The following is a 144,179-nucleotide window of genomic DNA, read 5'->3' as shown; positions in this document are numbered from 1 at the left end:
CTGGAAGGGTACATACATCAGAGAGAAGGAAAGATTACTACCTGCTTTGTTAATGACAGAACCCTACTCAGTTTTACTATCTGAAAATTATTAGCATTTCAAAACTATTTCATTCCAACAGAAAGTGAAATGTAGTAATAACTACCTGTGAAATCCCTATAGCATAGAAATTCTGACAGCAGTACAGCAGCAGCGTTTTTTCACACCATACTTATTCCTCCTTATTATACATATGCATTTGTTCCAATGTTCTTTTCCTGATTGTTTTAGCTACAAAATTAGCCATATTTAAGGAAACAAAAGTTTCTCCAATGCTGTTTGAGTCTCAAGCAGGATGGTGATCAAAATAAAACTTACATATTCAATACAAACTCTCAACATTACCATTCTTTCTACTTTCACACCTCAATCTTTATGGCAATGCAGAATAAATACCACATATGCTGAAACCTAGAATTAATCCTTCAGTACTTTTTTCTTACCCACAACACATTTCTACTATGGATCGTACAAGCTAATTCTCATGCAATTTATACATTTATATTACTACTTTTATCAGTGTACATCTATAGAAAGGAAGGCTGAAACTTGTAGAAAATCTAACAGGACAAATTTAAAATAATTTATGATTTGCATTAGGAGATTCATTTAATCAGAAAAATTAATAGACATGATGTCTGAAAACAAGCAGTCAAAATCAACTTGTTATGACAAATTATTTGTTTTGTGCTGACTGATAGAGGTTATTTATCACAAGACTTTCCAATCTTTGGCCTTCAAGCAAACTTGTATTTCCATCTGCTCAAACTTTTCTTAGTAAAATCTTTTGCAGAGCTCATACTCCAGAATTTATTGGTCTGCTCTTTGTGGGTAACTCTCAACCGAAGGTTATTGAAACTATAGTAACTTGTATACTGCTGTACAGTTATTGAACCACACTGACTTGTGTTGTTGTACTGCTTATTGATGATGGATCAGGAGGGAGCAGTATCCAAAAATTAAAAAGAGAAGGAGTGTTACAAATAGACAATGAAAAAGAAGTGAAGACTGCTGTTCTCCCTCGCAGCTGATGCTGACAACAGCACAACTTCAGCTCCACACAACCTTTTCACTAGGGTGATGGGTTTAGATGAAGTGATCAGACTGATACACATTTCCCATAGACCTCACAGAGCCATCTCCCACTCTTCTCCAGGGACTGCCTTGTACCCTTACCTTCTTCTCTTGTCACATCTTCACACCAGTCATCCTCTCCTTTCATCCTGCAGGAGGATGACAAAGACTTCCTACTGTCCCAGCTTCAGGCTGTTATTTCTCCTGCTTGCTTCTACCAGGCAATCCCTTCTCCCTTTTTCCCGTCTAGATTTATATTATGCTTTGAAGTGATGTGACAGCTAAATTAATGGGTAAATCATGTCATAGATCATTCTGAGACTTAATAGGTCTATTACCGCCTATCACCAAAGGCTTTCTCTCTGGGTAAGGTCAGAAAAATTGAGCATTCAGTAATTTATACCCTGTTCAGACAGAGAAACATCACTAATTAGCATGGAAATATCTCCATTACCAGTTGGTTGTTCAGGTCAGATACATGTAGTTGGGAGCTCCAGGGTAGAGGACCGCATTATTGTATTTGCTTTCCTGGCTAAATTCTGGTTACCTAAGGGGAAGTTAATCTTTAATAGTTTCAACCACAAAAGGTTGAACAGCTCCCCACTCAGTTTTATGATCAAATCCCTTTTTGTAACTTTTGAGTTATCAAGCTGATTTATCTTGTGTAAACTAATTATCTACAAGCCCTCACTGGGCAAAAGAGATACAAAAGAGCCCCCACTGTGGTGGGTACTCTCTGCTCCTGCCCTTGACATAGGCCTTGCTCAGGGTTGTGAGACACAGGAGGCCTCAATGTGATCACTCCTTGAACTGGAGATCTCATTGACAAATGGGGCCCCAGGCACAGCTCAATACCATGAAATCTCTCATGGAAAAATAATGAAGCATGTCAGAGTCCAGGAAAAGCAATGGATAAGGAATCTGAGATTGACTACAAGACAATAAGTTTATGTAATAATTATGGCACATCATCTCTTTCAACAATCTTTCCTACAATCGAAGGAAAAGTCATCTCAATATCATTCCTCTGTTATCTACAGAGTATGTTGAAGCCTGATGCTGCCTGACTTCACACATCCCATCCTACCTTGTTGCAGTTCTTTTTATGTCATTCCAGTGATTTTTTGTTTGTTTGTTTTTGTTTTGTTTTGTTTTTAGAAAGGATCAACTCAACTGGGAATACTGGAATTCCTTCTCCCAGTCTGGAAAGCAGTTCAGGAGCTTTGAAAAGCTTTTTGCCACAACCTGCCTATCAACAGCGGTTCCACAAATCTGGAAGTGTTCACAGGTTAAATTGGTCCTACCTTTTGTCCTTTATCATACAGGGAGAGTGTCGTGGTTTAACCCGGCAAGGCAGCTAAACACCACACAGCCGTTCGCTCACCCTCCCCCCTCCCTCTCTGGGACGGGGGAGAGAAATGGAAAGTGAAGCCCGTGAGTTGAGATAAAGACAGTTTAATAAGACAGGAAAATAATAATAACAATAATAATAATAGTACAATGATGATAATAGTACTACTAATAATAATGTGTACAAACAAGTGATGCACAATGCAATTGCTCACCACCTGCTGACCGATGCCCAGCCTAACCCCGAGCAGTCCAGCCCCCTCCCCCCGGCTAGCCACCCCTATATATTGTTTAGCATGACCCCAGATGGTATGGAATACCCCTTTGGCTAGTTTGGGTCACCTGTCCTGGGTCTGTCCCCTCCCAGCTCTTGCTGCACCCCCAGCCTGCCCATTGGCAGGACAGAGCAAGAAGCTGAGACGTCCTTGGCTTGGTGTAAGCACTGGTCTGCAACAATTAAAACATCGGGGTGTTATCATCACTCAACTCATCCTAAGCCAAAACATAGCATTCTACCAGCTACTAGGAAAAAAAATAACTCTGTTCTAACTGAAACCAGGACAGAGAGGTAATCATTTAGATCCTACAGAAACAGAAGAGGAGCTTAGGTTCTTTGAATTCAGTACTCAGGCCTTTTGTCCACACATGGCCCTAACATTAGGTCAGCTTGATTTTATCCTAGAGCATTGGGAGAGAAATCCCTGATGGACTGATCCAAAGCACAAAATCATTATTTCTAACATTAAGATGTTTCTGAACCAAGCAAAATATGAAACAGTAATATTTTATAATCTTAGTATAAATGGCAATACAGGAATTTAATCTAATATAACATCATTCAAATGACTTATTGCCAAACATTATTTGGCACATGACAGAGGGAATAGCATGTTGCTGAACTGATTATACCCAGGTTATCTACTAATCAAACAGATTAAATTTGATAGGAAATGTAAAGTGGTAAGCTATCTTCTGCATGTCATAGGTGTTATGGTTGTAAACCTCAGTAAATATTTATTCTTAGAAAGAATTTTGTTGTTGTTGCCGTACAGTGATACATATCAAGTTGTCCCATTTAAAAATATTAAATATGAAATGATTAAATACCTATTGTACTAGGTATTGTCATATACTGGGTAGATGTGATTACAAAATGACCTCATTTTTGAAATTATTATTGCTCTTGTATTTGTCACTTTTTCACAAGAAAAAGGCTAAGCACAAGAAAAACAGGAACATTATGCTACCACCACAGAAAATGTTGTCCTCAATGTCTGTGTCTGCAGGAGTGGTCAATGGGACAATGATTTTGACTGGGTGAGTATGTCTACTACAGTCTGGCTTATTTCTTGGTGCAGCGCTTTCACTACATTTGAAAACTTTTGCCAAATGAATTACCCTATTAAAATGACAGCACAAAGACACTGCAACAAGGTCAATGCTGATGGAAAGCTGATGTAATTGTTACCAAAATGATAACTAAAGGGAAGCCACAGGATGGGGGGAGAGGTGTTTGTTTTCTGTCACCTTTTCTTCCAAGAATATGGTGGTGAGAATTGGTGTTGCATTATCAAATACTATCCAATACATCCAATAGTGACAGATAGCTTCATTACCAAACTGTCAGTGGATCTATTAACAGCAACCCTCTTTTGCCAGCTTTAATGTCAGGGAAAATTTTTCACAGAGGATTGCAAGAGGCAGCCCCCAGCTAGATTTTACCACCTCAAAGGGATGCCTTTACTGCTCATGTCATGAAATAGTTCTATCATTCCTCCCAGAAGAAAAATAAATCTTTAATTCTACTAAAATACATGTATTTACTACAAATTCATGGAAGGAAAAGACTATACATTTCATCCAGGAGGTCATGCATGGACTGATGTTGTACAATTACTCATCTCTCCTTAATCAAGGTCATTATTCTATCCTCCAGTGGCTCTAATCCTTCAAAGGTGTTGCCAAAAGGTCATCTTAGTCATTTTGCCAGAGAGACAGCCTTACTTCTTGCAGCCTACCAAATCCAGAAGCTGAGGCTCATTCACTTCTGCACCCACAAGATCAGACTCCAGATGAGACATTCCCTCCACTATCTTTCACACCTATGACCTTATTACCTTTGAACCCAACCATCCTTGAAAATCTCTCCAGCATACATCTGTAGATAACTCATTTTCTTTGTGGCATACATGTGGAAAATACACTATTATCTCAGTCTCATCTCTAGTAATATTCTTTGTGTACCCATTGAATGAGCCACTCATTCATGAAACCCTCTGGATGCTCAGCACTGCTGCAATCCTGGGGGATGTGGAATATTGAGAACAAGAAGAAACAACATTAAATTACTCATGTTTTCCATCTGGGGCTTTGAACATCTGGCACTTTGCAGTGGCCATATTACCAGCCACCCTGAAAAAAACATAAATGAATCAGCCCACTTTTCTCTGAAATCACAGACTGAAAAAAAAAAAAAAAAAAAAAAAAAAAAAAAAAAAAAAGAGAGAGAGAGTTGTGGTAGTGATGGTAGTGGTGTTAGAATTATAATAAATAAGTGCCACTGGTTTTGCTCAAGTTTTCATTCTAATTTTTCCTCTCTGCCCTGGAAATTAGTTTCTTACATTTATTTTGCCTTAGAGAGCAAACAATTGCCTTGAATATGATTTTATGATAAAAATATGGGAAAATGAAAAGTGTCACCAGATTTAAAATCTGATATCCTTACAAAGACAAGTGATTTTCTAGTTATTATTTTCATGTTATTACAGAGAACTAGATTATACTCCCTTTATGCACAAGCACGGCACATTTCTACAACCTCTGAAAAAAGTTCTCAACAATTTCTTCAAGTGCCCTATAATATGAGCTCCAAAGGAGACACATTTTATTATCAAATCTTCTCTTCCCCAGTCTCCTCAATAAAGGCAATGATCCCAAGTGCATTTGATTCCAAGGGAACTCATCTTAAAATGTGAGCCAGTGAATTGGAACATTATAAAATGTCTGAAGGGAAAAAAAATTAAAAAAAAGTATATTAAAAAGTATAATAAAAAGTATTAAAAAATATATAAACCACTGAATTAACCATTACTATTTCAAATCAGTATGATATCAGCAGTTTTTATTGACAGTTTTTAATAGAAACCAACCACTATTTGTAAAGATATTGTCATATAGAATCTGTCATTGAGATGGACTCTCTACTTTTTGTAGTATTATATATATGTCCCCTGTGTCCTCAACAAATCAAATAGCTAGTCAGATAAAAATGAACAATACCTATGAGTCTTCGGAGACCCAAACCCAAAGGATCCCAAGAGGAAATGTGTTACAGAGAAGTGCACTGAAGTGCTTGTAGCTGATTGTAGAAAGAGCTGAATGTAGAAATATTGACTCCACTGATGTATTTCATTTAGCCATTAGAAGAACCATCTGGCTAAAAGCAATCTGAAAATAAATGTTTCGTTATTTTCTTATGAATAGATATATATATACAGTATATAAAAATTTAAACTATCCTATGACAAAATTAAGGCCAAAATAAAACATATTTTGATCTGAATCTCTTGACTATTAATGTCAGAGTTGATGTATCACAGATGGATAATTCTGTTTGTGTGCTGCATAAGGCAGCAAGATGGGTTAGCAAATCCTTTATGACAGCTGAGTGCAAATGACTCTAAGTATTCACTCTTTCCCACTCCTGCATTCTCAGAAGTCAAGTAACTTTCAGCAGAATGACAAAAGAAAGCTAAAGTCAAGTGAGGACCATGGCACCTGAGACATTTCTGAGGCTGAGGTTTCCCAAGGAAGAAGAGTCCTTGGTTTGCTTTTGGATCCAGGAATGTCTAACAGGCAACTTCAAGTCAAGCATCTGAACTGGAGTAGAACTGGAAGCTGTGTTGTGTTCCCTTTTGGTACACAAAGTTATGGACTCTGCTCATCTAATGTGTCCTTGACGGGTTACATTTTAATAACTGCAACAGTGAGCTTTGTTTCCAGCCCCATTCCTGCTGCTTTTCTGGAGCTCGACATTAGGAAGTCTTCGTCCCATAGACAAGAGAAAAAAAGAAGACAGTGTAAGAACGAAAGAGTAAAATACCCTCTTAAGGGAACTGAGGCTTCACCCTGCTCTAATCTGACTCATGGCTCGAACTCCTGTTCCATATTCTTCTCCCTTTGATAAAACTTTTATTTCAGACCTGTCTTGCCAATAAGAACTCAAAGTAGATGTAAATCTTTGTGTTGGAAAGCTCAGAATTCAAATTCAACATTATCATAACAAATCAGTAACCTTTTGATTATTACAATGAAATTGAAGACTTTGGTGGTTCTTGATGGTTCTTCTAACACATTTTTCAGTTTCTTGTGGATAAGACAGTCATATATTTATAGACCAGTTGCCTTTTTTTTTTTTTTTTTTTAGTGACTTAAATGGAGTGTCTCTGTTTTGCTTGGCCAGCTCACTTCTGACTCAGATTATTTTGGACCAGCCATTGCTGGAACCACTCCATAGTTCTTAATTCATTATAAAAAATATATCTCTTCCAAATCCTGAATTAGCATTTTGCTTATACACTCATTTAAACTGAGTTAATGAGACTTATTAAAGGCTTAAACAGAGAGATCCCATTCATCTTTATTACTATTTGTAGAACTTCAGCTGAAAAGTACCACTGTCACCCACAAAATATCCTCTCATTGAAGCTGAGCTTTGAAAATAATTTTTTTTTCCCCCAGGCAGTACTATCTATGGCAATTTTATGCTTTAAAAACATAGTGACAGTTTACTAATTGTATTGCTTTTGGCTGTCTGCTCCTTCCCTCATTCATACATCATTTAGTTTCCTTTTAGGTGCTGAAAACATCAGCTAATCTGTATAAAAGGACAGCTGGTTTGAACTGATGTTTTCCTATAATACTCTTTTTTATATTCTCTTGTGTACCATCATGGTACATCAATAATTTATATAGCATTTAATTAAGCAATAAGACACAAGTGGGCATGTTTTCTTTAGCTATTCTATGCACATCAGCAAGGCCTTGTTCCCTTTAAGGCCTTGAAGCATGTATCGCAATGGAAGTAATAGATCTATGAACACATTCCCTAGAGTACTTTACTGCTCTTGTTTTACGTTTTATGTCCTTTCAATTTATTTTGAGGACTTTTTTTTCCTTTTGATTTGGATTTTTCAGGTCAAACCTAGAGAATATTCTATTCCTTTGGCTATTTATATCCTTTTATATGACGAGTACATTAATAAATAAAACAGTGTTGTCCTATACATTGCACTGAACTATTTTTCTAAAAATACTGCTCAGGCCTCACAGGAGTAGGCAGCCAGCAGAGTGTGTGGTCTTGAGGCCAAAAAATCAGAAATCATTAGATTTGTTCCTTGCTACTTTAGTCAATACACCTGTAGACAGTGTATTTCTTGATATTTCTTTTGGTTTCAGCAGGTTTCCTGGAACATATGAAATTATCAAGATCGTGCTTTAAAACACTCCAAACGCTCAGGCTTTCTGTCCTGCAGCAGGCTAGGTGTATGGATTCATGCAATTCACCACTAAACATAAATACTTGCATCCTGTTTGCAGGTCAAACAGTTTACTTCTCACAAACATTCCTCCACATCTGTGAAAATAAGAGACATTCACAAAAATATCTCAAACTAACTCTCCCTTTTCACTTACAAATTATATATATATATATAATAATTTTATATTTATAAAAATAATTTTATATTTATTTATACATATATATATATTTTTTAATTTTTATTATTGTTTTCTGCAAACATGTCCTTTCCTACTTTTCAGAGGTTTCAGTTCAGTGACAAGTGATTAGACACAAACCCAATCAAAAATCTCCTGTTAAAGTATTTTCAACAAAAAATGTTCAGGACATACTGACAAAATACTTCTTATCTTTAATGAAATGTTAAAACATTTCAAAGAAAGTTTCAAAGAAAATTTTGTCTCTAATGCCTACAGGTGGCTTGAGAAACTTAGACTGGGGAGCAATCTGAAAGTCTAGTGCCCATGTTTAGGTTCCCTTTGTAGCTGATGAAGAGACATGGGCATAAGTATGAAACACTTCAATTCCTCTCAAATTAGACCTCTAGACTGGAAAAGATGAACCTTGATTTTGAAACATCTTTTACATATCAATTTAAAAAGAGGGCTCAAGGTGGCTATCTTCAGCCCATATGGGAAGCTGTGAGGTGTGTTGCATACTTCTGTGTGCTTGAATTTCTTTCAGTTTGTCCTGAAATCCCCTTTAGATTATTCGAAAGCAAATATTTTTCCTGCTTAATTTTCATTACACTATAGTTCAGGTTTATTATGGCAAATCAATTTAATAAGGTGTAATTAAATCCTTATCTATATCATGATGTATAATTATGTGCATATCATGTATTACAATAAAAAATTACTACAGACTCTTGAGGTTTCTAGTGCTTGAGTGTCTCTTGGTAACTTCTACAGGGGTAGTTGAATAAAAGCCCTGCTGGGAAAAAAAAAGAAGCAGAACAAAGAGGGGGCAGCCAAGCAGAGAAAACCTGCAGAAATAGCAGACAGCTGATGGAATAATACAGCAGTCAGCATGGTGTGTGCTGCTGTCCAGCCGCAAAACAGCATGTTTTATTGCTGAAACCACGGGGTTTCGGCATCTTGGGACACCAGTGCTTGTCAGATTGGAAACTACAACATCAGTTCCTCCACTGGCAAAACCTACTATACCAAATGTCCTCCAAAAACGGGTCTTTGCTGCTCAAGAAGTCAGCAGAAAGGCACTCAACCACTTCCTGCAAGTCCTAGTTCGTGGTACACAAGTGTGCCTCATTTCCACTGGTTCTTCTTCTCTACCAGCGACCTTGGACCCTGCCAGAAGGACAGCCTGAGGATGCCAGGGGCATTGTAGGTTCTCCAGGCCCCCTTTTCAGCTAATCAGATTGGAAGGACATCGGTGCAGCTCATTTGTACAAGTTCCCAAAAAGACAGTAGTGCAAGCTTCTTTCTTCCAGGTCACAATTCTGCCTCCGTTCTGTTAGCTCCAGATGTTTAGCTAAAAACAGAAAAATTTCAGATGATGCACAAGTCAGATCTAAGATATCTCAAGAGAGAGTGCAGCTCATATTATGATGGTTGAGCACAGTTAAATTGATCATTGTTTTTTAAAAATTCCCTCTTTAATGTTTCCTTATTTTCAATTTTAGCCATCTTAGTTATTTTTTATTGTGGATTAACTAATTTGAAAAATAAGAATAATTTATCAGAAGGAGATTCATTAGACTCTAACAGAAAATGATCATAGCAGCAAGATTTCATGTCCAAAGATGAATGAAAATAGTGTTAGGGTTATCACTTTGCCAAGAGTAAAGTGCCATTTGATTTAAAAGCATGAATTTTTTAAGAGACATGACTGCAACTTAAAGACATCAATAAATGCTCACGAATAAAATACAGGTCACCGAAGACAAATGAAATAATAGTGCTCAAGTATTTCTTATTACTGACTGGAGTGGCAACAAAGTCTGTGTTGGCTGTCACAGAATGCTTTTACTGGGAAGAAAACTTGTCACAATGAAGGCTAAAATTTTAGAGACAGTGAGTTTGTATCAGTACACTGACATCACTAAATCATACCCATCCACATTGTTTGAGAATCACACTTCATGCTTATCTGATCTCTCTATATGAAATCAAAATTAATTTTGACAGCAATGGTAATTTAAGGAAGAGTTTTTAAAATGTCTTAAGACAAAAAGAAAGAGGGGTCATTTGGGGGCTCACATAACTCTTACCCTAGGATGGAAAGGCATGCAACACTTTTTTTTAAGCTAATGGTAGGATGTGCAATTCTACTAAAGTTTTGATTAAAAGAGTCTTACTTGTCAGTAAGAAAGTTTTGTTTGTTTGTCTGTTTGCTTTTTCTATTAAAGAAAGTTTTGTTTTGTTTTGTTTTGTTTTAAATTATGCAGAAGAATCACAAAGCTGTTTTTGTTCTGACTCTGCTCACCACACTAGCTATACCGATTTTTTTTTATTCCTCTGAGCCTCTCATCTCCAGGCTGCAGCCATATGTCACTTGATATTTTGCCTATGAGCCTTCAGCCAGGGGCAATCATTGCATTGCTTGTCCCCACAGCACCAGGGAGGACAGGGTCACTGATGCCATCCACCTCCCATCATTGGCAGCCTTGAAAATGATGATTAAGCAAGGGGGATCCACAGCAAATTTATCTTCTGTTTTCCCCTCTACAGCTGCTTGCAAAGCCCTCCCCAGCCCCTTCAATGAACTTTCAGCCTGATACCAAAAGCCATGACCCATAACTTTGCTGCAGGACACATGCCTTGGGTTACTTTTATAAATGCGTGAATTCTTGCTGAACCTCTTAGAGGTATTTTTTGCTCATGACAGCAACACCCATAACATTTGCAAAAGTAGCAGCTTGGGCTGACCCATAGTAAGTCCCGCTGAACCCCCAGCACAGGTGGCAGCTCTTTCTTCCATCTGTGTAAGTCCACCAGGCAGAATCTCCATGTTCTTGGGCTCTGTGCTGCTTCTTTCATTTTTTTTCTGAATGTCTGATACCTGTTGGGAAGGAAGATGTTTCCCTGGTTTCTCTTTAAGGCCAGTTCTTCTTTTTCTTCCTAATCTTCAAGACAAAGACATCCTATATTTGTTTTCTATTCAGTTTTCCAGTTTCTCATGTTTTTCTTCTCTCAGCAAAATACGACATTCTGCAGTTTTCTGGGCTGGAGAAATAATATTGCTTTTTGCCAGCAGATCAATTTTATTCTCCATCAAAAGAAATTTTTCAGATTTTTGACAGATGACAAAGCTACTCTACTATACAGAAAAAAATCCATTCCACAATGGAGGTAAGCAAAAGCTATAAGATTAAACACAGCTTGGTATATTGCTTTTGTTGAGAATGCTACCTGTGTGCTCACCCGGGCTTCCTGATGGACCCACAGGAGGAAGAAACACCGACAGGGAGGCAGAGAGCAGCTTTAAAGTTAACATTGCATTAAGATGAATGTGAGTTGTTTACCACCTTGCAAGGGTGATTCTTTTTCTTTTCATTTATATATTATAGGTGGGATATTTGTAAAGTATTGTATGACAGACACAGAAAAACTGAGAATGAAATCCTTCCTATTGAAGGTAATCGGGGTTTTGCCAAAGACTGCAATTCTACCCGTAGAGTTTCTAGACAGGTGCTTACCTTGGAGTCAGAAAATCTGAATTCAGTTCCTTACTACTGATTTTTTGGCTTGATGCTAGTATGCCTCTTAAAACTTTATTTTAGAGGCCATCAATCTTCTGCAGTTTTAAGTAGACCTGCCATTTTGTTCAAGTCCCTGAGAGATAATTCACAATCTTCTGAAAATCCTGCTATTAATATCTGCCCTCTAGTCCATCATCTTTTATAACTCTTTTGATCCCACATTATAAGTGACATGTCTCTTCAGATTAGAGGACTTTTTTGTGCCTTGTCTCTATTAGGATGAAAGAACTGTGTTGAACATTTGTCCACTGTCCATTATTGTATCAGGCCAAGGCTTTGAGTTATTAGGCTTAAGATCAACACAGATAGTAAATAATAATATAAGCTGTGTTAAATCTTTACTGCAGCCAGTGAATACAGCAGTTTTGTTTTACTGAGAGTAAATGTAGAAGTGAGGGAGATTAACAGCTGAAAATGAAATTAAAATGAAGAAGATAGAACACTGGGAAAATCTACCTGAAAAGACCATTGGGACTTTAAGAAAAGGTTTTCCTTTGTTTAAAACTTGAATATTCTGGGAGACAGAGGCATGAATGCTCTTGGCTAATAAATGAGGTTGAAGTGATTAAATATTTGTTTTCATTATCAGTTCTACCTCCTAACATGTAGGACTCTAAACAAAAGGGAAAAAGCATGATAAATATGTCACTGGGTTTAAGCACTTATGCTGTGCTTAACTCCAATCTATAGACTTTCCCATTTGTTTAAACAGTTTCCTGTCAATAAATTTTCTCTTGGACCTCTAGGAAAAAAAAAAAAAAAAAAAAAAAAAAAAAAGAGAGAGAGAGAGAAAAAAAAATCTTTTTTTTTCTTTTATTCTCACAAGGAATAAAGTCTCAATAAATGTTCTTCCTTTGGCTGTGGGATTAATAAACAATCTCTGTAAAAAGTAATTGTTACAATAGATCTGGAATTTCACTTCCAGGTTTTGGCTTCTTTATATCTTTGACATACAGGGTTGTGTCCAACCGAGGCGACAACAGTGGTTAGTGGACAGGAGGACATGGCATGAAATGAGACACCAAGAGAACTGGGTTTACTTGTCCTTAAAAAGAGAAATCTAACATGGGGACAGGATACTTCTGTCCAGACTATCCAATAAGAGATACAGAGAAGACACATCCACGCTCTTCTGGAGATTCACAGAGATAAAACAAGAAGTAACTGACAAATTGGAGCATGAGAAATTCCAGATAGCTAAACAAAGGAAAAAACAAAAAGAATGCCTTCCCCATGAGGGTGGCCAAACACTGGAATAGGCTGGGGAGTCTTTATCCCCAGAGATACATGTATCCAAAACTCATCCTATCAAGGTAACCTGCCTGAACTGGCCCTGTTTGAGGACTACCCAATCTCTGGAAGTCCCTTCCAACTTACATGGCTTTGTGAATGGACAGGATTTTAAAGGATGGGATCCAAGCATAGGACAGAGTTTGCAGTAACCCTTCAAATACCCATCCTGCTATTAAAATGCTAGCACTGCTGTGGGAACACTGTTTTTGTTCAACACTTTACATCTCCATAGAAATCATGGGAATGTCAAGGTTGGGTTGGCTATAACAAGACACCACGTCAAAATCAGCTTTCCACTGCTCCATGTGTCCCTCATTGCTTTCTTCTCATCACCTACCTCACTGTAAGCATATTCTAAAGGGGCTAAAGGGACTTTTCCTATGACTGCAGCTTTTATATGGCAGTGCCATGTAGATGTAACCATTTTAAATGCTACCCTCAGTACTACCTGCTACTGAGCCTCCTGCTACTGCTTGCTTTATGCTCTACGGCTCTTATCCTTTTCTTCTGTTAAGCTTCTAGCTCTGGAACAATTTCTTTAAAACTCCCTTTGAAATGTTAATCTGGAAAATGCTATTCATTTTCCTACTGACAGCAGGTTCATACCTTCATAAACACTGCTGTAGATTACAGAAGGTCACTAACTTTCCTTGATGAAATGCCTTACAATTTTTAAAATGACTCAAGAAAAAGATCATCTTGGCTCTTTTCCTCCACTCTCCAAAATGATTCAGGCAAACAAATAGACGTGTAGAAAGCCCTGGTCTAGACCTACTCAAAATTCCACACAAGTACTGCAGAAAAGTACAAATAACATCTCCTCATCATATCTGTGAAGGTGCAGAATAAATCATCCATCCAGACACAGAAAGCATTGCATATTTCTGCTACAAAAGTCAGACGTGGCTTGTGTGCAGCAGCTAAGGATGGGCCTTCTGAACTTGTATTTGCATAGCAAGAATGAGTTTCTGATCCTGTGCAGGAAATAAAAGACATCTTTTACACCACCTCACGTTCAGCCACATACTGCATTCAGTGTGATCTATTCATGCAAGATTTAATCCCATATAAAGGCAATGTCTTTACAAAATTATTTTAAAATATTTTTAAAATTATTTAAAATTAAAATTATTCTGTAAACTTTTTTTTTTTTTACACAGAGAAAAAGCAGTTGCTTTGGAATCATGCAAGTCTTATGTCAGTCCTGTGGGAGAGGCTGAGTGTAACTCTGGCTTAGGTTTGCATGAATGAAGAGCACCCTTATTTTCTGTCCGAGATGCTGGCATGAGTTCTGTGGAAGAATGGTACCTCTGAATGTGCAACATGGGCTGACAGGCAGTTGGTATCACCAACAGAGAAACTTCCAGGGAAAGATGTACACAATATGCAACAATGCAATCATCTGCAAACCATCCAAGGATGAAATGGACCACGACTAAATTAATTGGGTCAGAGAAAGAAGACAACAGGCCGGCAACTGAACATTGCTCAAAGTGATGCAAATTTCAGAAAAAAAAAAAAAGGTTGCGGTACAGTGCCAAGAGATTTAAGTAAGACAACCCATTCCACTGGACTGCAAAATTGAAAGAGAGAAGAGGGTTTAAAAGAGAGTCTGAAATATTAATGCAGTGGGTTTGTGATAGATCAGAAAGACTGATAATAAGGGAAAGGATGCAGCACCACTTTTAGTCAAAAAACAGGTTCCTGTACACTTATTCACACCAAAAATAAAATAAAACAATAAAAATTGTTATTCACAACAATTGCCACTAGGGCTCCATCTCAGAGCTGTAGCAGAAAGCTGGGAAGGCTTTTGGAAGCCTTTTCTGACATCTTTTTTCAGGGGAGTGATTGTTTCACGTCTGGGCCTTTACTCAACGTGACAACAAAAAAGCTCTGTGACCATTTGCAATCTTTTCTTCCCTTATCCCCTTATGACCTCAAAGCAACGTGAAGTAACATAACCTAATAACGTAACATAAGAAAGCAAAAGTACCACTTCTCTGTTGCAGAGTGAATAAGGTTTGATAACTCTTGTTCCCCTCCAACAGGGGGATCTCTCCAGCAAATGGTTCCCATCGCCATAGATCATCTGTAGGGATAAATTGCTTAGGACTGGCCCCAGCATCTGGCTCACAGACTGCAATGCCATTCCCACCAAGAGAAGGAGTTCAGACCTTCAGGGAGGGAAAAAGTGGTTGTTCTGTTGCAGCTGTTCCTGTCCCCTGTGGGTAAAGAAAGAGTACCAGAATATTTGGCATGAATTGATAGCCCCCCACCTGGTTAGATGGAGATGCGCACTCTGCATTAGCGCTGCAGAGCAGAAAGGCCCTTACATCAGTGACTGCAAGCTTTTGGCTAGAGGGAGAAACACATCATGGTTTTTAAATTTGCCTATTCCTGAAGCGTTTCTCATTATAAAAGGCCATAGAGAAAATTACAACTCTGTTAAATTTTCTTTTTTAACCTATGAGCATATAACCAAATGATTTCCTTAATGCACTAATATGATATCTGCAAATAAATGTGATATAAGATCTGGAACAAAACCTATCCTGCCCCAAAAGAATCTGTGGAACTCTGATGAGAGAATTAGGCAGACTAATGCAAAAAATAAAAATAAATAAATAAATAAATAAATAAGCAATATTGTTCAAATACTATATCTAATTTGAATTTTATTCCTTTTTATTTTTCTTTCTTTTTCTCCAGTGAATAGTTTTTTCATCATAACATGGGGCTTTGCCAGGACCCATGTTATTATGTAAAAATCCCTTATGTCTGAATAAGTGTTTTACTGACTAAGCTGTTACATAAAAGCTGGGTAGTATAAATGCTGCCCTTACTTTCTTGAAAAGACAAGGGTAAAATATCTGTAATTAAAAAGGATGATAGGTGCCTAGATCCCAAGACAATAAAGGATACATGCAGTCTTCCTGAGATGCAGTGATACATTGTAAAAGAAAACAAGTCATCAGGGTATAACTGGGATCGAAAGCACATTTTTCTCCTCTGTGTTACACCTCCCTCCGCTCTGTGAATTTCTCCCAGGGACAGGGATGCTCAGTGGTGCAGGAGCACCTCGGGTCGCTCTCTGCAGGTCTGGCTGGGAGAAGTCACTCAAGGTTATAGAGAAAGCCTGCAAAACAGCCAGAGTCCTCGTCACTTTAGAAGTACCAAACTAGATCTGTGAAGATACTAAGTTGGAGTCACTTTTGGCTACTTACAGACTCACAACTACTTGAAATGCAGTTCTTGTGCTTTCTTCTCATCTTCTTAACAGAACCCCACTAAGGACCTTTGCAGTGCTATACCCACAAAAAAAAAGGGTCTATTTAACCTCTGTGCTACAAACCCAGTACATAATTCTTTAATAGTCTAAGCTCTCTAATATGCAAGAGAAGTCACAAACTTAGGTAGTGATTGCCTGGAGGATAAGTTTCAAACTTACTTTTCTGTGAGGGTAGGAAGCAATACAACATAAGAGAGTATGGGCTAAATACTCTTATTTTAGACTAGTTTAGGCTGTTTTTCTTTGAGCCTTGCCTATTTTCTACCTGAAAATGGTGTTTGCCACCTGTGCTTGGGACAGCCTGGCTCCCAGAAGGACAAGGATTCAGCAGCCCTTGTAGAAGCCATCAATGACTGCTTTGGCATGGCCCTAGTTTCTGTCACACTTTAAATTAAATGCTAGGAGATCACTGCAAATAGCGACAACATGCCTTCTGCTGGCTTTACAAAAATCAATGACCATCAAGCACTATTGATTGCATGAGAAGATGGTCTAAAACTGCTTGCTAATTGCCCACTCTGTAAACCTCGAGTCACTGCTGGCTTCCTCACTGCTGCTGCTTTGACAGCAGTCAGCAGCCTGAGAGCTGCAGAAGCAGAGCTGAAAATACCACTTGCTTTGTGATGGCACAGTACTCTTTATCCAAATAAATACCATTCATTTTTACTTTCAATAGTTTCTGTTACATGTCTCTAGTTCTGTAATGGAAATTAGGCCTCCCATATTAGAGACACAACTTCATACACAAAATGGATTGCCCACCCAACATGATGGGACAGGGACTGTGATGGCTTTCCCCAGTCACACTTGAGGGCTTTGTTGCCCCTCTGAAGAGCAGAGTGATAGAGTGGAACCAAGGAAAGACACAAGCTAGCAAGACCACAGGTACACACAGCTATGAAAACCCAGAGCAGAGCAGGGCATAGATCAGATGAGAGTAATCCCTGTGCTGTGCTGAAGTTAACAAACCGTACTTTGCCACCACACTATGCCAGTTAATCTGTCCCACTAAATCTGTTTTACCTAAATCTAGATTTTCAGTCGGCACTTTTAACCCGTGGAGTGAAACACCATTTCATTTTGGGGTTCCTCTGGCCAATTTCAGTCAACTGCTTTAGTATGAGGTGCATCAGGGCCCATTTCTCTCTAGGGCCTACAGAGGCAGCCTCACATGACCTGTCAGATGTGGATATCTATGTCTGGCCCTCAGTCTTTGTATTGACTTAGCAGACTCTGAATGAGAGGTTAACATTTTGCTCTGATAGGGTTAACTAGTTTTGGAGACTTCAGTCCTGAAAAAGACATATTGCACTGCAGCATTTCACACCTGAGATGAGCAGTGTCCTTGAACACTGGGCCACAAGACCCAGGCCCTCTTGCTAGAAGAGGTTCTCTCCCTATTGCACTCATCATAGTTGTATCAAATTCACTGTTCTTATTGACATATTATATTTGTCCTGAAGTTTCAATTTTCTTTTTTTTTTTTTTTTCTAATTTCAATTTATTTGCCTCCTCATTCTCTTTGTTTCTCTTTACCTTTTTCAGAGACATATTTTCATTGAGATCATGTTTTCTGTCCCCATTTTCTTATTGCTTTCATATAATCTCATTATTTATTGTTTTTATCAACTATCCATCTTTTTATCCACTCCTTAAACCCATACTTTTCCAAGAGCCTTGGAATAGAAAAATCAGATTTATTCTTCTTCTTCTGTAAATCACCTACTAAATGTGTCAATATGCATTTCCCTTCTAAACAGAATAATAGACAACACATAAACTTACAGCAGAAAATCCTTTGCATTCAGACCATCTCAAACAGAAAGGGAAAACCTTTCTGAAAAGTACACACCCCGAAGGGAAAATAAATGATCATTCCTTAACACTTTATCACTTAACTTTTATTTCTTCATTCATAGTCACACTTCCCTTTATTTATTTATTTATTTATTTAAGTGATACAGCTCAGCTCAGCAACTCAAAGCTCTTAGAAATCAAACCCACCTTCTTTAGTTTCTCTCCAGTTAAAGCAATGCTGTGTGTTTTAACCTGGTAGGTGGATCAGCACCATGCAGCCATTCGCTCATTCCCCTCAGCCCCACAGTGGGGTAGGGGAAAAAATCAGGAAAAAAAGATAAAATCTCATGGACCGAGATAAAGACAATTTACCAGGATGGAAAAGGAAGGGGAGATAGTAATAATAATAATAATAATAATAATAATAATAATAATAATAATAATAATAATAATAATAATAATAATAATAATAATGATTAGGATTAGAATTAGAATTAGAATATAGAAAGCAAATGGTGCACAATGTAATTGCTCACCACCCACTGACCAGTGTTTCTCCCTCCCACAAGCAATGGCCTCCTGTCCCCCAGCCAGCCACCCTATATCTATTGCTGAGCATGACACCACACGGTGTGGGACATCCCTTTGGCCAGTCTGGGTCAGCTCCTGGCTGAGTCCCCTTCCAGCTCCTTGTGCACCCCCAGGTACCTTGTTGGCACGGCAGCACCAAGAGCTGAGCAGACCTTGGCTCTTTGTGAGCACTGCTCTACAACAGTTAAACCTTAGAGTGTTATCAGTTTTATTCTCATCCTGAATCCAAGACATCACACCATACAAGCTACTAGGAAGGAAATTAACTTTATCCCATCCAAAACCAGGACATCTCAAGAACAGAGATCCACCTTATCTAACACTTGCAAACCTTGCAGGACTTTTTGAAGCATGGAAAGATGTTTCATAACTGGTGGGTTTATAAACAATTATTAGCTTTGTGTATGAAGTACAGAATGCAGGACAAGATTGATCCCGACTAATTAAAGGTAGAGACTTGGACACAGGGCCTGTGGGGAGATCTCCACCCCACAGACTGCTCACTTCAGAAAGGTGCACGCAGAAGTCGGCAGAGCTCTGCTGCTTCTGGCACACATGCAGACGCTGAGTTTTGCCATGAAGATACCCTAGCTCACTTGGCACCACCTCATCTCTCCCTAACCAGGGAGCTGCACTACGCGGTAGAAAATACGGCCTTAAGTTGTGGCCTATTGATGGCACTGATGTGAGAAGAACAAAGAACCTCCTGTTTTTCCAGCAGCTATATCTCTGTCAAAAATGAGCTCAAGCATTTTCTAAAATGATAAAACAGTATGTCAAGAGTACTCTTAGATCACTGCTAAAGAAGATGGAGGGCTTTATTATCATCTCTGCATTTATGCACTTGGAGCCTGATATAGAAGAGCACTCAAGTGCTTGTGTCCAGAACTGAGGTCCTGACTAAACCCTCTTGCAGCAACTGCCTTGTCCTGCTGCTGGCTGCACCCTCCTGCAGCTCATTGTCAGCACATGGGCATGAAATAAATATAAATTAAAATATAATAATAATAATAATAATAACAATAACAACAACAACAACAACAGATTAACACCAACAGCCCAAGCTCTCACCCAATCCCAGACACTGTTAAGCCCTCTTATCTCAGGGAGCCTCTTCACCTTTTCTTATGGGTGTTCTCCATGCATACCTTCCCAAGACATCCTACCTAACATCACCATCCCTCCAGTATGGCAATCTTCATTTCATGCAGCTCCCCAGTATCAAGACAGGGAGCTGGCAGGAGGAAGGCTTGCTCATAAATCTCACACCTAACTTCAGCACAGCCCTGGAGCGCCACTTCACCCCACTACCCATTTGAGCAGCTGTGCAAAAGCAAAAGAAACCACTTTCCTGCTGACCAGCATCTCCTATGTATTTATTTGTAAGACACTGCCCAAATTTTAACTGGAATCCTGTGCTTTCTGCACACTGGGTATTTGAATATCAGAAATCAGTCTGGTCCAAAGTATTGAGGCACTTCTTTTAAACCCATGCTAAAATGTAAGTAGGCACCTAAATTGAAGGATGCAATCTTAAAAATCTGTATCTAATTTTAACCAGTGAATTTCCTTAGAAGCTCTGAGTTCACTCTGACAGCCTTGAATCCAGCACAAGGTGTAGAAGTAATGCAAAATGCCTTCCACCTACAATATTGCTGAGACAGGCCTTCCTTATAAAAACCTTAATCAAATGCAATTGTCATGTCTTTGCTTTCCTGGAATCAGCAAGGCAAACTGCTTAGCCTTCACTTCTGCTTTCTATATCTCTCATCGTTGTTATCATTGTCGTATCGGCTTTCAATACTGTGTGTTTCTTTCTAAAAATGCACATCTGTACATTGAAAACATGATGTCAAAGTAGACCACACTGCCTGAGGCCAAATCGGCATGGATGAAGATAAGAAGAATAAAAAGAAAAGACTGCTCGGCTGCCAGACCTTGCATATGGTGTCTGGGAGAGCATATCTCTGTACAGCTGTCACACCAGCTGCTTGTGATAACTTGTCTCATGCTGTCCCAGATCCTTTTCTTCTGGCTTAGTGCTTCACTATTTTCCCAACTCTTTTCTGTGCATTACCTTTTCTATTTGTCCATTCACTTCCCTAAGCATTCTCTCTTTTTGTTTGTTTGGTTGTGTTTTGTTGTTGTTCTTTTGCTTTGTTTTGTTTAATTTCATTTTGTATCATTGATTTCAGGTGATTTCAGGCTATTTTTCTTAGAAAAAGACTGAGGAATTCTAACCCAGTTTCCAATAGTTTCTGCAGTCATTCCTGGGCAAGTGTCATCTGCAAATTCAAATTAACTCCTTAGGCCATTGAAAAAGATTATTAAAATCATGGGGGAACCTTACCTAAAAGTCTTTCAAGTTTGTGGATTCTTGTTAATGCCAACTACAGTTTATCCACCCTATAATAAGATAAGGTAGGCTGTATTGTCTTCTGTAACAGGGGTGTGCCAACATTGTTTCCAAAACCAGAAGATTTAATTACGATGACTTCCTTCCTGTCCACTAGGCCAGCTACATGGAAGGACAGAAATTAGTTTGGTTTGGCTCAAATTGTCATTGACAAAACTGTGATGTCTCTCTTTTACTTCCCTTCTCGCCTCCAAGATTGATAAATTTATAATTTCATTATTGTACTGACATCTTTCTGGATTTGAAATGAGGCTACTCAAATTTATTCCCCAAAACCTTTTCGCTTTCTCTTTTTTCTTGGCTCCATTTGCCCTCCAGAACTTCTCCAAACTAATTAGTAGAAATTCTGAGATTGCTTCAGGAATCAGCAAACAACAAATTTCACCAGATTGATTTGTCTATCACATTTCACTGACAACTTTGGCATGTTTAACCTGTCTCATTATCCTTCAGCCGCTCTTTTGCTAGTTTAGGTTCTAGTCTTTGTTTTGTTGATGCCACATTATGGATCTAGTCACAATTCTTCACAATTCTTTTTTTTTTTTTTTTTTTTTATGAAAACTGAAGCAAACTAGGTCTTGAAGGTTTCAAAATCCAATGTAATTTTTCACATTTGTGCATCTACTTAAAGCTGGTGAGACTCTACGACTCTTGCTCCTGCTTCTGACCCATCCTGTCAGTCTAAGTTTGAATTTGCGTTGTTTTGATTAGGGAAATGATGACTAAATCTGAGTGACAGCAGCATCAGCTGTTTATTACAGTGCCACTTGACATTTAATCTCTCATTACCAATCAGGCACTCCATCTGTATTAGCATCCTCATTGGAGCTAATGCCATTCACTAACTCCTCCATCCAGGTCAAGTTCTTAAGGTTAACTCTGCTGTTGATTTGCAACAAGTCTTTAAAGTACAAAGAGATATATGCATGGAAAGAGAAATTAAAAATCTATCTTTCAGTACCTGAATGACTTCAGTATTCTGATGGAAAAGGTTACCTTATATTAAAATAGTAGATTCAGATATTTTAAGGTTTCACATCAAAATGTTGCATCACCAGTGCTAATATAGCACTGAGATGTCCAGATTCCCCAAAAGATAGATGTGATGTAAAAAGCTGAGACAAACAGTAAAAGTAGATTGCATGTGCATACCCTTCTCAAGGTAAAAATGGGCTGCTGTCTTTCAAAGAGGGGAAGTGGTTACTCACAGTAAGAAATCTTTGCTCATCAGAAGGAATTAAATTAGGAATTCCATGTCTATGTAGCTTTTGTTAGATTCATTTTTAAAGGTTAGGAATGTCACCATGACTTCAATAGACTAAAAGAAATCAGAGGATAAAATACATAGCAGAAGTAGCATTCTGTCACAGTGGTCATTTCATACATCCCATATCTAGTTTGGGAGACACAGGCTCACTTCTTTTGAAAACTGTCCAGAGCAATAAATAAAAATAATTTTCCTTGTAGCTTTGGAAGGATAATCTGCATTTTCCAGCAGCAGATGGCTTTTCCACAGCATAACAATTTATTGGTGAACCTTCAATATCTCTGAAGTTGTTTCAGTAACACTGTTAAGTCCAAAGCAGAAAAATCTAAGGCTTATGAAGTTGTTGCATTCCTCCAAATAACCCATTCCACCAGCCTGACATTTACAACTGTTATTATGACATACAATTATAGTCTTTTTGTTGCATTTATTTTCAATACCATGGAAATCACCTTCTGCAATGCAATTTAGTTTTTGTTTCCAAGGGCATTACAGCAACAACATTGTCATTGTTAATTCTCTGCAAAGGACCTGACGAGCGTGCTGGAGCTATGCTTCTTTCCTGCCCATGCAATGTACAGCATTGAGTACTTCTCTTACTGGTACAAAAACAGCTGGCTTTTTTCAGACTGCTGCTTCCCCTCTTAGACTAGTCCTTTCCTCCAGAGAGGCAACAGGGGTTGCTTTTGAAGATAGTCATCTTCAAGTCAGTCAAAAGAATTTAAAAGAGGCACATAGCACCTCTTTTCCCGCTCTTCATGACAAACAGAGAGAACAACTGTGAAAAGCCTTTTGGAGGGCATCTCTTTATATTCTAAGAGTTGGCAGTAGGAGAGGTGAGATGAATCCTTCATCTCTGATGATTTTTTCTCTCACCATTGGCTGTACAAGGGGTCTGGGCATCCCGCTCAAACATAATGGTTATTTTCAACTAGGTGGAAAAGTTCCTAGCTAGGAACTATGGCAGTAGTAGGATAACTCATAACCCATAGCAATTGTTCAGTGCCTTGCAAGAATGACTCAGTATGAGGGTGCAGCAGTAACAGGGAATGGCAGCTGTTGACTACTCTTCTGACTTGACCTCTTACTCTGTTCTCTCAGTACAAAATCCTTGGAATCATAAATGTAAATGTATTTATTTATTCATTTTTACATTGAATAATTAAATGTTCCTTCCCATCATTGAAGGCCTTTGTTCTGTTTTGGTCCTATACATTTGATCAAAATTACAGCATCCTAGGCATTTGGCTATTATGTAGATTTTTCTGTATTACAAGCTGTGTACATCGGTTAGGTCTCCCTTTCTTGACTCAGTATTGGTTAAAAGGGAAAAATCATGGTAATAGTATTCCCCTCAAAGCTGTTGGAGTTCATAACTTCATTCAGTTATTCCAGCAATGGTACAGCATTTGTTTAAACTGGATACCAGATTAGCTCTTCCCTTTGTAAGATCTGAGGGTCTAGAAATTCCCATTGACATTTCTCAGTTTTGTACAATGCAGAGTAGAATTTCTCTTGCATTTTGTGCATCTCCTCACAGTTGTCTCTCTTTCCTACACTGAATGGAGAGAAACAGACACCTCCACAGGGTTGTCTCACCTAGGGGTGTCATTAATGGCTTTTTAAGGTGCCCTTGTCTCTGCTGATAGCAAAGGGAGACTAGTGATTTATTTTCAGATGGCTGCCATTAAACAAACTGAAATAAATGAGCCGATAAGTGCCTTCCCTTTTCTATATCACTGCTGGGACATTGCTAGACTTTGTTGAACATAACTTGACTAACTTGTCTTTGTAATGATCCCAGGCTGCTGCACCTTCTTGTTCTAAGGAGTATCCATTTCATTGCCCAGACTGGGGAGAAAACATAATGTCACGTGGATTGTTGTACCTTCTCATACTGCTTCTACTACGTGGCTGACAATATCACTGCAGAGCAGGAATGATATTTACCTCAAAAAGGGTATTAGTGTGGAACCTACTTATACTAATGACAGACTAGAGCAGAGGGAATATCTGAGACCCTGCTCAAGTTATGAGAAACTGTTAATGAATGATCTGTATCTTGTCCAATTTTTACAAACTGAACATTACACTTCACAAGGGAAAAATTAGGTTGCGTTGATCAGAGAACTGCTCGCACCAGTCTTATTAATAGTAACTACAATACAAAAGCAGCAGTTTCCAGCTTTTATACAGCATTACATTTTGTTGAGGCATTTGAAGAGAAATTATTCGAGACAATGAAAAAAAAAAAAAAAAAAAAAAAAAGATGTAGGAGGGTGAATCACGTTGGAAAAATAGGAAAAAATGAAAGTGGGAGCAAAGTTTCTTGAGTGTGCTGTGTCATCAGCAATAAGAATTACTTTAATACCTTGTATCAGTGAAATACTATTAAATCCTACTTGGTTGGACATAATACATGGTGTAGGAGGGAATATTTCAGACAAGCTGAATGGCAGCAATTTTTGGAGAAAGAGAATGACTCCCACTACTTCTCTTTCTTTTTTTTTTTTTTTCTCTTTTTTTTCTTTTTTTCAGAAGGGAACTCTTTAACATCTTTGCACCTAATTCTGACTGGCAGCCAGTTATTGTGCAGTTGCACGACCGGAGCCAAACTCTACATGCTGCTAGTGCTGCATAGTCCAATTTTCTAAGACCAACCATAAGTGAACACAACAGGGAGAGAGTAAATTATTTGGCGAATAGGTCGATGTCACTCCAGTCTTCAAAAAGGACAAGAAGGAGGATCCAGGTAACTACAGGTCCATCAGTTTCACTTTCGTCCCTAGAAAGGTGATTGAACAGCTTGTCCTGGAGGTAATCTCCAAGCATGTGGAGGCTCAGGTGATCAGGAGTAGTCAGCATAGATTCACTGAAGGGAAATCATGCTTAACCAAGCTGATAGACTTCTATAATGGGATGACTGGCTGGGCAGATGAGGGGTGAGCAGTGGATGTTGTCTACCTTGACTTCAGCAAGGCTTTTGACACTGTCTCCCATTCCCATAACATCCTCATAGACAACCTCAGGAAGTGCATCCTGGATGAAAGGACAGTGAGGTGGATTGAGAACTGGCTGAATGGCTGAGCTCACGGGGGTTGTGCTCAGTGGCACAGTCTAGATGGAGGCCTCTAGCTAGTGGTGTCCCCCAGGGGTCAGTACAGGGTCCAGTTCTGTTCAACTTATTAATCAGTGACTTGGATGATGCAAGAGAGTGCACCCTCAGCAGCTTTGCAGATGACGCAAAAATGGGAGGAGTGGCTGATAACCCAGAGGGCTGTGCTGCCATTGAGAAGGAGGGTTGTACTAGATGAGGTTGGAGGTCCCTTCCAACGTCAATCATTCTGTGATTTGGGAGGTTTTGCCAGAAGCTGTCCCTTGAAAGCATCACACAAACCTCCCATCTTCTAAAGGGCCTTCAGAAGTTTACTGAGATATTAGTACACAAATACACAGTACTTGCAGGATAACACCTAAGATATTTTGTGCACTGTATCTTTGAAATGACAAAAAGAAAATGCTTCCGTCTGAGATGTGATTTAAAAAAAAATATGTGGATCTCAGGTGATTCCACCCATTGAGCCTATGTAGCTACAGCAGAGATAAGCAACTTTGCATCAGCTGAGCATACAGCCACAGAGCCCTTGGCTTGCAGGACGTGAGGTGATGCACGATGCTGGAAGTGTGTCAGAAGAGGCTTAGAGCTCAGTTTCTGTGTGGGAAAGGTGTAGGCAGTACAGGGAGGAGCTGGTCTGATCACCTATTTTTGCTTCTCCCTGCTGCAATGAATATCACACTTCAGACATGATAGACCAAGGGAGTATAGTTAGAAAGGACATAAAACACGAGAAGGTGGGGGAGATTAAATGATTACTTCTCGTAGTTAAAAGAAACAGTATTACTTGGCCACAAGCCTTCAGCTAGTCTGTCTTTCTGGGCCCATACAATAAAGAATTAACATTTCTTAGCTAACGAGTAACTATATCTATATGGTACCTCAATGAAAGTCCAGTGAAAGCAATACTCCAAAAGAAGATGCCAGAAAAGCTTAGGAAATGTTCTTTATTGGAGCACATCACTGCTGAAAGAACTGTTCTGCCAAGAAACCACAAGGACTGGATTTAGAATAGTCCAAACACATCTTAGATCTGATTTTGGAAGGTGATGTGCATACTTGATGTTGTTTTTCCAGAGCTAAAGCAGGGCTTTCTTGTTGTTGTTTTTTTTTTGTTGTTGTTGTTGTTGTTTTTTGTTTTTGTTTTTTTGTTTTGTTTGTTTTGTTTTGTTTTTCTTTTTTCTTTTTTTTTTCTTTTTTTTTTTTTTTCACTAACTAGTTATTATTCCACAATCTAGGTCTATCTGTATTTCTTAAACAGCTGGATTCAGGTTCCTGCTGCAACAGGACAGCAAGATCCAAATCTGGGTTATATTTCTCAAAGGCTTCAAATCAAAATTCATTGCAAACACAGGGTCACAGCTCCATGCAAATGTAGAATGACCATTCTCTCCCTTGTTTCAGAGACACTGGTATAAAAGTCAGGTTCAATTAAAGCAAGAAAATTAGGAGTGCTTTCTAAAACATTCCTCTAAGCAAGCATTTTACAAGTATTCCATTTTAAAAGAATTTGGGGATGATTTGAACTTAAGAGAAAATTCAGAAAGTGATAAGCCTCAAATATTTAAGGGACAAGATAAAAAGAAAGGGAAAAAATGTAGGAAGAAGGGAGGAATAGAGAAATGTTTACAACAGCATTTTTGGGAGATTTTATGAGTACTCTGGTCAGAGCATGAGTATGGGGCAGCTTGGGAGGGATGGATGTGTGCATATACATGTATGTGTGCCTGGAGAAGAGTACACCAAGGGGAGGCCTCATGGCAGCCTGCAGCTCCTTCACGAGGGGAGCGGAGGAGCAGACACTGAGCTCTGCTCTCTGGGGACAGCGACAGGACCCGAGGGAACAGCATGGAGCTGGGAGAGGGGAGGGTCAGGCTGGGGGCTAGGGACAGGTTCTGCACCCAGAGGGTGGTCGGGCACTGGGACAGGCTCCCCAGGGCAGTGGTCATGGCACTGAGCCTGCCAGAGTTCAAGAAGCGTTTGGACAACACCCCAATACCAAAAGAGAGAAAAAAAATATAAACTTGAAAGAGGCCTCACATGGTTATCTGTTCTATCTGTCTGTCAAAGGTTTCCATCTTCTGATTTGTACACTATCCTCTTAACACTGACTATAAATGTAATAATGGAAGAAAATGCTCCTTCCAGGCTGCTCACACACACAAGGAGTGGAGCAAAGTCAACTGTCCTGGTTTATTTATTATTCATGTTGTTTGTTGTTGTTGTTGGTTGTTTGTTTGTTAGCAATTCATAAGAAGATTGTAAAAAGATAAAACATGTCTACTGTTCCAAGTTACACACTCGATTATGGTAAAATATTTCATCCCTTTATGAAGCATTCTGCAGTTTTGGGGATGCAGATATTTTGTGTTTCCCCTTTGGAACTTGATGTGGTTGGTCCACAAATCGTGACACCCATTTCTTTCTCCCTGTATTCAGCTTGTGGAAAAGGACAGACGGAAGATCACTTTCCTAGCCCTGCTGGCCACACTACTTCTGATACAAGCCAAGATGCTGTTGGCTTTCTTGGCCACCTGAGCACACTGCTGGCTCATATTCAGCCAGGTGTTGACCGATACCCCCAGGTCCCTTTCTGGCAGGCAGCTTTCCAGCCACCCATCTCCCATGTAGCGCTGCTTGGGGTTGTTGTGCCCCAAGTGCAGGACTCGGCACTTAGCCTTGTTGAACCTCATACAGTGGGCCTTGACCCATTGATCCAAAGGTCATGAACTCTCTTTTCCTTTCTGAGCTGTAGCAAAACCTCTCTGTTCAGACAGGCTGGTCTTCTTCCCCACCAGCTCATCTTTTGATGTATGCATTTTTCTGTGGGTTCATTCTTTGTATTTTCTGAGTATTTCAGCAGCTGGGTTCAGAAGGCAGGACCATCTTTTCATTGACTAACTTCTCACAACGGTTACTGGTGCCCTGACACATAGTCTGTCAGCCTCAAACTGCCTCAAACCACCTCAGACTGAATCGTTAGCCTTCAGCAGGTTTTATTTCCAATATAATAATTTTCCCGTTTCCTCCTCCCCCACAATGTGTCCACAATAACTTTTTCTTCTGCTCTGTCACTCCGACCTCCATCTTCAGCACCTCTGTCTTCACCCAGCTCCTCTCAGTTTAGAATGTTCAATCACATTAACACACATTCTTCTTTTCCTTCTGCATCATTAAGGAAGACATTACTTATGACAGAAATTGGCTTATCATCTTGCTCTGCTAAAACTATCACCCTTAGTCCTAACCTTTTATGTTCCTCATTTCATTTTCAATCCCAAGAGAGCTCACATTCAGGTTTATCTGAATTCTTTCTGAGTGTGGGATTTTGAGACACTGTATATCATGCTTAGTGTTTAATGAAACGATTTGACATAACTCAATAGTGTAATAAACTAGATCAACTGCTTTGTTTTCAATTATTATTATAGAAATCCTGTGGGGGGAAAAATAATCCAGCAAGATTTATTTTTTATAAACATATTCAGTTTTTTCTTCATTCTTCTGGAGACCAAAACATTTTCTCTATTAGGCTAGTTACCTATTCCTCTATTTGGCTGGAATACTTCCATCAAAGTAAATAACACTATGCAAACTTTGCACGAAAAATTTTATCAGAGTTTCTTCTTTATAGCCAAGAAATTCCAGATACAATATTCAGCTGTGTCAAAGATTCTTTATATGACCTTAACCATTATTTTCCATTATTTTCCATATTGACATTTTCATGTTTTGGAGTTTGGCTACACATTTTGATACATCTTGTATCTCTTTTGCGAGAATACTCTCACTTGTTTTAGATACACAGAAGCACTAACAAATTTTCTAAAATACAAGCTTTCCTCTTTCCTGTGTAAACTCGCTGTCCTGAAATACAAAACAGTTTCGCTATCATTAAGGTATATTATGAGAAAAAATATGTTACTGTACATTAAACTCTCAGATAAAGTGCTAGTGAAGAACATACCAGTAAACAGCCTCATAGACATAATTTATTTCTTCCTCCCTTCTATTACCCTATTGAAAATTATTATACTTCGGCTGTGGTTATATTACTGTTGTTAACACATGAAATGCAACTTTTCATCATTCTATATTTTGTCCTTCACAGACTCAGGATGGGCTGTTATCCCAGAATAAATCACTGAAATACGGAACACGAGGAAGATAACATTTGGGCAATACAAGCCTTACTCAAAATACGATCTACCCCTTTGTGCCATGTATGTCATGTATGACTGCAAAATACACACACTGTAACAGTCATGATTTTTAGTTTATACTTGATACGATAAGAAGTTTGTGTGTTTTTTCCTGGTGCTTTTTCTTCCATTTTAACCAGCCAATACAAGTCTTCTAAATCCTTGTCTTCAAATTGCCAATTACCCTTGGACTCCAAAAATACAAAGAAATCTTCCAAACTTGAATGAAATCCAGACTAGACATGTTTCAGTAAATTAAGCTATAATTGCTCTGATGCAAAACACACCTTTTGGGAGCTGTACATTAATCTCAGAACAAAAGCTCTCTTCTTCATCTGATATTTGCATAAATACTTCAAAAGGTGACCGTACAGATGACCTCTGCTCAGGAAGAGGAAACTACTCTGAACCTTCCCAGCCCCTTCTGAGAGGAGAGCTTTTATCCAGAAGAGCAAGGGAAAGATATGATACACACAGCCATAAACTAAATCAAGTATATGACTTTTAAGCTGCTAAAACAGATGTTAGAAATATATATAGATATATTTTAAGCTTAATTTTGTCTGTCCATAAAATTTAAATGTTTATGCCACAGAGTTTACATTTATGAGTTGATACTTCTTGCCATTGAGTCACATTGTGGAATATGCCTTATTCCCATGCATCATTTGAAAAATAACCTTAATTCATAGAAAACCAATCAATAAACATGAAGCCTGCTCTGCAATTAACTAATGGCAAGCCTACAAGACTTGCCAGCCTCTGGCCTTCCCATTAAGAGCAACATTCCAAAGACATTCCAGCACTTTGTGCTGCAAACATCACTAGACTTGCAGAAGACTTTCTAGACTTTATATCAGCCAATAGAAGAAAGACCATCAACCATTTGTTCCGCATGTGTGAAACTAATGGCACAAACCAGTCACTTTTACTTCAACAGCTGCAGCCCACTGACAAATTTCTCCACATTTCTCTTCTGGTTTTGTGGTAATAAGATAAAACCCCGACATTACCAACATCAGTATTCCTTCTATTTTCAAAACCAGGTTAAGAATAATGAGGTGCCTTCATGTCTTTCCAAGCATTTTTTTTTTCTCTGAAAAAACACTTTTCTATTTTATAGAATAGCCGTTCCCTCTTTTCAGATGAAAGACTATAAATGCAGAAGAACTCTGGAGTGAGATGTGAGAACAATAAAAAACACCAACTAAACTAATTAGTAAACTAACAATCCACCTCATCCCCTTAGTTGATCACAGCTGGTGTTTGCCATGTGAGCAGGTTTCTTCATGGAGACCAAATCTAAGGAAGCCTGATATCACTCAGGTCTGTGCTTAATGACAGTCATGGCCTCTTGCTTCCTTCTTTCTTTAGCAAAATTCCCCATTCATCTCCCAAAATTGAAGAAGCAAGAGATGCCTTAAGCTGTAGCTGCTTACAAGGTTTGGGAGCAGAGCCATTGGACCATCACACTTCGTGGGGAAGTGGGTTTGTCAGAGTAGGTGATGATCATGCCCACGCAGAATTCATTTGAGTCCCCTTCCCAGAGTCACAGTTTTGACAACAATTTAGACTGTCAAACTAGAGATGGCTATGCCCTCTGCCAGACTGGTGAATTAGCCAGAAGGTGTCAAGGTTAGTCAAAAGTGATAAGGCAAGCAAATATCCACATGTGCAACTGTGTAAGTCATTGTCTTGGCATAACAGACTAAAAATCTCAAAATTTGCAGATGAAAATTTCACCAGAGAGAAAATAGTGAAGTCTATATATAATCTACAGAGAGAGAACAGAAACTTTACATACTTATGTATCAAAGAAAATTAAGTGATGATCCAGACATGATTATTTCACACCTCCTTGAGGAATGGACGTAAAGCGTTCTCTCTATGACTGATGAACACTGTAGCAAGACACAAAGGTTACAGCATGAAGCAAGGATTATTATGTTGGAAATAAAAAGCAGCTTTTAAGCAGTGAGAAATAGCTTAAAAACAGCAATTGACATAGCACTCAGAGCAGATGCAGTGCTGAGAAGGCAAATTCTCTAACACAGCTTTAAACCAAGAATCATTACTGTTCCTAAGGCCAGCTGTGGGAATTACTGGGTACGCATGACCTTCCATGTTATGCTAAATGTCATTTTGACTGTAGTAAGGCTGTATTTTGGCCTTCACATCTAGAAATACAAAAAAAATATATATATTTCTCTCAAAGAGCTCATATTCACAAGGGATTCTGTGTCATTGCACTTGTCCATGTAAACATCCAAGGCTTAAAATGGTGCCAACACAAAACCAGTTTACCCTACTTTGACCTTACAGTGGTTCAAAATTCTCCTGTGGTGGCCATAGTCAAAGGCACTCTGACTATGAACTCAAAGTGCTTTGAGTATCTGTGTGGATATCCTCTTTTTTTTTTTCCTACAAGGAACCTAAGGAACAAGGGATATAGGAAATTTATCCGAAGTTCCCCCACTGATCAGTATTGGATTTGATGATTAATCACATTCTCTGGACTCCTTTTCTGGTAGTATATTGCTGGAAATCCCTTAGACCTTCTGTCTGTAATGGTGGCTCTGGGAGAGCACCTTAATGTCCATGCAGCAATACTCCCTGGTTTTTGGCAGCAGTATTATCCTGTAACACTGTCCCAAGGCTGCTTCTCACCGGCTTCTTCATACATACCCCAAAATCTCCTGACTGGGGCCTTATTACAAACAATCCAGAGCTTCTTGCTGCCTTGTCAGCATAAAAGTGCTTTAGCTGTGACAACTGGGGAGGAATATTAGACCTGACACTATTCAACATTTTCAACAATGATCGAAAAGTAAATATCAAATCACTGCAGATAATTTTCATGAAGCTGATGGTGGGGGAAAAAAAATGTGAAAAATAGTAGTGGAGAAAGGGCATCACTTAGAGCAAGCTGGTGTTGGGGAGGTGATTTCATTCAAATGAAAAGCCACATGGATATTGTGCTGGGCAATCTGCTCTGGGTGTCCCTGCTTTATCAGGTTGTTAGATCAGAAGGCCTCCTCCAGAGGTGCCTTCCAACCTCAGCCATTCTGTGACTCTGTGAGGTAACTGCAAACTTGTATGTCTGAGAAAAGGAAATGCAGTGATGCACCAAGGGGAAACAGTACAATCTGTGAGGGTTAGAGAGGACAGGGGAGCACACACCGCAGATCTGTTGTGAAAAGCTGCATAAATAAAAGATCACAAAAGGTTCATTGAGAGACGTAAGAGTTCAATCTGTTTTCAAAAATAATCAATAAACCATTTGATTCAAATGTAGTAATACTACTTTAGGAGAAAATACAATGTCTTAAGTCCTGAATGGCTCTTTAGTACAGAAGGGAATAAGAAAGGAAAAACAAAACAACAAAAAAAAGATGCCTGGAAGCACAAAAGAGACAAACAAAAATATGAAGCTACTGCCAAAATGTTAGCAGTGAGGGAGACTAAACTCTTGAACATAATGCCACAGGAAATATTGAATTTTCATCCTTTTGATGTTCTCACATAATGACTGATGCCTTTTTGTTTAAGGGCTGAAGTTACTGGGTGTCAAGTAACACTCTGTAATGCATGAGCCTCAGGTATGCTGATCTGATCCATTTTTCATCTCTCAGCTCTATGAATATGTGAATATTGTTGCCTTTACACTTTTGTAGCTGCTCCTTTTCTTGTTCCAGTCTCTAGACAAACAGAAATCCAAAACCTCTTGCCTAGCCTTACTATGAGCAGTGCTTATTTTATTAATATTCTATTAATAAATCTATTAATACATCTATTTCTGCTGCAACAGTCAAGTTCTCCAGTAATGAACAAAAGAAGTGGGCTTAGTTCCTTAATTCTACTCCTGGGTATGCACTTTTCCATATTTTTTTTTCACATACCAGTTAAAGTCTGCAAAGTATGAAGTGAAACCAAGTAAACAGAAGTTTATTTTGTATATTTATACAGCATTTTCACAAATATATTTCACAATTTGTTGTTGCTGTTTGTTTGTTTTTATATTGCCTGGGAGGCTTTACAGCAGCACGTCATTATCCTGAACAGCATTATTTCTTGCAGGTATTTGTATGTAAAAGTATTGTGATACCAATCAAAATAGCCTTAACAGAAGCATTTAAAATAAAATAATAATTAAAAAAAAAAAAAAAAAGATTACATTTGCAAGATGAAGGTAATACTGTTATTACTGGGGAATCTGAATGCATTCCTCTTTCTCAAGCTCCAATTAAAGACATGATTTACAAGGCAGATGATAGCAGCAGTGCTCAGCGAGATGCTGGGAGATTCACAATCAGGGAGGTGGAAAAAGAAGGTTTAACTCAAAAGCAGAATATATTCCCAACGATCAACTCAACCAACCCTAATCAGGAGCAGCTGACAGAAAAAATGTATAGGACTGAATACATGTAAGAGCTTCCAAACTTTCAGCTTCCAGATATTTAATATTAAAATAATCAAAGTGGGGGTAAATACAAGCAACATTTAACTGCTGGCACGGTTAAGCTAGATGCCTTATGTTCCTTCTCTTTCTTCTTTCAAACAATATTTGGATACACATATGACATTACTAGTTCATTTGGTGAAAACAGGAAAAAAGGAGATCTGAGGAGGAAAAAACAGCATCTCAGGAGCAGAGATTAATAGATCATGTTGAAGACATGGGATTGCGTAGGTTCATAAGCTTATGCCCAATACTTTCTTCAGCTGGGGCAGGAAAAAGCTCCACAAAAGCCTTCAAATGTCTCCAAGGTGACAGCAGACTCAAGAAAAATGACCACACTAAACAGAAAAGATCTCTCTGTGGTGAGGTAAAGAAAGGTGAGGCATTGCCAAAACACAATGCAGTGTCCCCAAATAACCTGTGATCTTGCTAAGAATTAAGCCCTAAAAATAAGATTTAATTTAATGTGCAGGCTTTGCATTGGATCTGAAACAAGAAGAAATCCTACCTAGGTGGAGAAAATAGAACACAAAACCTCTGCAGAGCACATAGCACAGGTGGAGGGCAGCATACTAATGACATTATCAGACACCTGTGTCTGCACCTAATTTTTGCTTGCACAATCCAGGCCCAGAAACTGCTTCTTGGGTACCCCATTTCTTCCTCTGTAATTAATTTCTCCTATATTTACACCATTTTTTTTTTTTTTTCACACAGGAACTACTTCTTGCCAGGAACATAAGGCAAAGAAAGCCATCAATGCATCATGGAGCCACCTTTCTGCTAAGGATTTTGTAATATCCTATGTAGAGATTATGCTGAAAATACTACAGTTCTGAAGCAGCCGTATCCTAAACAGTTGAATAAACCACAAAGGTGTATACTTTTTGCCAAACAAGGCCAGGAATAGCCACATGGAAAGACAGTATTTGAGAACCCAGTGAATGCATCTAAACAGCTATTACTCATAGATAATTGCAAAATAAAAGAAAGTTTAACTCACCCATAGGTAATAAATTTACTTTGCTCAAAATTAATAGCTTAGGAGGCCATACATATTTATGAGAAAGGAGAAAGAAAAATAGAAAAGAGAAAAAAGCAAAATTTGTAATTTGTTCTTTGGCAGTAATGGATAATGAACAATTTAACTAACTGCTTGTGACTGTTACACTTTTCTACCCTTCAGATATTACCTTTCAATTCCAGAGTCTTCTCTCCATGTCTTCGCAGAACATAAAGCCCACATAGCCAAGAAATGATACATAGACTAGATTTTTCATTCTTCCAGCATTTGACCAATACTTCATGGTGTGGAGTGTCCTGCAATATGCTGCAGGAGAGCTTTCTTGATTTAAAATGTTTTAAAGTGCAACTGTTCTAAACAAAGCACCTACTTACCCAAGTACCTGTAAGTTAGAAAGATACAGTGCCCTTCTTGCATTACCTCTGTTCATTGCAATAAAACGAGGTGAAAAGTTCTGAGTCCTGGCTGGGATTATGAAGACTAATCAAGCCAGCAGAAGGGAATGTTTGACACATGGAAACATAAGGTGATGGTTCCTCAGGATGATCTAGCTGGAAGTTTTGTTTCCTAATGCATGTATTTGCGTATGCCATGTATGTTGTACAGAGAAAAAGAAAGAGAAAGGGACAGGCTGAGCTCTGCAGGTATTTGGCCCATATATGCTGAGGGCTGTGCTTAGAGCCCATGGTGTTGTAGTGCACTATTTTTGCAGCACATGTTGAAGTTCTACACATTTCAAAATCTATAATTAAGCCAGAGCTCTTCATATGGCTGAAGAGAGCACTGATTATTCTTGAGTTAAGTAGACAGCAAGCCCAGTTAACTGCTCATGTTAACTTTTACTGGGAAATTTTGTTGTGTAAAGAAAGGAAAAGCAAAAAAATACCTGCAGTTTACGGCAAAGATTGCCTGAAGTGAGCCACACATATCTGCATCTATGTATGTAGAGCACTGAACATCTGCCATAATTATGTGCTGGACTATCCCTTCCAAAATAAAACTGTGTCAGTATGAGACAAAAATTTTCAAAAGTAACTAGAGGAGTTGAGCATCTTGCTTGGGTGCCTGACTTGAGACTTTGCAAAAAAAAGAGACTCTGCTTCAGACAGTTCTAGGTAATTGCCCTTTACCCCTGATCTTCTGAAAGGAATATATTGTATTATTATTCTTGTCTTCCTTCAGCAGCAAAGAAGGGAAGGAAGGGGAAAGATATTGGTTATTCTTAACTATTTAACTGCCACAGTAAGCCAAACCCTCACTGAAGCAAGTACAAATCTGAATCCTGCAATAACAGCATCCTGGACATTCATTTTACAGAGATTTCAAGATAATTCACAGGGAACTAAAGCTGTTTATAGACGAGAATAGTCAAGACTTTAGAAGAGGTACAAATATCAACAACTTTTGCTGTCATTGCAATGTCTGTGAGGGTTCATTTCTTATTGAGTTGGACAACATGGCTGTCTCCAGCAGTTCCAAAATTCATATCTCTATTCTGTACAAAGAAATGATGAGCATTATAATTCACGACATTGAGAAAGGTCACCCTGCTGTATTTTAATTAAGAAATGTAGCACTTACAATTTAACAATGGAAAATGGTTCCATATTATGAATAAAACATCTCCAATGTAAAGGTCCAGGACTCTAATAAAATGTTTGACAAGCTTCTTACTAACTACAATATTTCTTCCAAAACAAGCAAATGCCAACATTTATAGGACAAAAGCATAGAGGCTGTAGATATCATCTGGCATTGCATGTGATAGTCCAAGGCATGTTACATAAATAAAATGTAACATGGCACAAATACATTTGTAAAGAGAAAAGATAATCAGCCAAACTGGCTAAAACCGATGAAAACATAAGATGTGTGCTGAATATATAGGGAAGGAAATCGCAGGAAGAACAAGAGTTTAACTGCTCAATTTCTGTGGATGAAGCAAGATCCAAAATGCTTAACAAAAAGGGAAAATGAGTTTGCAGCAGCAAAACTGTGTATTCTGAGGCTGAAAAAAAAAAAAAAAAATAGGTGGGAAAGACAGGGAGTCCAAAAACAGCTTGTAAACGCTTTAGGGAAGAGCTGGGGCACCTCCTTTTTGCTGTAGGGTATTCTCAGCAGCAAATCAGGTCTTGCAATGTACAGTCTCTATGCACTGTCACCATGCGTTTTAACTGCATCAAAAGAATGGTGAAGAGCTCCAGGCTGTCCAAGCCAAACTTTCTATTAGTGGCTCAGTTCAGGCTCTTTCAGGGCATGCCAGGATGTTATCTTTCCTGTCCAGTGCCTTGTGCAACACTTTAGGACTTGGTAGGACATTTAGTAGCTTAGTTGTGAATACAGGGAGAAGATAATTAGGATAATTAGGCATGTATCTATGTGTGTTGCGGGGGGGGGGGGGGGGGGGGGGGGGGGGGGGGGTGGGGAGGGATATGCAAAACTGAGCTTCTGAGCTCTGAAGCAGAAGCCTGCAACATAATTGCTGCAAGTTGGCTGGATGTAAATCTTGATAACAGATAAGATTACAGAAGAAGATGAAGACCCAGGCAGGAGATATGATCCTGAAAGTGGGGAAAATCCTGAAGATGGAGTAAATGCAAGGAGACAAACATTGGGGAATGCCTGGGGACCTCAGCCATTAATGCCCGAGACTGTGAGCACTGACCAACGAGATGCTCTTCTCATGATTTTTGCAACACCACTGCTAGTGTAATCTTTGGCACCACTGTAACTGAAAGGGTACGTGTGGTTCAGGACCACAACAACAATTGAACATACCCTGTTTCTTAGATAGATCCACCAAATGTGAGCACGTTTCCTTATTAGCATCACTGCCAAACTTCCTCTGATTCTCATCTTCTAAAACCAGCTGTGCTAACTGAGTTCAACAAAATACACAGAAATTTGAGATTCTGCAAGACATTTAATTCAGATATGGACTTATGATATATCGGTGTTTTGAATGAACAAAGCAGAGCATAAATAACAGCACACAGCAGGATGACAAGCAGCGTGACAGTTTAAAATTGAGAGCCAGGGACAGAGCAAGCCTTGCATTTTAAACCAGGAAATAGCACTGGATGCAGACATACCAGTGACTTGCAAGAAAATTGCTTTGACAGGAAGAAAATGTAGAAGTTTAATAAATACATATGAAAGATTTATATACATTTTTTTTATATATATATATATATAAACATATATAAATTAAACTCTTAGAACCAGAGAATATCCTGAGTTGGAAGAGATCCACAAGGATCATCAAGTCAACTCCCGTCTCCACACAGCACCACCCAAAAATCAGACCCTATGCCTGAGAGCGTTGTCCAAACACTTCTTGAACTCCTGCAGGCTCGGTGCTGTGACCACTGCCCTGGGCAGCCTGTCCCAGTGCCCGACCACCCTCTGGGTGCAGACTCTTTCCCTAACCCCCAGCCTGACCCTCCCCTGTCTCCCAGCTCCATGCCGTTCCCTCGGGTCCTGTCACTGTCCCCAGAGAGCAGAGCTCAGCGCCTGCCCCTCCGCTCCCGTCGTGAGGGAGCTGCAGGCCGCCATGAGGCCTCCCCTCAGCCTGCTCTGCTCTGGGCTGAGCAAACCAAGGGACCTCAGCCACTCCTCATACGTCTTGCCCTCCAGACCCTTCACCATCTTCGTAGCCCTTCTTTGGACACTCTTTAATAGTTTTATGTCTTTCTTACATTGTGGAACCCAAAACTACGCAGAGTGCTTGAGGTGAGGTTGCAGCAGTGCAGAGCAGAGCAGGACAGTTCCTTCCCTTGACCAGATGGCAACACCGTACTTGATGCACCCCAGAATACAGTTGGTCCTCCTGGCTGCCGGGGCAAAACGTTGACTCATTTTCAACTTGCCATTGTCCAGAACCTCCAGATCCCTTTCTGTGGGTCTGTTCTCCAACCTCTTGTGCCCCTATCTGTACATACAAACAGCGTTGCCCAATGCCAGGTGCATAATCTGGCAGTTGCTCTTGTTCAGCTTCACGATATTGGTGATTTTCCAGCTTTCTAATTTGTCAAGATCACTTTGCAAGGCCTCTCTACCCTTGGCAGAGTCAACAGCTCCTCCTAGTTTAGCATTGTCTGCAAACTTACTTTGTAAGCCTTTGAGTCCTGCATCCAAGTCATTTATGAAAACATTTAAAAGAGCTGGACCTAAAATGGACCCCTGAGGAGCTGCACCAGTGATGGGCTGACAGCTTGATGTCACCCCATTTACCATAGCCCTTTCAGCCTGACCCATTAGCCAGTTGTTCACCCATCATACTTTGCAATTGTCTATCAGTATGTTGGATGTTTTGTCCGGAAGGATTCTTTGAGAAACAGTATTAAAAGCTTTGCTGAAATCCAAAAAGATTACATCAACTGGCTTCCTTGGTCAACTAGGTGAGTGGCCTTGTCATAAAAGCAAATTAAGTTATTTAAACAGGACTTTCCCCTAGTGAACCCATGTTGGCTTAACCTTTCATGCGAGCCAACAGGAGTTCAGCAATAACAATAGAAATAAGGAACTTTGAAAAGCAGAGAATTCAAGCTAAAAATTAGTGAAATAAGGGACAGCTAATTGACAGTTGAAGCACTGTGATGGGAAATCACAAAAGTATCTGTGGACTCATGGGACTCAGGAGTGCAAGCGCTCTTATGCAATAACCCTGCAGTGATAGCTTATGCACCACCTGCTCTGATAGAAGCTTGGGATAGGAAAGAGCTGTAAAGTGAGAGAGAAAAGCAAGTACCTGAATCTGATCCAACTATCCATATATATCCATATTTTATAATATATATTTTAAAATATATCCATATTTTGAGAAGTCTGATAGAAGTTATAGAGATGAAAGTAAAGTAGTGCCTGTGTTGTAAAACCTAATGCATACACAGGAAAACCCACATACCGGGTACCCTTTCAAGTGTGGTTTGTAAGACTGATGAGATGAAGGAGGTCAAGCTCTTCCTTGGCAGACTTATTCCCTACATACAGCTGCATCATATTTAATCACTTCAGTGACAATAAGTCTGCTGAAGCCAGGCTGACATCCTCCAGAGCCTGCCCAGTTATGGGAATGGGCTGATCCTTTCCCTCATGAACCAAGAGAGTCGCTCCATTAAATTGCATCAACATGAACTCATTAACAGCAATAGTGTCATGGGCTTTGAAGAAGATGGTGTAGCACAAACAATGCTAAGAGACTACCTAATCCTTGCAACAAGTTTATTAACCATGATGAAGTTTGAAAAGCAGAGAACTGCCCTTGGCTTCCCAAGACTCTGATTTCTCAGGTCTGGCAATTGGAAGAAACAACAACAAAAACAAACAGTTCTGTTCTGCAAAGCAAATGTATTAGATATGAAAGTGGTAAAAGGATCAATAAACTCTGAACATTCCAATGTGTTTTTATGCCAACATTCAATGGAAAAGATACTTTTAAAATATGTTTTACTTGAACTTTGAGGTGCTTGCAATACCATTTTGGAAAGCTGCTAGGATGCAGAACATTCAATTTTCCCTAAGCATCTGTGCATCAAGCATTAAAAAAGGCAAATACATATAGGGGTGTTCCCAAAATGACACTTTGTTTCTGTGTGCATGTGCTATAACAGAGCAGAAAAGAGTTAATTGGCTTCAGTAATTTGAATTCATGCCCTCATAAACAGATTAATCAAACCAGGAGTTAAAGATTGTGCTTGCTCTCCTTGCTGAGTGCAAGAACAGGTATGTGTGCAGTACCATGGCACTACCCCTGTGTGAACATTAGAGGAGATTCACTATTGGCATCTGTCCTGGAAAAAATGGGCCATGCCATGTGTGAGCAAAAGATCCTATGTTTGAATATTTGTATTGATACTTCTTAAGTCCTGTTCAACAATTTTTCACTACTTTGTCTCTATGCATCAAGCTTATTGCAAGATTAGGGCTTCAAACTGGAGAGAGAGGAAAATTATTAAATGATTTTATTCCTTTTGGATTTTCACAGAATCACAGAATTGTCTAGGTTGGAAGAGACCTCAAGAGCATCAAGTCCATCGATTTTGCTTCAGTTACATGCAAAAAATAAATAAATAAACTCAGAGGACTTTCATATCTTGGAAATTAATTTTCCTCCCACATAGTGAAGTTAGTATATATTGATTTTCATCTTAATAAATAACTCTTGAAAAAGGAAATCTGCATTCTTGGATTCACCTCATGTTTTACACTTGTGACACAGTGGTTTTGTCTCAGGTATCTGAGGTATACCAAACAATCCAAAATCATCCAATAGTTGATGGCTATAAAGTGCATTTCTTTGGAATTACTTGTTCTCCACATCTTAGAGGAGAATAAAGGAATTTTGTGTTTTCAATAACTAGTCATCTAGGGCCAATATTTTAAAGAAATAAACAGACATAATTATTGTAAGTGCTAATAAAACTTAACTGAAAACTCAGGCTAAAGTCCTGACTAGTTCTGAACTAAAAGTTCTGGACTCTCAAAGGTAGGAGTGTTGCTGAAAGTCAACTTCTACAAATACACATCACTAACAGCTAGACCCAGGAGAGAATTTTTGCTTATCCTTTAGGGAGACAGGGATTCAAATTCTTCCTCACTGCAGGGAGTTTGAAATCCGTCTTTCCAGTCTCTCTGCTGGTGTGAAGGGAGCTTCAGAATATTCCAGATGTCTTTCTCATAAAACAATTTGTTTCTTTTTGGTGGATGACTCCCAGGGACATTTGTACACAGTTTCTGTCTAAATTGTGTTTATTCAGGCAAGTCAGTAATAGGTTGAATGACTCTGGATGCCTAACTGAGCACATCTTTGAAATGCCTTGTATAATAATGGGGAACGTAAGTATATTTGCAAAATCAGATCTCCAGATTTGAATCTGACAATTGGAGAGCACATGAAAGCTTATACTTCGGTTTTGTTTCCAACTAGTAATTTCAGTTTTATGTAGAAAGTACAAAACTTTCAGATTGATTTCTTCTATACCCAATTATCCAAAACTCAATACTTAAGCAAGGCTAATACTGCAGTTAAGGCCAAGTACATACCCAACTGTGATAAGGGTTCAGCCTTTTTTTTTATTTATTTTTTTAAAAAGGCTTTTTCTTTGCAGTTTTCAGAAATGAACTGGAATTTCAGTGGAAACTCCTGGCTGCCTTTCTCTAGTTAGAAATCATCTCATTTACTAAAGCACTTCTGAACAGACGCAGAAACCTAACTTTAAGTGTTGTCTCGTGAACAACCTTGGCGCAGAAGTGGGATTTCTAAGGAGCACCCACATTACTTTGAAGTGCAATTTATTATCAATGAACCTTCACCTCTTGAGCATGCCTGACAGTCCCATGTCAATTGCCTGCCTTGGATAACTTCAAAATAAAAACAAAGGTAAATTCTGCATTAAGGCAGCTATTTCTTGTAATGATGTAATGTGGCGATATCCCAGAAAAGAGTAAGTTAGCAGAGGATTATTATTGTTTTCTTTATTGATACAGAAGATTTAAGTTACAGAACATTAGGTGAAGCCACCCTCTTCCTCGCCCACTATTTGAAGATGAACAGCTACAGACAAGAAATGATCCAGTTACTTATAGTGCAGCTAATGATTACATTAAAATGGTTAACAATATCATGCTGTAAAATATAAGTGCATGTTCAGTATATAAATACAATAGCTTTCTGTTCCTTGCCAAGAACATAAGCCAATCACATTCTTCAGTTTAATTTACCTTGTGCTAAAGTACATTTCCTTCTTAAATATATATTAATGTAAACCATACCCATTAAATCTGGAGTTTCACTCCTTGCATCTTAACTCGAACTTTATTACAGTACTTTAAAAGCTGAATGAACACTCTTTATTATTCGGAAGAGGCTTCTGTCAGATTTCCCATCTTTTAAATCTTTGGCAATGTTTCACAGGAACACTCTTATTATTCAGACGTAGTAGTTCTTTTCTAGTTCTATTAGCGACATTTTAGTTGCATCAAGAGCAAGATATTCTGATTCCTCACTCTTTCCATTTGAAAGAGCAGGCCACACAAAGCCCTGTATGAGTGTTAAAATAATGAAAATCCTACATTGTAGGAGAAAATCAACATTGTACAAAATATATTAATAAACATTTTAAAGATGCAAAAGATACACCATTAGATATGGCAACAGTGACCCACTGCATAAAAACACTACTTCATACCTGGTCAATCAATGAATGGCAATACATCTGCCTGAAAATCTGCCCCTTGACAGGCTGTTCCATAGTCAGACATGGTAGAAAGATCTGTAAGGCTTTGTATTCAGGCCAGCTTATCCTAAGTTTGACGGCTCAGATTAGATTCCTCAAACCTATCAAGCTTCTAAACAGGTGGCCTGAATTTCAAAAAGCTGCTGCATTCACCTGTGCTATAGGGACCCATCTCAGCAAATCTTCATGTCAGTATTCACTTGCACCTGTCAAAAATTACCACCAAACTCTGAGCTGGCCAACTTCTGCACCCAGGCAGAAAGACTTTCTCAGAGGTGTTCACTAGGACACAATCACTGAAGAACAGATGATACGAACGGACTTGACCATCCCTTATTTTCCAAACATGTGGGTAGACAGATGCAAATTGGAAAAAATAGCTTTAATTTAAATCCTATTGGTCCCACTAAAAATGTTCCATGTAGAAATATTTAGTATCATGTAAAATATGCTGCGCAGAAACGCTATCAGTGCGTAGTGTATGGTTTATGTACACAGCAGGTGTATTACCAAGCAGACTGAAACATTTATCTTCAATGTGTTTCAAAACGGCTTAAAGACTGAAAAGCCTTGAAGACAAAAAGCTGAAGTTACCTTTTGCCTCTCCGATAATTAACTGTGTTTGCTCCTCAGTGGCACTTTCATACAACAGGTTAATACCATAGCATTAAACCGGCTGAGACTCAGCCCTTCAAAGCGCCTGTGAAGTATTTAACTTCGTCCACGCTAAAATAAAAATTAGAACATTGCTCAGAACTATTGCTTGAACAAGGACACGCAGTTCAAACTGCATGCTGTAACAAATCCCTATCAGAAATGCCTTCAGTGGAGATGAAAGTGCTCATATGCAGTCACCACACTGCAGATGACTGGAGAAATATTCTGAAGAGAAAATATAAATGCAGATACATCTATCTCTATATTATTTTAGCACTGTAATGCAAAATGATAGATTGCCAAAGGGTAAATTTCTGAGGAATATACAGAAAGCAACCAAAATACTATATATATTCTTATCTTCATTTGTATGAATATAATAAAGAGGTTTTGGCATACCATATGTCTTGGAGGAACATTATAATTAAATATATTCCTTAGAAAAAGGAATTTCTTCATAACAGAAAGGACTATGATAAACAGAGTTCTATTATTTTACAAAATATAGAGTGTTTTTAGGAAACAAGACCAAAAATATAGCTTTGGCATTTGGAGTGAAAGTCATCTTTGCAGTGTGAGCCAAAAAGTCAAATATGAGCCCTGAAAATCAGGACTCTGGCTGGGGACTCAGCACGCAGGCTTGCTGAACAGAACTTGTTTCTACCCAATTACCAACTTATCAACATGCTCTTTTTTTCCTTGCAAAATGGACAAAAGAAGCAAAAATTAGTAAAGGGCATGTTAGATCCTATTTAAGGCAGAACATAAGCATGCAAAAATAATTATTATATGTTCCAGTAGAAATATAGTTAGTCTACAGACTTAGCAATATGTACATAGCAATATGTAAAGGAAAAAATACCATTTTATACATTTGTACAGTTGAAATTAAGGATAAAGTAATAGTGTAATAATGGGTTAGGGCAGCAGCTACCAAAATGTACAAAAATAAACTGCTTATCTTTTGTGGTGTTAAGTGTTTTTTTGCTTCATTGAAGAAAGTAATATTGCTCTAATAAACAACATTTTGTAACATTTCCTTCAAAATCCAAAGGAGATAAATAATTACTTGCTAAAAAAATATCATTTTCACATGTATGTCCTATATCTCATATAAGCTGTACCTCTCTACACAGTACCAGTAGTCGAAAGCAAGTCCTGAGACAACCCACACCTTCAGATAGCCTGCAGGCAGGTGGGGCACTCTAGGGAAAATAGGCTTCAAAGCGGACACCCTCTGGGCCCCCCTGCAATTCACAGTGCTGTGAATTACAAGTTCCTTCACAGATAACCCACAGCTTATATGCGTGAAAGCATGGCATAAGCTCCATTCTAGAAAGTAGTGTTTCGTCCTTTTCTTTCTCAAAAAAAAAGTTACCATCAAGAAACCTGAAGCTGCTTGGGATAGCCCTACCCCCATGGCTCTGCAGAGCTCCATGGATGCCATTTCCCTGGAGCAAGGGTCTGGCCATGCTGAGCAGCTTATGGTACAGAAACAGATAGTAACAGACCATGCAAGATGTCAAAAGCACTCCTACCTGGCTCATTTTTGCTCTAATAAAGGATCTAGTCTTTAAGCCTTGTCCCTCTATCAGTCTTGTATATTTTTCAGCTTAAATAGTCAGACTGTCAGCATGAAAAAGTGCCTTTATGCTCACTGTCATGTAACCCACCAACCACAGTCTGCTCTACCAAACTGTATTAGGAGGGCTTGGTGCTTCCAGTTGCTTGAAGAGCTCCCCTTGGAGTGGAAAGACTGAAGAAGAGTGGGTGTCATTCTGCACAATGCACCGTGATTCCAGTCAAACCAGCTCCCAGGGACCAGAGCTACACAACTGTAATCACCCAAAAGCATTGCCAAGGCAAACATCACAGTCCCCACAATGGAAATAAAAAACACAGGTCTTCATTTCTATAACTAGTGTCTCTGGCTCACTGGGGTGCAACCCACTAGAGACAGCCAAGAGAAGGTCTGTGCATCACTGAACTCCCACACAAGCCCTTAAAACAGAGCTGGAGGGAAAACAGTAGTGCCTAGGCTTTGTGTAGAGATCTGATGGATGGACTAACTTACACCTTTTCTGAGGAGGAAAGCAACTTAACTTCCTTAGGAAACCCTTCTTCTGTTTTGCAAATAATCTAAGATCACTTCACCTTCCTGTATCATTCTATGTATTTTAAATCCTGACACCAATTCAGTTTTGCACTAGATGAGTACAGAAGATTGAGAGCAAAGAGGTTAATTCAGGTAGCAGATCTGAAGTAATGAGAGAATGAACAAATAACAGAGTGAGAAAGGGCTGCATGCATTTTTTCAAGAATTCATTTAAAATCCACTGGAATTTGACCCATGTGCAGGTCTGCCATCCATCCTGGATTCTCGTTAAGGAACAAAATAGTTCATGGCATCTGGTAATTTCTTTTAGCCAACCACCAAGTTTGTAGCATTTAAATCAGCAGGGATGCTCTCAGTTGTGTTAGTTAGAGCCGTGGACGCAGGGTAAATGATTTCTTCAACCGTCACATACGTCCCTGTTAAAAAGCCAACGACTCCAATGACAGCTATGAAAAGGTCTTTGAATATCGTCCACAAACTTAAGTTTTCCTTGTAGAAAGTGAGGATTTCAACCAGAGGGGGCAGAATCAGTGCCAGAGTGCTGCTGCTGACTGCTCCAACGAAAGAAATCACCAGGTCCAGGCGAGGGATCAGAACTGCTACAGCACCTAAAACACAAGAAGAGCAATATTGGCTGCAGATTCAACATCCTTATGAAAAATAAAACTGTGACAAACACATAACCTAGGGACTCGTGCTTTTAAAAAAGTTCTATCGTTCACTATGTTTCCAGATACGAGTGGTGTGCACTGTGTAGATTAATGTATGTATTTCTGAGCAGGGTACCTTTTCATGCTCATGTGAGATACTCGGTTTTAATTTTTAATTTCTGTATGAGTTGGCATAGCTCTAAGTTAAAGTTTTCTTGTAGCTACATGATACGTAAACTCGGCCTGCAAATTACAGAGAAATGAGAGATAAGAAATTGTACAGAGACATTTTTACTCTTTTATGCTTTTTTTTAAGCCAGAAGAATAAAGTTCAGGCAAAACAGTAGAAGGAGGTGGTGCATGGTGCTCAGGAGATACTGGTAAAAGATACATCACTATTAATAACATAAAATTACATAAAGTTCTTCAAAAAGGACACAAAACCTACTGGCCACTAGGCAGTCTCAAACATTTCCATCACCTATCTACAGACTCATCTCTTGAAAAATCTTGGTCTATACAACTGCATTCAATGTAAGAAATGCCACCATACTAGTTGCACGGTTAGCTGAATGAGAATTTAGTTCTGCCAAGACACAACTCTGAAACCAAGGCCCACTATGCCAGTTTGTCATGTAATGCATGTAATGTTTTTGTTTCTCTGTTAGAAAACAGCTTTCAAAGGCCAGCTGAGCACAGACTCCAGTATAATTGGGAGAAGGAAGCAATTGGAAAAAAGGGGAGTGGGGAAAACTGCTGTAAACACCAAAATACCAAAAATAGCATATAATATGTTTTTTACCTCCCTTCTTAATTCTTAAGCCATAACAAAAACATGTTTGGCTTTAGAGCAACTCCTCCAATAACTAAATATTCTGGAAATAACATTTACGGTAATAAGCAAATGGCCCAAGCAGGTAGGAAATCCTCATATAACATGTAGGGATGTAAACCAGAAAGTGTGTATTGGCTTCATAATTTCTGGGGCTGAACTTTCCATTTGCAGAGCATCTTCACTGGGGGCTGATTGCCACTGACAACCTGAAATTCTGAGAAATCTGATTATGGAAGGCAACACAGCCAAATTATGTTATTGCTAACATTCTCCATTGAGAACATCCAACTTGAGGAAATCTGCAATGGCAAATATACTTGTGACAACAGAGACACGGGTTAGTAAATGCTCATACTGCAGTGCAGTAGCAACTATTTTGGCTCCAGATGTGGTACAACACATCATCCCACTTATTTTGCTAAGAGTGTACCAAACTTCTCTGCACTTCCAATTTTGAAATGATCATGAGCAGAAGGAGTTCAGTCTTGTCTTGTGAAAATATAATAAAAATTCACTTGCACAACACAACAGTTACCTGCTGCTACCAGGTAGCTGCCACAAGGCACCATTTGCTACGCATTTTAATAAAAACCCTCCCTACAGAGGTAACGCTTAAAAAAGAGGCATGGCTGAAGTTAAAAGACCACAGAGGGATTAAGGATTCTCCATCCCATCCTATTTGAAAGAACTATATCATGCACAGATATGGCAAGAAAACCCTATTAACTTGCTCTTGCTTGCCTTGACTATAGTTCATGAACACTTTGTGATTCCACAGAGATCTGAGAGACACAATGAGCTTGGGTAGAGACGGAGGTGTCCTTTGGGAACCCTTAAGAACACCACGACACTCAAAAATTGATGAGCCAAAATTTTTACCCCACTGTTATGATAGACCTACTCAATAACAGTTTCTTCCACTGCATGAGTATGACACTAATAGACTGGAAATATCAAATGTTTACATATTATCTAGGACAAAGCTGAATAGAACGACAAAGGAATTACATCAGAGTTAGCAGAAGTCACACACTACCCACCTCTATAACTTTTGTGGCCATAACTCTGCTCAGGCCATCATACTTGTACATGATACTTGTACAGCAATGCACGACAAGTAAGTAACTGGAAACTGCAGTTGAAGTATATTTGCAATGACTCTTAGGTAATATCCTTAATGTGATCTTCTGAAGCATAGGGGAGGGCTACACATTTATTATCTTGCCAATTTGAGTTGCTGGTGTATTCATCAAACATAGATTTTCAACTTTTGTAATAGACCTACAAGTCTACATCTGTCCAGAATTTAGAAGGTACTGATTAATTTATAGTTGTTTGCTTTGAAACATCCTGCTTTATTACAAATAACGTGGATATTTTTCATACTTTTTAATTGGAAAAAGAGAAAAACTACAGTTTAGAATTGCTTTGGATTATGGAAAGCAAAATGTGTGTTGGTTTGAATCTTGTCAAATGTTTGGCTTACATGTTTTTGTATGAATCTGGGTATTGCTGTGTGAGGAAGTTTGGAAACCTTTTTTAAGGACTTATGTATTTTTTTCTCTGTGTATCTTATGTATTCTCTAACAATCCAAGGGAAATGCAAGCCCTATTTATTATCTACCAAAAATGCCCTCAACAGTTAAGAATGGGGCCAGTTGCTTCTCCCGTTTTCCGGGAGAAGTATACAAGGGGCACTTTGACAGGCACAGAGCCTGATTTTCCCAGCCATATATAGATTTCAAAATACCAAGTCAAGAAGAAATTCTGAACGTTTATCAATAGTCATGAAACTTTCTGGTTTGGAAGCCCTGGGAATCCCAACTGAAAACAGAAGCCCTACAATATTAATGTCAGAGTTGGGAGCAAGAGCCATACGAACATAGCATCTCACAGAGATATAAAGGACTGTAACACATTACTTCTACTTTAAACTCTCCTAATTTCACAAAAACTAGTATTAATGAATTCTCTAGCCTGTCTCTATCATGTAGTAACACATTTTTGTCAGCTGGGGCTTTTGGGGACCCAGGGGAAATATAGCAGAATGTTTCTATTTTCCTAAGGGACATATCAAGCCAGTGGAAAGATAGCATTAATTTTATTCTGTTCATTTTATAGTGCTTCTTCTTTTAATAATTTCCATTACAGAGTCATACTACTAGGCAGACTTGCATGCTGAACTAATTTCAGTGTGATCTCTGTGGGGAATAAAAAGTTTTATCACCTCTTTACTACTGCTTTTCCAAGAGAATTGATGTATTAGAAATGGGTGCTTGACATACGTTTTCAGGACAATTGTCCAAAAATAAATTGCCCTAAAAACATAAAACAAAACTGTGTTTTTTAACAAGACAGGAACCTATGATATGTCAAGGAATGAGTCTCTTTCAGGCAGAAAAAAAGTGCCTACAATTAAATGTCTGCCAAAGAATTATGTCTGCAGGCAAAAAGACACTGTAAAATACCAGCCTGAATCCTCCTTGCTATTTTAATATCCCAGCCTGTGCTCCCCCCCTCATACGAAGAATGCCTTCCTCGAGAGCTCCACAATGGAAATGAAACTGTTTTGATACGTATATACAAAGGAATACAAAACCAAGTAGAAACCTATTATTAATCTGAAGAGAAACTGTCTAATGCAAATAATTAAAGCTTTTGTGAATAATTTTCAGGGCTTTGAACGCAGTTAGCAAAAATATACACATTGGTGGGTGAAGTTTAAGAAAAAAGGATTTAGATAAAGATCCTGCTATTACATAATCATGAATTAGAAAATTAGTTTTTTCTGGGTAAAAAAGTTAATTAACATAGGGTGTGAGGTGCTTTTTGTCCTAGCTGTTCTTTGAGACATTAGAAGACTGTGAGACATACAGAAAATGATTTTTTTAAACATTGATTGCATTTTCACAAAAAAAAAAAAAAAAGTAATTTGCTTAACAAAAGTTCTTTAAATGCATGGTTCTAAACAACAGTTCAATCTCAAAACCAAAATCAAACAAAACAAAGGAGAAAATAAATTGTAGTTGTACTACAAAGCGTCAAATTCTATTTTCACACTGGAGAAAAAAAGAGGCAGCTCACATGCAGGAGAATCACATACATCGTGTGGTTGAGCTTTGGTCCCTTTAGAGTGAAAAGCACGACCATTATCACTAATGATAAGGTCCTTCTCATTTAACCTTCCCTTTGCCCTCTCACTACAACTCCCTGTTTATGATTCCTTTGGTTTATGCTACTTGGAAGGCCTAGAGTCATTCAAGAGAGGATGGGCTGAATAACCGTGCCCTTCACAATGAGAGGTAATAAAGGACACTGCCCTGGCAAAGAGCAGAGCCCCAACAACCTGCTCAGTGCAGGGGCTCCATTTCTTCCCCCAGCCCTCCACATCCGTATCTCAAAGGTGTGGAATTCATCTTTTATTCACCCTTTTGGATGCCAGCATGGAAAGCAAACCAGGCTGTGAGGCCCTACAAATCCCTCATGCTGCAATTTGCACAGAACTGCAACACCAAGTGGCCTTCCTAAAGCCAACATGCACAGGTGCTTGGCACAGCACACTGAATTACCTGCAAAAGTATTTCAATGTTCAGCGAAGAATAACCCGTGGGCCCACAAACGACACCTGGCTAGACTGTTAGATTTGAGATGCTGCATTTATTCATTTGTCTCTGCAGTAAATTTACTTCAGCTTTGCTACTGCTACTTACAAATCTCTTCAGATGCACTTTAGCACAACAATTTAAACAAGTATAATGTGCAGCTAGATTCAACAAATGAGTGTAAAGCATGCAGCAGAATACTAATACTGAGCTCCAAATGGATGATCTGATACAATTACAGTCCTGACGCTGCTCTTACTGCCGATCAGTCTCTTTCAGGCATCTGATCCTATAGATCCACTAGAAATAAATTTGCTATTAAACTGTCCCCTCTACTTCAGTCTCTTAAAATAAATTGCTACTCTGAGACAGCTGAAGGGCTCCCAACAGTGCAAGCAAAAATGAATGTTGCTCATTCAAGGACAAGACATGTTTTTGTCATGGGAAGCAGAGGTAAAGAAGTGAGTTGGAAGCAGCAGCAAAGCCTTGAAGAATCAGTCATGCTGCTTCCAGTGGTGCTGGAAAATTGTATTTCCCTCCCCTCACTGCCATCACTCTGTATTCCACAGTCTTTTCTTGGCTGCACTACATATATATCAAGGGGATTTGTGAATCAGGGTCGCTCCCCCCTTCCCCGCAGGTGGGCTGTGACACATGGGTACTTTGCCATCTATGCCAAAAACAAGACCTGGGAAGTAATACGTTAAAAGCATTTTGTATAAAAAGCAGCTTTTCTTGCCTTCACCCTTGAAAATAATAATGTTACTATATACCTTCCAATTACTGCATGAACTGAGCAAAAGCTGGTATTTGCTTTCAAGTTTCTGATAGCTGTCTTCAGAACCCAGTTTTCAGTGTATTACAGGACACGTGTGAGACCAGACACATTGGATGCCAGAAAGGCTGAGTGAGAAATTCATACGGAGGATGGCAAAAGGGATCATCACAGAGATGTTCTGAGGCACAAAGTGTTCACTCTCCTGATTTTTCTTTCTCCTCCCCCCCCAGGTTCAGAGGTATCTGTTTCATTCCAGTACAGACTAAATTTCTAGACCAAACCCTTAAAACTTTAATGAAATACAGTTCTTTGTGGTAACCTCTGACATTGAGTAGGATTTGGGAATGTCATCATGGGAACGGACACGGCTGTCCTTCCTCATGTAGAGCTTCTGTGGAATTGTTACATCACTTCAGCTCATTTTTACAGGGAAGAAGATGTGTTCACCTAGCGGTGTGGACATCAGCAGTGCTGCAGTAATGAAGCAAATGATTGGATTTTCATGTTGTTTTTAAGTATCCAAATTTGCCTGCTTATTTTGGGGGTATGAAAACTGAGAATTTTTTGGTACAATCAATGTCCACTGTGCACGAGTGCTCTGCATTATTACTGACATGCACATAAATCGCTTGTGAATTCATGGCTGCATATTAAAACTAAATTCGAGAATTACGGCCATAAAAAGACAACCATCAACCATCATATTTCTAAAACAATGCTTTGCAACAGCTGGTGTCACAGGCACAAGCCAGTTACAGCCTGCTGTGTAGATTGATGATACAGAAAGACCGAGCTGCCAAGTGCCCTGGCCTCACAGGGAGAACCACGTGCAGGTTCAGCTTGCTGTGATCACAGGCTTAGGCAGATGAAGTACTAAATTATGGCTTACAGGCCATAATGCTGTCGTCTACAGATGCTTTTAATCCTAATTTGTTGACATTTCACCTCACAAGGTGAAGTTCAGAGAACAGCTTGCTTCATTATGTGAGGAAACCTGGCTGCCAAATGCATGGCTGCCCCCACACCAAAACACAGACACTGTGTCTGCAGCTCTGTCCTCCTCCAGAGTTGAAGAAGGATGATCTCTTTCTTGAAGTTATTTGGATCTGGTACCCGAATTTCAGATGGTTGAGGTTTGGTGAGGTGAATTTCACTTTTACAGTCTCATTTGGAGTTCCCAGTAGGATTTTCAATAATAATACAATGGTAATTCAAAGAAAAATCAAAATTATCATCACCTTCCACTCTGATCACCCACCCCTTGTAAAACTGGCCAAAGGTAGAGGCAGTGCTGTGTTTGAGCAGACACCTCTGAATCAAACAATCTCTATATAGGCATGGCCAGAGCAGTACACCTGCATGTTGAGGGCCTTACAGTACATCTCCTCTCACTGCACATGCAGCTAATTCATATATTCAAACCTCCAACAGATAAGGGACTGCACAAGGAACCACCACAGTTTCCTGGTCTTGGTAAGGCAAAGGGAGTTTGCTGTTCCCAGACGCTGCCCTTCCAACATAGAGGCTGTGCAAAGCTCTACAGTTTTGTGATGTAAAGAGAGGTAAACTTAATTTCTATTTTACAATAAATTTCCAGACAGTTGTCTTAAGTGACTCATATTTAGTAACAGTTAGAAATTTCTTAAAGAAAATTGTATCATCTGTTAGAACTTGAATAGAAAATCACAGTAACAGAAGTATTAACCAAAAAACTATTTACAAAAAAAAAAAAAAAAAAAAAAAAAAAAAAAAAAAATTTCATAAGCATTTAGGAATATAATTAATCTTTTCTCCATGGAAATGCAAACGTTACTCTTCACAGACCTTGGAAGCCTTGAGAAATGGACTGGCATCAGAGTAACCTATCAGCATTTATAACCTCCTGAGATTTGGTGTTTCCTTTGGATTTTTTTATGATTCCTCCCTCACCTCCCCTAACTTCAGCATATTCCAGTTATCATCATCAGAACAGAGAACAAACAAACAGAGTTTCCGTGTGTTGTCTGTGTGTTTGCTTTGCTGTTTTGTTTTGTGGTTTGTTTGCTTTTTAATAATCAGTGTCTAATTCATGACTACTGATATTTTAGGTACTTGCATTTCCCCATTTCAAAATTTCACAGATAGAAATTCTAGCATTAAGACAGAAGAATACAAAAAGATAGAATGTATCCTATGAAATAAAAGATAATCATATATATAAATCCTTGAATATATTAATTATCAACGTTGTGCTTTAGTAGTTACTATCTTTCTCACAAAATTATCTCTTCTTACATACTTCAAAAGCCAGGCAAAGACTCCTCCATTTTTCCAGTATAATCAGTGTTTAAGAAGAAAATGCCTACTAAGCTGACAATGCCAATGACCTATCATGTGACAAACAGCTAACAGGTACAACATCATTGGTATGTCATCTTATTTTAGGTAATTTCTTTTGAAGTCTATATTCACTTAATTATTTGCATTAAGGTGAATTCTAATATTTCATTTCATTAAAAAAATCTAAGGGGTTACGCTGAAAATACACAATTATACTACTCAAATGCACCTTAAATATATACACCTATTCTGTAACTGGCCAACTTCATTTACACTTGGAAACAAACAAGCAGCAAGGTCACTGAAGCATAATGTTCTCATTATCTATATTTAAAAAAAAAAAATTCCTTTAGCTGTATATTTCATGAAAGTGAATTGAATGCATCAAGACAACATTTTAATCCTGAATTCTTTCTCTTTATGGCAACTTCCATCATCTCTTACGAAAAACATAGGTGCTGTTAAATGCCACAACTTTTCAAAGAAAAATATCCATTAACTCAGTTTTGGAACTTCAGAATGATAGGGAAAAATATAAATTCACTAAGGCTGATGAAAAAAAAAAATAATCCAATTTCTAATGACAAATTTTACAGACTTTATATTGTGTTAGTCTTGGTCCTAAGGTATGTAACAGTATTCAAGGTAACTGTTCCTTTACCATTTATTCTTGTGTAAATAGAGCAGGTTTCAAAAACATTATCATGTTTGTAAAAAAAAAAAAAAAAAAGAAAAGAAAAGAGAAGATTGTTTAAATGAGACCTTTTTTATTTAAGTTTAAAATTTAAACCATCCCTAGTTTCCTCACTGTTACTTCTGCCATAAATTGTCTGGAGATGAGTTAAATATCTTTCCTGAAGAAAGTCCTTGTAAGAGCCAGTGATGTGACAGATCTGTGTAAGATATGGTCAGGTTGTTCAGAAATAAGGGCTTGTTTGGTGCTCTGTTATCTGAAAAGACAGCAAAGAACCAGAAAGCCCCTAGACAGGAAAATGAATATTCTCTTAGTCTCTGAGGAGACAAGGAATGCAACTGGTCTAAAGAAACAGTCAATGAAAGTGATTTTCAACACTATAAAAGTACCAGAACATAATCTCTCAAACAGCTTCTAAATCCCCCATGGCTCAGGATTGTACCTCCTGGAATTTTGTGGCTCCATAAGCAAAGGGAATGCACTATAGCCCTAGAAATAAAGCTTTAAATCTGTGCTTAGTAAACCTGTTTTCAGCATATTTCACTTGCACAGGTCTGTTTAGTAGCTTTGGGCATACCCCTTGGCTTTCTTATCTGCAAGATGGCAGTAAGGATAGTGAGCTCCTTTGTAAGGTACCCTGACAGTGACAGATAAAAAACAATATGAAAGTAATGAACTTTAATATCATTGCAGTAGCTATTAGAGCTTTAATGCTTCCCCTGGAACTCTAATATCAAAGAGAATTACTCCTATTTGTCCATGTGCCTACATGGTTTATAAGGAACTGAGCTCCTGTTACATGAATCAGACACCTTCCTTGGCTATCCTCAGATGCTTTGCATTCAATTTTAGGGATTGCATTTTCCAAACTCTACCATAATGCTCTTGTAATGCTTTAATGTGGACAATGAAACAGCTGTGAGTAAATACACTTTGTAAAGCAGTACGGACTCCCACAGGATAAAAGGCAATACTAAGATATTACTGTATTACAACACCATCTTTTAATCTGCAGGTATTGCAATCTCTGCTGCCATCGTCCTTGAAAGTATCAGTTACACAAAGCAGAAATGGTGCCTGCTGGTAGCCTTCCAAATAAAGATATGAAAACCTGGCAAGTCTAGCAAGCATGCCTCCAGTTATAGCTTATCCAAGATGAGAGTTAAGCATGGTACTGATGTCTAATCATTATTTAACTTCCCACATGGGGAAAAAAAAAAAAAAAAAATAATAAAAAAAAGGAAAAAAAAAAAGCTCTTATTCTTATTTTTCCCCACCTATTGCTGTTGGGTTAATCAGTCAATCTTCCTTTCATTCTCAAAAAATAGGCATCAAAGGGAGGCAATTTCAGATAAAATAATTAAATAAGCTTTAAATCAGGTAGCATGTTTTTACTTAGTTGCATAATGAAGAAATAAACAGACAATTAAAGACAATCATTCTTCATCACATAAAGTACTGTTACCCAAAAGCTCTGTGATGGTGATACCAAGGGACAGCATCGCTCAGCGTGAAATCCTGGTCAGCTGGGACAAAATCCCAAAAGAGCAGCTGTTTTTCCACCACACAAAGCCACAAGTGTAACTGACCTGAGCACTTACAATCTGGTTTCCCAGGGGGATTTAGGATTCAGAATTCAGTCATCTCCATGTTTGTGCCCTGTCCAGACTCTGAAAGAAAGATTTATTTTGATGGTGCTTAACATTTTCCTATATTGCTGAGTCCAGCACAATATCCATGTCTCAGAGAGGTCAAGCTTGCCAGCTCCCTTTCCCTAGGAGACTGCCAAGCATCAGGCCAGGCTGAGAAAGAAGTATCATCTTCCTTCTTTTTATACATATCATGAAAATACAAAATACAAAGTGACTTCCAAGGTGAGTCCCCTGATGTCCGAGGCTGCATGTTGGATGCTGACCTGGCACTGGCAGATGCAGCACAAATGGAATTACTCCACACACTCATTCATGCAAAACTGTGTGTGAGAGCACCGATACCTGATTCAGCAAGAATTTAAGAGGCTCATACAGTGCTGAACGCTACCCCTGCTGAGAGGATGTGCTGCCTCCACAGGTGAGCCAGCTCAATTACCCTCATCAATGAAAATTTGCATTTTCCACTATTTTAATATGAATTAGTGTGATTTCAGCTTAAAGACAAGTAACACTTGGTATCTGTTTTTGATGATCAAAGCTCTAACCACTAGCAGAAGTCCCCTAACTATTCACTACACATAACACACTGAACTTCATAATTCTCCTTCTATCAAAGATATTTTTCATAATTTTTTTATATTGTATATTGTTATTAAGATGAACATTCCTCTGCCTGAAAAGCATAATGACTATGTCCTTTCCTCAGTCATGGCACAGTACTTGGAGCACAGCTTCAACCAGTTAATTAAATGACAAAGTCTTATCCATCCCTTCCATTTATAGCATGAATTTATCAAGTACATCCATCTGAGCAGATGATACAGTCACTCGTGAGCATTTTCCTTTTCAGGAATACTTCAAAAAATTTAAATATGGCAGAGAAAGAAAAATCATGTAAAATGAAAATAAAACATTCATCTGAAAAAGTAACATCACAGGGATGTAGCAGATTAAAACATGCTATAAATTTTTTCATAATTTTATTAACAAACGGTAGTTTCACGCTGGTTACTCTGATGTGTTAAAGCAACACAACTTCATTATGACAACAGATCTTCAAAGTCCTAAATCTCCTGCAGGCTACTGAAGACATTATAGTTAAGTCATGGAGGACTTCATTCTCATACGGTTCCATATGGATCTCAAGACTCAAAGTCAATTTTGCTTCTCATTGTACATGTTGGGGGCATAGGAAATGAAACAAATAAAACTTATAAAACTGCTAATTTTGACCTAAAGCAGTTCAGAAGAAACAACAAACTACCACCACCAAGCCATCTCCTCTTCAAACCTTTATAAAACATTAGAAAGACATTTGAAAGCCTGTTGTGAGGATCAGCTTATCAAGCCACTAATCATGAATAACATTGAGGGATCATTAATATTTTAGCTCTTATGCTTATTTGAAGCACCAGCAAAGAAAATGCCTGGAGTGACTAATTCCAGTTATGAAAAAGTTTTAAGAAAGAATTTAAAAGCAAAGAATTCAAAGCAATGTTTCACTTCTATTGAAAATAAAAAGCAGCACTATGATGCCAGTACATTAAATGGCAGAAAAGCCATAGTTTGGTGGCCTTGAGTATTTTCTTTATTGCCAATTGTTTTCAGAATAAAGTGAAAAAGCTCTCAAATATTTTCAAGATACACTGTTGATGCCTTTATCTTTTACAGTCTTCAAAGGCTTACCTCCTATCTGCCTATAATTTCTAGCACTTTGAAAGAAAAACTCCTCACTTTTGGCTCTCTAAACAGGTGCATATAAATGCTTTTTCCTTATCTCTAAATTAGGAAATTATTTTGAAAATAAAGGGCTTTTCTAATTAGAAATCTGCATTCAGGACCTCCTGCTAGTTGCAACTGTTTTGCTAAACCACCCCATTCTTAGCAACAGATATCATGCTGGGGCTCATTTTAAGTGATTGACAATCAATTTATTTATATATATATATATATATATTTATTAGATGTGCTATTTTGCTATTTAAATTTTAAATGCTCTTTCTTGTTAACCTAGCAATACTGATGGTGAAGAAGAGTTCTCACTCATTTTACATGAACTCACACAAGACTGCAATCAACTTGAGATGCTGATTGGGAATGTGCTTTCTCTGTACCAAGTACTGCTGCTCCCTGCCACTCTTCCATTTGAATAAGATCTTACTTAAATGCTGTCATTTGAGTGATATCCAGAATGCCACATGCTTGTATGCATAGATGAATGTCGGTTCTTCAGTAAGCTCTGTGTAGAGTCCATAGCAGGGAATTCACTGGACCACACTGCCCCTACTGGAACTGCCGCTGGTCTTCTCACAGGTTGGAAAAATAAGTACCACTGGAAAGCTAAAACAAACTGCCAATAATTTGTAAACCGAAGATAAACCTAGGTATGTTGAGTAGAGTCAGCTTTTTCTTGCCTTGCAGTAAATTTGTTCCATGTGCTGCACATCATAGCTTGAAGCATTTCACTCATCCATTAGCATTACTGTTCATTTTCTTTCACAAGCCTATTGTGAGGACAGCACATCCAAAGAGAAATGAAACCCCATAGACAAGAGGTGCTTTATCGGTCCCTTTTCCTCTTTTTTTCGTTGTTTGAAGTAGCACTACTCCAAAGCAGAAATGGTTTTTATATGTAAGTGCAAAGACTGGTAGCAATGGTATCTCCTAGCATTTTGCCCCGCGCTTTATATATTCCTGAGGGGAAACATAAATACCTTCCATGTTTTTGATAGTACATTTCAGTTTCTTTTCCACATAGAATTACTTTGCTCCCCAGTCATATTACTTCCTTTGCTTAGCAGCATGCTTACTAGGTCTTATTTATAACATGTATCAGGAAACAACTTGGAATTGTACCTAAGTGACCTTCAAAAGTATATTAAATAACATCTTAAGACTCCCTGCTGAGTCTTGCTAAACTTCATTGTCAATTAGTCAGAGGAATTTATTTGAGCAAATACTGGGTGGCTGGTTTTGCTGAATATTTTTCAGCAGACTGACTGGATGCTATTCAGGATGCAAATGTAACTTCATAATTAAGGGAAGAAAATATGATAGATCCCAATGGAACGAGGGAACGACATGAAAGTTGTGTTTCCCTTTTCTTAAGCCATGCTTGTAAGGAGATTCTGCAAGAACCACAGCTCAACTTAGCAGCACAAGTCAGAAAGAGTAAAGGTATATGAGATAAACCAGCCCCTGGCAGGGTATTTATCCCTAAAATTACCGTAACTTTGGGAAACTAACTCTTTAAACTTTTCTGCTATGCAGAGAATTAATAATAATAAAAAAGTATGTTTTCTTTAACAAGACACCTTTTAAAAAAGCAGCCTTATTTCATTTACAGCTCTAAAACAGAGAAGTCACCTTATAGGCAACAGGCTCATTTGGTCATTTCTTATAAACTGGCCTCTACAAAGAAATGGGCACATTCCGTGAAAATCTATTTTCAGTCAAAGGCAAATGAATTTTTAAGAATTTCTGAAATGTAAACTTCCACCAAAAGAATAATGAAGCAGTTGGGAATGGGTAACAAAGCAAAACAAAACAAAGTTTAAAGGAGGACTTCTGTCATGGACAAGCTATCATTTTAGCTGGCTGCTGCTCAAATACTAAAAGTAAGGTGTTACTATGTAAGACATATTACCACAATGATATCTTTATATTCAGATTACACTTCTTTCATTGGCTTTTTGTTTCCATTATTATGGTATTTTTATCCTTATTAATGACAGTTTAATTTTCTCCAAATGTTAGCATTTCTTCAAAACCTCTGCATTAGAAAACTAAAGTCTTACATTTTCATCTTTAATGCCCACATCAAACAGTTCAGCACAACTTCCCCTTGAGCCATGTGCTTTAGCTCTGCTAAACATGACAGAGCAAGTTTTTGCCCTGGAATGGCTTTAACTCTTGCTACAATATTTATTTCTTCTAATTAATGACAACTTACTGCTGAACAATTACCAACGTATAACTCTGGTAGACTTAAACTAACAAATATAAACAAAAACAAACAAACAAACAAACAACAACAAAAAAACTACAAATCCTATATGTTTTTTCCATGCTTTGTTCTTGGTTGTGTTTTTGGTTTTTTTTAAACCTATTACTTTCTGTTCCTAGATAAGCCCAAATATTTAACCCAGAACACCTATAAAAGAATAGACACAGTGCAGGAGCGCAGTGACCCTGAGAAGTACATACAGGTGACACGAACTGTGACCTACTGGCCCAGGCTTTAATAAAGGAAATAATGAGTTACACAATTACTCAAAAGCTATGTCATGGGAAGAGTTCAGAGGTTCTTAATAAACAGGTATGGGTCTCAAGCAGGGACCTCAATAGACTCTGTCAGATACTTATTCAAAGTGACTGAACATCTTATTCTTATTTGTCACACTGCAAACAAAATTACAACTTTTCAATTGGAGACACAGATAAAAGAGTTCTTCTTACAGACTAAATCACTGACAACTTAAATCTTTAAATAGGCCATAAAAGTTGCACTAGGCTTCTAACACAGCAGCCAGATTTCCAAAACCAAGCACATCCACTTAAGCTACAGGTGGGCAACAATATGTCTTTGAGCAGCCCGCTTAAATTCTCTGAAGAAAATTTAAGGGAATGTGATAAAAGCCATGGTTGAATGTCCTCCCTAGGCAATATGCAATCAAAAGAAGATGCAAGGAGAAAACATCTGAGGGGAGTTACAGAGGCAGAAAGATGATGCACCCAGAGAGCCAGTCGAGCACTGAATTATACAGCTCTATTGCAGTTTAAATAGCTTTCTGCTCAAATTTTCCTCAGTGCTAGTAGAGAGACATTATTTCACTTTTTCATCTGAATTGACACAACTTTTAATACTTACAAACTTCTCACTCTCAGTTCAATGTTCTAAATCAAAGAGATACAAAGCTATATCACTATGAGTAGTGGAAAACAACAGTGCACTGACTGATTCTGGTACTTGGCTCTAATGCAGCTTTTCTGAATTAGCTTCAGTAAAAGAAATGGAGATGGATAGAGGTGAAACAGAAGAAAAAGTAATGATTCTCAGGGAAAGGAAATATCAGAGTAATAATGAATGCAATAGTAAGGTAAGACACTGTGATGATTAATATTTGGACGTCTGTAATATTAACTATGGCAGGAGCTTGCTCTGCTAAGTGCCAGATAAAAACACAATCGATTTTATTTCATACAGACTATTTCCTTTCAGCAAATATCTTGTGCCTTGAGGTGAATGAGAATCTCCCTTTTGACTTCAGAACAATTTGCTTCTAAATAGATATCTGAGAAACATGGGACGACTGCAAGAAGGAGCCAATTGCATTATTAATGTTATCACTGGATAAAATCGATGGAGAATCTTTTATAACCAAACATATGTAGGTAAAATAAAATGCCGTAGTAGCACATCAGGACAAAAATAACTGCCTGCTTTAATGCTAAGCATTTTTACATTTTGTTAGACTTGCATTACAGTGCCAGAAGTAAAAAGGCAGTCTATTCTACATTATTATTCAGCTGCCCATAAAACGGTACATTAAAAATGAAACCTTTGAGAGATGACATTGAAAAGGATCCAAAACAATTACATTTCTCCATCCAAGCAAGCAAAAATCAACTTAAAGAAAATCTTTTCCTGTATAATACTACTGTCAAAGATGTTATGAAATAAAACCTAACACAGTCCGAAATTCAGTGCTGTTGCTGGAGAGCCATACTTCTAGAAAACATCTACTTTAGTTAAGTATAGAGGAGCAGCCTGAAATGCTTGACAAGGTGTAATCAACATGTTAAGCCTGCTTAGTTATGTCTTAACCATGAGGAATGCAATGTGTGATGTAGCAGTTGCAGGATGGTGGCAATCAAAAACTGTGAAAATATCCTGTCAGTGGAGTATGAGGGAATTGTGTCTTGCTTTCTGAAGATTAATTCTGTATTTGATTAGCTGAATTTAGCCCAAAACTTAATTTACAATGTTGACTAGATCTTTGCCTTATATAATGGAGTCTACACAACTAGCTTGTTTTTAGGCATCCGGATTTTGGCGAGAATGGTACAATTCTTATTAAAGGTATTTACCTAAGGTTTACTCTATGGGATGAGGTGAACTAGCTTCTTTCTGTAGACCTGTCTTTCCCTATTCACTCTATGCACCCAATAATCCTGAGGAATCTTAGTGCTAAAATGCAAAACCATTTCATTTTGTGTGTAAACTAGTGCCAAACTGCTTGTGTGTCTTTGGTCTGGCCAGCTGTCAATAGAACTTACATGTATAGAAAGGGTCTAGTAGGGATGAAGATGGAAATCAGACCTTGAGGGTAATTGAATGCCATGTCACTGGTGGGGAATCGTAAAAGGACCTTACTAAGATGAGAAGCTGGCAAATAGTTGGCAGATTGAATGCATTTTAGATAAACGTTAGGTAATGCATCATGGGGAAGATAATTCAGTAGCACTTTCATAGTGCTGGACTTCGAAGTACCCCTTAAAACATGAGAAGGGATCTTGGAGACATTGTCAACAGGCTTCTGAAACCATACTGGCAACAAAAACTGGGGTACTGGCAACAAAAAGGCCAATTAAAATGTCAGAAAACAAGGCATCATTTTGCTGTCACGTAAAACTCATTTCCCCACACTTTAATTTCTGGTGCATTTCTGGTCTCTATGTTTTGAGAAGAATGTTCTGGAGTGAGAGACAGTACAGAAAAGGGGAGATTTCAGCCCAGGTTCAGCTCTGTGATTAAAAGATATTCTTAAATATATTAATATATTTAAGATATTAAAAAAAAAAAAAAAAAAAAAAAAAGGCCTGATACTTCCAAGGAAAAAAAAGAATATGGAGATATGGAGAATATGGCAACATTTTTCAAGGTCCTATTATAATTTTTATTGGCAAGTAGGAGAGGTTTGCTTTTTCATTTTTTGCACAGTGTGTTTTTGTTTTTTCTTATGTAGATGGTTGAATCCCAAGAAAAAGTACAGCTTAGGTATTAGATGGTCTGTACATGAATACTTTTGAATGCTTTGCTCTTGCAGTGAGAGAGCCAGAATGACAGTAATCACAATAAGAGTAAACACAGAAAATATTTTGAGCAATTGTTTTAGTGCAAATAACTGTCATCCTACATAATATAAAATAACAGGGGGTAAGCACAATAGAAGTAATTGCTGTGATTAAATATGAACAAAGTGCTTGATAGCAAAATAAAGCAACATTGCTACTGATTCGGTTACCAAAGTAGCAGGGTAGCATTTTACGTTTACTAAAGATTATCAATCTTGATGTTATTTGTAACAAAGGGCTGAATATAATAAAACATCGTGTGATATGTTTTTGCAAAAAAAAAAAAAAAAACTATGATGGGCCATGTGGCACTTGGTGCAGCAGACTATTGCAGGTTCTTGCATCTGAAAGCCACGAAACTAGTAACATTCAGGGAGTGAGTTCAAAGCAATTCACAATGCTGAGTATTGGCATTCTTACTTGCTGGGACATGGAACTTAACAATGCCATCCTTAGGCAAACGGGACAGATAATGTTTCTACTTGGTACTCAGGGTGCCACTGTAATGTATATCGTTATATATGATCCTCCCCTTGTGACTTTAGTCTCTTATGAATTAAGATGGAGCTTAAGTGTTGCACCCATGCACAAGATGATACAGACACTGCCCATGAGAACTTGCCAAACAAACAAAAGCACTTCAAGAGAAAGGGGGAAGATCACACAAGTTCAGAGCAGCTTCTGATGCAGTTGATGCCAGTGGAATCTGCTTTGAACCTACATGAGGAACTCTATTCCACTATACAATGCTAAGTATTCTGAAAAATCATATCTTACATGTTTAAAATTAGGCACTTACAACCACAGAATATGGTTTTCTACTTTAACTCCCACCATTCACTTTCCCTATACTAAATTCTGAATACACATCACAATGTATTTAAAAACTAATGTAAATAGAAAGACCTTGAAAATGATTTAGTTTCCAGACTACATTTTAATGTGAAATGGATTTGCAGCTTGTTAATAAAGCTCCATCCACATTATTCTCCAGAAGAAGGAAATATTCTGTGGAAAACTCTGATGTCAAAATTCCAAGAGTGATGAAAGGAAGTTAAAAGTAGCTGTGTTAAATAAAGGTACCTATGTAGAATCAGAGATGACTGAGTCTACCCATGCAACAGAAGTAAAATGTTTACCCAGGTCTGTTTACCAGAAAGACCACAGAAGTCTGGCATAGGGCACGGCTTTTACTAACTTGCTTATTGGAAGCTAAAGGCAACAGCTATAGTTGCAAGACAGGCAAGCAGTACATTATCTTATCCATATTCTGCAGTATGTATTCTTAAATGCATCATAAACAAAAAGAATAAAATAGGAATAAAAATACCATTTTTAAAAAGACAATAGGATTATTCTTATTATTCTGCCCTAGCATCTCATAAAATTGAGCTGTAAAGATAGGCCTCTGTGCAAGAATTAAATTTATAAATGTATTAGCAGATGTCGGAGCTGAGAAGCCACATCTAATAATTTACATTTTCCTAGGGGCAGCATAAAACCAGTTTGGAACATCTGACAGGACAAAACAGACTTGACGTGAGTCTTAAACACAATAATACAGCACAGCAACAGTCAGAGTAAATTAGAGTTGTCATTAAGTTCCACTGATAGGATGAAATTTCTGGAAAGCAGTAACACATCTAACTCACCAGTAATTCTTTTTCACACTATAAATAAGTAACCACACCTGATACTCTTAAGTAATTGTCACCAATAGATGTTTGGTAATGATTATTTATGCCACTGATTAATTAAGAAACATTGACAGTGGGCATTATTTGAGAATATATCTGGAATGCATAAGAAAATTTATTCTCAGGACAAAATATGGTGAGAGATGCACAATTCTTACCCGTATTTATGTGAGACATGTATCAGGTCAGTACTCCTGACAAACATGCATTTATGGGTTAGAAGTACAATTTGTTGCTGGACATACTACCCATAAACTAGCTACGTGGGGCTGGAATGAATGACTTTGCTTTACTGCCTTGAGAACCTGGGCAGCTACACAGGTGAACGTGAGGCCAATATTACAACCCAAAGTGATAATGTAGCCATAAGTATGGGAGAACATTATTAAAATAGGGAGGTTATTGCACTGTACTGAAAATTGTTTCTGATCTGGCAGATGTGAAAGAGATTGTGTGAGTGTTAAAAAAGAATTCTCCTATAGCCTGCACAAAAAGGAACCTCTTAAATAAGGATGGGAAAATGCTTCCTACAATCAGTCTATTTACTTTACCAAAAAGTATAAACTAATTGTAGTCTGCTCCCATTAACAAGTGGGGAAAGAATGTTAAAAAAGGATGCTGAAGTCTAGCAGATAAACAGACACAGTGACTAAAAGTTGAAGCTCAATAAATGTAACACAAGCAAATAAAAGATTTTAAATATACAAACAAAACAGTGAGGGTAATAAGCCACTAGAATTATCTTTTTAGTTGAGACTGATATGCTTGACACTTCAACTCTTCTTCCCTGCACTGAAACAGACCAGAGTCACACAGGACGTTGGCTCCTTCTATTGATAATACTGAAAGAGCTATAAAGAAAAAAAGGCCTTTCTAAAACACTTATTGACTCATCGAAATGTGCACAAGAGCCAAAACACAAAGGATCCTGGTCACCTTTTCTCTGCTGAACAACTGTTAACATTGCCAAACAATTCAGTTTCCAATAGTGCCACATCAGGCTGCTCTACCCCCGGGAGGCAGGTTTTTTATCAGTAGATAATTATTATCCATAGATAATTCAGCACAAAATTGAGTAAGAATTAGATCTAAGACATCCAGCTCAACAAAGTCACAAAACTGAATTATTTTAGTTTTCGTTCATAACACTTTAACTTCTCCTTAACCTCAGTTAGCTGCCTGCCAATTTTAGTCCAGTAACTATTATTTCAGATTTAATTTGTTTAAAAAATGACTAACATTTGTTACTAAGAGTAACAAATCTGGAATATGTACTTATGCAATCAAAACTCATTAAGGTCTCTAAGCAGCATTTTCATTCTACTGGATATGTCCAGAGAATATCCAACTTCTAGGTGACAACCTAGAAAGAAGATCAAAATTTTAACTCAGACCTCAAATACAGTTATCATTTTACATTTAACTGAAAAGTAAATTCTTTTAGCCTAGCTTATATTTCTAAGCACCATGTCCTAAAATTAAACGGTTACCATAGTCTCAGTGGTGCACTTGCAGCAAGTATTTACAATCATTTTGCCTCCATATTTCAGTAAGAAATATATTCTGCAACTATCAAGTAGGGGTAATTAAAGGAAACACAAACCACGTAACTGTAGCGCTCTTAGACAAGCCACTTCGACTTCAGATCTGTAATATATTCTGTCAAGCTGCCTACATGTCACATAATAATAATAATGGCTCGTTCCATGCATTCAAACTAATAATCCCCTGGCCCCTTGTCTGATATTGCAATGAATTATGACATCCAATTAAAGTACAGACAAGCATAAAGGAAAAGGCATAAGAATAAAGATGAAAAAAATAAGTTAAACCCAAGAAAGTTACAAAAGGATTCCAGTTACTCTATGAGCAGTAGATTAATACAGAATAGATGGAGTGGCTTTTCCAACAAGTTGCAAAAAATGTAGGTGGAGATCTGAAAGCTCAAGGAGAATGCTACAAAAAAGACCATAAGCAGTACCAGGAGAGTGAAAAAGCAGTAGGTGACAGAAATACTGCTGAGATATGCGGAAGAACAAAAATGTAGCATCTGAACTTAAACCTGCAAAGACAGATGGATCTAGCAGAGGCTACAAAGGAAGACGCATGACAAGACAAGATTTCTCCTAACCTACTGCAAGAGAAGCATCATTGGGAACCAAGGAAGAAGAGCTGGAAGAGCTGTCAGTATGACATCATAATACAAAAAAAAAAAAAAAAAAGGATTTATTCCTAACAAGAGGGCAATTAGACTTTTTGTGATATATCTGAAATCACATCTATACAAAACAAGAGGCTGAAAATTAGCAAAGGAAGAACAAAAATCTGAATACATACCACAATGCATATAATACAATATAATATATATATATGTGCTAGTTATGATATTGCAGAGTATTGCTTTCATTCTGTGAATGGCTATATTCTATTTTTAATATGTATTTTTATATATAACACATAAATATATGCATTACATATACATTATGTATGTATATATATATATATGTATAAATACACACACACTCCCTAGGCTGTAACTGTTCGAAAAAGATCTAGTAAGTCCCAGCTGCACAAGATGCACTCCTACTAGAAGCAGCTGTCATCAGATTATAGAGGTGGAAGAGTAACCAAAAAGGTAATGAGGTAGCTCTGTAGATTTAGCCAGTGCTCCTGACCTGCCACACTCACAGAACTGTTAAAAGGGCAAAAAGATGCATGAAGATCCTGCTCTTCCCTGATCTCGGAAATGGCAGCTGCAGTAAGCGGCCTATATGCAATACCTCCCTGCTAATGAGGCACTACCCCTGTCTGTTGAGATACCCTGATTCAGAATGTGGTATCACAAAAATAAGCTAAAAATGCAAAAAATAAGCTTAAAAAGCAAAAATAAGCTACAAAAATAAGCACTGCTAATGCTGAACAGAGCACACAGCATCAAATTCCACCTGTCTTTCCTGCACCGGAAGCACACACTTCTCCAGCCTTAAGACAAATTTTATGAAAAGTTTGCATTAATTTCTTCATTATTCAGACCAGCATCCTTCTTTCAGAAGTGGCTGAAAACTCTGAAGTTAGTCTAACTTTGAGCACAAGGCTGAACTATGTGACTTTCAGTGTTCCCTTCTAACCTTAATTTTATCTATTAATCTATGATTTTAAATGCTGCTTACAGGGGGTACATAGGTGGAACAATTTTATGCACTTAATTCCTTAGGAAACCTACCTTTACACCCACTAGTCTTCAACAGTATGAAATTATGTCTCAAACTAATCAGTCCATACCTGTAGCTAAATCTTATTTGACATATTCTCCTTGAAAAATGACAAAAAAAAAAAAGATTATTTTTTATTAAATTGTTTCACAGAGTGAAGCAAACTAAAATAGAAATAGCTCATTAGAATTGAGGCAAGTGATTCTACAGCAAATAATTGCTTAACAGTTTATCTGTCCTGGATTCTTCTTTACAGTACAAAACAACTTTGGCATTTAATACATCCTTCTACTTCTTCACTATTTTTATAAGCTTCTAATAAGCAGGAACTTAATATCTGACACTTTAAGTTAAATGCAACTGGCAGGAAGTCATCACCTCTGCAAATCGTTTACATTTACAAGATTACAAAGCTCAAAATTCAAGAAAAAAAAAAGAAGAAGATAAATGGAAGAGTTAGTTTAATAAGAAAACTTAAGATACCGATTCTAACACTAAAAAAGCTGGTTATCCTCTCAAAACTTAAGCACAAGTATTTACAGATCTAGACATACAACTCCTTTTACATCCCACAATTGTCATGTTACTGCAAATATCTTAACTGGTTGTCAAGTTCCACAAAATCATGAAACCAAACAAAAAAATGCATCATATGGTCTGAATTCTCATTTTTGGTAGACCTGTGTGGAGCCAGTAGTTGGACTTGATGATCCTTGTGGGTCCCTTCCAGCTCGGGATATTCTATGATTCTATAATTCTTCCAAGTATGTTTCCTTTTCTATCCCTGAACAAGTTGAATTTTCTTCTTTATAGCATGTCAAAAAAAGTAGTAAGCTGATACACAGAAATTGTGTAGTGTTTCTAAAAAGCCACTCCACAGTCATACAAAAGAAACCAGGTGACACCTAGAAAATTCTTAAAAGACATTTTGAAACTAAATGTCTCCAATTTTATTTCAAAAATTCCAAGTGGGTAATACCAATAAATATTTCATGGAATCATGGTAATCCACACATAATTCCTCTTATATTCAGAGCATAGCACTGTAATGAAAGATTTTATTATCCAGAAAGAGAGTATTTATACAAATATACCGATTCATCTATTAATTGTATTGCAGTGGTACAATAACGCACATGTGTACATGCAACTGAAAAGGACAGCAGACAGCTGAAATAACTCAAGAGAAATAATACGTACAGCACACTTACTCATCTCTAATTTTACACAGGTATTGGATTATATGCAATAAATAACACTTATTTTACATGGAATTTTCACCTCTTTGCCTGTTATAAATTATTTCTAAAAATTCCTTAAAACATTACCATTACATCTAAAAAGCATTACCATTACATCTATACTGATTCAGATGGAAGAGGTTCTTAAAATTCATAACCCTTTGAGCCCAACCCATCAGCCAATTGTTCACCCATTGTGTCATGTTTTGGACATGTATGTTGGGCATTTTGTCCAGAAGGACACCGTGAGAGACAATATCAAAAGTTTTGCTGAAATCCAAGAAGATTATATCAACTGTCTTCCTTGGTCAACTAGGTGGGTGGCCTCGTCATGAAAGCAAATTAAGTTTTCTAAACATGACCTTCGCCTCATGAACCAACGACTCTGTGACCAACGACTGCATTGTCTTTCAAGTGTTTTTCAGTAACTCCCAGACTAATCTCCACAATTTTACCAGGGATTGAAGTGAGACTGACAGCCCTGTAACTACCACAGTCTCCTTTCTCAGTCTTCTGGAAAATTGGAACATTTGTCAACTTCCAGTCTACTGGGACCTCTCCAGATTCCCAAAAACATTGAAAATAATTGAGAGAGGTCTTGTAATGACATCAGCCAGCTCTCTGAGCACCCTGAGTCAAATTCCATTGGGCCCCATAGACTTATGTGCATCCAGCTAGAGCAGCAAATCCTGCACACGTTTGGAACTGGCTGGGAGTTTATCGTTCCCACAGTCACAGTCCTCCAGCTCAGGGCTCCAGGGGTCCCAGGGCCCATCATTGGCATTAAAAGACAGAAGTAAAGAAGGCCTTAAATGTGTCTACTTCATGTTCCTGTTTGTAAGCTGACCAACTTGATCAAGTAACAGACCAATGTCTCCCCCGGTCCTCCTTTTGCTGCTAACACACTTTAAAAAGCCCTTCTCGTCATCCCCCATGGTATTGGCCAGTTTCAACTCTAATTGAGCTTTGGCCACATTAACTTTCTCCCTACAGTGGTAAACAACATCTCTGTAGTCCTCCTGTGCCTTGCTTCCAACATCCGTACACATTTCTTTTCCACCTGAGCTCTACTAAAAGACCCCTGCTCAGCCAAACCAGCCTTCTGCCCCACCTGCTTGAGTTCCAGTATTTTGGAATTGACCATTCCTGTGCTTTTAAGAGGTGGTACTTAAAAAGTGACCAGCACTGATGGACCCCAACACCTTCAAAAGTAGTTTTCCAGGGGAACCTTTCTAACTAGTTCCCTGAACAGCTTTAAGTCTGCTCTCACCATATCCAGGGGCAAATTTTTCCTTCTGTCACCAAAGATTTTAAACTTGACTACTTCATGGTCTCTGTGGCCAAGATGGACACTACCAGTCACCAAAAGGTGACCATAAGGACCAGGACAGCTGATCTAGAGGTTATCTCTTAGTTCCTTAAAGAATAATTCATCGGTGTCGTCATGCTGTCTGGGTGGCCGTTAGTAGTCTCCCACAATGATATCCTCTTTATTTGCTTGTCCCTTAATCCTTATCCAGAGTCTCTCAACTATGTCACTGCTAACTGCCTGCTCTGTACAGTCCAGCCCCTCCATTGCATAGAGCAACTTCCCCTTCTGATCTGGTTTTCATTTAAGCTCCATTAACAGAGTCTCTGTGAAACATTACCCCCAAAATCAACCAAAATGGTACAAAATTTAAGGCACCTGAACCTCAAATGCAGAATCAAAGCAGAAATTTACAGAAAAGCATCTTTTGGAATCCTCTAGTGCTTCAGACATCCGATCTGCAGGTGCTCTGTCCTCAGACATTTCATCAAAACTGCCCTCTGATAAGATGAGGTATCAGTAAGTAGGTCGCTCAGCTGAAACACTGTGGAATATACTAAACTTCAAAAGGAGCCTGTTGCAATTTTCAAGCACACAATTAAGAATGGACTGCCTAATGTCGTATAATTATGGGTTAATCATTGCCTATGCACACTTTATTCTTCCAGAGAAATGACTTGCTAATGAGTTACCAGTTTACACAACACTAACATGAGTCAATGTATTTTTCACTTCACTAAGAAATACAGCCTCGATAACCTTACCAGAAAAGCCTACATAACATGAAAAAGCAATTTAACTCTGCAGAACAAGACACAGAATTTATATTTTGATGTGTTGCAGAATAGCTAGGATCAGTAATTACTGCAAGTCAAAACACAATACACTCCATCAATTGCTGAAACACAAAATATGCAAAATATTTAAATACAAAATGTGTGGTTTTGTGCTGATCAGTCAATCCAATCTGTTCTTTTCTGATGAAATGCCAGAGCCAGCACAAGGAAGACGATGGAAGCACTTCATGCCACAGTAGGACAGAGAAAAGAGTAAGATATCCTGTGTTTGTAAGTAGTAAGCTGTTAATTTGATTCATGTATCATAAAATCATACTATAAGGATATTCCTGTTCTTCTTTCCATCTCCTGTACCATAAAATACTGCTCCTCTGATTGTACCTGCATGAAGGTCTGAGTGCCACAATGCACATCACGTGTAGGAAAAGTTCCAGATTAAGAAGAAAAAATGCAGAGAAACGAGAAAAAAAATGAGGATACTTTTAGGCCAGATCAGTTCCCTGAACTATTTCACAGCATGATCCATGAGCAGTTATGCCAGCAAAGCAACAACACTGCCAATGGATATGCCAGCTATAGGTACAAGCGGGGAGGAATCCATACAGTGCACTTGCAGTTAAGGGAGTAACTTGTCAATCAGCAGCCTCATTGGTGTTATTTTTCCTTCCGATTCACAAGTTCAGCTCTGTGAGCAAGTAAATTCACAACCCTTCAAGTCTGCTTCATGTCACTGCAGATGTACTTAATGCCTCAAAGCCATAAGCAATTAACACTAAGAATAAAGCAATGACTCAAAATTATTCATTACATTTGTTCCATGTTCAAGCGCCTCCCAAACTCTGCAGCTTTATACTCCTACATTAGGGATTATTCAGATTTTTTTTGATGCACAGCAACAGGAAAGAACATCAAACAGATAAATCCTTGAACATCATTTTGAAAACAGAAGGATTAAAAAGTAAATGGGATATCACTTGTGATACAGCTCTTAAACTGTACTTAAACATGGCTTGTTATCACAGTATCTACACTGTGGAACATTTTGGTGTTCCAATTAACAAAATACACCTTGTCAACTGTGTGTTGTTGCATATCAAAAGGGGGGAAGAAAAACATGTCAGTTTCCTGAAAATAATGGGGAGATTTTTGACACTGTCAAGCACCTTTACCTATTGTCTGTGAACTGAGTGCTAGGAAAGGGATGCTTTTCCACCTGCCTTTTCCCTGTTTTCACCCTGAGGAATTGTATCTTACGGAGATTTCAAGTCTGTGACCTGCTGGACAGATGTGAAGCAGGCAAGGAATACATGGAGAAATAGCCACTCCACTCAATGAACATGACAGAGAATCACTGGCTCCTGTTGAAGAAGGCACCTCATAAATTAAATTCCCTTCTGAATCATACTATGCATATTAATACGATGGGCCAATATAACAAAGTAATTAATACTTTAAAAAGTTGAGTTTTGATCCGCAGTTCCTGCTAAAGAACTTTTATATATGTGTATTTGTTATTAGGACATATCACCATTTCATTTTATTTGTAAACATACAGGTGGGAAATGAGGAAGTGGAACAAGACAAAAGCAGGCTCAATGCATTTTAAAATTATTGCTAGACAGGGAAAACGGGATTGAACTGCCAGTAATTGAGCATGATATTTGGCATTGTTCCTCTGTCATCCTGAGAAAGATTCATCACAACAAATGCTAGATATATTTCTCATCTTTCAACAAACCAATGAAAGAAAGAAAGAAGCACTCCTTTGGCCCAATTCAACTCATCCAAAAGGAAATATCTAAAATAGATCAAACGAATTGTGCCCTTCCTTGCTTATAAGGAGTCTAGCTAGGATGACCATTTCAGGTGCAGAGGTCTAGAGAACAGATGTGAGGCCCTGTCCCAGGCTGCCCAGAGAAGCTGTGGATGCCCCATCCCTGGAGGTGCTCAAGGCCAGGCTGGATGGGGCTTTGGGCAACCTGAGCTAGTGAACAATGTCCCTGCCTGTGGCAGTGGGGCTGGAACAAGATTATCTTTAAGGGTCCCTTGCAAGCCAGACCATTTTATTATTTTATGTTAAAAAAAGATGACTCAACTCATGTAGCGCCTTGCACCTTAAGCCATGTATCACCTAAAAACTTTAGAGCACAGACCATCACTTAGTTTTATGTTGTAAATGGCATTAAGGATCTTCAACCAGCACTTCACACTAAGTGTTACTGTAGCATAAGTAACTACAAATATTTTAAATTAATATGTATATATAGATCTTAAAATTCTTCCATTTTACTTACGCTTCAGCTATTCTAAATATTTTATTGGCACCATACCATTAAACAGTGTAACAGATCTGGTAACCGTCACGTTATCTTGTGCCTAGCTGTTTTGCATCTAGAATTGCTCTTTTCTAAAGCCAAGTGGAGTTAAAATTGGGAAATATTTAGACAGGCACGACTGATAAATTCAAGTGAATAATTGACTTATATTCCTATTAAAATTACACAGCAAGCTCAGGCAAATTTTTTTAATGGAAAAAGCTCTCTAACAGCTCAGTTCATACTCAGCTGGATCAGCCATTCAAATTTGTTTCATTTCAAGCTAACAATCAAAACAGCTGACAATTTCACCGATATCTCCACATCCATATTCACATGCAGTATTTCTTCATTTTTACAGGAGCACCATGGCTTCTGGAATATAGCCCTAAATTAAGCCGGACATACAAGAAATATCTTTATTTTTTCTATGAAAGAGAGATATTATTACCTCTCAATTCCAGCTTTATCCATTCTATTTGGTGATGCTTTTCAGCAGCTTTTATCAAATCACTCTATATATATATATATATATATATATATCACTACTACCTAAAAATAAATCAAGAGCAACTTATTCTTTAAAAACTAAGTACTACTTAAATTTTCTTCTCTATTTTATTCCTTCACTTCTTCATGGATTTGCTGCCACCGCTGACCAAGGGACCAACATGAAACTACAACAAGGGAGGTTCAGGCTGGATGTTAGGAAAACGTTCTTAACCAAGAGGGTGGTCAGGCACTGGGACAGGCTCTGCAGAGCAGTAGCCACAGCACAGAGCCTGATGCAGTTCAAGAAGCACTTGGACAATGCTCTGAGCAAATGGTCTGATTTTTGGGTGGTGCTGTGTAGAGCCAGGAGTTGGACTCCATGATCCTTGTGGGTCTCTTCCAACTCAGGATATTCTGTAATACTATGATCCAGATGAAAACTATTTTCTCAATACATCATTTTTTTGTAATTCTTCCAGCACCTCCAGCAAGTACAGTTTAATCTTTAATACCCTTCCCAGGTAACACAGAATTAAAACTTTCCTAGACATCAGGCAACAAATTTACATTTACATTAATCAAAAAAATGTGTATGTTTGCTCTATCCTAAATGTATTAATCACAATTTCAACAGAGAGGTATCAATAAAAGTCTTGACGGTATCAAAAAAAGTCTTTAAAATCAATAAGTTTGATGCTCTTATCATCAATATTGACTAATGCTTAGCAATTGAAGCAGATGATCTCAAGGTCTCCCATCTCTGAGCTCAGCTTATTTTCTAGTTATTAATACAAGAGAAACGTAAGGTTCCTGGTAAGGTTCCACAAAACTTCTCCAAGCTACCCCCCTGCCAAAATTACCATGATTTTAGCACCAGGTAAGAATGGAAGAGTTCAATACTTTCATGATATAACAGCAACTCATTTCAAGCCATTCACTACACAGGACTCATTTGGGTAAAAGGTTTTTGTCTTGTTCTTCCAGACAAACTGGTCTGTCAAAACTTTTACAACTCTATGTAAAGATACTAAAAGGAATTATAGAGCTTCTTAAAATTCAGCCAGGATAGTCCAGATTTTTCAGAAACAAATGGAAAGGCTTCACACTCATACAAACAATCCCAATGTCCAGTAGCAGCAATCCCATCACGCAAGAAGCTCAGCAAAACTATGGAAATATTTGGGCAGGGAGCCCAACTTTTATCCAAGCAGATACAGCAAACACAGACCCAAGCTATCTTCGTGATGCATTTTAAAGATATAAAATCACCAGGAGCACTTTCACGTTATAAAAATTCCACCCCAGCAAATATTTCAAATAGAAAAATGAATAAAAAGCATTTACACTTCAAATAAAAATACAAATGAAACAGCAACAGAACCTCCTGAAACTAGATGGGTGCAGTTGTACGATCAGAATACGATCAGATAGATTTTCTGTCCTTTTATGTCTTACAAGATGTGTCCCTGAACTATCAGGGATGAGCTGAACTGACTCACCAAAGGACAACAGGTGGCCAGTCTTCAGGCAGGGGCTGCAATGCAGGCAGCTTTTGGAAATCCTCAGGCACGTGATGACCTTCCAGGCATGAGGTGAGGGCAATCCACACAACACTGTGCCCCCCTGTTTGCTCTCAGTGCTTTCCAGTCCTGTGTGGGCTCTCATCCCACTACCTCTGTTTGTATTTGTTCTTAACTTCTAACTTCACCCCACTGCAGTGATGCATAGCCCAGCTTTCAGTCATATTTCTGCTTACCTATCCACATGCCCAGCTCCCACCTGCTTTCAACAGCGACCAAATCTAGTTTCCATCTCCACTCAGGACTTTCACCCGAAGTCTAGCTCATCCCTCCAGAGCCTGCCAATGCACAAGGTGCTCATTTGAGTTTGTAAAAGAGCACCTTAGTATTACGATTTATGAAGTGTGGTGTGATCCTTCAACTTGTGACAGCATACATGGTGAATGAGGAGACGTATGTCTCTTGCAAATGAAATGGAGAGAAACGTTCAATATCAAATGAAGTGGAAATCTTTAAATTATTTAAATTCAAAAGTATCTGACTTGCATTTTTACCCATGCAGTTCTAAAGATACTATTTTCACACTAAACTAAGTTGGAAGAAAGGACAAAAGCAGTAGGGAACAAGGTCTGTCAAGTTGCTTGCACTCACTGTGTCATCATTCAAAAAGCAAAATAAGGGATTTTAACCAAAGGAGAAGTATGCCTTTGACACTCTCCCACGAAAAATACTCCTTAGTATTTGCTTTTATCCTGAATAATAGCGTCAATCTCAAAAATGCTGCTAAGAACAGATCTGAAATTTCAGATAGCTACAGATAACATTGTTTTTAAATCTATTTATAACTTCCTTTCTGAAATGGTAAAAAAAAATAAAAAAAAAAAAAAAGACTTTTATTAAACAGCTTTAATTACCAATTCTGTCTAGAAAGAGTCAAGGTGATCTCACTGTTCATCAGGAGCTGCTCAGTTTGCAAAGAGCAAGGCTGACCTGCTCCCAGAGTGACCAGCATCCAATCCAGCCAGGCACTTCCCAGCAGCTGCGTTCTTCCCCTGTCCCAACCTTGAAGGTTTGGTTCAGATGGGCCACATTAGGGGTGAAGTGTATGTTGCACACTTCAGATAAGATCTCTTTTGTGAAGCACAAGCAGAGGAAACACAGTGAACAAACCTAAAAACACAAAGCATGTTTGTGACCATCCTCCTGCAGTACTAGGTGTCAAGAAATGATCAACTAAATAATGGAAAACCATAAGCAAAAGGAAAATTTTTGGATGCACACTGCCTCTCTAGCAATTTGTCAAGTTCTTTCTTTCTAACAAACCTTACCAGAACAAAGAAAAAACCTTCAGAATATGATTTTTACTAGCAAATGTTATGATATACTGTAATAATAAAACCATGACCTCACTGATTTTTATTTGAAAAATGCAGCCCCCCCCCAAAAAAAAAAATTAGCAATAAATATCAACTGATTTTTCAAATCTTCTCTTTATAGGCTAATGTGTTATTAGTAATGAAGCTACAGTTTCTCTATTTAGAAATATATTTGTATATTTTCAGCAGGCAGAGTCCCTTTCATCAGTGCATGACCTCTGAATGGTCCAGACATTACAACATCTTCTGTCACCGACATGAAATTGATGTCTCTCTTCTAAAATTCAATTTCAAAGAGGTTTTTGTTTGTTTGTTTTTTAAATAAAGAAACACTTCCTGAACCTTATTAGGAACCATGTTCTGCATTTAGTGAAAGTGAAGCATTATTTAAATCAGTTTTGGTTTATAACCAGAATTCAATGAAAATGAAATTCAGAGAGAAATGGGAAGCAGAAGGGGAGTGTAAGCACGGGAGCTTACACACAATGTTGTTGGGGGAAACAGAATAGTAGAATCTGTATAAACCACTTGGCAAAAAATGAAATGCCAGCTAGGATAAACACAACAGACCCTACAACAGCCTGGTAAATATTAAACATGTAAGAGTAAGCTTTCAGTTGTACATTTCTGTGCCTTGCAGTAAACAATTCAATACTTTCAGATATCCCAGTAACATCTGTAGCAGGTCCGTTTTATAGAATGGCATCACAGATAAGTTTCAATTACACAAATTGGGTCCAATTTTGCATACTTCCTTTTTTTCTTTTTCTTTTTTTAAGAAATAAAGATATAGCACCCACATTATATTAAATCATTTTTAAGTATTCATTTTGATCTCAAAAAAGAAAGACTATTAGCTGCTGCCTTGTAATGAAACAATCAAGTACCTGAAAAAATCACAATGGACAATTGTCTGAAAATAAAAATAAGAAGAGAAAAAGGATACCTACATACTTCTGGGAGAAAGGGACCCACCACAATCCATGCTTTATTGGATTCTTCCTGTCACGATTCACCCAACTGTAGTTAATTATACCCAAAGGCAACCACTCAATTTTCAAGTCTAGCTCATAAGGTTACCCCACGCTTATTTGCTTCTATTTCTTCTCACCTTTCACAGAGTCCTCTTCCAGATTTTAAAGTGAATTCATTTTCTTTTTTTACTTCCTTTTAAGATTGTTCCCCAGTTTTGCCTTCCCAGATTACGCATTAATAACAGAGCTCAATAATAAACTTGGAAAAAAAATAGGGCTGACTAGCATGGAGTCATTTATAATTTTCCCCAAGTCGAACAGACAAATGTACAAACCTATTCACCACAGGCTTTGCTTGCACCTCAGAGAGCATCCTTCACCTACAAACACTCAAAACCTACAGCTGTAAACAACTGTCTGGATCTGCAAGTATTTTAGCTTTTCAAATACACCATCCTATTTTTATCAAGCAAAGCTATAAGGGACACATAAAGGGCAATAGAGAATGAGTGGAAGTGGAGGGCTACAGGACACCAAGATATAGTTATGGCTGGGGAGTTTATTGGGGTGGAAAGACACTAGAAAACATTTTGGAGCTTGAAGCATTTTGATCAAGGTGTCTCTGAAGTGTTACAAGAGCTGTTCATCCATCCTCGATCTTAAAACCTTAACAGTTCCACTACACACCATGAACACTAAGTATCATATAGGCTACATCATGCTTAAGGAAATCTACAGTTCCTTATTCAAGAAAGTTTTCACTTCTTTTTTTTTTTTTTTTTTTTTTTTAATGTATTGCCCATAGCAGATGCGTTTTCAGAACAGCAGGTTATTAGAACAATGACATTTCCCTTTGCTTACTGCAGTAATTAAATTGCACCAACATTAAACAGCTTCTCTCAACAGGCTTGACTGTAAGAAGGTCTCACTGGATGTTCAGGTTCCTTAGACAACAGAATTATTCAATGCTGCCCAGTGCGTTAACCACTGCTTAGTGTTCACCAAGAGAACTGAATGAAAATCTGTATTTGCCTTTTACATCAATATTTTCTCCCCTGAAAAAAAAATTATTTAGCATTTTTTGCTTAACTGTAGCTTTTGATTCTTTTTGAAACAAGCATCTGGTTTTAGTAAAAATGGTGGAGTCATGAACTTTTACTGGAAACAATTTTTTATATCACTTCTGAGAAAAGCTTCAAATGTTATTCAGCACTTTTGATGAGAGCTGTAGAGAACTGACTTCCTCCTCAGTTCATCACCTTCAGGAAGGTTGACATGAATGAGACCATGCTCACCATTCATGCTCAGCATGGCTACTGCTGTCTCCAGTGTTTACACTAGGTGTGAGAGAAGCCCAGGTGCAACAGGAGGGATGGGAAGAAGTAGAAAGAAGTAACAGACACTGAGGGCAGAGATGCAAAACTACTTTAGAGCACTGTCATTGAAAGTAACTGGCCCTCCATGAACTCTGATCAAATATCTGTACTTGCCAGTGCTAGTTTATGGGCACAGGGCAGCACACCACAGGCTTAATCCTGAGGCTGACAAAACAGAAAAAGGTTTTCTTTGTGAGCAGCACATACAAAATCACATAAAGAAATGTTGACACGAAATAGCAATATGTATTTCTTCAAAAATGTTATTCTAAAAAAATATTTTCCTATTGGCAACAATTATTGGCAGAGTATTATTGATGGAAGATACGTCACACCTACTAAGAAAAATGTGCTTAAAACATAATACACCATTAGATTCACAAGTTCATGAAAAACATACTGAATCATTGAAAAAAAAAAAAAATCGTATTTGCTAGCCTCCAGCAAAATATGTAAAAAACAAGCAGGCCTCAGCAACACACAATAGCAAGCTTTTTATGGGTGTTCTGTACATACTTACAGGTTGAGCAGACTAACAGTGTTCTCACCGCAAGTTCACAGGGTAACTTCCACTTCTGTTCCACTTTGGAGGTGATGGCTGGAATGAGGATCTCTGCAGGAACGTAGTACTGGATCGAATAGGTCACAAAAATCCCGAAGGAGTACAGAATTTTTACAGACTGATACAACCTGTTCAAAACATTTATACACATTCAGGTAAGTTGAAAATTCTTCATTAAAAATATCTCACTTTTTTTTTTCTTTTAGGTAATTTTCTAACATATGAATTTGAGAATTCATTAATAGTTAAGTAAGTAAACCCTCATATTTTTAATTACATCCAGATTCTTTATCTCATATTTAAGTTCCGTATATTTAACAAGCTTTAAGGCCTAACAAAATGTACTCAATGAATTTTTTTCTCTTCTCTGTAAGTTTTACAAAAAAGTCTCCACGGTTGTTAAGTTGTTAACTAAAAGCACTGGTAAAGTGACTATAATTTACTTCCCCAGGGCTATTCTTGACTAATGATGGTAGCTTTTTCTCAAAGTATATATCAAAAAAAATACACGACAAATAAAACAACCCCCTCCAAACAGATGGAAGTTGTAGACAGATTGTTTCTAAAAAGACTTTTCACACTGGAGAGAGGACATCTCAGGAAATGTTACTTATTAAGATTTGAAGAAGTACCTTCTAAAGCTGGAAAATATCTGTAAATGTAATTTTCTTGTTGTCTACAACCTCCTCTTCAAACACACTAGATACAGAACGCTATTAAATTATCGTGCCATGGCAGAAAAGAGAAATAACACTGAGGAAGCTTGGCTTAGTATTGTGTCATATATTATGAGTTGGTGCAAGTGTAAGAAATGGCCCTGATATTGAGAGTCAATAATGTAGGAAAAAAAAAAAAGTTTTGTATCAGAGTATCATCTGTCACAGGATTTCATAGGGTTTATAGCAACACAAAGGAGTACCAAGTTCTACTGCTCCAAGCTGTGTCAAACTTACGCCAGTAGTGGATTAACAGTATATGTTACTATGGAAAAGAAAATTAGTTTGATCAAATTAAATGTTTTTTTTTTTTTTTTTTAATAAAAACCTCCCCAGGTACCTTGTGACCTAGAGATTTCTATGCTTGTATTCTAACCTGTCTGCAAACCCAATAACTAATCAGGAACCTTGCATGCATTAATAAAATAAACTTTACTGGGACTGGAAATCAACACCTTATATGTATACAGTGAGCCATATGCAAGATAACTGCATCTTTGATGCAATTAGAGCTTGTTCTAAGCTATAATACGAGGTTCAGTATCAGAACTGGAAAACTGCAATGTTTTTCCTCCCAGATCTGCATTGCAGTTGTTACTAATCAACTCTTTTAGTAATGAAACCCATGACAAAGAATATGTATCACACATCTCTGGGTAGTAACCATACACAGCTGTCAGCACACCTATGAACAGATGGGCTTCAAATTCAGAATGACCTTCAAAAATCAGAGAAAAAGTCTGAAAAAAAAAAAAAAAAAGATTGATTCCATAAGGAGATGTGTAAGTCTTTATCCTTAACTTGAAATGAAACCTTCAGAAAAGGTGGGTGGATAACAAACACTGCTGCTGTTATATTCACCTTATTCACAATATCTCATAATGTTTGTAAGGAATAATACCCAAAATATATGTGAAATGTTCAGCACTTAGAATGTCCTGGTTTGATGAAACCTCACTTAAAAATATGTAGAGTATTTGAGAACAATAATGAGACTAAACAGAGGTTTAGAGAATGTGACCTATTGGGAAAGTTTGTAGATGAGGAGTGTTTAGTCTAGAAAAGGTGACACTGAGGGAAGTTATAACAAAGATCTTCAGATACTTAAAAGATTGCTTTACAAGGTTGGCACACTGTCCTCCATGTCCAAACAAAAGAAGTAATAGCAGGATTAAATAGCAGCAAGTGAGGCTTAGTTCAGTATTGGAAATGGCCCTCAAAGAGAAGAGAACAGTGAAATGCTGTCACAGATGACTACCTGCAGGGTTACAGTCTCCATCATTCAGCATTTTGACGGATGTGCTAAACACAGGAATGCTTTTGGTACACTGGCATGGTTTTGGTACATTGGCATGGTTTTTACCAGCTACCCCCAACTAGCTTTTAATCCTCAGGCTTCACATCACCCCAAAACTTTACAATAATAATAATAATAATGACAGAAATTCAAATACAGGATTCAAAGCTTTAAAACACTGTAGTTCAAAGCAAGTGATTCCATTACACTATTTTTTTAGCTCTACAAAGGCTCAAATTAAGGCTCAAATTAAGAAATCTTTGTTTATATTATTAAATTGACCTCACTGATAATTTGCTATTATATTCTAATCAGGAAAAGATAGCTCCTTTAAAATTTTTAAATCATTTATATGTGCTACAAGAAGTTAAAAAAAGGTCCTCCCCTCCTTAGTCTACATTTTAGATTTTGTTGAACCTCTTAACATGAAAATTGGAAACTAGGTCCTCTGCATAATTATAAGGATATGCAAAACTATTACAAATGTGTTACAAACCAGATAAATAACTGGATGCAAGAAAGAAAAAATATTTGATGTAGTAATATAGAATGCTTTCATAAAGTTATTGTTGTTAAAGATGAGGAGAAAAAAAAAAAAAAGAGTTGAACACTACTCTCTTTTCATAAAGCCAATTTTCAACATATTCTAATTAAGATATTATGCTAACCAACAGTTTGTTCTGCAAAACACTTTCTAAATTAGAACTGGAGCAAATCTCTTATCCCAAGGCTCTGACTTTATTATTTTTGCAGTAGGAACAGTCCTCTATTTAAATGAAACTTAAGGACTTAACTGGTCTAGGGCCTGTATATAAAATAAAAAAAAGCAGAAAAAAAAGCACAGCAGCAGAATTTTATTTTTCTTTATCAGGAAAGAGTTATTTTTAAAACAGGGATTGTCCATCTGGAATTAAACACATACGCCAAATTTCATTGCTTAGCTACATCCCAGGCTCTCTCGCACAATCGCTTTCTTCTGAAAACTTGTCTGCTCCTTGCATTTCTTTAATCCAATCCTGCCATTTACTGGCTTTTTATGTGAGGAACAAACAACAAAATACTGACATACAGTTGACTGGAAATTTGTTTTGATAGCACAGCTAATTGCACACATTTGCTCAGCAATACTGTTTCAAGTAGACCCTCAGTACCGCAAAGCTGTAGATGGCATCGTGCATCATAACCCACGGGTGTACCACTGAGCTGCTGCTCCTAATTCTGGGTGGGGCTCTGGGGTCCCATCCAGGGCGAGAGGAAAACAGACTATTTGTTATCTCTACATATGTGTACTGAGCAACTGCTCTGAGGTTATTAACTTATAATGCCAATTCCCCACCTTATAGAGCACCAGTTTCCATCTCTTTTATTTTCCCTTTCTTTGCATTAGGTCTATAAAGGCATCGGGATAAATGCCATCCTATCATCACATCTGCACTGTAGCCAACAGCTCTTTGAAAATTCATATTTGAATTTAGACAGCAGCTCATAAACCTCACCCTGTTTGCATGAGCTCAACAAAATGCAACTGAGAAAGATGGTGAGCAACTTTATTCTGCATTCCTCTTCTCGCAGCATATACGATCATCGAATCATTAGGGTTGGAAATGACCTCCAGGATCATCTGGTCCAACCATCCCCCTACCACCAATGTCACCCACTAAACCGTGTCCCTAAGCACCAGGTCCAAACCTTTAAAATTATGATGTCTCCTTCGAGCCGGAATCGAACCAGCGACCTAAGGATTCCCACAGGCAGTGCCTCTACAGTCCTCCGCTCTACCAGCTGAGCTATCGAAGGGACCTGCCTGCTGCCTCGGGCTGTGACACAGGAACCCACAGCTACCATTTAAAACAAACTTTTTACTAATTTTATCAATAATGAGCAATACCATGTAACATCATAACTGGAAGTATTTTCCCTTTCAGATGCATCACATAGACATAAAGGGATGCAGTAAGTGTTTGAAGACTTCTGTTTGTATTTTTTTTGTTTGATTGTTTTTTTTTTTGTTTTTTTTTTAATGTTTATGTATGCTGAATGAAAGGTCACAATTAAATATGTATTATAAGTAATACACCTCAAAACAGAACAACTCTAACAAAATAAAGTAAAAACCCAACCAAACACAAAACAAACTATTAATAGGAATCCTAGCAAACTGGAAAAAAAAAAAAAAAAGCCAAAAAAAATCTTTCAAGACACATTTTCTTATCATTTCATGTATTTATTACTGGAATCAGGCAATTGAACAAAACTTTTGAAAAACACTAAAATAGCACAGTGACTTTAATACCTACCATATGCATGCATCTGTAGATGGATACAGAACAAAAAATGCTAAGCAGATGGAAGTCTTTAGCAGTTCACCATGTGACATGTGGAGCTCCCATAGCATTTTTAAAAAAGGTAAATAAAAATTATAACCCCAAGACACAGGCAAGTATAAGCTTCATTTTCCTGATAGGAAGCTGTTTTAATACTTTATACACAAACTTGTGTCTAAACTATGAACCTGTTCAGCTTTGATGTCTTCTATTCCAGTTGTTTGCCTTCTAAACTCAGTCATTCCTCTAAAAAAAAAGGCCACTATATCACCAGGATATCCACATTAAAACTAGCTGGTTTCAGAAATATAATATACTGTATATGCAAACTGTATGCATCATCCTTCTGTACCCTGGGAACTAGCTCCTGCTGGAGATGGAATCCTCTACTACAACAATCGACCTGATCATTCTCAATTCCTTCTAATGTGCAAGCAATTGCTGACTAGGGTCACTGCTAAGCCTTGGAAGGCACAGAGATAGTACACACAGTGCAATTTTAAAAGTCTAAGCACCTATCAGTGCTAAGCAGGGATGCATTGAATAAACCCTTCACCACATGCATTTTTTTATTATTATTATTTTTCATTTTGCCTTCTAGATTAAGGATTTGAAAGTCACATTCTCACTTACCATTTATCTTGTGGCAGGTTTAAAGTGATGCTGCCTTTGATTTCATCCCCAAAGCGCAGATACCCCAGAGTGGCTAGTGAGATATACAAGGTCATAACTATCCCCATGCCGATGTTCAGTGCCTGGGGGAACCGCGTGGTGTCCTTCATTCTGTTCTCCAGTGGCAGTACCTGGAAACAGAGGGAGAGCAGTCACATTTTATGTCCTCATGGTACAGAACAAGAATATTTTTCTTCTTCCTTTCAAAGTTAATTTCTGAAATTTAAGGGGTTGTTATTAATAAATAAGATTACTCTACAATAATGTTTTACAGCCTGGAAGATCACCGTGTTTTATAAGCCATATAGAAATGCTCAGTCAATTACTGAAGAGCACCAACCAAGAAATGGTTGGAAAACAGCATCGTTTTGAAGATATGAAGCCATATTTATGGGTTAGGAAAACTAACAAGAGAAACTTATGGTGCCTGGATGAAAACACATACACAATATGAGTACCATTAAGTTTTTGTAATGGATTATGCTCAGGATCCCAGAGTAATTCCCCAGTTTTTATTAGGAAGGTCTGTGCTGTCAGTCTCCATCACAAACCTATCATGCAGGTGGTTAACACACAAGCTGATGCTGAGCAGTTAGCTCTCCCTGGAGGGGAAGCTTGAGTGCATGAGCTCCTAGAATATGGAGCTGTGCTCTTAGTGCTCTTATTCATTTTGCTGACACAGGTGTGCCCAGGCATACTAAGCAGTGCTTTTCCTAAATGTAGAGTGGGTGCTTTGAACCTGAACTGTAGCCAAGCGAGCTTGCTGGGCTTGCCATCACTTCAAAGAAATAGGCACTGCAACCATTACTGTGTGCCTCTTGTTAGAGAAATTCCTTTTATGTGTATTATAAAGGGCATAGAAAAATGTGTGTAGTAAGCTCCAATATAACCTTGTAGTCACCAACATAGAATTTCAAGGCAGGACAGGAAATCCAAGCAGCAAGGTCACAATAAGAAGCAAATAGTGCTGCTACTCTCACCTTGAGTTTCATCAATGTAACGGAGGCTTTAATGTCTTAATGAAGATGCAGACCAAAAGCATGCAGACTTTCCTAGACAAGCACACTTTCCCCATGTCATTCAGAACCATACACTCATCTCAACCAGTTAATATGGGATACAGTCCCAGAGTACAACAGCTAATCCTCTATGTCTGCCTGTGAGTAAAACATCTAAGCTTCTGTAATTAAGCTTGGTAATGAAGATCTAGTTGGTATAGTCAGTGGAATTAAGACTGCAGTTCAGCTTAACTTTAAGTAGACATACAGCTTATATTCTGTGAACAGTATGGCACCGTAATGAAACTAGTTTTTAACCTCTGGCTTCCACTGAAGTGAGATTTAATGCAGACAAAACAGTTTCAGTGCAACAGGGCTGCCCTATAAACGCCACTCTCCATTTCACCCCAAACTGCTTTTGAAATGACTGAATCTTTACTGTTTCCAATTTAATAAATAATGAAAAAAAACAGCAAGTTTCATCCACAATTAAACAAACAAATTATATTTGAATTACCCCCATATGGCTCCAGGGCAATCCATTCCTCATGTTCACCCATTGACGCTTCCTGACCTATCACTGAGTATCACCACTGCTTTTCCATCCTGTATGTTCTCATCCTGTATTTCTCATAAACTGGAAGTCATAAACTGAAGAAGTCATTTCATTTAGGAATGAACACATCTCTAAAAAGATGCCCATTTGGAGGCATTTCCAAATTTTCTGTTCATCCTCGGTTAGTTAAAACACCTTAACTGAGAATCTTCTTTATAATTCAGAGCTTCCACTGCTGAAGTTTCTCCTCCAGTAAGCAGGATGTGCTTGTGCTGTAAATGACAGTGGTGTGCAGCAGGAAAAACACAAAAGGAGGAGATGTGGCTATAAGTATTAAATTTACTGCCAGGCAGGACAGACAGATTCTTTTGTCCTTAGTTGGGATTACATTGTTTTAGCATATCACCTTATTAAGAACTTTGAAGAATTCAAATTACAGGAAATTTCCCCTTAATTTGGAAATTTCCCGTTCTTGACTTCCCACAAAACATTCTGAAACAAAGAATCAACAGGCAGCATTTGGGCCTGAACAAGTAGTAAAAAATCTCGTTTAGTGCATACCTGTTAATTCTCTGGTGGTTATAAATGCAATTTATAAATATTTTCTGCCTAAGTTCTGCCATGTCCTACAGCTTCCAGGAGTCCCAATAGCATAAATTGTTACAGTCAGACTTTATTCCAAGCTACATCATCCCTGAAGAGCTTTAATGGCAAATCCTTGCCCAGCTTACAAATATGAGGAGACTCTTAATAAGTTCTCAGGCCCTGAGATTTAATTTCCAGGGGTTCCAGCATTCGTTTCCTATGTTCCTGGCAGGAGGGCACTGAACTCCAATACATATGCGAGGCATGAAAAACCTGGTGGTTTCCCACCAAGACTGCTGGCAGGAAGGGCAGCAAAAGCAATCTGTAGGAGACTACTAATGGAGGGAAAAAAAAAAATCCTGTGGCTTCACTGTCAGAGGGAGCTCAAATCAAAGACCTTTTACTGGCACCACTGGACTGTTCATTATGATGCCTTCGTTCAGACCAAAAAAAAAAAAAAAAAAAAGCCATGCTGATTTTTTGGTAGGCTACTCATAAAAAAAATACAAGAAACAAATAAACGTCTTACTTTTTGGCTATACCTTCAATAAAATAGCACAATATTGTATGTTTATGGCAAACGCTGGCTATGGCCATTATGAAGAATATTAAAAGAATAAAAGACGTTTACATGACTGAGCAGTCCAAGACAACAGATTTTAATAACTATCATTAGTAATAACATTTCACACATATATAGCACTTTACATTAAATTGTAGAATATCTTCCATTCCCTGTCCAGAGAAAAGAGCGTGAGGAAGGTGCATGAAGTGATTCCAAAGCAGGCAGAAGCTGAAGGAGGTGTGACATGAGCTAGGGCTTGTTCTTTCTATGCCACTGTTGGGCAGCTGCTGGAGAGATTTTTCATTCCGAATTTCCTTTCAGTGCCTGTATAGCCCCAGTTGCAATGACTTCATGTAGCCTAACCTTTTAACTGACAGCAGTAGAGGTATGGCTCTGTTTGCAAATGCTTTCCAGGTTTTTTTTTGCTTTCTTTTTGGACCACCAAAGCTGAACACTTTTCTTGTCCTTTTTTTCTGGAGCCAGAAATTAATTTAATTCTCCAATTATTTTAAAATATTTTCTTAATGAGCTAAAAGCCTAATTAGATGACTGAATGGCTTTGAAAGAACACAAACACACCTCCAAAATTCTGTCCAAGACTGGCATTGGAAAATATTCTCTCAAGAGAGATGTTGCATTAATCCAGTATCTCACACCAAGACTTCGATGCTGCTCTTTGCTCATTCAAACAACCACCTCTGCTCTAACAGGCAGCATCAGCCTAGTCCAATGCCTTCCACTCTTCAGACTTATAAAAAATCACCAAATATATAACCACTGCACAACCTAGTGATGTGAAATACTACGTTGAGGGATAACTGCAGTGAATAATGTTCTCTCCCAAGCAAGGTCACCAGAGGCAGAACACAGAACCATGAGGTCCAGAAGAAGAGTTAAGTTTCAGAGTTTGGGGGATTTATTTTGAGCGGATTTTTCTCTGCCTATGATTTCCACGCTCTGTCTGCTTCCTTCATGCTCTTTCTCCCCCAGTCCACACTAGTTCTCTGTCATAGCTCTAAACACCTATGAAATTAGTTTTTAAACCAAAACCTGATCATTTTCAAAAATTCTTTTTTTTCATCATTTTTCTCTCTCCTCAGCTGATAAATTTTCCATCTTTTTCTGTCACCTGTTTCAGTGAGATATTCCTATCATTTCTGAGACATGGGCACATGCTGCTACTATCATCTTCCTTAGACCTTAATACTTGATTCCTTCAGTAACCATCAACCTTTGGTTTCTGAATTTAACAGAAAGTAAGTTTAGAAGAAATCCATCTCCCCTTAATCCACTCAAAACTGCCCGTAATTCACTGGCAAAGCAGCATAGTCTAATCTTTGAAATAACCTGGCTTCTCTGCCATCACAAATCATTTAAAGTACCACCCCTTTCATTTCAAGCTGCTTGCAGTACCTGGGACCACCCCCCAGTAACAATGCTGTCTCCTCATTACTTGCCTTGAATATCCTGGTTACAATTAGACTGCTTTTTAGACGTAAGCTCCAGGGGACTGTTTAATTCTAATTAGAAATATCTACTATACATTTTTTATTGCCAGACCCAAAATTACAAGCACAAGATAACTCAGCCTGCAGATAAGCACATTGATTGAATTGTCACTGCAGCTGAAAACTAATCTTTTAATGGATAACTCAGTAACAGATGTGCTCAATGTTTAAATATATATGCTCATCTTCCCTTCATTCACAAATTGCCACTAAAATGACAAGAATGAAGCAGTCCTCCTCCTTTATATTTTTTTAATAAGTATTTCAAGTAAAAAGGGATAAGGAGCATGAAAAACAGCTGTGCAGGCTCCAGGACTGAGACAGTTAAAAACTGACAGGACCCCAGCACAGAAGCCCTAGCAATATAAACGTTTTTGTGAATCACACCTGACATTTTAACATGATAATCATCAAAAGGAGTAATGATCCTATTCTGAAAAATCAATACACCTGAAATAGGAGAAGGAAGAGAAGACACTGACCCTTTTTTTTTCCTCAGAAGAACAGAGAGCATCATACGCCTCCATTTGAAATGATGGCACAGCACCTTGACATCTAAACCACTTAGCTGTTTTTTTCTGTGAAGCACTGAAACAGCTCAAATACAAGTTTAGGAATACACAACACTCAACTTTCTAGTATAATTTTCAAATGCCTTCGGCATTATGACTCTTTTCTTTTCCACATCCCCTATTTCCCTTACAATTTTCTTCTACTGCTCCCGACAAATCTCCTCTCCCAGTATGTAACTTTTAAGGCAGAAAGTTTATACGAGAGCCAATGCCGAAGCATGACAAAGTGTTCAACAGTGGATGATTAGGGCTCTTTCGTATTCCAGCAAAACATGTATTGATAAAAAGTTCTGGATTTAGGAGCTCTATTCTTCAGTGAACATTCAAGAAGATCACTGAATTTAGAAATACTTTGACAAAACCGCATGTTATGAGCCATATAGTAAAATCACATACTTTTTTTTTTTTTTAAAACTGTTGTTTTTAACTGTTTTTAATTTCATTTTTATTTATTGTTAGATGTACAGAGCATATTTCCACGCTGCAGCCTGTGGAAGAGCCCCTGGTGGAGCAGGTGGATGTGGCCTGGAGGAGGCTGCGGCCCATGGAGAGCCCCCGCAGGAGCAGGCCCCGGGCCAGAGCTGCAGCCCGTGGAGAGGAGCCCACGCAGGAGCAGGAGGCATACATACCTCTCACTGACATTTAAAGACCAGAATTACCGTGTAAATTTACAAACAGGTCATTTTCACAGTCAACAAATCCATTTGCCTACATTTGGGTGCCCAAATGTAAAAACATCCTCTGATGATACAGCCTTTGCATCTGAAATGTCTCAAAAGAACAGCAATTAAATTTATGCACCCCAATCTAGAGATGCCCCAAGTAGATTTAGATGATGTCATGTTACCCATTAAATGTCTGTTTCTGTCGAAAGCAGCCTGGTCTTAATGACAACAGAAGAGTGTCATTAGATTTCATTAACTTTTTAAAAGAATAATAATCTGGCAAAAGAATTTTTGACAATGAGATGCTTTTATCTCAAAACCACAGACCTAACAAGCTCCTCTGCATCACATTCAAAGTCCAAATAGTGACATTTTAGAAATGATAATCCACTTAGTTTTCTCACTTTAAATCTCCTGGAATTGGTTAGATGCTGCCTAATGGGATTCTAGAGCCTGTCTTTTGGTATACAAATACAACCCTACCTCCTACTGCAAAGCTCTGATATCCAAGTTTAAAAGTGGTTTTAATAGATGTCTTCAAGAAAAAGGCTAAAATATCAGAAGCCTTACATTACAAACCTGAAATTAATGTTAAGTAATTGTTAAGTTATGTTAATGTTAAGTAACATTTTCTCTCTGCTAGGGTAATCAGTCTGCAGCACTCAACAGGAAAAATGAATGTACTGAATCCTATGATTTTACTTAACTGAGCAAGTTTATATGCAATACAGAAGACAAATTATATACCTTGTTAAAACCTTATGTATCTAATTTATCCTCCTTCCCCCAAAGCTTGTATTAAAATATCACTTCCACTTTTGGATCTGTTTTTTATACCTCGAGTAAGAAAGTCAAATGGAATTTCATAGCAAAATAATTATTAATTATAACTGTGATTGAATAGATAAAACATTATGCAAAGTAATCACCTACACACAGTAATGCTACAGACATATCCAAGCCTGAAGCCTCCATTTTCATACTCTTCTGAAAAGTTTGTCCAAAAGTTTTAACTGCATGATAGGCCCACTCAGCAGCACAGTCTGAAGCTACTTTTTAATTCAATCACAAAAATCTCACATTCTTTATAAAAACAGACCTATTCACCAGTGGAATATGAAAGAGGCTCTCAAACACAGCTCTTTAAAAACAGTTTTACACATTCTGTGAACACATTCATTGTATGCATCACCTGCAGGCCCAGTATTTAATATGTATGGTTAGTACTCTCTTCTCTTCTGTGGTTTGCGCACCAACCCTGTGACTTGTCGGGTAGCTTCATCCAGCACAGGGAACCACAGCCTGAGAGAAGCTAAAGCACAGATGGAAGGCAGCAGCAGCATATGCTCTCCCATCCCCAGCAGGACACTGTCCACAAAGAGGTTCACTGAGAGTTAGAACCATAGAATATCCCAAGCTGGAAGGGATCCACAAGGATCACTGCATCCAACTCCTTGGTCCCCAGTTGATGTGACCCCAATTTCAATCAAATCAGTGTCAGAATATTTCCCCTACGGTCTATTACTTGTTTCAAAGAAACCATACAAACAGAACTTTCCACACTGTGTATTGTCATTATGAATTTACAACTATTCTCTTTCTACATTAGCCACTTCCCTGCTACTAAGAGCAGAATAAATCAAGTGTCTTTAACAATAAATCCTCCTAACTTTATTTTCTATAACCTTATAGATTATTTATTCCTCTGTTCAAAAGTTTATCATTATGTATTCCTAGAAGGAAGACCATTCTACAGAGAAAGACAGTGGTAGAGAAACCACACGGAGGGCATGTTTCCTCTCCTGTCAGGTTCTACTTAAGATGACTGAACTTGCCAAAAAAAAAAAAAAATAAATTATTTTGCTTCAATATTCATACCATTAATAATCTGGCTGCTCTCCAATGAATACAGTAAAAATTAGCGTTATGCATATTTCAAGCCAAGGAAAAGAAAAAAACAATTATGGCCTCAGAACTGTTTAAGACTAATTTATTCCATAACAGGAATCAACCATAATAAACTTATCTGATGAAACTAAGACATTAAGGCTTCTGTTTATAATGCAATGTTCAGGTAATTTCACAGAACTAAATATTACTTGCAAGACATTCCAGAATAAAATCTAATATGTCTCTAAAATAAAAACCAATATCAAGGAATCTTGATTGCCTGCAATCAGAAGAGACAATTTAATAAATGTTTTGGTCTGTTTTTTGCTTTTTCCTTAACAGAACAATTCAACCATATCAGTATCTGAGTATCAGAAGGCCAGTAATTAAGACACAGAGTAACAGGTTATCTATCACACATCAACTATACTACAGCAACTGACTATGTGAGTATTCTTAATCCACTGCAAACTGGAGCAAAATTCATTATCTTAGATCTCAGTGAAAGAATTTTAAGCTAACATTTTTCACTTCACATATGCAAGAGGTCACAAACACACATACAAATCACAGTTCATCTCTGACGGTGACTTATTGAGCTGTAATAACAAATCGCTAATTAAATCAATGACCAAGAATTGTATGAAATATTAACTATGTTAAGTGGAAATGTGTCGATTTGCTTTGCTCATCTTTTTGATTTCATGCTTAAACAACTTGTCTAGTACTAAATGAAGTGCTAGCTGTTCACATACATAAAATCTTTTCTTTTTTTTTTTTTTTTTTTTCAAATCTTCGCTATGGTGCATGCAACTACAGTATAGGAATGTACAGTACACATTATGCACATTCAAAATATCCCTGAGAAACACAGACATATTAGTATCATTCTGCATATAAGAAATAAATACTTTACACTCTAGATTTTCAGTTTTACATCCAAACACCCACAGAATGGTTGAGGTTGGATTGGACCTCCAGAGGTAATCTGGATCCAGCCCTTGCTCAGGCAGGGACAGAGAAGGTTACCCATCAGCAAATCCAGGTGGTTTTTGAAGTTCTCCAAGGAGAAGACTCCACAACATGTGCCAGTGCTTTGTCACCCACACAGTAAAGTGTTTAGACAGAACCTCTTGTGTTCCAGTTTGTGCCAACTGCCTCTTGTCCTGTCACTGGACACCACTGAAAAAAGCCCAGCTCTGTCTTCATTGCAGCCTCACTTCAGGTATTTACAGACATTGATGAGATCCCCCGAGCCTTCTCTTCTCCGGGCTGAATGGTTCCAGCTCTCTCAGCCTTTCCTCAGAGGAGAGGTGCTCCAGTCTCACAGTCATCTCGGACTCTTTCCAGTATGTTCAGCTCTCTCTTGTATTGGGTGGCTCAGAACCAGACACAGGACTCCAGGTGCAGCTTCACTGATGCTGAGCAGAGGGGAACCTCTCTTGACCTGCTGTTGATACTTGGCCTAAAACATCCAGGTTCTTAAACAAAAGTAGTCTTCTTATCAGCAAGGGCACATTGCTGACTCGTCTTCCACTTGGTATCCATCAGGACCTCTAGGTTCTTTTCTGCAGAGCTGCTCTCCAGCATGCCCTGGTGCCTGGGTTGTTCCTCCCCAGGTGCCGGACTTCAGACTTCTCATTGCTGAACTTCAATAAATTCTTGTCAGCTCACCTCTCCAGCCTTTCAAGGTCCCTCGGGAAAGCAGCATGGCCCTTTGGTGAACCAGCAGGGACCATCCAGAGGGACCTTGACATTAGTTTTAATTTGTAAAGACAAACACGCTTTTTTCAGTGGTCTTGTGTGTGATGTACACACACAGAATATCAAACCAAAATGAACATAAACATTAGTTTCTAAGTATCAGTAACAAAGTGAAAGAACTAAAATGCACTATTTGTTTGCTTTGAAAAGTAAATTATCATCAAGTAATTGAGATAGATCATACAGAAATATACTCAAAAACTATGCAATGCTAATATTTAATAATATTGAGCAATATTTTCATGTTTTAGAAGTACAGTAAGAATGAATCCTGCTCTTGAATAAACAAAGGAAAAAGGTCTTCAGTTCTTAAGAATGTCATTGGTAACAACCAGGGATTCAATCAAGTGCAATGCTCCAGGCATTCCTTAAAGTTCCTTAAAGGTTTACATTAGTAATCAGTGTTATTACTATTGATGTAAATTTAAGGAGCTGACAAATGTGGGATCTAACTTGCCAAAAAATAATTACCATAAATCAATTCGCTATCTGTAATTCAGTAAGCTACAGCTACCAAATAATAAGCCTTCCACATTTTTCTGAGATTCTCAAGGACTCACACATTTCCTGGCTACAATTATATACCCACATCCCACGCAAATCTTCAACAACAGATTCAATACAACCAGGATATAAATTTATCAGACCTCCTGTATATGCCTTGCATTCAGCCACACACAGTATGTGCAGTCTGGGAAACAGGGTATACAGACAGACCATACAATTTAAGAGCAACAAATTTAACATAGCCCGACCTGTCAGATTCACTGAGCATGGTTTGGGTTGTTTTGTTTTTGCCCAAGAGCTACAGGCATCAAAGAGCCCATGCCATTTTCCTGTGAAAGAATTCCCAGATGACCAAATAGCTGCCATATATACATATATATATACACACACACTTCCAAATGACTACCAAATATATGGTAGCTTAAACACTACATCACCTACAGTTCACAGTCTGAGAAACCACTGAAAACAATTTGAGAAATGGAGATTCACTGCCACTAGACCCACACATCCTGTCTGTGAAAACAGTTTCGTAACATACTAGGAGTTAGGCCTTTTGCTTTTCATCTCTTCTGGCAGTGGTAATACAGCAGCTGGATCAAATACACTGCCTTGATTCAGAGCTGACAGTTCCATAAATGAAAAGATATTTGAAATCTCAAAACATGTTATGACAATGAAAGATAATAATTGCTTCAGATGAAGTGCATGCTGGTTTGGGGATATTGCATTTTGGTGTGCAAGGAAAGGGTTGATTTGTTTTGTTTTATTTGTTTTTGTTGTGTTTCTTTAGCTTTAGTTTTAGGCACATAACACCTGCTGAAGTATGTGGTTACATTAGTACAAAATAAAGTGTATATATAGTTATTTCCCAACAGTTTAAAGACATTATGACCTACCATTCCCAGATGCTTCTTTGGCTGCTTTTAAAATTGTAACGTGAAACAAAAGTGGTAACTAATTTGCAAACTTTGCTACTATGAGATGCAATCAGAAAACCCCTAGATGGAGTAGGATATGAATATAAGAGATTAAAACAAGATTCACTTAAAAAAAAAAAAAAAAAAAAAAAAACATTTTACAAGCGATAAATAACTACTGACTTATTTCAGGAAACAATGAGGAATGGAAGTTCATTATCTGAAATCTACGAATCAAAACAATATTCTGGAATTTCAAGCCTTTTTCTTATCACCATTGCTATGAAGCCATCTCTATAGAAAAGTTTGAGGCAGGAAGAACAATACTTTTTTGATAAATCATTTTTGTCCTCTGTGATCCCAAAGGAAAAGAAAGATGCTGAATACGTTTCTTTTTTTCTTCACTAATCACTTCAAACTGAGCTGCTGAATCATCATAATTACAGAATCATCATATTATTAGCTGAATAATGAATTATGATTTTAATCTATTTTAAAACTATTTTTAATCTGTTTCGATGAACTACAGACATCCTTGTAATAGGGAAGGTGCTAAGTGTTCAATTAGCAATCAGTATTCACTAGAATACCCTTTGACAAGGATGTTCTGTCCTCAGCTTTTGCCTTAGATGAAGTAACACATTTCATGACTGGGAGATTAGTGCTTCACCAAGAAAAAAGTAAATACCAACAAACTTAAAACTGCCTACATTTCATCATCTGTCACAAACCCAGGTATTCTGAAGAGTCAATGATAAAGACTTACCACACCGATTCCTTCAAAAGCAAATATTGCTGTCCCAAAAAACAGGGGATATTTCTTCCAGCCAACCACACGAGGCAGTTTTTGAGGATCTGCTATATCCTAAAGAAATCAAAGCAAAACAGTGCTATGTAAAGAATGTCAGCTGTTCTTACAGTTTTAATTGCCGTCTAGGAAAGCAAAATCTGTAGGTGTTGACAACAGAGTATACACTGCTAGTTACACTTCATGGTTTTCCCCACAAGCTTACAGTCCCTCACACACAATTATAGCTTCCTTCCCACTCACTCAGACACTTGCAGATGTATTTATTCTAGGTTCTCGTTACTGACATTAGAAATTTTCATATTTAAAGTGTTACTCTGGCATATATAAGTGAGCATAAATTAAAATGAAAGGGAAAACTCAAGCGTAACCTTCTAAAAATTAGGCTCTCCTGAGAACATCTTATTCTTCATACTTTATAAGTATTCTTCATAACCATAAGGGATAGTTAAAAAAAAAAAAAAAAAAAAAAGAGTATTTTTAACACAAGCTGAATTCCTGCAGAACAATTAATCAGTCTTCAACTCCCATAATGTGTTTTGTGTAACTTTTACCTCCTCCCATAGCCAATACCTCTAAATAATATCAGTAATATCAGTAGTGACCATGTATCTAGATACTGTGCACACAACAGTTTGCCATTTATACTTTTCAAAAATTGTAAGAATGAAAAAATGTAGAAGTTTCTGTATGTGGGTTTTTTTTCAGCTTTCGGTTCAATTTGTTCTGTTCTGAAATGCCTCCAACTGTTAAAAACAGCAGCAACCCAGAAAACGTAAAAACTATTCAACTTCTCAGGAGACAGAAGTATGCAATATCTATTCTTAAATACGTAAGATAAATATATTTATTTTTTTTTCCTGATTGTACTGGAAAAATGCTATAAACAAACGTTGTTGAAACTGTTCTTCTGTTGCAATGAAATGACTGGTCACGGATGAAGCCTTTGAACTTCTGGGTGCAACTTCTACTCACTCAAGGATTCAGAGACTTCAAAATTTGTATGCTCTGTATCTTAAGCGCAGTAATATTGCCATTTTTTTCAAAAAATACCATAGAGGTCTCTTTAAAGCATGTCTCAAGTATTAAGACATCTCCTTACCTCACATTACAAGATAATTCTGACTTTCAGCAATTGTCAATCAGTATGTTTCAGAGACCCCAAAACTACCCCAAGCAACCACTAAGATGTCAGATCAAAACAAATTATAAACTTGCTATACTCACTCTAACAATATACTGGTAAATGATCACAAGGCTGACAGCCATGGACAGATTGGCAAGCAGTGAAAGCACGGACAGGCTCTTAAGGTCACGAATAAAGACCAGGAGGATCATAAACGGCAGGAAACACAGCATGTACACTCGTAAATCCGTACTCCTTTTCTCGGAAGAATTGCTGGCGGCACTGACATTTATAGAAGCAGACTTGATTTCCAAGAATCCTTCATGGACCTGTAGAAAAATAAATAAATACTGGTAGCACTGAGTGTCTGGATATGGTCACACTGCTGTTTCTCTACGGTGGAATTTACCTCTTCACTTTACCTGCTGAATGTCAGGCATTTTGGTTTACCTATGGTCTCAATGCAGAGAGGAAGACAAGGCACAGGGCAAGTGTTCCTTGTGAAATGATGAAATTGGGCCCTAAAAGACCTTGTCTTTAATCCATTGACTAAGGAGGAAATCCCCACGATCAGTTTCGATTAGATACCTGCCTTTTAGAAAGCAAGCATTCAGTCAAACAAATGTGGGCGAGATGGATCTAGGCCTAAACACTGGAGTGTGAATTTTCCTAAAAGTAAGGAATGGGTTCAGATGACCAAGTACTATTCTCTGAAGGTTCAGTGCCTAATAACCTTACGCCTTTGCAATCCACATCATGTCAACATAAACACAGAAATGGTGGTAAAATAAGAACCTGTCTTTATTTTAGTTCAAATGATTTTATTCTTAACCTCACTTTTCCATTAATCACCTTTAACTCAACTTTAAAACCATGAGCTCTAAAGAGAGTTTGCATAGAGCTCTATCCATTAAATCAATACAAATTCATACTGGTAGATAAATAGTAGTACACAATGTGTAAAAGTACTAAATATCTTGTATATAATATTACCATAATTGCCCATGGTGCAATTCAGAAGACTGAGCTTGGGACTATTCACAACTCCCACTACATCTTTTGGAAAAATGTTCATGTGGTTAAAATTGGTTGGGCACTGGGAAAGGGTCCCCAGGGCAGTGATCACAGCACTGAGCCTGCTGGAGTTCAAAAAGTGTTTGGACAACGCTCTCAGACACAGGGTCTGTTTATTTGGGTGGCCCTTTGTAGACCCAGGCGTTGAATTCGATGATCCTTGTCAATCCCCTTCCAACTCAGAATATTCTATGATTCTATAACTGCCAAAATCTGTTTTATGCAAATATATTACGTGCTGTGTGTACACCATGACCAACACATGAAGAGTTAGTAGTTATACTGCTTGCTACAAAATGAGAACAGTTCAGACCCACTTGTTATAAATCTTATGCCTTTTCCCTAGGAAGGTATACTCTCTTTTCCTCTTTGATCCTATTTGCCATCTTATAAATCAGTATATGACTGTTTAATTCATTCACACTACAGAAAGCCTTTGGCTTGATGAGAAAAGATACCTAGACAGTGGAAAAAAACAATGCTTCCTTACAGTATAAAGAGGTTAAATTAAAATGAGAAATCAATATATATCAAAGCAACTTAAGATGATATTCTGACCCTAATACTGACACTGGTTAATTTATGGGCAATTATTTCAATGTGGTTTGCTCTCTAGAATGTCCAGTTATCTGTGCAAGTGAAAATAACAAGATCATAGATCCTCTTTTTAAAAGTCAAACACATGAAGCTGCTTCAATAAAAAGGCCAAGTATTACTATTACATACAAGTTTAAGTGTAGACACAAGAGTCCTGAGCAAACAGCACAAAATTATTGTGGTATTAATATGATATTAATTTTCCAGCTTGAGGAACAAGAGAAGGGGACAAGTTGGAGATACAGTAGGCAATCAAGGGATCACTTGGACTGAGACTTCCAGGAGGTAGAGGGAGTTATTAAAAAAATTCTGTGGACACAATTCTATTTGAGTTCAGATTTACTGTGATTTCTACAGCTGCCACGACGACCACATCACACCTCCAGGTTGTGTTAAGTAAAGAATGGTCATATGTAGCCTTTAAAATTATGTTTTATTTTCACAAAAATACTGAGGAAGGCACTGAGGAAGGACACACTATGACTGCTCACAAACTCTGCACCACCAACATCAGGTGACAGACATCTGTAAAAAGCAGTCAGCTAAAATTATCAAAATATGACTCCCCTACCCTGGGTTCTCAATTCCCATTTGCGTGCTTCAAACACAAGTTGTATTTCTGTAACAAACTACAACACTGTAGGCCACTTTACAACACAGTGAATATGGTACCCTTTCTCGCCACACTCTTCCCTGCCCCAGTATTCACCAGGGGAAGGAAACAGAGGCTAAATGGATTCTCTAAAATGTTATTACTCATAAGAGTCTCATCAGATCCTGTTTTGTGAAATACAGTTGAAAGGCAGAAGCCAGGGCAAAAAGATTCCAGCTGGAAGGACAAAAAATTTTAAAAGGCAATTCTGAACCTGCTCCACTCAGATTTGTTTTGAGTAAACAGATTTGCAGTCACAGCTGTCTCAGTCCCAGTTACAAAAAGCACCTATTTCTGGTACATTTTTAACTCAAAAGCTCCTCTTCCACACCATTTCTCATTTGAGTCACTTTACCTTGTCATCTCTTATCTAAGAGAAACATTATATTCCTGATATATTCTCCATTACATTATCCAAAAATGGAGGTTGGGATTCACTGAACCATAGAATAATTCAGGTTAGAAGCGACCTCATGACTTACTCAACAGCTTACTCAAAGCTCCATCAATATGAGGTCAAATGAGGCTGTTTCTCCTGAAAACCTCTAAGAATGGGGACTGCATAACCCCTATGGGCAAACTGTTCCAATATTCGACTGGCCTAAAGTTTTGCTTTGTCTCAGGTCTGAAACTGCTGTTACTTAAGAAAAATAATTGGAGGTTGGAACTAGATGATCTTTAAGGTCCCTTCCAACCCAAACTGTTCTATGATTTTATGGGGGGAGGAAAAAAGAAAAAAAAAAAAAAAAAAAAAAAAAATTTTTAACATTTCAGTTCAACTGTTGACTGCCAAGCCATTTTTATTATGTTCATTATGCACAGGTTTCTGCATTATCAAACACTGTGTTTGGGGGTGAATTTTACATATACATGTACATATACACACCATGTAATTGATATAATGGATACAGTTATACAGATATAAAAGCACAGAAAGACAGTTTATTCCCTTTTCTGGATATATATACACTTATAAATCAATTCTGTACCAAGAAAGCAGCATCCACATTAGATTGGTTAACAATCTAACCACTGTGTCAAGCACCACTTAAGGGTTTGGGCAAGACCACAGGGAACTTCTACATTACACAAGTGGATTTTGTGGCATGACAGAAGAGTGATTCTGTACATTGGCTCAGAAGAGGCACATCAAACAAGATACAGTAATCTTATGGGAGAGCTAAATAACAGGCAAGAGAGGCCAGTGAGTGGAAGAAAACTAAGTCTGAAAGTAAAATACAAAAATTAACCCCCCAAAATTACAATTCTGCCTGTGATAGATCAATTGGCTCTGTGAGGATTGATGCTAAAGAGTAGAAAAGGAAAAATCTAATGAAGATGAAATTACACTCATTTGTTCAGATGCAAACTAACATTGCTATCACTTTTGAAGTATTTTACTAGGTTAAAAAAAACTAGTAAACAGGTTGAAAACCATTCTAACAAGTAACAATGTAAAGCAGCCAAAGTGTCTTTAAAAATAAAAAATAAAAAGCTGTTTCTCATGCTGTTTCTCTCTCCTCTAAAGAAAGCAAAGCAGTCTGAAATATTATCTGAATATCAGATAACTTAGACAAATGTTTTCACTTACTCAATCAATACATCTGTGCTTGAAAAACGCATTCTATAAACAATCATAATTCAGATCCTCCCACTAAAGATCTGAGACATGGAAATGTACATTTGCCATTTAAGAATCACGGCTTCCTCTCTTACCCATAACGGAGAATGTCTTCCTATAAAAGTAATTCTGATTTGTAGAGAACAGTCATTAAATTTTACTATGCCTGTACTCACTCTGACTACAAAAGAGACAAAAGACCTGATGTAATAAAGTCTGTGTAGGACTCCATGAGCTGCTACACAGTATTTTGTTCTTTCTGTGTGTAACAGGGCTCAGTGCACATTGAGCAACTTCTAATCTAAATACACTACATGCATTTTTTTCTGTGCCTACCATGACTGTAGCTGCAAGTTCCACAAACATTTCCCTAAACCACAAGGAAATATCACTACAGTTTTAGAAAGCAAGTAGTGACTACTACTTGCATATTGACTACAAAGACTAGTGAATTCACGGAGTGACTTCAGCAGAAGTCATTTTCGTTATTCAAGCACTAATTCACATGACGGTGTGATGTCTGAAACTGCTTCCTTTACAGGAGTGCTTCACTCAATGTCTCATTTACATACCCCAAGCACAGCATCCACCGCCTTCTGCTGTATCCATGAAGATCACACATTTGTGTAAATATGGTTATTAGATTCTTGATATCAGGCACCCAGAAAATTGTTTAATGGATGAACGTGTTTCATTTAAGAAATGCATCAGAAGCAATAAGGAATAGTTTCCTTAGTCTCTTTAACCAAGACCACTCTTGCCTACATCCCAAACTCTATCTGTCAGTCTGCAAACTTTTTATCTAGTAGGATCAAAATAGCAGTCCTTGAGCTGATCAGCTCCTGTAATTCCTTCCTTATTCAACTCAGAGCAACATACAATACAATACACAGGGACCAATCGAGCACCAAAACTGTGTGTGATCAGGTATATGTGACTATACTGTGATCCTGTAATTTATAAAGAAAAGGCCCAAAATATGTTTCATTAGTTTATTTCTGGTATTTCATTATTACTCAGTACTCAACTTTGCAAACTACAAATTTGTAACACTTCTGTGTCTGAGTACAACTGCTTAAGTGGTGGCCTAGGGTTTTTTTCTAGAGGTGTTTCCCCCCTCTCTTTTTCCAAAAAAATATAAAAATAAAAATTTCATTATATCCACTATGGCTCAACCAGTTGATGGGTCATTCAAAGTGTCAAAGATCTAATAAAGTACAACACAGCAAGAGTATGTTTTCATATTTTAGCTTTATCAGCAAGCAATGAGAAAAGGACACATTTTCAGAGAACTCAGCAAATATTCATGAATAAATAGATAGCCGCCAGGACTCTTGACTTAAGATCTTCTACTCCTCATGCAAGAAAAGTGAAGTAATTATGACAAGAAAGGGGACCATCTTCTGGGCAGATTTGTTTGTCTGTCCCACTTGTTGCTGCCAAACTTCAGATTTTTGTTCCAGTTTCATCATTCTTCTCCAATTCTAGTCATTTTTACCTGTAAAACCCCTTTTTTATATATATACATATATATACGTACATATATGTATAAATAAGACCCCATATCCAGAACTACACAAACCTGAGTTTCTTTGGTGGGCCAGGAAAGTATTCCTTTGGAAAAGCTTACTAACATTATTACCATGATTTTCCTTTATCTTAGTTCTCCACTCCCTCATTCCCTCCGTTCATATGCCTCATCCTTCCACTACCCAAAACAGATTTAAAGCTGTACCAACTTGTGTTCTTTGGTGCCCTCTACGGGACAGATTTCTGCATTATAAGGTTGCCCAGATGGAAACAACCTCCCTCCCAGAGCAAAGTGCACAGGGCAATGTAAATCAAATACACTTGCAAATAGGACTTCTCTTCTGAATTGCTAATGACTTCAATTCATTCACAGGGTACATGCCATGGGTCTCTGCAGCTACTACTTTTGTAGAAGTTGTTTTCTCTATAAGTTCTGCTCCCAGCTTTCAATTCTTCAAGAAAGCAGCAGTGGGTTTTCTGAATAGGTTTCACTTTTTTTGAAATTTATAAAAGCCAAGGCAAACAAGTCTTTGCTTTTTCTTAAGGTCAAAACATATATATAATGACTAGTTGGTCATATATTTGTTCAATGGGAAAGGTTTTGATTCAAACTTTTATTACAAAGGATGCCATAAAAATTCCTGCTTCAGAAGGCCAGCAAAAGGACATCATATAGAAAATAGGATTTTCAGGTACTGAGGTAGACAGTGGGACTGTCATAACCTCCCAGTACACAAATTACAGAGTATCCAGCTTCTCTCTACACAGTTTCTTCTCACTTTGACATTTTTGTAACTCAGAATACTTTTTAAACATAATACAAAAACTCACTTCACACAGAGAAAAAAAAAAATGTGCCCACTACATATTGACTGTCCATGGGGAAACTTCTTCCTCAATAACATAAATTAAGCTATTCAAAGACACCTTTATTCTATCTTTTGGTCAGAAGTCCATATGGATGATTAATGCTTGGTAACATGCCATACCTTATTCCTCACCTGTCTCACTAATTACAGAAACATGTTTTCAGACAGAGGTCCATATTCATCATCAAAACTAAACAGAACGGCACAGATTATCTTTAGTCAGAAGGGACCCACAAGGATCATTGAGTCCAACTCCTGGGTCCCCAAAGGACCACCCAGAAATCAGACCATATGTTTGTGAGTTGTCCAAAACCTTCTTGAACACTGGCAGGTACAGTGCCATGACCCTAGGGAGCCTGTCCCAGTGCCCGACCACCCTCTGGGTGCAGAACCTTTCCCTAACACCCAGCCTGACCCTCCCCTGTCCCAGCTCCATGCCATTCCCTCGGGTCCTGTCGCTGTCCCCAGAGAGCAGAGCTCAGCGCCTGCCCCTCCGCTCCCCTCGTGAGGGAGCTGCAGGCCGCCATGAGGCCTCCCCTCAGCCTGCTCTGCTCTGGGCTGAGCAAACCAAGGGACCTCAGCCACTCCTCGTGCATCTCCCCCTCCAGACCCTTCACCATCTTTGTAGCCCTCCTTTGGACACTCTCTAGTGGTTTTACATCCTTTTTATTCTGTGGCACCCAAAACTGCACACAGTACTCTGGGGGCCCAAGAGACCCATCACTGATGAGTAACTGTGAGACAATTCTGAAAAATGGAAGAGGCTAAACAAGAACAGATTCAAAAGATTCCTGTGACACAAAAAGGGTAAAATATTCTCAGAAGGTCAGGGAATAAATAAGTCAGCAGCAAGTCCTGGCAAAAAGAAATGTTCATTGACAACTGGATCCCAGACCAGTTTCAACCTTGTTTCCTATAATTTCTGTAATTAATTTTTAAGTTCAATGAACAAATGAGAAGGCAATGAAACTATAAACACTTCCTCAAGATGTGAGTTTAGATCACCTTGCACATTGCTCCTTTTTCCAAGAGCTGTATTGTGTAAACCATGGCAGAACCTATGCTGTGCATCTCTCAACTTCATGTTCTACAGGTTCTTTGGCACTTCACAAGGAAACAAAAAAGTAAGGAAAAACAAATCTAAAACCATAACTGTTTCCATACAGTATCTTTACTCACTTGTTTGACATTTTCTGCCAAGAACACAACATAAACGCTACAAAATCCCAGCTGCGTTATCACTAGGAAAAAGTCCACAATATACCTGAGGAAGAAAAAATAAACAAACGTACATTATACTTAGGATACAAATGATTAATCTATTTCTACCTAATACACAATTGAAACTCTTTTTCATACTAGTCATGATGTTAGATTCAAATATCACATTAATCTCATGAACACTGGAATGAAAGTTGCTCTTCTGTCAAAATAAGGTGATTTTATGTTTTTTGTGGGTTGGTGGTTTTTTTTTTGGTGATGGTGGTGGTAGTGGTGTTTTTTTAAGGTAACAGTATATAGGTATGAAAGTTTCTCTAAAACAAAGGTATATCACATTTAAAGTCGCATAAAATGAAATTCAAAGACAGCAATGTGAAACAGCTATAAACAACAGACATATATACTCAATGCGCAAATAACTTCTGCTGCAATAATTTAGCACTTTAGTATAGCCATTTTCCACTGAGACCAGAGATGAAATGTCTCACACAGTTTAAGTTAAGTTCCAGCAATTCAAGACAAAAACCATTTCACAGCTAACTGGCTCTATGTGAATGTATCCAAATACACATTCAGACACTGTATCTCTTGGAAAAAAAAAATTCTGAAGTATGGTTCATATTGTTTTTGATAAATAATACACATGATGGTGACCTGAAGATGCATCATAATGAAACCCTCTCGCTAGTCCAACATTCAGCAGAGAACTGCCCCAGAGAACAATCTTGCTGTAGCACAATGCCTCAGGAAATAGAATTGCTGTTTATGGCTTATAACTCTTTGGTGCATTACAGTATTTTCATTCTACTTTCCTACAAACAAAAAATTTTCCCTCTAGTACAGCTCCAGACCATTCCTACACAGTCATCAGAAAATATCTTAAAATACTAGCTCATCTTTTTCTTATCTGAAACCAAATGATAGCCACAAACAAATGACACAAGATGCTGTATCCTTGAAAATAACAGGGCAAAAATACTCTCTTCCTCAAGAGAGGAAAAAAAAAACTTTAAAGTTAACATTGAACAACATCTCAGGTTTTCAGTTTCATCACTATGCAGTCATACTGTAAGCTCCATAAACGCTATACAGCAACAGATGGCAAAAAATACATAATAGTCTTTTTTAAAAGATGGATAAAGCACTTAAGAGCTACAACAAGCTATTAATATCTGCAGGTCATTATTGCAAAAATCTAGTAAGTATTTCTCCATCATCTGTACTTGATATTTCAACAAATCAAAAAATGCTTTGCTTCCTTTCAGGAAAAAAAAAAAAATCATTTATGTTTGCAGTATCAGTCTGCTTAGAGAGTGAACTCTTGTGAGATATGTTCATCTGATTCGTGTCAGTATGGAACAATGCTAGGGCCGCATGGTATGATGAATGTGACCTTCTGTCTTACATACCCTTGTATAACCACAAGTCTAAGAAAAACAGAGTGGCTAATGTACGTAATTCTTGTATCTTGCAAAGGAATGGTTTAGCAATTCATGTCAATAGAGAGCTTCAAGGGAAATGTATTTGTAGGTTTTTCCTTGAAGTCTCTGATATCTGGGGGATTTCAGAATAACTGCTAGCTATTATGACTATTGCATGGGACACCATGCAAGTCTCTAATATCTGGCCAGGAGATTAAGGAGACGGGGAGAGCTGAAGAACAACTAAAAGAAAAAGCTTGCAGGGGATGTTGCACAAGTCTCTGACATACAGCCAAGTTGGACAAAGGAGAAGGACAAGAGGGAGGAAGCCTTCAGCACAAGAGACGCCCAGAGGGACCACCGGAGACTGATGCGCATGCTCCAGTAGAAGGGTTTGGATTCCAGAAACTAATTAAAATAACCCTGTTTTTTTTAGAAGTAGTAATGAGTATGTATCAGCCTAGGAGCATAAAAATCAGCTGCTTGATGTAACTGGTGTGCGTCTTGGTGGAGCAGAGACTCCTGGTGCACCCAGCGCTGTTTGCTTACCTCTATTCCTTTAATAAATCATAAACTTTGATTATAGTCCTATTTTGAAGACTGAGCCATTTATTACACTCTGATGCAGTGAAATGTGTTTGTGGTAAAAGCTGACAAAAACTTATATTACACAATACAGACTGCACTTCTGGTTATACAACATCTCTTTCTATATTATAGAAGAGAATTCTTTTCTTCACAGCTCCTGTAGACCTGAAAATTGATGTTCCTGACCGAGACACACACTCCCCAGTCCTCCCCAGCGTCACTAGTTGACCCCAAGAAATATTTTTATGTGGTGCTACTTGTTATTTCAAGCACAGAGAATATCCTCTGAAAACTAGTAATATCTTACTAAAAAGTAAATGTCCTAACCATTCCAAGTGTAGACATAATTTTTACTAATGAACTGTAAAACTAGACTGCAGACTTACCTTCCCCAGGAAGATCTTTTCTGAAGAGCAGTCAGAGGCCCCACTTCCATGGCATAACTAACTGTATCACTATAACCCAGTGAGGATTTTTTCAACCTGAAATCAAAGAGTGAAGAAAGAATGGAGTTACTAGAAACTATCAGAGCCTACATCTCTATCCTGAAAATGCTGCTGGCCTCACAGGCTTATAAGGAATCATCTGTGACACCATTCCACAGTTGCTGAATTTTAGAGGTATAGTTTAGGCTTCTTGAGCTTCTTTCTTGGAGGAAGGGATATTCAGCACTCTACAAGCATGTAAACCACAATTGCTGCTCACTAATTCAACAGTACTAAATCAGGTCTGGTTTTGGTTTTGTTTTTAATAATAGTTTTTCCAGCTACAGGGACACTAACAGCTTCATGTTACTGTTCAGTTCAGAAACTTTACTGCACTTTTAAAGAACTTTTATTGCACTTTATTGTACATCTTACTTGAAAGACTATCTAGCATTAATCTGCTCACTATTATCATCTTACCACATTCCTTAGCACCACAATTTTTAAGAATCGAGTTGTCACAATCCAAAGAGACAATCACAAAAGACATTAACAACAATTCTTGGTTGTTTCTGTAGCCCTATAAAGTACTTACAAACTGGCAATTTATAAACTGAATGCTTTTCAAAGCTATGAAGATTCAGAAGCTATGAAGATATAAAAGTACTTAAGGACCAAAGATAAACAACCAAAACTGCAGTGAGAAAGACCTGATTATTTCTCAGTTACAACAGGGAATGGGATATTGGACAACACAAGTTAAACTAACTTATTTTTCTATCATTTTGCTATCATTTCTAGCTGCACCATAAGAACATGTATTCCTTCTTTGAAGTACAAGATTCTGACCTGAAGCAACTGCTACAGCATTGTGTCATTCTGTAGGCCAAAACTCAGAAAAAAAATCTCAGCAACAAAATGAGTAGTTCCACATTTACCTCTGACATAGACAGTGGCTGCAACGTACCAAGATGTGCATACAATGGACAGATATAATTCCTATGAACACAAGGCTGATTGGTCCAATCTGGTGTGGAGAAAAAAGGGAGAACAAAGCAACTGAAGTCATATAAACATTTTTTTTTTCATGAAAACATGCTGGGGAAAAATCTTTACATGCAAAAATTTCATATTTTAGCGCATACATAAATTATAGGAATTAAAATTTTATGAAACTTTTCCTTCCCCTGGGAGGAAGATTTGCTGCAGATTTCTGCTGCATTCCTTACTTCTAATTGATTGCTCAACTGAAGGTTTCTCAAGGGTGATGGAGCAGTAAATAGCAAGTGGGCATGAAATAATTTCACTCTCAGAACATTTTCGTTATGATATTTGCCAAAAAATTGTCATGACAGAAGACCGCACATTTCTAAGCAATGGTTTGGATCCCTTTGTTGTCATCAACACTGTCATTTTAAAGGCTTCTTTCCATTACATTAGAATACTTGAAAATGTTCAGTATAGTAAAAAATATATAAAAATAAAAAAATAAATAATCATTATCTGTTAACTTGTAAAAATAGGGTAATCTTCGAATTAAATCATTTGTTTTAGAATAGAAGTTAAACCAAAACTTTTTCACAGAAAGTACTTGCTTTTTACATTGTCACTTTCATCCTTAAACTAAACATCTTGTAATAAAGAATTAAATTTATATAGTCTTAAATTTAAAAGTTCAGTTAATGAAATTTACATTGCCTTAGGAAATGCTTTGTTTATTACTTAAATACTTAAAATATATAAATAAATATAAATAAACTTTATAAACATTATTTGTTTATTAGACTGTTCTATACCCTGTTCCCCCAGAAACAAAAGACTGATTTAAGATGACAGTGCATCCTATGACATGATCCAGCTATAGTGAAGTCTGGACAAAGATAAAATAAACCCACAAAAGAATCCCATGAGCCATCATAGGAGTCTGAATGAATCAAAATCTTTCTGTTTTCAGAAAAAAAAAAAATGTTTTCCACAAAAAAACGTTCTGGCTAAGCAAAAATACAAAACATGCTATAAAGTCTTCAGAATGACACAGTTAAAAAAGAAAAAATGTTTGGTTGTTTTTTTTAATTTGTCTCAACCTTCAGCAATAACTTCACCAGACTGAAAAGAAAAAATTGAACATAATTCAAGGTAGGTAGGTACAACCAGCTGGTATCAAGATTTTAGTTTTTCAGGTTCAGTCACATATCTGTATATCTTTCCAGGTAACTTTTCTAAACTAAGAAAAATAATTGCATTCTTACCACAATGCCAGCATTTTTTATTGCAAGTGGAAGACCAAGAAGCCCAGTTCCAATGTTTCCTTTGAGGAGGTGGGTAAGTGTTTGTATAAACCTGACGATAAAAACAGGAAAAGTCCCATTAAAAGCACACCCTCTATAATTCACTAACACACAGGAACAATTTGTGAGCAGTAACAACTTTGAAGTGGTCCCGCACATTTACAGGACGTTCTTATTAACCTCTAGATATGATTTCCATCAGATGGAACATACAGGTCTGATTGATCTTCATCTTCTTTTCCCCGCTTGTGAAAGGCTACTTTCTGTGCAATGTTATTGTCTTTTGGCCTCAGAAAATGTCAAAGATTCATCAATGCTATTTTAGAATCAATAACATTCAAAACAATTACCAATTACAAAACACAATGCTGACAGCTAAAGCTTTACCCCCCCCAAAAAAAAAATAAAAAACCTCTTTTAAGTACAACTGTAACAATCTATTTCCAAAGTCTTCTTAAGTTCCTTTATTAAAAAATACAAAATCAATCAAACCCCTTTGTAAACAATGCCTGGATTCTGACCGATTCAATCACTTTATAAATGGTCACCTTGGAATATTTTACAGCCAGTATATTGTTAGCTTCCAAAAACCAAAGAACCTACTCAAAACGTGCTGTTTTTGGTAGAAGTATGCAAAGCCCTAAAATAGAACTACACTATAAAACCATACCATGGTTGCATGTAAGCCCCCTAAGAGTTCAGTAAACTACTCATGAAAAACAAGTTGGAGGCGAGGAATTTTAACAAGCTGATACTTAAGAGTAATACATACGTAATGCCTTCTTCATTTTCAAGTTGGTAATGCTTCTCAACTGGCAGGATGTCATTTTCATGCTCTTCATCTGAGACGCCTTCTGAATTCTGTTCATCGATCAAAGGCTTCATTACTTCCAAATCTATACAAGAGAGTTAACACAACTTAGAATTAGAAACAAGCGTACAGTTTAGAAGTAAAAGGTGATTTTGAATTAGTTTGCCATTTCATGAGATTTATTTGTGTTACTAAGTAGAAAGCTGATTTAAACACACAGATAGTTACAGCAGAAGCCTGCACAAGAAATTCTGCCTCGCTTTCCGGGGGCACACATTCGCATTATTCAAACCAGACTGGTTTATGGTCAAACCCTAAAGCTTTTCATTAAGGAAAACAACTTAGGAAAAACACAACTAAGGAAAAAAAAGATCAAAATGTTGATGGTTTAGACCATTTTGCAAGCTAATACAATGTCAAACGGAAAAGTCATTCAGTGTTAGGAAAGGATTAGATTCATCTTAGATGCCATTAGCTGTTTCAATGCTGAGCACTTAGTCTATTACCAGTGGAGAGCAAGGGCACCCCCCAGAGCCATCCCATCCTAAAACTGAGAGCTACAACAGAAGATGTCTCCCATTACTGGTGAGAAAACCAAGACAACTGATTTATGCTACATGCTTGAGCTGCAATTTCATGAACTTTTTAAAGTCGCATAAACTGCCTCTGCCGTCAACAAATGCAGCCTTGCTATCCAGCTAAATAAGAGAGCTAAGCAACAGCCAGCAGTGAACAAAACCGGCTTTCAGGCAAAGCTAGCAGCTTTTGCAGTTTAATGTTGATTAAATTATAAGCATTTTTAAATGACTACAGTTGAGGAAAACAAATCCTGCCAAAACCAAAAAGATTACCTGCCTTCTGCAGTAGCCATTCATAAAATCAATTGAAAAATCTCAACCTCTGTGGTCTTCACACACACAGGAAAATCCTATTTTTACATGATTTTATGCTGCCTTTCTAACTTTTTCTACCTATTTTAAAAATTACTGAGAATTTCTAAGAATGCAACAGCACATCTGACTGATTTATCACATTAATTATTACAGAACTCCGAAAACATTAAATAAGCATTAATTGTATTAAAACGTGCTTCACTGAAGAAAGAAAAAAAAAACAGTTTGAGTGAACTTTAAATACCTTAGTCATGCTAAGCTTATCCATTTCATAAGAAAAATAGGGATGCTCACTTCCCAGGTGTGAAATTTGTAACACCAGTGAGACTGCAGAAGCGTTTAAAAACAAGAAGCAGACATAATGCTTATTTGGGGACTTTTTATGCTCAATCTAATAAAGTTACTACTTATTGTGGAAACAAGATATGTGCACGAAACCTGATCAGAAATACAGGACACACTGAAAATCGGGTGTTCAACAAATCCTTAATGTCTTTATGAAACCTTAACGATGTCTAACACAGCAGCAGGGCACTGAATACAGTCATAAGCAATAGGAACTTCAAAACAACCACAAAACAATTATATATCCTATAAAACAGAAGAAGGCTTATCCAGAAGACAGATAAAACTATTCTAAGACAGGAACAAATCATCTGAATTAAGTTTTGATAAAGCTGAAAGCCTTTGACAGAAGCAAGAGGTGCCCAGTGGAATACAACATCAGAGGTCAGAGACCCAACCAGAAAGTCCAGCGTAAGTCAAGTTTACTCTCAGCAATATTCCAATTACACAAATTGAGATAGATTAAATGTTTTGACGTGGAACAGAATGAACTAAAAGTGTGCAAAGTCTGTGATCACATGAGGTTCAACAACCTATAGAAGAAATCAGCATTAATTAATTTTACTTTTCCATTTCGTAGCAGTGTTTGCAAAGTTAAGCAACAGTGACAGCTTGTGCAACAGGTAAGGTTCCTATCTGGGAGTACGATGGACCTAACAGTGTTGAGATAGAATTGCTTTCATTTTCTTCTTTAAATCAAGCACCCCAGAAATACACGGAAGACGTCTTAAACTCACAAGCCAGATCATGAGAACATTTCGCTACCTTGCTTCTTAAAAGAGATGTAACTAAGAATTGGCTAGATAAAACCAAAAAATGATAAAAGTGTTTGTAAAGCCTTTTTTTCACTTTCTTTCTAGCAGCTCCAGATGGCATCAAACTCTATCATCACCCCTGGGATCTCCTCCAAGAATTTCTTGCTTTTGATCATCTCTTTGGTCCGGCTGCATACCTGCTTTCATCAAGAAGCCTGTGCTGCAACGCTGTCGTCTCGCCACGTCTCTTTTGCCTCTCCCCCTCCACTGCCTGCCCGTTTTTGGGGGTAGCCTCCCTGGGGACTGCTCCTCCAAGCACTGCAGCAAGGGAGGAGGCAAACAGCAGCCTCCCAGCGCTGCCTGCTACACCACTTCCAAGGATGTAGCCTAACAGCCTGTGGTGTGCTCCTATACAATACAATTAAAGCAGGTGCCTGGAGGAAATCTAGCAAAACTACTGATGGGGAACACTGCTGCTATTGACTTCTGGTGATACCTGGAGTTTGGTAGCTCTGGTGCAGGTTCCACGTTTCCTAGGACGTGGCAATGCTGAGGATGTGATTCCACAACCTGCGGTGTGGAAAAATGGAGACTGTACACATATTCACGTGCACATGGCTGACTGCACAGGAAAAAATACAAAAAGCACCAGTCTCATCCTGCTCCCCTCTCTGGCTGACCGGGACGAAGGTCCACTGGTGGGAAATACGTGAGTATTCAACAGGGAGCCCTCCAGAATTGGAGGCTTCCATTAATGCTTTTTTTCTCAGGAACAATGCTGCCACAACCACCCTTCTTGAGGAAACACTTCTAGTTGATAGAAAGCTCACCCGACTTGTAATTAATTAACAGTATTTTTGTACTTTCAGAAACCCACTCCTTCACAGTAATCCTGAAAGAAACACCTCTGGCAACCAAAAGCTCATTTACATCCTCTGTGCCTGCCACACGGTGATAAAGGGATCCCCCACGAGTAAGGCAGGAGAGCACAAAGCAATGTTTTAATCTTGGTGTTGAGACAACACAAAACTCTTGGATATCCCCTTGCAGCTAGGACCACTTCAATCTGCATGAATTATAGTTGTATTTTTAACCTTTGGTCACATCCTGTATTGTATGCCAATGAAAATATAAATACATTTCTTATGCTCAGGTATTGTCAAGCATCTTTCATGCCCTTGGTGTAAGCAGCTCTGCCTCTTTACCTTCCAGATGCCAGCACGACTTTTAGGACCGACAGCACAGGTGAATGTCAGTAACTGCTCGGTCAAGGGAAGAAAGTGAATTTCTCTTCTTCCATTCCAGTCCGACACTTAAACTTGAGAGATGAACGCACAGAGTTCACCATGTAACTTTCTCTGGGACCTGATCCCTCCCAGATGACTGCAAATTTTATAAACATCCCATTTCACTTTTCTCCCAACTTTCTTTTTTTTTTTTTCTTTTCTTTTTTTTTCCTGGTTGCAAACATGGTTATTAAGAACAGATTTAGACATACGCCAGTGTTCCCCTCATTTTTTAAATGAGAATGTTTCTAAAACAAGCTTTTCCCTTGAAAATTCATTTGTCCCTGCCTAAAGCAATCTCAGAGTCGATGTTATCGCTATCAAAGCCCTGATAATTGCTTAACTGACTGCTAACTGCGGGCCAGCAACCGCTCCACAGAAACACAAAGAAAAAAGCCTTTGCCTTAAAGAGTTTAGAATCTAATTAATTCCAGTCTAGCTAGGATTTTTTCTTAACCATCATTAACTGCGTGTGTGATGCAGTTATCCTTACTGAAGGATGCTCCAAAAATAAAGAAAAAAAATCCTTGAGAGTTTTTTATATTTTATTTCATCATCTATGTAAAAAAAAAAAAAAAAAAAAAAAAAAAAAGTCATGGTTATTTCAGTACTTTCCACAAAAACATAGGAAATATCACACAAAATAAGCCCAGGGCAAGATACACATATTTGCAACAACTGGTAATCTAATTCATACCAGAAACATCTTAAAACATTTTTAAAGTACTGCAGAGTAAGATTTCAGTATCAAAATCTTTATCAGCAAGCAACACAAGCACTCCAGATAAATCCTCAGTGCCTTGGGCCCTGCCACATCGCCTCCCCAGGAGGTTTTAGGTGGTTAAGGCCCCCATGATGACCAGGACCTATGAGCAGGCGGCTTCTTCCAGCTGTTTAAAGGCAGCTTCACCTGCATCTTCTTCCTCACCTGGTGCTTTGTAGCAGTCACCGACCCTTCTGTTCCCCTGGTCAACCTCTTGAGCCCTAAGCTCCTGTGTCCCAGCCACTCTTCCTATTCCCCAGGTTTGCTCACAAACCCATTTGTCCCATGCCACAGTTGACTGATATTGACAAAAAGCAAAGCTTTTTAGATGTAAGAATTAACAGAATAGAAGGAAGATATATGCAGGTCATACAAAATATACCTTATCCTTTTATTTAAATTCACTGTATTTGTCATGGAAGCCCCAGAAGAACAGGATGTCAGATATTCTGGAGAGACAGCACCTCCATTTTGCAGATTAATCCATATTTTCTTTGTCTGACTTACCTCACCTCCATTCAGAACTGGTCCTATGGCAGTAACGAGAAGGTAAGCATTCCGAAAGAGGCAGGGAGAAGGCTCACACTGTGAAGTTTACACTGATGACCCACTCCAAAACATCAGCCTCTCCCAGCTGAGGATCCTGTTCCTGCCTCTCCATCCTTCACACCATTCACATTGCCCTCACGTATTTCCATGTTTAAGTCTATTCATGCACCACCAGCCCCAATACAGTAGTTCTTAGGGGAAAAAAAAAAAAATCCTTCACCATTTAGAAGGTTGGAAACCATAGTGCTTTCCAGGATGCACAGTTGCAGCCATAGGGGACTCCCTCCTGGAGGGAACGGAGGCTCCCACCTGCAGGTCTGGCCTCTTTACAGAGAAGTTGCTGCCTCCCTGGGGCTCGGATCAGGGATGTTACCAGGAACCTTGTGAGCATTAAACATCCTTTGGGGTATTACCCATTTCTCCTCCTTTTTCATATCGGTACCAGGGATGTAGCTACAGGAAGCCTGAGGCCTATCAAGAAATTTTGGAGCCCTGGGAAGATGACTAAAGGGTTCAGAAGAGCGTTTTCCTCAACCCTTCCAGCAATGGGGAAATAAACAGGTGAGCCCAGGTCATCAATGCCTGGCTCCAAGACTTGTGTCTCCACCAGAATTTGGGGTTTTATAATCACAGAAGAGTCTTCAAGACTTCAAGGTCTGCTGGGGCCTGAGAGGACCCACCTGTCTCAGTAGGGAAAAGTTTCTTGGCTCATAGCCTGGCAAGACTGATTGAGAGAGCTTGAAACTAGGATAGATGGGGAAGGGGACACCATCGGGAACACCGAGGTTAAGCCAAGGGCTGGTGCAGCACTGCCTGAGGGTGGCAAGGCTAATGGGAGCATTTATGATGCTCCAGGGAGGGCTGAAGGTTCAGGAGCACATCCAAAATGCTCATATACCAACACACACAGTATGAGGAACAAATGGGAAGCTTTGGTCATTTCCCAGAGCTACAATACCATTGCTATCAGTGGGACTTGGTGGGATGAGTCCTGGAGTGCTAGGAGGGACAGGCAGGGCAGGCGAGGTGGAGGCGTCGTGCTGTCCAAAAAGGAGTGATGTGGCTGTACAGCACTTGTCTTCGGGATGGCGCAGCAGAGAGCCTCTGGGGCTGAATTCTTGCTATGGATTATTTCCTTATTGTGCTATTTCTTAATCTTTTAATGAAAAGATTTTCCATATTATCGATCTTCAAGCATAGACAACTTTTACAACATGTTCTTTTTCTCTTGCAGGCATTCTCTTGTGGATCCATTAAATTATCTCCAAGTCAAAATAACACAAATACTTCAGATTTGATTCACAGGATCATACAATATCCCAACTTGAAAGAGATCCACAAGAATCATTGAGTCCAACTCCTGGCTCCACACAGCACCACCCAAAAAAAAAAATCAGACCCCATGGCTGAGAGCATTGTCCAAATGCTTCTTGAACTCTGTCAGGCTCAGTGCCTGTCCCAGTGCCCGACCACCCTCTGGGTGCAGAACCTTTCCCTAACCCCCAGCCTGACCCTCCCCTGCCTCAGTTCCATGCCAGTCCCTAGATTGTTTTCACCTTTGTACACTTGCCTCCAAGCCCCTGTATTTCTCCTCAGCTTCAGAAGCACTATTTTTCTGAACAATTTTCTTTTCCTGAATTTGTACTGTATTTGTACTGTACAGGCCCCAGATTTTAACTAGCTAGGGAAAGAACGTGACCATCCTTTCAGGGAAAACGTGGTGTGTAAACATGTGTAAATACAGTTATCACAGTGACTTATCACGGTGACTTCACTATTTATTTCCAAATCCTAGGGAGGTATAAACAACAGCTTTTTTTAGAACCTGTTCTCCCACATTATTGTGCTATTTTATTCATGTCATTTACGCAACAGAACACCCCAATTTCATAGTCTGTCGCATTCTCAACCGAAGGCTGTGAACTATTGCTGATAACAGAAAAAAAATGCATCATAAAAAAAAAAATATTTACCTTGAAAAACACATTAAAGTTTTATTGGGAAAGTGTCTGGATGTACAGTGCAAAGAGTTTCACATAAAACTTGAGTCCCAATAGCGCAGAACCTGGTTTGCAAGGAGTGGTTGCTCTTCTACAGTCACAAGATGACAAAAAAAAAAAAGTCCTTTTCTGCACACGTAGCACATCCTGCTACATAATACATCACCTACATTCTGCCTCCAGTGCTCCTCATGCTAACCTGTCCACCGTCACCAGCCTAGAAGATGATATGAAGGAAGACTTGAATGTCAATAAAAGCTAATAGAATGATGGGATGATAAATATTTTGTTAAACATGCTTCTTCCAAACACATCCCACCACCAGAAGCCGGCCAACATTCACGTTCCAAGCTGATAAGTGTCAAAGCAGTATTCTTACGGAGGTTTTCTTTATCTGAAGAATATAGCACCAGCTGTTCTAGAGAAAGGAAGAGATTCCACCTTGAACGTTGAAAATCAGTTTAGTTGACCACAGAAAGGAGATGATAATCTCCCAAATATCCCACTAAAAAAATGTAAAGCTTTATTAAATTCAAACAAACATCTGTACATGTTTCTTTCCTGCAGATAATATCTGCTGATAGATTTCATACTATTTGTGTTCTGCAACTAATTTGGATATTAGTTTACCACACTGCAGTACTAAACAAAACTTCTTAAATGCAGATTAAACTGGTAATCCTAAAAAGAAGTTCATTTAATGCATCTCAAAAATAAAACTAAGCTTTTCAAAGTTCCATGGCCACTGCCATCAGCTGGTGGCTGGTCACAAGAAGATTGCACACAACTGGAGCACAGTAGGAGGCTTTAACTAATTACCTTCTATGACTGGCTTTCCTTTACCAGAGGCAAGATATTTTAACCCAATTATCCAGACATTTATTAGCCTGAGCACATGCCTGGAAACAGAGAATCTTTTCTTAAAAAGAAGTTAAAAGCAACAAATTTGACATTGGCAATGTAGACAACCAAGAAAAATGTTACTATCGTTAAATGGCCCTCCCCACACAAGACAGAGCTGTGTCCTTTATGCATATAGCTCATAGGAAGTCTTGAGAAATTGTGTACAGCTACAGAAATCTCTCACATATATCTACATGTGAGAGGAAAAGAACAGTAAAAATCCAGAACATAAAGTTTAGCCTCTGAAAATATAATCTAGAGTAGAAGAATCAGATTTTAGAGAGAGCACCAACTAAAACACCATCTGTAAAACTCAACAGAAGAATTAGCACTTTCAAATCTACATCTTTGTGTACATTTAGTTATGTACATTTTTTGTCTTGTGGGACCCATTCATAACCATGATAACAGTACGCTGAAGTGTCTTCAAACATCCCTTAACATACTACTGGGCAGCAGATACTGAGGGAACTGCAGAAGATCAAGTGAATTATTCATCCACGTTCTCACAAATAGCTGAATTGAGAACTCACAACATCTGTTTCTGATCTGTACACCCAGGCTGACAGTTCATGTCCTATTCTAATATAATAACCCCTTTGAGGATAAATTCCACTAGAGGAGATTTAAAACCCAGGTAACAGCAATAGACACCAACTCACATTGTGGTGACGACACCTACTACAGGTTTCCCGCAAATATTATGTTACATAAAGCACGCCAAAAATATTTGGCCGCTGTTCTACACAATATAAATGTTCCTGAATTACCTCTTCTCCCCCATCATTAGTCCTTTATCCCATGACTAGCGTATACCCTGGACCTAAGTAAGTGAACCAGTTAACAGTAACAGTGGTGGGATGTTATATAAATTTGGAATCATGCAACTTCTGAGCATGGGTTTCATTTGCTTAGATTTCTACTGTTGGGATACTGCAGCTGTGTCCCAGCTGCACAATCTGTACTCCCACTCACATCCAGAGTTGCATAACATCCAGATTTAATGAATTCAACCTTGTGGTCCAGAGCATGTCAGCTAAGAAAGCTTAAGGCTTCTCTGCCCCATAAAGGAGGTATGTACCCACAAAGGAGAAGAGCAAGTGCTTTGCATCCTTGGATCTAGCCTGAAACTTTCTGTTATGAGAAGTCCACAGCCAGAAAATCAGCATGGAATACACACATTCACTTAGGTTTCTTCCTAGAAAGGTCCAGTACGCATAAATAGGCTATTACACTCCACAAGAGCAGCACAAGCATGCCATACCTGAATCGGAGGTGAAGCTGGCTGTTGTCTCACAAAGCACACACCTTAGGTCCATGCTCCACCAAGCTGTCCCAAATGTATACAAACAGCACTATTAAAGATCCAGTCGAGTTATGGTATTCACTGAAAATTTTGCCCAGATAAGTTGTGGACCATCCCTGGAGGTGTTCAAGGCCAGGCTGGATGGGGTTTTGAGCAACCTGGTCTGGTGGGAGGTGTCCCTGCCCACGGCAGTGGAAATAAATGATTTTTAATGTCCTCTCCAACCCAAACCATTCTATGATTTCATGATGTGCATCATCTTTTGTGATTCACCACAACTCAGAATGAGGCAATTCACATGCATGCATACTTTTGTTTTTACTTAGCCAAAGCACGAAGCAATTTTCAACCCCATCTCTCCTTCACCCCATACAAATCTATTTTCTCCTTGTGCTACCACAAAATTCTTTTCAGACAAAATCATCCATCCAGATTGTCCTTACCAGTTATTTGAATATCTGTTATTGTTTCTGCTTTCTTCTGCAAACACCCACCTAAGAAGGATGCTAAAAAACCTCTACGAGTACCACTACTATCAGCGAGGCAACAAAATGCATATCAACTTCTCCACAAATTAGCACTGCAACATTACACTGACTACTTAACACGCTGGAGAAATCACTGATCCATTACAAATACGTGTCACACTACAATCACACAACACTCAAGGACGTCTTGTGGAAGTTCAGTCATGAGTCAATCCCTAGTTATATAGTTGGAGATTAAGCTATAATGTTTAAGTTGTTCTGACCAATATTTCCAGTTTCCTATCTTCAAGTATATTTTCCTGCCCCCTAGAATTTGACAGCACCTTGCCAACCTTTTTATGGACATATTGACAAAGAAATTGTTGAACTGTAACTAAACGTACTTACTTCTAAAGCTGGCCATAGCATACTCAAGTAACCCCTTGGTTGGAAAGCTCTGCAAGCAAATTAATTTTCACTGAGAACTTCGGTTTTTCTGTACTGCTCAAGCAAATAGCACTTCAAAAGTTATCTGAACCTATTATCACAAGGGAAAAAACTAGGTTCGGTCATTTTGGGCTGAAATGAAAGGATGAAGCAGTTTGCCACCACTGCCTCACAAGTTAAAGACACAGGAAATACTAAAACCAGTCAAATACAATCTGCCATTGTTCCTTCCGAGAAGGTCACCTCCTAGGCAAATTCCTGTCTAAAACCTGGTTTCCAAATCCAGTTTAGCAATTTGTTTTCTTTTTTTTCCCTTGAGGGCTTTTGAAGTCAGTACGATTTTACGAAGAACTGGATTTGACATATAAGTATAAAGTGCTTGGGGGACAGGATACAGCTTATCATCACTTACACCAGCTGGTTTTGTTTCGTTTAAGGGAGAAGGAAGAGAGATCTTGCTGGAGCAGCACTTTGAATGTGCAAAAGGTTTTGCTACAGCATTAATCAAAGGGGGGCTGGTAGATAATTCAGTTAGTCACAGCTTCTACACGAGAACATGCTAACAGCCAGAAACGCGACAGAAGATTCAGTCCCATGAAAGGTTTATTACCTCTCTAAGAGGGATACAGACCCAATTTAATTTGCTGTTGCCTTGACTGCTGCACAGAAGTGAAAATCAGAGCCACTTAAGCCTTATACTAGCTCCAACAGGGCTTTATGCTGGTATTTTCTCGTAGCATAGAGTTCCATACTCGTAACTTACATGCGTGCCTAGAGGTGCTGTCACCTAACCAAACCTGCAGGCTTCTACAGGGTAAGATTCGTGACCAAGTCTCTGAGCAGCTGATGCCCTGCAGTGAGCTCCCCTGGTCTGTAACACAGAAGACAGATCAACATCAGGGAACAGCCACCATTGTGAAAAGATGAGGCACTTGGCTTGCTCAGCAACTCCATTCAGTTTACAGATGGTAAATTCATCATCTAAAAGCTGTGGAAGATCTCTTCAATTTTCAGCAGTCTGAACCAAGGCTCTCAAGATTTAGTTACAAACATCCATTATTTCCAGAAACTGCAGCTGGTTCAGTAAGCAACTCACAATATAACCCTCAGTTAATCCTTTAACCACAAATACTTTCCTCCACTCCCCAAACTTCAACCTACATGTATGAAGGACCTTCGCAACACTTCTTGCAGAAGCCAAGCTGTAAAGTACTCCCCAAACACTGGACTCCCATGGGATGTAGCCAGTTACTCAGTCATGTGCTCCCACAGCAGACACAGAAACTCCTGATCAACATGAAGTGACGGTGAACAGCAATGCCAGGGGCATGACTGCCTGGATTGGAAGTATTTTGGGTCTATTTCTAGCTCAAGGGGCAGCTAACAGATAATCCCATTCAACCACACAAATCATCTCCCTCTTATTTTCAAAAAAAAAAGAAAAGGCATTTTCCAGAATGAAAATTAAAAAGGAAATCTCATCTGTGTTAAAATAAACTTTTTTTTTTTTTAATTGCAATAAAGTACCACTAGATACATTTTCCAGAAGAATAACATTTCACATTACCGTTCCTTGGCTTTGTTTGTTTGCCATGAACTCTAAAGCTATTGCAATGTTTTATTATGGCAGACTGCAATGTAATAAAGTCAATTTATCCAACTTTATGATAGCATTTGTTTGTGACTAAAAGTTATCAACGTCAATAAATGTTGAGAAGTCAATAATGTCACTCAGTAGGCAGGAAGAACTGTCTGCTTTTGCATCATAACCCCCAAAATCCAGAAGACTAGAAAAAGACACTTGAATTATAAAGCCAAAGGCCTTCATAGCTTATTATGCTCTCTCCTCTCTTAGAGAAACACATCTACAATGGATCATTTATTTGGAAAAAGCCTAGTCTTAAATAATCCACTGTCCTGCCCAGACCAAACTACACATTTCTACATGATTAACACACTGCCAATTGATAACTGGCAGTCTGATGGAGTGCGTTCACTGATAGTTTATCAGCAGGAACTTAAATTCTATTAAGCCCTCAATAAGACGGAACCATGTAAAAAGCTTCTGAATTCTTATCAGGTGTTTATCTCCATTTTTTAAACAGGTACTCCTGTAAAATAAAAATAATCTGGTTCTGGGTATTCCACGACCTCCGGTGGGTCTGTGAACCTGAGCAGCTGGCAGGGAAGCTAAAATTTCCTCCTTTCGCTTTAGTCCCTAGGCAGCAATCCCTCACTGCAAGACGGATCAGCCTGAGGGTATATAAAATCTGGTCAGTCTCCAGGCACTCTACGGATTACTGTGAAACACTTGAGGTGAGACCTCCAGCATGCCCACTCCAGCCGAAATTCAGCAATACCCGGCACTAAACCAGCTCCATCTATGAATATAGAAATAAAAAGATGAAGGTACAGGTACCCACACACACTGACAGTGGGTCTGGGGAGCAACCTGCAAGGCATACAGCTAAAATACCCACACACGGACACGCGAGACACAAGAATTTTTCATGAAAAAACTAAAGCAGTGAACGGAAAGGGTTCCCATAAACTTTTAGCCGAGATCATAACCTCTCAAAGAACTCCAAAACCAGCTGGGGGAGGCTGGGGGGGAGTCGGGCTTTGAGGGGGAAGCCGGCTTTGGAGGGGAGACTTTGGGTGGGGGGGAGGCTTTGGGGAGGGGTTTTTTAGGGGATAGGAGGCTCTGGGGTCTTCCCACCCCTCCAGTGGCTCCCAACACCTTCGCCTGCTCCCCTAACACCCCCACAAGCTCCTTCCCACCGGCTCAGCCCGGCTGCTGGCTGCGGGAACCGAGCCCCAAAGTCGCCCGAGCCCCCAAAGTCGCCCGAGCCCCCAAAGCCCCCACAGCCCCGCTCCGCTCCCCTCAGCCCCTTCCCGCCCCCGCCGCGGGTGGGATGGTTCGACCCGCCCGCCCCGCCGCGCCGAGCGCAGCCCCCCGCGGGCCGAACCATTCCGCCCCCGGGGGGAGCGGGGAGGAAAGCGGCCGGCGGCTCCTCGCAGCCCTCTCCGCTCCGTCCCGCCGCCCGCTGCCGCCCCGCTGCCCCGAGGCCGGTCCCAGCGGCGGGCGGCGCGGCGCGGCTCACCCAGCTCCTCCTTGCCGGCGGCGTCCATCTCGGTGCCGGTTCTCCTCTCCTTCCGCCACGGTGGAGCCGGCCGGCGCCCACAGCCGCTGCGCATGCGCCCGGGTGGCGGGGGCGAGCCGCGGAGAGCCGGCGGAAGGGCGAGAGCTGAGGGGGGAGAGCGGGGATGGCGCCTCCTCAGCCCTCGGCTTGTGGCTGTGGCTAAACACAGCGCCAGGGCTGCCACAGAGTGCCCTGCTAAGCACCTGCACTTGTCACTGTGCCCCAACACGACATCAGTCACACAGTCACAGAATGGCCGGGGTTGGAAGGGACCTCTGGAGATCACCCAGTCCAACCCCTGCCGAGCAGGATCACCTAGAGCACGCTGTGCAGGATGGCAGCCAGGCGGGTTTGGGATATCTCCAGAGATGGAGACCCCACAGCCTCTCTGGGCAGCCTGTCCCAGCGCTCTGTCACCTCACAGTACAGAAGTGCCCCCTCATATTCAGCCAGAACCTCCTGGGCTTCAGGTTGTGCCTGTTGCTTCTCATCCTGTCACTGGGCACAGCTGAAAAGAGACTGACCCTATCCTCTCAACACCCTTCCCCCAGATATTTATACACATTGATGAGGTCCTACCACCGAGTGCCCTGCTAAGCACCCGCCCCGTGCTTGTCGTCTCTGTTCCCCCCCCCCCCCCCCCACACCACACCAGTCCTGCCCTGAATGCTAAGCTCCTGCCCTTTAAAATACCCAAGTTTCTTCAATCTGCACAAGTGGGGCTTGTCCCTGTGTGGGCTGGGCTGCAGGTCAGCTGCAGCAGGGGTCAGTGCTGCTGTAGTCCTCCTTATGGCCCTCACAGCTGGCCCAGCCTTTCCCTCAGCCTCCCTGGCCTCTCAGTCCCCACACTCCTGTCTCCACCTTGTAATCAGCCCTCAGGGCGGCACAACCTGAGGTGAAGCTCGCCCCTTGTGTACACAATGCCTTGTACACTTAAAAGCACTGCTTTCCCTTCCAATGCTTCAAAATTAACTTGCATCCATTTTAATCTCCTTCATAGTCTTTAAGGAGTTAGCTGTTCTTAGGCCAGCACAGGCTGCCTGATGGTTCTTGTGTCTGCCCCAGTCCCAGGTCTGGTGGCCCCATGAAGTCCTGCTGGCACAGAATCATAAAATCACTAGCGTTGGAAAAGACCTCCAAGATCATCAGGTCCAACCATTCCCCCATCACCAGTGTCAACCACTGAACCATGTCCCTAAGCACCACATCCAGCCTTTCCTTGAACACCCCAGGGATGGTGACATCTGCCACTCTCTGTGAGGCGGGGGAGCCCAGTTTCAGACAAGGCACTGTCATGACCCAGCTGAAATTAATAAGCAAAGACTGAACACAAGGTGGGAGTCAAGAACTCAGTAATGCTTAACAGATCTGTTGGTAATTTGTGATCTGGCTTCCTGAAAGCACACCCGCTCCAAAAATTTCAAATAGTTTTCCCTATATGAAAACAATAAATTATTCCAAAGAAGGACATTTGGAATAATCATTGTTAATCATGCATCAACAGCTGGAACAAGGAAAGAGTTTCTGATATGATGTGTTATTTAAAAGCAATTGTTTCTTGAATACATGAATAGTGCATGTTCTCTGTGCACTCTTGTAGATAAGAGTATGATTTCCTAACAGCTTTACCAATAAGTAAAGTAAACTTCAGGAAAACGTAGAGAGTGAAACAATTTGAAGCAGTACACTTTAGGAAAATATTAAATGTTTCTAGCCATATTAGAAGAAAACAGTATTTTCTGTCCAAACAAAATAGCTTTTTTTTTTTCCTTTTTTCTTTTTTTTTTTTTTTTTTAATCTTTGGAAAACAAGTTTTTCAAGGTTTTAAAACAGATTTCAACCATAGTCTGTAATCAAAGATATAATCAGAACTCCAGGTCACTCTGAAGTAACATTCAGAATTCTTGCTCCCTGAACCTTTACTCTGAAATTATGCACTTTAAGCAGTGTACAATAAAAGCTTCTATAATTCCATTAATTTTTATTTGAAGGCCTTAATATAATGCTGTTTGAGAATACAGAGATAAGAGAAGAAGGGAAAGGAAGGTATGGTGTTTCACCTTTAAAAAAAAAAAAAAAAAAAAAAAAAAAAACATAAAACTCCAAGTGATGTTCAGCTGAAATTATACCATCTAGACTAAAAAGAACAGCCTTTGATAAAACTTTCTCCAGCCAAGCTTACTCTTTTGCTACTTTTCAACACATGGAGACTGATTTCCCACTAACCTGGCTCCCATACTTTAACTAGCATCTTCATGCCAGTTGCTCCCAGAATAACCCATCAGTATTTTTTTCATCACAACTTCTAAAGTTCTGCCTGTATCTATGCCTGATATGATTTAAGTAATAAAGTTTCCAGCTGCTGGTTTCCTAAAACAAAGCACTATTTTTGCAATGGGAGTGTACAACGAAATAATTAGTATTTTTTCTTTCCTACCTAGGAGAAATGCAAGAATCTTCTGAAGCTTCTTGGAAGCTTCAAATGTCTTCATACAAGCATCATTAATTCAATTATCTACAAAGTATACCTTTCAGTAGGGAAAATATTGACTTTCCTTTTTTCAGTTTTATGTTTATTTCATAGTATCATGCTTCTCCAAAGTTTCATTACAAAAATGAGCTGTGCATGTGAGCTATGGGCTTCCTCAAATTTATTTTGGAAAAGGGGTCTCTGTAGGCAGTCTGTGACTGCACGTTATTGATTTAAGGAACTGGCTTGCTAATTACAATATTGGAGTCAATCACTTACTTACTATATATTTTTTTGTTTATATTCATGGATATTCTATATTCTCTGCTGTTTCTAACACCACCAAAGTTTGTTGCCTGCAGAAAAGTGTATCCAATCATTAATCTATATTAAAAATGTGTATTCAGCTAAGAGTTTTCATTCCTTCTACTTTGTCATTGCATTTCAGGACTTGGAACACAATAAATCCTTCATATGCGTTGAAACGATTTAAGGACACAATACATCATTATTTCACATCCTAGCCAGTGGAAAACCATTTGTTTCTACTACTTGCCACTATTTGCATCAGAGATCACTCCTCAGGGAAAAGGTTTGTAATCTGTTTAGGGAGATTTCTGTAGTATGCTCCAATAAATGCATCAAGTACCTGAGTAGCCAGTGGTGATCAATAAGCATTCAGAAAATTCACGAGTCTATGCTGTGATGGATATTCTTGAATTTATAATATTTGTCTTGTTCCTCTTTAGAAAGGACAGGAAGATTTGCTTTAATGCAAACATCTGGTTTATTTCTAGTAATTCATCCATCAGTGCAAATTTACTTCATGATGTGAATATTGCAGCCACCAAATGCTTATTTACCCTAGCTTATGAAACTTGCCTATTAGAAATCACGGATTCCGTTCATGTCATTTTTGTTGGTTCAGAACAAGGCTGGGTGGAGTAGGATATGCAGCTTCTTGGCATTTAATTTATTTTTATTTATTTTTATTCAAAGTTAACCCTGAAATCCTCAAAGTCTCTTTTCAGGAAAAATTTTGGCTACAAAATGCTCTTTATTAGAATAGTTGCTCTGCTAGGTCTTTCTAAACCCACATTTAATTTTTGGCTGAATTTCCAAAATTTTTAGGGGAAAAAAATATAAGAACAGAACAAGTAGACAGAAATGTATTGGTTTTGTATGCAATCCCTTCACACAAATGTCAACTAGCTTTAGGTTAGAGACTTCTTAAGTCTTGGACTTTTCTCCCATAAATATCAGGTAACCTGCTACCTGGTATTTAACAGTCCACCTGTAGTTTTGTAATATAAAAAATAATTATTTGTTTATCTTCAAGTCATTCTTGGTTTTACAGATCACTATCATGTACTCTCTGCTATCTCTTTTTCAGACAGACTCCTAGTCTATTTAATCTCTCACAAAGAAGCCATTCAGTGGTTTTGATTATTCTTGTCCCTTTCTTCTGTCTTTTCTAGATCTTCTGTGTTCATTTTCATTTGGGGACATTAAAAGCGCAGACATACAAACAGACTAAAAAGCTTTCCACCTGCACCTGACTGTTTCTTACTTCTTTTTATGACAGTTCACATTTTAACTTTTGCTCAGGTGCTAACTTACAAGGTGATTACTTTGCATGATGTTTTAATGAGCCATTGGTGGCCTTCTATTATGTTGCCATCTGTTTGCCAGTCAACTATAATCCTGTCTGACTGGCAAATGGTTGGCATTGCTCCAAGGTTCATATCACCGTTTCATATTTAAGAGCACACTGTGAAATCACCTTGAATATGAATACTGCATCCCCATTTCATCAGATCCCAAATAGCCTATTGCTTACCCATGTATCAAAAATCAGTATCTCTGGTCATTTTATCACTGATCTGAAAAAATATATGTATACATATATTTTTTAGAAAGAGTTACCTCTTTCAAATTCCCTGCTCACAAACGTGAGCTTCCTTTCATAAATTTATTTTTTTCTGTGTTCTGGTCTTTAAAGGCCCATTTCCAAGGATTCCTATTTTTGCTTTTTCTCAGTACAAATATCAAGCACTGAAAATCCTAAACTGTCTGAAAATGTCATCATCTTAAAGGTCAGTATTACTCAAAAAAAAAAAAAAAAAAAAAGGAATATATAGCAGACTGAAGTTTATAGGGGAAGTTAGTTTGATGTGTATTGCCTCAAGGACTGCTTTGTTACACCTTCTTGCTATGAAGTTTCATGCTATGCATGGAGCAGCTTGCCTTTCTTCAACATGAAAAGGTTTTTGGAAGAAAGTCTGGAGGTTGATTTTCCATTGCATTTAATACATTCATGGAATCACAAGGTGGATGAGGTGGGAAGGGACCTCTAGGGTCATCTGGTCCAACCACCCTGCACAAGCAGGGCCACTTGGAGCCAATTGCCCAGGACTGCATCTAGACTGTGTTTGAGTATGTCCTAGGAGGGAGACTCCACAACCTCTCTGGGCAGCCTGTGCCAGTGCTTGGTCACCCTCACAGTAAAAAAGTGTCCTGATGTTCAGACAGAACCTCTTGTCCTCCAGTTGGTGCCCACTACCTCTTGTCCTGGCAAAGAGCACCACTGACAAGAGCTTGGCTCCGTCCTCTTTCCACCCTCCTGCAGGTTTTTACAGACACTGATGAAATCCCCCCCAAGCCTCCTCTTCTCCAAGCTGAACAGCCCCAGCTCCCACGGCCTCTCCTCACAGCAGAGGTGCTCCAGGCATCATCTTGGTTGCCCTCTGATGGATTCTGTCCATCATATCCAGGTCTCTCTTGTACTGAGGAGTAGTACAAGAAGTACTTTGTAGCTGCAGATTGCAGTCGTGTTGTCAATGTCACCAATTAACAACACAAATCTTAAAGGAACCACTGTGGTCAACAGCTATGCTTAAAACTCCCAAACTACTGTTCATATTTGATTGCTACAGCTGAGATGAACACAACATTTTAGATGAAGCCCACTGGAATCTGTAAAATACAGCTGTTGATTAACAAATTGTTAAAAGCCTGGTGTGTGTTGATTCTCTTTGAGCTTTGATGAAGAATAAATATGATTACAGAAGATGCTGCAGCTGTCAAAAGTGCTGTTGGTGGTTCACACTTCAAATAGAAATTCTCAGCACAGTTCAAATATCAGGAACATATGAGAAAGCCACCAGGATTTATCCCAATGTGAATCATCATCATGTGGCCTAAGTAACATATTTTTCTGTCACTTAATGAAAATAAAAGATCTATATTTGCATATGGATCTGTATATACTGGGACTTATCAGTCAAGCGTTGCCAGCATCAAGGTTCTCTTTTCTTGTTTAACTTAATGGGCTGCCACTGTTAATTTCCTTTCTGTACTGTTCAAAGCCAAAGTGCAGCATCCCTTCAATAAGTATCATAAAATCACAGAATCATTAGGGTTGGAAAAGACCTCCAAGATCATCTGGTCCAACCATCCCCCTATCACCAGTGTCACCCACTAAACCCCAAGCACCACGTCCAATCTTTCCTTGAACACCCCCAGGGACGGTGACTCCACCACCTCCCTGGGCAACCTGTCCCAGTGCCTGACTGCTCTTTCTGAGAAGAAAGTAGATCACTTGGGAAAATACCACAGATATTTAGATGCCTGTGAATCTTTCTAAGTTCTTATATCATTCATCTTAAATACTTTAAATAAAGATAACCAGATACAGTGCATGACAAACTTACTAAGTCACACTAAAGGAGATCATATGATAATTTTGGGTAGTTTCTCAGATTTGCAATGCTTTTCCACACTATCCTGCTAAGTTTGCCTTTGTTACAATCTGAAGAGGAGTGCTTGAGCTCTGCAGGTGTCCTAGAAGTATAACACCGTTTAGTCTGAACATCTGTATGGACCTACCTTAATGCTTGAGAAATTATGTAAGCATCTAAAATCTTGTATGTAACTAGAGACACTTTAGGCCTTGACATCAGTCTCCAAATTGTGGTAGGTTATGTCTTGTACTACTCTAACCTTGGGAGCATCCATGCTCCTTAATAAAAGTGGTCAGGAAGGTCTTATTTTGTGGTCTTGTTCTGGACCTCTAATCAGATTTCTGGAAGACTATGTCCAGGCACTGATCAAGGGACAGTTCTCTTCTAGCCTGCTCCCAAAAAGCACTGTGGGCAATAATCCCCATTTCCACAGTCCCCCAACACTACTCCAGCAGCCTTTGTACCTTCAAACACATCTTCATGCAGTGTTCCCTGAGCATTTAATACATATACAAAAATGGAAAATAGATGACAAAAGAAAGAAGAGGAATCACGGTGTTGTATGACAAATCTCTCCCTTTTTAAAAGGGAATTCCACTATTCCTAGTTTTCAGAGCCAGACAATACATAAGCCCAGAACTCTTTTGTAGGCGCCGGCTGTGATATCACAAGAAGACGTGGTCCAGCAGCAGAGCCCCAGGGTGGCTGTCAGCCACCCTCGTGCTCCTATGATTCGCGTCTGCTTTGAGAACTAGCATAGCCTATGGCACGGAGCATTACTCTCAGAGTCTGCTCTAATTTTAGAAAACCTCCAGAGAACCACAGCTCAAAGCAACTGAAAATCCACACCGCCACGTGCGCTGCGGGGACTCCTTTCATGCATCTTGTGGGAATTCTCTCTTCAGCTTTCATGGCCCTTGTATTCCTCTGAAGTAGTGTTCAAAGTGGAGTGTGAAGGGAGAGAGGATTATCTGCCTTATTGAGCTTCCTGGAGAAAAACTAGTTGGAGAACACTATAAAATCATAGCCTGTTAATGATTAAAAGATGTTACTGGAAATATTTTTAAAGCTGCAGGAAATGCAAATAAAAGAAATTCAAAAAAAAAGGCTATGTAAATCATTTCCATTTAATTCAGAGGAAGAAATTAATCCAATCAAATAACAAAACAATCAAACAACTATTTAGTGCAATCTGGAAAGAGCCAGGAAAATCCTAGGAAATCTGTAATCAGACACTGAGCACTGCACTGAGCACATCTATAGAATTTTTCCAGGATCAGCATTCCCTGTTCTGAAATTGGTCTGTATGTACAAGACTTGCAGTAGCACTGGTTTGTTCAGTGAACATGGTGATCCAACTCTTTTTTATCTGCTCTTAGATTTATTTAATGTTCAATGAAAACTAAGAAATCTACCATTTGGCATTTATTTTAGAAATTCAGGTTCAGCAACACATCAGGAAGCATTTAGAAGCTGTACTTCTATCCACAGAATTTCTATTAAATTTCTTTTCTATTAAACAGGGTAAAAATCAATCACACACATTGTCTTTATAGCCAGACCCAGTGTGAGTAATTCAGAAAATGATTGATGACCTGTTTTTGCCTGCATAATGTATTAAATCTGCGAGCAAGCAATAGGCCATCTGTACCACTGCAATATAATCAAGAATAGCCACCACTTCTTCTCCTTGCATGCACACTCCTGTTTGTCAGTGCATAAGCACTGATTCGGGTTCCGTTCCTTTTTCATTCCTGTTGGAAGGAACCTCTGGAGGTCAGGTTTTGGGCTGTTCTGCTTCACATGGTGTAGGTAGTGCTGAGTCCACACACCTGGTGTGCTCAGAAATTTTCATAATATCCACCACTCAAACGAGAATGCCTGAAGGAGTGCTCTGACAGGGCGCTGGCACAGGTTGTCCAGAAAGGTTGTGGAGTCTTCTCTCCTTGGAAACCTTCAAAAGATGCCTGGACATGGTCCTGGACAACCTGCTGGGTGTCCCTGCTTGAGCAGGGGTTGGTCCAGATGGACCCAGAGGTCCCTCCCAACCTCAACCATTCTGTGGTTCTGTGGAGGTAGGAAGGGAGAATAGGCTATGGAAATTTATTAATGTTTTTTACTCTTCTACCTTAGTTCCTGCAACCGCCAACCAAATCAATCCCTTTCCCTTATGCTGACCTTAATCCAAGATTTTACTCATGTATTGATCCTGTTTTCAAAAACTGGATCTACTTGTAGAAGCCTCTCTCACTGGCATGCTGACCAGTTTGATGTGCCCACCTACATTCACTCATTACCTTCATGAGATGAAGGTAAACCTCACGGAATCAATAAAGCTGCACTGAAGCAAACATTATCAAAAATAATAATCAAAAGACATCCAAGGTATGTAAGAAATACTGGTAGCCAGAACAGGATGAATGGAAGTGCACAAGGGACAGGGAGGAGGAGAGCAGTAGAAAATTCACACACTTTTCATGTTATAGCGATCCCATTTGATTCACGAAATGCCAGTGTTACAGGTGAGCTGCCATCATCTCAGCTTTCAGTGTAAACACAATGAAGTGGTGTCTTCTATTCACAAAGTAGTGCTGCACTATAATTAGAAATAAATCTTCCTACATCCTGTCACAGATATTTTTGAACCTAAAGCTCTAATTCTTGGTGTAATGCTTACTTCTGGATATCAGTTGCATAAAACTGTGTGTCCCAAACCCCATAAGCAAAGCCTTCAGAGGAGCAGAAGAATGCACTAACAGTTGTTTTCTGGAATACTGACCTTGCATGGCATTGTCTTTACCAGTGCGGTGACCACCTCCTCTCCCATGTAGCTGGGTCAATGGGGTACAGAAATGTCCCAAAGGAGCTGATGTCCCCTGCAGAGCCTGTGAAATCCAGAGAGGAGGCAGTCAACTCTGTTACATGACCACTGTGCCGCTAACACAGGAGCCTTACCCACATTGAAAACCCTTTTGTGCCCTCTTATCAGTACAGAGGTTCATTCAAAGTGTTCATGGAGGACTAAATAGCACATAAACCCCTCGTATACTGCTACTAGGAAGGAAGATACCCTTTTGTTTCTCCTTCTGGTTTCTAAACCAGCTTCATTACACCCTATAGGAATGATTTGTCCAGGACCATCTCTTAGCCCAGCCATATTTTGTCTCCTCTGATTCTGCCCTCCCTGTCCCATGTTATCAACCTTTTATTGGCTTCAGGCCAAAATGCCACAAACTACTGCATACCTAGAATACAAATATACAAATGAGACCTTGCTTCTTTGGTTCTCCCCCCTCTGTTCCTCAGGGAGTGACAGCCTTTCTTCATGGAGCCTCAGGTTGTTTCGTGGCTGGGATTGTCCCTTAAGAGCAAAAGTTCTGTGCTGAATAGGGGAGAAAATTGCTAAACACTTTCGTTTGTGAAATGCTATTGAACGGCTGGTAATTATAACTCTGTAGGGGTGGAGAGATTGACCCAGATCGGATGAAATCAGCAGGAATCACATCCGTGCTTTCCTCAGAGCCTCCCACTGCTGTGCTACCAGAACCAGCAGCTGATAAGTGTCTGCTGCCAATATTTTTATTCCCATACCACCTTAATTTGTCTGAACAGACCAACATAAAAATAACCGTGACCTATTTTCACCAGTGACTGCCATTGTCTGGCTACTGCCAAGTCAGGTGCCATGGAACAAGCTATTACCAAAAAAAAAGGAGGCATTACAGCCACTGTTACTGAGTACTGGCAGGGAGAACTGGATGCAGGAAACTCTGACCTTTGTTTCTGTGTCCGTCTGCTACACCAGAGCTGGCTAGCCTCTAACTCTCGGTATGATGCAGAAGATAAGCTTTGAAAATGCAGACAATGTTATCAATGCCTCCTCTTTTGGAATAAAGTTCATGTCTTTGAGGTCGCCAACCTTCTGGTTCAGATTTGGTTGACCTACCTGATGGTTGCAGTATAGCTAACACATTACACAACTAAAACATCATGCTAAAAACCAGCCTGTAGTCAATCTCTGCAACGAACCTACAGCGTTATGTTTCATTGTCTGTTAGAGAGATTAGAGCCAAAGCAAAAGGGAAACTGCTCGTCCAAAGACTGTGTCATCATGGGGGACTGAACTTTAGAAGCCCAGGTTTGTTTCTGGTCTGCCAGAAACATGCTCCTGCTTCTCCAAGGTACAACCCTTCTCGCCCATGTATCGTATTTAAATCATAACTCCAACAGCAGGAATCCAAGATTTGTGAAATTTCAATCTTTCCAGTCCAATGTCAAGACACAGCCAAAGTTGGCAAAGGGGGAGTTGAGGGATCCTTCTGTTCCCTCTTTCTGTCTCTGTGATACTACTGTTATTCCCAAAATTGGGACTGTGAATGCACACTCAATGTGTTTCAAGGTCCTATTGGGACTCTACAGAAGTCATTTGTCAGAGATTACACGTCTTTCTGTCTGTCTCTGTATATTTAAAACTTCAGCAAAGGGTTTGGACTAAATCTGCCTTTTAATCTGCTGCAACAGCCTGGGCCAAATTTATTTCATCCTGGTTAAAGTTAAAATATAAGGTGCCACACAACACCAAATAAATATATAAATAATCAGATGTTTTCTTATTAAGAATACATCCATGAATTACTCAAAGACATTTCTGTGTTTTACAGCATTATGAAAGTGCAATCTCTAAACTATCTATCTCCACTGGGGAAGAAAGAAAATTCCATTATATGCCACTTAAAAAGATAGTGGAAAAATAATAGAGAAGCATAGGAAGAACTGAAATACAGAGGAAAAAAAGGAAAAAAGCAGCTTGCCTGATGCTACACTGAAATCTGTGATGCTATAGGGACTTGAACTCCTCTCTTAACACGTAGACTAATGCCACTCTTGCTCCGTAAAAGCTTTTGGCAGATGTATCTTTAATAGTCATCATGTAGATGAGATAATGTGAAGGATGTTCACATCAACCAGCATGGCTGATGAAAGTGGAGAATTTCCTACGGCAAAGCCATTTGGAGGCAAAGAATTATCACAGTTATTTCTGAAATACCTTACTGCCTCAACAATGCATCACCACCACTGCCGATTCATTTAAAGAATAATTATTATTATTAATAATAAATAAATAAATAAGCTTTCCAGTTCAGTGAATAAGCTACTTGTGTACACTTACAGAAGTGGTCCCAGATGTATTAGTGTGCGTGTTGCAGCTGGCGGTGGCAGCTGATGAGAGCTCCTGAAGCACATCCAAGCTGATGCTCCCAGTTCCTAACCAGCCCTTGCCTCCCATCTAGTGGCTACATTCACACACCAAATATTTCACTCTGATTTTTTTTTTTTTTTTAATTAATTTGCTGAACAAGTACTTTGTCTGTAGGCCAAGTGATTTTAAGCAGAAGTGACAATTAGATTGTTTTTCTATAACTAAATGAGCATGCAATGAATAACTAAATGAAATAGGATAACTTCAGTGGGCAGTGTAATAGCCCCATTTCTCAGAATTTTATAAAGAACTTTGCTATGTGTCAATAAACCCAATTATTCAGATATTGTTGTTTCTTCCATACATCTTTGCAGGAGAGGGAAAGTGAGGAGATTTAAATATATATACATATATATATATGTCGTGGTTTAACCCGGCTGGCAGCTAAACACCACGCAGCCGTTCGCTCACCCTCCCCCCTCCCTCTCTGGGACGGGGGAGAGAAATGGAAAGTGAAGCCCGTGAGTTGAGATAAAGACAGTTTAATAAGACAGGAAAATAATAATAATAATAATAATAATGATGATACAATGGTGATAATACGAAAGTAATAATAGTATGTACAAACAAGTGATGCACAATGCAATTGCTCACCACCCGCTGACCGATGCCCAGCCTAACCCCGAGCAGTCCGGCCCCCTCCCCCCGGCTAGCCACCCCTATATATTGTTTAGCATGACGTCAGATGGTATGGAATACCCCTTTGGCTAGTTTGGGTCACCTGTCCTGGGTCTGTCCCCTCCCAGCTCTTACTGCACCCCCCAGCCTGCCCGTTGGCAGGACAGAGCAAAGGCTGAGATGTCCTTGGCTTAGTATAAGCACTGCTCTGCAACAATTAAAGCATCGGGGTGTTATCAGCACTCTTCTCATTCTAAGCCAAAACACAGCATTCCACCAGCTACTAGGAAGAAAATTAATTCTGTGCTAACTGAAACCAGGACATCTATCCACCCCTTATTCCATACCATTTATGTCATGCTCAGGTTACACTCTTTTCCATACATTCTAATTAGTCACCTATAGTAATCATGGTAGTGATAATATACAGTATAATATACTATTTAACATGGTGCAATTCAGTTCATGGGCTATTCTCACCCAGTATTAAATCTCCTTGAGGTACACACCGGACCTCTCCGTTCTTTTGCATTACCCACCAAGTATATCCAGGTCCCTGAGCGAAAACAATTCCACGAATAGGTTTGCCTTTTCCTGAGGCAGGAGTAGCCCAGACTGTTTTACCCAGCATATTTTTTACATGCACTACAGGAACTTTATCCCCATCTACAGTACGTAACAGGTTTGATTGGGCAGGTCCAGCTCGGTTGGTAGATCCCCTAGTATTGACTAACCAGGTGGCCTTTGCCAAATGCGTATCCCAGTTTTTGAACGTCCCAGCGCCCATTGCTTTCAAGGTAGTCTTTAACAGGCCATTGTATCGTTCAACTTTCCCGGAGGCTGGTGCATGATAGGGGATGTGATACACCCATTCAATACCATGTTCTTTGGCCCAAGTGTCTATAAGGTTGTTTCGGAAGTGAGTCCCATTGTCTGATTCTATTCTTTCTGGGGTGCCATGTCGCCATAGGACTTGCTTTTCAAGGCCCAGGATGGTGTTCCGGGCGGTAGCATGAGGCACAGGATATGTTTCCAGCCATCCGGTGGTTGCTTCCACCATTGTAAGTACGTGGCGCTTGCCATTGCGAGTTTGAGGGAGTGTGATGTAATCAATCTGCCAGGCCTCTCCATATTTATATTTCAGCCATCGTCCTCCATACCAAAGAGGCTTTGACCGTTTGGCTTGCTTGATTGCAGCACATGTTTCACAGTCATGAATAACCTGTGCTATAGCGTCCATGGTCAAGTCCACCCCTCGATCACGAGCCCATCTGTATGTTGCATCTCTACCTTGATGGCCTGAGGTGTCATGGGCCCATCGGGCTATAAATAATTCACCTTTATGCTGCCAATCCAGGTCCACCTGAGCTACTTCAATCTTAGCAGCCTGATCCACCTGCTGGTTGTTTTGATGTTCTTCAGTAGCCCGATTCTTGGGCACATGAGCATCTACGTGGCGTACTTTCACAGCCAGGTTCTCTACCCGAGCAGCAATATCTTGCCACAATGCAGCAGCCCAGATAGGTTTGCCCCTACGCTGCCAGTTGTTTTGCTTCCATTGCTGTAACCATCCCCACAGGGCATTTGCTACCATCCATGAATCGGTGTAGAGATAGAGAACTGGCCATTTTTCTCGTTCAGCAATGTCTAAAGCCAGCTGAATGGCTTTCAGAAGGATTTGGACTATTTTCTTCCCTTTCTCGAAAACTTCCTCTGCTGTGTCACCCCACACAATAATGTCATCGATGTACTGCAGGTGTTCAGGAGCTGGAGCTGGAGCAGCTTCAGGAGCTGGGACTGGAGCAGTTGCAGGAACTGGGACTGGAGTAGCGGCCGGAGCTGGAACTGGAGCGACTGCAGGAACTGGGACTGGGGCGGCTGCAGGAGCTGGGACTGGAGCGGCTGCAGGAGCTGGGACTGGAGCGGCTGCAGGAGCTGGGACTGGAGTGGCTGCAGGAGCTGGGACTGGAGCATCTGCAGAAGCTGGGACTGGAGCGGCTGCAGAGTCCACCGTAGGGGTCACAGTGGCCGTTGGATCTGTCACGGGACTTGGAGTGGCCGCAGGGTCTGTCACTAAGTTGATAGCAGTATCCATGGCAGCTCGATAGGCGTAAGCCAGGCCCCAGCATGTTACAATGATTTGTGTTACTTTGGAACTTCCCGAATCGCGACACCTTTTATTCAAGCATTCTGCCAGTTTTTGAGGATTTTGCACTTGTTCAGGGGTGAATTTCCAAAACACTGGGGGTGCCAACTGGTCTAGATGCCTGCCCATATCCTCCCATACTCCCTGCCACCCACAACTATACTGCCTCCGGGCAGATCTCCGGATGAGCTTCCTAAGTAGTTGTTTAACTTTAAGCAGAACCTGAAGTGCATTCAGGAGGCAGAACAACAGGACTATGCTGGTCTGAGTATCCCAAGGATATTCAATATCTTGGAGAGCTACTGTAATAAACTCGGAGGATAAGAGGGTGGTGAAGGAGGAAGGGAGAGTGATCAAGGAGGGTACAGGGGTGGTGAAGGAGAAAGGGAGAGTGATCAAGTAAGAAAAATTATCTTCCCCTTTCCCCTCCACAGATTGACTCTCTAATGAAAAAAGGCAACAGATACAATTGCTAATAGTTTCCAAAATACAGTTTCCAAAGTATAGAATCGAAGATGTTACTGAGTACAAATACCAGGTTAGAGTCATGGCCAGATATTTCATCATCTCATAAGCCACTGATACAACACACAGTACCATAATGGTCTGAAACCAGGGCCCGGAGAGGATAAACAACATGACAGAGAGCACATACGGAAAATAACGTGCTATAATACTCAATTTGGAAAACAGGCGCAGCACAGTTGAGATTAAAGCAATCAGCATTATGACAAGTGACTATTAAGCAGGTCTAATACTTATACCAATTTTAGTTTAACACACTCTGGTCAGATCTGCCGTTATCTCAACCTTTCGTGCCCCACGTTGGGCGCCAAAAAGACTGTCGTGGTTTAACCCGGCTGGCAGCTAAACACCACGCAGCCGTTCGCTCACCCTCCCCCCTCCCTCTCTGGGACGGGGGAGAGAAATGGAAAGTGAAGCCCGTGAGTTGAGATAAAGACAGTTTAATAAGACAGGAAAATAATAATAATAATAATAATAATGATGATACAATGGTGATAATACGAAAGTAATAATAGTATGTACAAACAAGTGATGCACAATGCAATTGCTCACCACCCGCTGACCGATGCCCAGCCTAACCCCGAGCAGTCCGGCCCCCTCCCCCCGGCTAGCCACCCCTATATATTGTTTAGCATGACGTCAGATGGTATGGAATACCCCTTTGGCTAGTTTGGGTCACCTGTCCTGGGTCTGTCCCCTCCCAGCTCTTACTGCACCCCCCAGCCTGCCCGTTGGCAGGACAGAGCAAAGGCTGAGATGTCCTTGGCTTAGTATAAGCACTGCTCTGCAACAATTAAAGCATCGGGGTGTTATCAGCACTCTTCTCATTCTAAGCCAAAACACAGCATTCCACCAGCTACTAGGAAGAAAATTAATTCTGTGCTAACTGAAACCAGGACAATATATTATAAATGTAGATTTCTTCTGTTGCTTCCAGGATTTTGAGCCTTCTAAGCAAGCTGTGTTCACAAACTCTGCATTGCTACCATTGAAAAAGAAAGCTTGCTTTTCATCTTAAGATGCAAAGTTGAAATCTTGTCAAGAAAATTCACTCCAGAAGAGTGTAAAAAATACCTAAGGGATTAAAACACCTACAGTTAAAGCTTAAGTGCACAAAAATTCTCAACTTTGCATCCTTCCCTCCAACACTGGCAGTCACAAGCTCTGTCCCAAGGAGAGAGATGCAGCTACAGCATCTGAACACGTAAGTGCCATGGCTGAGGCCCGACCTGAGTCCGTATCCACGGTGAGGATGTCACAGGAAGGATGCTCCTGGAAAGTAGCTGCATGCATACAGGGACCTGGCTGCCAGACTTCATCTGGGCGCTCATCTGCTTGGGAAAACGACCCAAATGAATGCAACTTTCATCAGACATCTATAAAGAGTAAGCATTCGCCCTCTTGAGGAGTGTAGCAGGCAGAATGCAAAACAGGGAATTATCCCATGTGAGAATATGATAGCTAATAAATAACTGTTTCTCATTCTTAAATAGGAAATAACTCTTTTGGGGTTTATTCCAATGTAGGACCTAATCCACTGCTGAATTATATTCAGCATCTAAGCATGGCTCAGAATTGATATCATCTGAGATACTTTGTATCACCAGTATGTACCACTATGAGCAAGAACAGTAAATTAAACAATGCCAGGGCACTAACAAATTATAGTTTATCCTACTTAATTGTTAGGGTAGTGCCTGGGGTATTTTTATGCTCAAAGTTTCCTAAACAACTCCCAGACATAATTTAGTACTTGGCACAGGCCATGCACCATTCTCAATTAAACAGTCACTTGATTTGGGAGGGAAAAAGAGTTTGGAAGTTGGCCCCAGTGCAGGAGGATGCATTTAATGTGGTACACCAGACATTGCCCTTGGCTACATCCATACTGCTGGGACATAAAAGACGCAGACTGAAAAATTAAATAATATCATTTTACGTACATAAATGCAGAGTTTTGAGAGCTTCTCATCATGGATTGCAGAAATTTGATTTTTTTGCTGAAACAAGCTGCCCGCAGAGTCCAAAATTGTTACCAACATTTGGAGCTGTTGCATGTAAATGTCCTCCTCTTTCCTGAGAATGTAAGGAAATAGTTAAACTTAAATATAGATTTAATTTCTTATTTGTATTGATATTCTTTACAAAAAAGACAAGAAATCCCTTGGCAGTGAGTACTCTGCAGTAAGGAGCCCTGTTCTGGATATGGGGATGTATTTCTTTTATAAGGCCAACAGTTCAGTTCAATTCAGTTAATTTAATTCCAAAGATGTTTAAATAATAACTCTGAGAATGTGTCCAACATATTTAACCAGTCCTTCTGCAGAAAATAATTCAAATAGCAAAGGCTATATACCTCATAAAGACCATACACAGTAAAAATAACAGGCTTATTGCCCAGAGAATTGCAGCAGTGAATGTTGTGTCATAGATGTATAAATAACTAATAACAGACAATTATAAATGAACATAAGAAGAGTTGGAAATTTGCAAAGTCGTCTATTTATTTGCACTTCAATGCACCAAGTATCCTTTTAAAAATACCACCTGAAGTAGAGTTGGCTAGAAAAGAACCAAAAGTGCTGAAAATGCTGTTTTGAAATTTCTAAAACTCTGTAAGAAGTTACCTAGTTAAATTTTATTCCAAAATCAGCCATTCTTTTCATTCTGCAAATCTTGCATGATCTATTTCTGCTTTCAACGCTCAATGGTAGCTTTGTAAATGGATAAAACTAACCCTTAGTCTCTTACAACCCTTATTCTCTTTTACATATAACATTATCTAAAGGATCAGCAGCAGTCTGATCCAAAGCTCATCTAAGATAACAGGAACTTTCCTACAACTTCAATAGGTTGAGTGTTGGGCCCTAAATAGTGGAAGACCCAAAGGACTGAGCTACTAATATGGGTGCATCACTTAATTCAGGAAGAATTTTATACTTATTGAGCCCACCTATTTTTTAAAATAGCTCTAGGAGTAAATATGTACTGAAGTAATATTTTGAGCCATTTAATTTAGCAATAATTTCCTGCATTGCAACTAATGAGATCCTGTTGGAATAAATATCATCATCGCTGATCCAAGACAGACGTGTAATCAGGCAAGTTTGGGGAAATAGCATACTGCTATAATACATGCCAACCAGATTTGTTTAATAAATGATACTCCATGAAGAGTCCCCTAAATAAAATGTCCTTAGAGCCCCGAGACTCTTGAATCAGGTTTCCACTAATAAAAACAAGTCGGTAATCTGTGTAGTAATCCAAAGCCAGATCTAGGTGTGAGGAAAAGATGGTGCTTGGAAGAAATTTCAACAGCCTGTTAAAAATGGCTGTGGTAAACTTTCCTTTCTGCACTGAAACCACCTGTTCTCCTAGAAAATGAGTTCTTCTAGACAACATGCTACAGTGGTGGCCGTGGTGTGATCAATGCTGTGACAAGATACAGTTTGAAGCATTATTGCCTGCTAAGCCCCAGCTGTCCCATTGTCCCTGGCAGTAGTTTTGTGTTCAGAATGATTTGAAAATACAAAATCCTTGCAGTTTTCAGCAAAATAGTGTTTTTACCGTGATGTCTACACAAGGCTAGCATGCACCCATCAGGCTTATTTTACATCAAGCCCACTGAGTTTCTCTCCAAACCACACAGTCTCTTATGTGTTGATGCCTGTCTGAATGGTACTTGATTTTCCAGTGACGATAATGGTTTTGTGCTGATGTGCACTGCAGTGTAAATATAGACAAGCAATGCTATTCCCACTGAGAAAGAGGAAATATATCACTGTTATACTGCTATCCTTTCTAGCAACCTCTAAGCAATTAGTTCAAAAGACTTTTTGATTCCTTTTGTCAATTAATTCACATTGCATTCCCGGGAGTCACTGGCATTGTTGGCACAGGAAACTACCTGGTTTCTCTGGCATAAATATTGAGATGTTCGTAGGCTTTCATGGATTTAGGCTCCACCTGGAATAAGCAAGCAAAACAATCGTCACCTTTAGGTGTTAAACCTTGTTATAAACTTAAAATTAAACCTTTAACCTTTAGATGTTAAAGCTAGAGACTAACAAACTGAGAAGAAAAAGCAGAAATCTGGGAAACCTCTAGAATCTGAGACTTTGTGTCATATACAAGTGATCCAGAGTTTGGGCAATGTAGTAAAATATTTTCCTTACAGAAGAGTGGTTTCCAGAACTGATTTTTATGTGAACTCAGCATCATTAACTGCTGTTTCATCAGCTGTTTTTCATATTCATGTAGCGATATGCAGGAAACCAGAACTCAGTTCCTGAGCACCAGCCCAGCATCTTCACAGCCAGAAATCAAGCTCAGGAAATCAAGTTCGGGTGAGCTCAAGATTTTGATGTAGACACAAGATGTGTTAAACCACAAGTCTGGGTAAGTATCCCAGTGAGAAGGAGAAGCCCTAAAACAAAATTCTGATTTCTGCTGCAGAATAATTATTAAGTCTTGTACAGCTACATCAGCCACCTCTGCTATGTTACAGAGATTTAGGCTTTACCCATAAAAGACAGGACTTTGCACCAAAACATAGTTCTTATCAGTGTTGTTTGCAAACACGGAGCTTACCTGCAATGATTCTGTGGCAAATACAAATATAGGTTTGGTAGGCAGTGTGTGAAGAAGTACGGACATGCCCTGCTTAGTGCCTTTATTCTGCTGAAAGAAGCCTTCTTCGGATGCACACATTATGCAAAGAACATCTACATCAAGGACCTGTACACTTCTGCATCTTGAGCTGCTCCATTGCAAACTAAGGACAGTCAGAGCAGTAGATAGAGTTTTTATGTAGACAAGTAACAGCATTAATTAGCTATATGCCTTATAAAATATTTTCTTCTGTCACACAGAAAGATCGTTTTGCTACGTACATGCATATCCATCCAGTTCATTTTAAGCAGCCCTGAAAAAAAAATTAAAAAAAAAAAAATCAGGCCTTGCCTACTCTTGGAATTAGTTTCCATTGAGCAGCTAGCTCTCAGTATTAGAAGTAATTATGCCAGCTCACACCTCACAGAGATGTTACAGACACTCAGGCTTGTGAGACATGGTTGGCTTACCATTTAATAAACAATAAAAATCCCATTATGTCTTTATCTATCGCAGAGAATTGCTGGGCACAGAATATGGAGGTCATTTCTAAACAGAGAGGAAAAAAAAAAAAAAAAAGCTTAAGTACTCCTAGGTAGAGCCCAAATACTGCTGAGATATAATGGGGCAGGATAGTAACAGCACACATTTTAATATAAGCCAACAGTGTTTC

General features: G+C 38.8%; 1 protein-coding gene and 1 non-coding gene across 2 annotated transcripts; both read right to left on the bottom strand.

The window, feature by feature from the left end:
* Window positions 1–42,679: 42,679 nt before the first annotated feature.
* On the bottom strand, window positions 42,680–124,160 carry SLC36A4 (solute carrier family 36 member 4). Its single transcript, XM_032207535.1, has 11 exons — window positions 124,095–124,160; window positions 111,238–111,361; window positions 110,427–110,517; window positions 109,116–109,204; window positions 108,139–108,234; window positions 105,702–105,786; window positions 98,281–98,508; window positions 97,012–97,110; window positions 85,677–85,846; window positions 80,665–80,834; window positions 42,680–46,836 (listed from the first exon to the last, which is right to left on the bottom strand). The coding sequence occupies exons 1-11, from the start codon at window positions 124,120–124,122 to the stop codon at window positions 46,535–46,537; spliced, it is 1,482 nt and encodes a 493-aa protein (XP_032063426.1). The 5' UTR covers window positions 124,123–124,160; the 3' UTR covers window positions 42,680–46,534.
* On the bottom strand, window positions 84,427–84,516 carry TRNAY-GUA. Its single transcript is given in 2 exon segments — window positions 84,427–84,462; window positions 84,480–84,516. It is a non-coding gene; the product is annotated as a tRNA-Tyr (tRNA).
* Window positions 124,161–144,179: the final 20,019 nt, after the last annotated feature.

The sequence above is a fragment of the Aythya fuligula genome, chromosome 1, assembly GCF_009819795.1.
Source record: "Aythya fuligula isolate bAytFul2 chromosome 1, bAytFul2.pri, whole genome shotgun sequence".
In the NCBI taxonomy this organism is placed as follows: domain Eukaryota; kingdom Metazoa; phylum Chordata; class Aves; order Anseriformes; family Anatidae; genus Aythya; species Aythya fuligula.
The sequence above is the reverse complement of the archived record's forward strand: the minus strand, read 5'-3'. Positions and strand labels throughout refer to the sequence as shown.

Coding starts and splice junctions, on each gene's coding strand:
- SLC36A4 (XM_032207535.1), bottom strand. CDS start 124,122: ATGGACGCCGCCGGCAAGGAGGAGCTGG. Junction 109,205..110,426: donor TAAAAAATGCTGGCATTGTG/GTAAGAATGCAA, acceptor TCTCCACACCAG/ATTGGACCAATCAGCCTTGT. Junction 46,837..80,664: donor ACTGTTAGTCTGCTCAACCT/GTAAGTATGTAC, acceptor CTTGTGTTTTAG/GTGCTGTAGCAGTTCTGATC.